Below are 144,179 nucleotides of genomic sequence, written 5' to 3' on the forward strand. Positions count from 1 at the left end.
CCTTCTAATTTATTTTTCATTCCCTACATAATTTTGATTTTAATGCTTCATCTCAATCACATCAATATCCTTTTGCCACTAGTAATTGAAAACAAAATGTAAATATTTCAGTCCTCTTCCTGGCTAAATAAAGGGGAAATTTCATGTCTCTAGGCACTGATGTGGATAGAAGGAATAAACTTCATAGAAGAGGGAGTTTAACATATTGGAAAATACAAGATTTTAAAGTTCAGAAATCTGGATGATGGACTTGACTCTTTTCACTGCTGACCTTTAAAGTCTTTGACGGATTGTCTGTTATTGTTGTTTTTTGCTTTTTACCCATCAACAAAGTATTATAGTATATTATACTAGTTGACCACATATGTACAGTAATTTGAAATATATTGAGAGGATTCTAAGCTAATTTACACTTGAACAGAGTCAAGTTGTAGCAGGATTGTTAAAACATGTAGCTCAAAGTACAAAACCCATTGTGCAGTGCAAGGTTTGTGTTTAAGTCTGACAAAAGAAAAAAAGAGACCACAAACTGGTCCAACTACAGGACCTATATGGTCTTTCAAGGCAACATCAAGATTATGCATGTCTTGTGTCAGAGAGTGGAAGGATAAATGCACAGATGAAGTTTTATTACTATAAATTTGATGAATAAGATTTCAACTTTCATGTATTCTATCTGTGAGAACTCATCTTTTCCTTGAAATCTCTGGGTATATCATGTCTATTTTTATAACCACTGATGAATATATACTTAATTGAACAACCATATCTGATACCGTTGGATTAATAGTTATTATTTTTTCAAAATCAAATACACTATATATAATTGCTATCAGAAAAAAAAGTGTTTGTTCTAGAGTTTCTGTTCACTAAAACACAGGTTGTAAATATAGAAAACAACCCACAGACTGTAGAATTGTAGTACAAAATGGCACAAAGCTGAAACACTGATTTAAAATTTTAACAACTATGACTTTAAACTTCAGATATGTAAGAGGTGGATTAAGAAGATTCTCTCATGTTAGTGGAGGCTCCTACCACAGGAGATTTTATAAGCCCCATCTTTTAGTCTTTGGTCCTTGAATTGTGTTCAAGAATCTGATTGCCTTTAACTTGGTGTTTCATGTTATAAAGGCTGTGAGAGTCTATTGATACCTCTAAGGTATAGATTACTAGGTGACTAGAATGAGTTAGGATAGATGATATAAGACTCTTTACAACTCTGAATGATTATGTCTTTTTCAACTCTTGGACTCCTTTTTATTTGAGACAAAATGGATTAATATTTTAATGAGAATACTAATGTTTTCTGTTACAGCAAAAATCACTGGCTTAGTTGGCAAATACTGAAAATGTGCCTAACCATATGTATCTCATGACCTTACAATGACCTGAGAAAACCTTTAAAATATGGATAAAACATTAGCATAGCACCAACGGCAGTTGAATTTGAATCCTGGATATCAGTAGAATGAAAACAGACCTTCAAGTGCATGAGAAGTAGGCAATTTCTTAACAGAATAAACAGAATCGCCTCAGAACAGATATTTAGATTAGGAATCCTCAACAGTTCCAACTTCCTAGAGCACTGTTGGCGAGTAGGTTGCCATTGACATGCTCATTCAGCAACTTTCTGGATTACTATGAGGACAAAGAATCTCTGGTCATTTTAAACCGTGATTTTAAAAAATCCTATGTCATTAGCCATGTCTGTCATAACCACAGATATGGACAGTGATAGAATGTGTAAGAGGAAGCTCACAGACTTACAGTGGAGCCATGGAGAGCTGGGGCTGAAATGGTGCTTTGAAATCCAATGCTTTAACTTTAAGAAGCTATGCTAGGAATCAGAAAAGTCATTTGAATTGTCAAACTCATGCAACAATGTCGTCTCAAGGTGATTTCTAAAAGTCACGGCAATTGGCTCACCTATTCAATATGCTTCCTAGTTTCTGCTTCTGTTTCCAATTAAGAAGGTAAATAAGAAAACACATGTACAGAAAAGTATAATTTATATGTGGGTCCACTATTCGAAAGTTAATGCATACCTTACCTCATATTCTGACTATAAAAAAAAAGGATGAAAGGAAAATGTAAATGAAAGAAAGGCAGTTTAGCATCTGATGTTAAAAATAGGAAACCCTCTCTAAGCAGAGGGAGCCACATGGAATAAATTACCAAAAAATTATAAATTTGATTAAATATAATTTTTTTATTTCCCTTATTCATATGTGCATACAATGATTGGATCATTACTTCCCCCTTCCTCCCGTCCCCTCCCTCTCCCCCCACCCCTTCCCTCTCCCCCTGCCCCCTCACTTCCAGGCAGAAACTATTTTGCCCTTATCTCTAATTTTGTTGAAGAGAGAGTATAAACATTAATGAGGAGGACCAGGGGTTTTTGCTAGTTGAGGTAAGGATAGCTTTATAGGGAGATTCCTAGTATTGCTTCCATGTACATATGTGTTACAGTCTAAATTGATTCTTCTTGAACTAACCTTTTCTCTAGTTCCTAGTCCCCTTCTCCTATTGGCCTCTGTTGCTTTAAAATTTCTGCATTAGTAAATATAAATTTTAATATGATAGTTAGAAGAGTAAATTTTAAAAGTTTAACTTGAAATCAGTAAAAAAAGAAAAGAAAAAAAACCCAATGACCTTGCTGGGTAAAGTCTTGACATTATTAATCCAAAATACTGCATTTTAAAAGAAAAAAGAATGTATTAGAAAAAATGCAGAGAACTTGAATATAACAGATCCAAGTGTCACAAGCCATGAAAATATTCTGTCTCAAAAGCAAATAAAGCAATGCAATTCAGTAAGACATTTTACCACTTCTCTCTTAGATTTTCAAAAGATTTAAAAACTACCATATCAGTATTAGTGAAACTATGGGGGAAAAGTAGAATTATTAAAATTCTATTCGCGTGTATTATTTGTTGTAAACATCCGCTTGCCCTACCTAACAGTTTTATCTCTATAGTGCCTCCCCCTGCTTGCACCTTTTACTAAGGAAGGAGAAGCTTTCCTACCTAATTATTGCAGACTTGGACACCTGGCTTGCTTTAGCTGATGGGATTTGAACACAGTGGCAGATGCCTCATCTGAGTAGTGCCATTAAATTTATCATATCCTTGTTCCTTTTTCCATTAGGAACATCATGTCTTAGGATGAAGGAGACACATGGACAACTGACTTACAATTAATAGACAGTGGGAGCAAGAAATCAGAGGTGCTGGTGTTGTTTTTGCTACTGTGTAACCTAATAAAATTGACACATAAGTAGGAGTGTAAACTATACCATACTCTTCCCTTAAAAACACTTTTATGCTGGAGACATGGCTTGAGAAGTAGAGCTCCTACCTCACAACCACCAAGCCCTAGTTCAAACACCAGTACCAAAACAAACAAGCAAAATCACTTTGGCAATACTTACCAGGTGACCTCACAAACTAGTTGATTCTATTGACTTTTAATTCATTTCTATGATGACACGTGCACAGGACTTCAATGTAATATAACTCTTAATGGTATAAATTATAAGTAAGCCAAATGTCAAAAATTAGAATTATTAAGTAAATTATAAATCTGACCCATGTAATGCCATGCACCATTAAAATTGTGTTTACAAGAAATATTTAATGTCATAAGAAATTATCACTATATAATGTGAGGTGATAAAATAGTGTGCAAGTTTGAAAATGCAGAATGATGCCAAATTTGTAATATACACAAATGTAAATTAAAATGAAAAAAAGGATATATATTAAAAATTCTGTGAGTGCCTATTTCTAGATGGGTGAGAAAATGGCTCTCTTATTCATATATTTCTGTGTTGTAAAATCAGTTTTCAAAAAAAATACTTAAGTTGTCCTCATTTGGCAAATAAGTGAATAAAACCTCAGAGCAGTTGAGTGGGAAGCTATATGGTCCAAACTAAGAACCTAGTACTATCTATGTTTTTAACCATTACACACTGATTGCCTTAATATTAGAATACTTTGACTGAATGTTTTAATAGTCAGTGTTCACATACCTTTATCATGTATATTAAAATCTAGTATCCATTAACATACTTACCATCTTTCAACAAAATTATATTAAAGCCAAAGTGGAAGCATAGGCTACTTTGTCTTATAATTCTGTTTTCTAACATTCATTCATTCATTAAATCAAAAATTATTTACTTATCATCTCTCAAGTTCTCAGCACTATGATAGGTATAGGAGAATAAACAGTAAATAAGAAAGAAATAATTTCTATCCCTGAGTTTCCTCCCAATAACAAATAACACAGGCTGTCTTCTTATCACAACATCTTCTTTAGCAATCCTCTTATTTTATCTTCAAAGCATCAATTTTTGAATAATTTTTATATTATGTCTAATAAATGTTATTTGTATTTATGTTTACCTTGTTGGCTGGTTTAAAATACCCAAAATCATCTAGCAGTTTTTTCACAGAGTATTGAACACCATTTATTTAGAAGTAGACAGGAAATGTACTTGAACTTTTCTGTGTAATTTACTATAGATTTATTAATTCTCCTTAACCTTTCTGATTGATATACTTTTATTATCTTTCAATTTTTTACTTTATAAATAATGCTTCAGTGAACATTTTTGTACTTATGTATACTGTAATAAGTATTTTTATATGATTGATAAATAACTGGATTTTGAACATGATCCTTTTGTAAGAATGCCCTCATAATGTGTATCTGAGGAACTCCACCATTGAGAATATCACTAGGACACTCCTTCTCTCTAAAGACACTTTCCATCATTAGTTTTCTTTGCTTAACTTTTATACCTCAGTGTCTGCATTAATTTTCTATGGTTATAATAACAAAATATTGAAGATTGGATGGCTTAAAAACCAGAAATTTCTTTTCCTACATTTCTAGAAGCTACAAGTCCAAGTCTGCAATATCAACAGGTGGGATTGATCTGAGTCCTCTGTCCTTGGTTTACAGATGGCCACCTTCTCCCTATATCTTCACATTGTCTTTCTTTTGTTCATTACCTTCCCTCTATGTCTCAATTCTAATTTTCTCTGCTTGTAAGGACATAATTCATGTTGGATTAGGACTCATATATTTTACCTCTTTAAAGGTCTTACATCCCCAAATACAGTCTAATTCAGAATAGTATGGTTATGACTTCATTGAACACATTTTCAAACACAAAAGTCAACCTACAACAGTGCCTTTGGTTTGTTTTATACCCTCCTGTCTAGCACATGAATATATCTAGTAGCAAGTTCAATTCTCAATGACCAGTACTTCATTCTAAGAACTCAGTAAATATGGGCTGGATCAATGAGACTATAGATGTTAAGGAGCATAGACACTGAAAGAGTACAGATCAGAGGAGAATGAGAGGGAATGAAGATTGGGGGAAGGGTTCATCAGACATGAAATGAACTTTGTATATAGGGTAGATTTGCACCCACAGAAGATAGAGCCCCTTCCAAACATAGAATATCATATCAAAAATGAATACGAACATGATTTGATAGATTATGGAGATAGTGACAATAACCAAGACTTACAGGTCTGATATGATATAGATATCATCTAATTCACAGAGACACTTGCATCATTTCCTCACAAGGTCGTTCAATCCTTACTTGAACATCTCCAAAAATTAAGGCACAATTGCTCCACTTGTAGTACTGAATTATTTTAGCTCCAGGCATGGTATTTACCCAACATCCTTGTCCTTCATTAAAATACTATATGAATAAGTTTGACTTCATTGTATAAAATACTTTGCATTTTGTGTTTTTCATGTTTTCTTTAAACTGGCATTTATTTTTGTTCAGTGTACTTAAAAATGAAACTTTTTATTATTACCAAAGCTAATTGAAAACAAGTATCTATTGGCCCAAACAGAAGGTATAGTATAAATAATCTGTAGTTATAATTACTATTATTAACATAACTACTACGCAGACACAGACACACACACGAGAGAGAGAGAGAGAGAGAGAGAGAGAGAGAGAGACCCAAAATCATGCCACTTACCACAGTTGTTTTGTACACTATACTTTTGGAAAAATTCATTAGAATAAGCCTCTTTACCTAAAACTTAAATTGCTTCATTTCCATTTGGCTATTTTAACAAATGCAAAATGTTCAAGTTATTCTAAAGAAGAAATTCTGGTTTTGTATCCAGGTAGGATAGGATGAATTATTGGAAAAGAATAAGTAGAATAACTTTCCATGGAATTTTGCCAAAGAGCAAAGGCGATTAGAAAGACATCACCATGATGGCAACATTGAAAGGTCAGTCTCTGCACTTAGAAACACGTTCCTTATAGTTCATGCTTTAATTTAAGCTCAAAAATAATAGAAGTCTATTTTAAGTGATTGCAGATTAAACAATTCACCCACAATCTGATTTCATCTGTAAATTTGCTCAACAAATCCTTTCTCCATAAAGAGTAGAAAAGAAAATTTGTAACCAGTACCAATTTGACTGAGGACTTAAAAGGTTTATGCTTAAAAGACTCCTGAACTCTTAGTTCTGGCTAATTTCAATTTGCTTTGTGACCTTGAGCAATCATTTCACTTCAATGAACCTCAGTTCTGAACCTGTGAAACAACAGGATTGGATTGTCCCAGTGGTTGTCAGAGTATGGTTCCTGAAGAAAAGCATCAGCCTCAGCAAGGAGCCTGCAAGAAATGCAGATTTTCAGACCCCTCTAGACTTTCTGCAACTCTGGAGTGACATCCAGCAATCTGTTTTAACAAATCTTCCATGTGATTTTCATGCTAAACTTTAAGAAACACTGGACTAGAGGAGGTGCAAAACTCCCTTGTCCCTGCCAGCTGTGAAGTGTTGTCTTTGAATTTGAAAAAAGCAAAAGACACCCTGTGTTATTTGCTGGCTTGGATGAGCTGCTTGGAAAATGAATTTGCTCTTCAGTGGAGAGTCACCTGGCCTAACTAATGACTACAGATCCCAGGAGGAGAAAAACCCAGGGAGGTTTCTCCAGCCACCTGGAAAGGAAGCAGTGACAATATGGGAGAATTCTCTCCTGGTGCTTAGGGATGAAAAGAGGCAGGCTGATAATGTCTTCATTAGGAACAGCTTGTCATGCGTCATGCATCACGTATACAAACAGAAGTGGTGTGTGATTTAGCCTCAAGAAGAGGGTTCCCAATGATGGAAAATTCCCATAAACCACTGTCTGTATTATTTTTCCTTCTAAATGTTGGGAAGAACAGAGTTTGGGAGGAGTCGATAAGCTGTGGGGAGGTAAATCAAAGCAAGACCAAGGAAAGAGAAAGTTGCATGATCACCAAAGCCATGGGACATTTTTTGTCCCACTGAGTCCTGAGGAAACCATGACTTCCCCAGCAAACAAATTCATCACAACCCAGTGGAGCCTGTGCAGATGTAGAAGCAGAGCAGGTGGGAGTTGGAAGTCTGGTGCTGAGGAGGAGGGAGAGACAAAAGGAACGCTTGCGCCATCTAGTGGCCCAGAAGACAAGGCTCTTGTCCTCAGCCATGGCTGAGAATGGCTGGAGTTGAAGCAGCTTGTTTAAAAGAAAGCCTTTAATACAGTTTAATTGCCATTCCCCAGGGAATTAAGTAAACCCTAAGCTCCCTGCCATGCATGAGCACAAAGTACAGCCCTGAGAGTAATGACAGAGATTAGTGGACAGGAGTCTGCTATTGGATCAAAGAATCATGAATGTATTAATAATTTCATTTAATTCAAATGAGCTTTACAATATACCTGTGGAATAGTTCATCTCAGCCTCAAATTAACCCTGAGAAGAAGTATCAAAGAGATCATCCTATGGATAAGAAAACTGAAAGCAAGGACACAGAGAGAACATGGGAAGGGCAAAACAACTGAAATGCCCCCTGATTCCTATCATTTAGCCCATGTTCTCCAGAAATTCTAAATAACACTCTGAGTAGTGCAGAGTGTGAAACTCAGGAGTATATCCCTTCATGGAAAGCCACCTGAATGCTCCCAAGATTTCACAGATTTCAAAAGCCAGAATTAAAACCTACCCTCCTTGGCACTGTAAAGAATAAAGATAAAGCTGTTTTTCCTCACAGAGTTAACAAATTAATTGAATAGTCAGGTTTCAACCATAGGAAATAAGTGAAGCCAGTATTATCTGATACAATGGACTATGAGATCAGTTGGAAAAGACTGAAAGTGCTTAATCCCGAAAGACAAGGCAAAAGTATGGTTCTTCAGCAAACAGAAAACATAATTCTTTTTGTTGTTGTTGTTAATTACTTCTTTGCTTTTCCTTTTTTTATTATTGTTTTATTATTCATATGTGCCTACAAGGCTTGGGTCATTTCTCCCCCCTGCCCCCACCCCCTCCCTTACCACCCACTCCACCTCCTCCCGCTCCCCCCCACCCCCTCAATACCCAGCAGAAACTATTTTGCCCTTATTTCTAATTTTGTTGAAGAGAGAGTATAAGCAATAATAGGAAGGAACAAGGGTTTTTGCTGGTTGAGATAAGGATAGCTATACAGGGCACTGACTCACATTAATTTCCTGTGCATGTGTGTTACCTTCTAGGTTAATTCTTTTTGATCTCACCTTTTCTCTAGTTTCTGGTCCCCTTTTCCTGTTGGCCTCAGTTGCTTTTAAGGTATCTGCTTTAGTTTCTCTGCGTTAAGGGCAACAAATGCTAGCTAGTTTTTTAGGTGTCTTACCTATCCTCACCCCTCCCTTGTGTGCTCTCGCTTTTATCATGTGCTCATAGTCCAATCCCCTTGTTGTGTTTGCCCTTGATCTAATGTCCACATATGAGGGAGAACATACGATTTTTGGTCTTTTGGGCCAGGCTAACCTCACTCAGAATGATGTTCTCCAATTCCATCCATTTACCAGTGAATGATAACATTTCATTCTTCTTCATGGCTGCATAGAATTCCATTGTGTATAGATACCACATTTTCTTAATCCATTCATCAGTGGTGGGGCATCTTGGCTGTTTCCATAGCATAGCTATTGTGAATAGTGCCGCAATAAACATGGGTGTGCAGGTGCCTCTGGAGTAACCTGTGTCACAGTCTTTTGGGTATATCCCCAAGAGTGGTATTGCTGGATCAAATGGTAGATCAATGTCTAGCTTTTTAAGTAGCCTCCAAATTTTTTTCCAGAGTGGTTGTACTAGTTTACATTCCCACCAACAGTGTAAGAGGGTTCCTTTTTCCCCGCATCCTCACCAACACCTGTTGTTTGTGGTGTTGCTAATGATGGCTGTTCTAACAGGGGTGAGGTGGAATCTTAGCGTGGTTTTAATTTGCATTTCCTTTATTGCTAGAGATGGTGAGCATTTTTTCATGTGTTTTTTGGTGATTTGAATTTCTTCTTTTGAGAAAATTCTGTTTAGTTCACTTGCCCATTTCTTTATTGGTTCATTAGTTTTGGGAGAATTTAGTTTTTTAAGTTCCCTATATATTCTGGTCATCAGTCCTTGGTCTGATGTGTATCTGGCAAATATTTTCTCCCACTCTGTGGGTGTTCTCTTCAGTTTAGAGACCATTTCTTTTGATGAACAGAAGCTTTTTAGTTTTATGAGGTCCCATTTATCTATTCTATCTCTTAGTTGCTGTGCTGCTGGGGTTTTGTTGAGAAAGTTCTTACCTATACCTACTAACTCCAGAGTATTTCCTACTCTTTCCTGTATCAACTTTAGAGTTTGTGGTCTGATATTAAGATCCTTGATCCATTTTGAGCTAATCTTGGTATAGGGTGATATACATGGATCTAGTTTCAGTTTTTTGCAGACTGCTAATCAGTTTTCCCAGCAGTTTTTGTTGAAGAGGCTGCTATTTCTCCATTGTATATTTTTAGCTCCTTTGTCAAAGACAAGTTAGTTATAGTTGTGTGGCTTCATATCTGGGTCCTCTATTCTGTTCCACTGGTCTTCATGTCTGTTTTTGTGCCAGTACCATGCTGTTTTTATTGTTATTGCTTTGTAATATAGTTTGAAGTCAGGTATTGTGATACCTCCAGCATTGTTCTTTTGAACTGAGTATTGCCTTGGCTATTCGTGGCCTCTTGTGTTTCCATACAAATTTAACGGTAGATTTTTCGATCTCTTTAATGAATGTCATTGGAATTTTGATGGGAATTGCATTAAACATGTAGATTACTTTTGGGACTATCGACATTTTTACTATGTTGATTCTACCAATCCATGAGCATGGGAGATCTCTCCACTTTCTATAGTCTTCCTCAATCTCTTTCTTCAGAAGTGTATAGTTTTCCTTGTAGAGGTCTTTCACATCTTTTGTTAGGTTTACACCTAGGTATTGATTTTTTTGAGGCTATTATAAATAAAATTGTTTTCATACATTCTTTTTCAGTTGGTCATTGTTAGTGTATAGAAATGCTAATGATTTTTCTATGTTGATTTTATATCCTGCTACCTTGCTGTAGCTATTGATGATGTCTAGAAGCTTCTGAGTTAGGTTTTTGGGTCTTTAAGGTATAGGATCATGTTGTCTGCAAATAGGGATATTTTGACAGTTTCTTTACCTATTTGTATTCCTTTTATTCCTTCTTCTTTCCTAATTGCTCTGGCTAGGAATTCCAGTACTATGTTGAATAGGAGTGGAGATAGTGGGCACCCTTGTCTGGTTCCTGATTTTAGAGGGAATGGTTTCAGTTTTTCTCCGTTAAGTATAATGCTGGCTGTAGGTTTGTCATATATAGCTTTTATAATGTTGAGGAATTTTCCTTCTATTCCTAGTTTTCTTAGAGCTTTTATCATGAAATGGCATTGGATCTTATCAAAGGCTTTTTCTGCATCTATTGAGATGATCATGTGGTTTTTGTCTTTGCTTCTGTTAATGTGGTTTATTACGTTTATTGATTTTCGTATGTTGAACCACCCCTGCACTCCTGGGATGAAGCCTACTTGGTTGTGGTGAATAATCTTTTTGATGTGTTGTTGAATTCGGTTTGCCATTATTTTGTTGAGGATTTTTGCATTAATGTTCATTAAGGAGATTGGTCTATATTTCTCCTTTTTGGAGGTGTCTTTGCCTGGTTTTGGGATAAGTGTAATACTGGCTTCATAAAACGTGTTAGGCAGTTTTCCTTCCCTTTCTATTTTGTGGAACAGTTTAAGGAGGGTTGGACTTTTCTTTTTGGGGAGACTCTTGATTGCTGCTTCAATTTCATTTTGTGTTATAGATCTATTCAGGTGATTAATTTCCTCTTGGTTCAGTTTTGGATGATCATATGTATCTAGAAATCTGTCCATTTTTTTAAGATTTTCAAATTTATTTGAATATAGGTTCTCGAAGTAGTCTCTGGTGATTTCCTGGAGTTCCATGGTGTTTGTTGTTATCTCCCCTTTTGCATTCCTGATTCTACTAATTTGTGTTTTTTTCTGTCCTCATTTTAGTCAGGTTTACCAGGGGGTCTATCGATCTTGTTTATTTTTTCAAAGAACCAACTTTTTGTTTCATTAATTCCTTGTAATTTTTTTTGGTTTCTATTTCATTGATTTCAGCTCTTATTTTTATTATTTCTCTCCTTCTATTTGTTTTGGGATTTGCTTGTTCTTGTTTTTCTGGGAGTTTGAGATGTATCAGTACGTCATTGATTTGGGATCTTCAGTCTTTTTAATATATGCACTCTTGGCTATAAACTTTCCTCTCAGGACTGCCTTTGCTGTGTCCCATAGGTTCCGGTAGGTTGTGCTTTCATTTTCATTGACTTCCAGGAACTTTTTAATTTCCTCTTTTATTTCATTGATGATCCATTGTTCATTAAGTAATGAGTTATTTAGTTTCCAATTGTTTGCATGTTTTTTGTCTTTACTTTTGTTGTTGAGTTCTACTTTTACTGCATTATGATCAAATAGCATGCAAGGTATTATTTCTATTTTCTTATATTTGCTGAGACTTGCTTTGTGCCCTAGGATATGATCTATTTTGGAGAAGGTTCCATGGGCTGCTGAGAAGAATGTATATTGTGTAGAAGTTAGATGAAATGTTCTGTAGACATCAAGTTGGTCCATTTGAAATATTGTATATTTTAGATCTTGGATTTCTTTATTGATTTTTTGTTTGGATGACCTATCTATTGATGATAATGGGGTGTTAAAGTCTCCCACAACCACTGTGTTGGAGTTAATATATGCTTTTAGGTCTTTCAGGGTATGTTTGATGAAATTGGGTGCGTTGACAATGGATGCATACAGGTTGATGATTATTATTTCCTTTTGGTCTATTTCCCCTTTTATTAGTATGGAATGTCCTTTATCTCGTTTGATCAATGTAGGTTTGAAGTCTACTTTGTCAGATATGTATTGCTACTTCTGCCTCTTTTCGGGGGCCATTGGCTTGGTAAATCTTCTTCCAGCCTTTCATCCTAAGCATATGCTTATTTCTGTCGGTGAGATGGGTCTCCTGTAAACAGCAAATTCTTGGATCCTCCTTTTTAATCCATTTTATCAAGCTATGCCTTTTGATGGATGAATTGAGTCCATTAACATAAGTGTTAGTACTGATAGGTATGTGGTGATTCCTGTCATTTAGTTGTCTACTTGTTTGAAGGTTTGATTGTGTGTACCTAAGTTGAGGTTACTCTTTACTTTCTTGCTTTTTCTTTTCCTGTGGTTTGATGCTGCCTGTTCTTTCATGGTTAAGTTGGGTTTCACTTTCTGTGTGCAGATTCCCTTGAAGAATCTTTTGTAGTGGTGCCTTTGTGGTCACATATTGTTTTAGTTTCTGCTTATCATGGAAGACTTTTATTGCTCCATCTATTTTGAATGATAGTTTTGCTGGGTAGAGTATCCTGGGGTTGAAGTTATTTTCATTCATAGCCTGGAAGATCTCACCCCATGCTCTTCTTGCTTTTAATGTTTCTGTTGAGAAGTCTGCTATGATTTTGATGGGTTTACCTTTGTATGTTATTTGTTTTTTCTCTCTTACAGCCTTCAATATTCTCTCCCTAGTTTCTGAACTTGTTGTTTTAATGATGATATGTCATTGGGTAGTTCTATTTTGATTTGGTCTGTTTGGTGTCCTGGAGGCCTCTTGCATCTGTATGGGAATATCTGTCTCTACATTTGGGAAATTTTCTGTTATTATTTTGTTGAATACATTATGCATTCCCTTCGCTTGTACCTCTTCTCCTTCTTCGGTGCCCATGATTCTCAAGTTTGGTCTTTTGATGGAGTCGGTGAGTTGTTGCATTGCCTTTTCACAGGTCTTGAGTTGTTTCATTAATTGTTCTTTGGTTTTTCCTTTAATTACCATTTCATCTTAGAGTTCTGAGATTCTGTCTTCTGTTTGTTCTATTCTGCTGGATTGGCCTCGTTTTGTTTTGCAATTCTGTTTTGTGCTTTTCTCTGAGATTTTCCATATCCTGGGTGGTTTCATCTTTAATGTCTATTTTTGTCCTGAGTTCATTTATCTGTTCATTAATCATGTTCTCTGTTTCACTTTGGTGTTTATACAGTGCTTCTATGGTTTCCTTTATTTCTTCTTTTGCTTTTTCAAATTCTCTATTTTTGTTGTCTTGGAATGTCTTGAGTGTCTCCTGTACATTTTGGTTGACCCTATTGAGTATCATCTCTATAAAATTCTCATTGAGTACCTGTAGTACATCTTCTTTTAAATTATTCCTTTGGGCTTCATTGGGTCCTTTGGCATAGGTTATCTTCATTTTGTTGGAGTCTGGATCTGCGTATCTGTATTCTTCATTCCCCTCTGGTTTCTGTACTAATTTTTTGCTGTGGGGAAACTGGTTTCCCTGTTTTTTCTGTCTTCCCATCATTGTTTTTAGTGTTGTTACTGTCCCTGTACTGTACTGCAATTAAGTATTTTCTAGCTTGTAATAATTACAATGGTAATAGTTAGAATGGAAGGGTGAGAGGAGATGGAAAGCAAGAAGTTAAAGAAAAGGGAAAAACAAATAATCAGACAAGTAGGAATTAACAAAACAAGGAATCAAACAAAAAAGTTTCATCGGTATAAACAGGGAGCGTTAGTGTACTAATTGACAGTAAGCTGAACAGGCATTAGAGAGACAGAGAGAGTATTGAAAATAAAAAATAAAAAGAATAAAGATAAGAATAAAAATAAAAAATAAGTAAATGAAAGATATTTATATATATAAAATAAAACAAAATGAAAAATAGAAAATTTAGAAAAAAAGCCTCCAAGTTCAAATGCAATGAAGTTTCAGTCTTAATAATTTTGGTGTCTGTATCAGTCTCCATTCCTGGAGATGATGCCTCAGATGTTGTTCTGTAGTTGTCTCATCAAAAGGGATGCATAAAATAGAACAAAACTGCACACAAAAAAAAAACAAAAACAAAAAAACCCACAAAGTGTCCCAAGTTCAAATGCAATACAGTTTCAGTAAGTTTTCAGCATGCAGGTGTAGTTAGGTTTTTTTCTCACCAAAGGTAGGGAGAAAGAAAGAAAGAAAAAAAAGAGTCTGGAGACAGTTCTGTCAATGGTATCTGTGGCTGTGGCTTGCCTGCTCCCTGCTGTCAACCTGCTGTTGCTAGAGGCGTTATTTATGCAGATCTCAGGGGTGAGCTTAACCATCACCTCACCCTGCAGGCTTTGTTTACTCAGAGTTCTCCTGTGCACGAGCCTCTGCTACAAGCTTTCCTCTTTCCAAGCTCACTGGGGGAGGTGACACTGCACACACTTTCTCAGGCCAGAGTGTTTGTTTACAGCTCACTTGGGAGGTGGGTCTTCCCCCTTCTCCTGAGGAGTTTTCATCCCTCCACCACTCTCACAAGCTTTCCTGCTCCTGGTTGCTGGGCATGCACCCCCACTCCCGCCGGCCTAACTTGTTTATTTACAGTTCCAGGAAGGATTCCCTTCCCCCAATCTTCAGAGCTCAGTGTGCCCCACCCTCTTTCTTATTGCTTATTACTCAGTTTCTCCTTTTTCCCTGGGTGGAGTTCGGTCTGTCCAGGGGGCTATGCTGATCTGGCCCATGGTTGTCTGTGGGAGTACTGTCATACTGCTAAGCTCTCCTTGTCTGCATCTTCATAAGTCATCTGGGCATGGGTGACTGGTGGCCCAGGGGCCCTCCTGGTGAAGTGGAGATGCTCTGAACCAGCTGGAGGTGTGGCGGGGTCAAAGTTTTGCCTCTTCTTGGTGGTTTTGCCTGCAAGGTGTATCTCCAGTGTCTCTCCAAGATTTCACTATAGGAGGCATGCTTTCTGCTTCCTCCCTCTAGCCGCCATCTTGGAATCTCTCTCAAAAACATAATTCTTAATAGGAAAATCCATAATGAGAATCATTGCTTGGCCCCCTGCTCTGTCTATCTCCAACCTATTATCTGAGTGTTGAGGAACCACTGTGGCAGAATCCCTAGTTCTTTTACTTTGATGCAACTCCTCATGCTTAATATATTTTCTTCACAACCAGGGAAACCAGATTCTAACATGTTTTCTCCTAAAACTTTCCAGTGACTTTTCATTGCACCATCACAAGAAAGAAGGCCTTTTACCAGGATCCATGCTAATAGTCAAGCAAGGATATGCTGCACTTGACTCTTGCCTCATTTTTATGCCATTTCCAGCATCATTTCACCCTCCTGTCACCTTTATCTTCTGAGAGTTCCCACAGTGATCCAGACAGCTGATGCCTCAGTGAATGTGTAGCTATTTCTCTTATATAAAAAGAAGGGTCCTTGAGGTGCTGGCATGTTCCTCCAGGTCTATGTTTAAATGCTACCTTCTTACCTTCTCAGAGAGCCCTTTTCCCACCTTTTCCTCCTCCGATTCTCTATGTCATTCTTTTGCCCTCACTTTTTAAAATTTCTTAATCATAATATGCTAAAATTATCTTATTTATTTAAAGTTCACTTATCTATCTATTACCTCAATTAGAATATGAGTTAGACATGATTTCTATTGTATTTCCAGTTCAGGACTTAAAACAGAATGCATAATCAATAAATGAGCCATCTCCGTTGCCAGTTCTCAATACAGAAACACATCAAAGTAAGTACTCAGTGGGTATTAGTTGAATATATGTTGTTACTGCACTTAATGAAAAAGGTGAAACAGAATTTTGGAGAAGAAAGAGAGCAATTTCCATAAATGGTACTGAGTGGTTAAATTGGCTATACACATAGAAAAAATATTTGACCTTTATATTATACCACACAAAAATTAATTTAGGATGGATTGAATATCTAACTATAAAAAGCAAAATAATAAATATATCTAAAACATACTGCAGAATAATATATTTATGACCTCATGCAGTAAATTTCTTTAAACAGAGTACAAAATGCTCCAAATACAAAGGAAATATTAGATAAATTGATTTGTCTTAAAATTAAGAATGTTTCATCCAAACATGCTGCTGTGAAAAAAAGAGTGACAGTGTTCAAGAAGATGTCTGAAATAGTATATGTAGTACGTTAATTCCAGAATATATAAAGTACTCCTAAAAAACAATTTTTTAAAAATCAGAAAACTCAATAGAAAAATTCTGATAATATAAATATGAATCATTGGTAACAGTTTTGATGGGAGAGTTACAGGCCTGGAGGTTAGGGTAACATTTTTGGTACTTAATAATGTCTTTTTTTCAACTGTGGGTGGTGGTTACATAAGCATATTGTCTTTGTGAAAATTAGGCAAGATGTGCACTCAGGGAATGGGTGCTTTTCAGTGTGTAAGTACACATAATTTAAAAAAGGAAAGTTTAATAAATTAATATTTCTTTGGTAAAAGAACAAAGAATGGAGACGAGGTAGTTAGAAGAGGAAAGAGAAGCATTGTGCAGTGGCTCAAACCTGTAATCTTTACTCCTTGGGAGGCTGAGATCAGGATTATCCAATGGAGGCCATTCTGGGCAAGAGGTTTCTGAGATCCCATCTCAACCAATAGCTGATTGAACTATTGGTTCAATCAACATGTGCTCTGAATTCAAACACCAGTACCATCAAAAAACAAAAGACAGGGGAGACAGGGGAAGGAGAAAGGTGGGGAGAGAGGAGGAAGAGGAGGGAGAGGGGTTAGGGGGAAGGAGAGAGAAGTAGAAGAGAGGTTGAAAGGAGGAAAGAGAGAGAGGGAGAGAGGGGGTAAGAGAAGGAGGAGACAGAGGGGTAACAGAGGGGGAAAGAGGAAGAGAGGGAGAGACAGAGGGCTGGGAGGGGGAAGAGGGTAGAGAGCGATAGGAGAGAAGAAGGAGTAGAAGGGAGAGAGAGTGGGAGGGGGAGAGAGAAAAGAAAGCAATTGAAAGGAGAGGGAAAAGTAAAAGTAGAATTGCTTCATTTTTTATTATTGTTTATCAAATTTTCAGAATTTGCACTTCACCGTAGAGACCTGTCTATCAACAGTATCAGTTCTACATTACATTCTCAACTTCACCTTCTGAAATCTTTGTCTTATCTGCCATGTAGGTCTCCTCTCCTCAGTTCTGCACTTTCTTCTCTGGCAAAGATCATGGATGCTTCTGGCCAAACACAAATGTTTTAAACTATTTCTCTTTTAATCTTCTGTAGAGAAGCCATGTGTGGGAAAGAATATATGCTTAGTGCTAAACCTGTAACTAGTGTGAGTAAAGTATCAAAATTTTAGAAGTGAAAAACCTAGAAGAAGGGACATTGGATCCAGACTATTTGAAGAATTGTGGAACATAGGAAAAATTGTTTGCAATAAAGAATCACAGGGTACACATGCTAGAGACCCTGATCATTTAGCTCCTCTCTTCTACCTCCCACATTCCATATCACGAAATTCCTACAGTTCAGGTCTTAAGAACTTAGCAGTTGTAAAACAGTATTATACAACAATGCTTAAACTTTTGGTTAGATTAGGATGGGCTATTGTTAATTGCTGAGACTCAACTATTAATATTATCAGAATTGCTAATAATATATTATACAAACTATTCTAGATTTACTGATTCAGAGCCTCTATGGACCAGTAATATTTAGCAAGTGTCCTAAGTCATACAAGCAGCAGACTATAGGGGTTAAGACTATCATTTCTGAATTATTAGATGTCTGTGGGAATCTCACTTTTAGTACATAACTGTTTTGTAGAATTGGGCAGTTTATTTTTCTTTCTGCTCTCCTCCTTTCTCATTAGTGACATAGAGATGAAATTGGATTTATCGGCCTAACATTGTTCCAAGTTTTAAGTAAATTCCCAAGCCTAACACTGTGTTTGACACACATAAAGTGCACAGAAATGTCATGCAATATGCCCAGTAAAACCAGCAAACATGGAAATCTGTCTTTGAACACACCTAACTCCCTCTTATATGCAGGGAATATTATTAGCAGGATGATTATCAACTTCTACTATGTACAGTGGCAAAGTCACATGCATTGAAATTTGCTGTCACATTTTGGAGTATTTTTCTAATGGTAATGATATAACTATTCCTCTATAAACTAAAAGAGGAGAAGGTTCAAATCTATTTAGCCACCATTGTATCAGATATATTTGGTTTTCTATCTATCATGGTGCCCAACACATAGTAGACATGCAAAAATATTGTTGCACAAATATACACAAAAATAATGATTGAAACAGCCAGTCATATAGCACCATCTCTGAAACTTAACTCAAAAAATTAAAACCCACAGACTTGTCAGGTTTTGGACCTGACAAGTCCAAAAATATAGCATAGCCATTTAGATTTGAATTTCAGATACATAACAAATAAATTTAGTGTAAATATTCCCCATGCAATATTTGGGCCATATTTATACTAAAAATAGTCATAGTTTGGTAGAAATTCAAATTCAACTGGCCCATGTGTTTTATGTTGCAACCCTAAAGACTTATTTAGTCTAGTTCAGGAATGAAAAAGTATTAAATATGGCAGGGAGTAATAGTAAAAGAAAAAGAAACAGTGCTGAAATGAAAACAGATTAACAGGTGTGTGTGTGTATGTGATGGGGGAGATTTCTTTCAATTATGATTCACCTTTATTAAAATCTTGTATGACAACACATAAAAGTTTAGAATTTCAACCATAAACACTAGCTTCTTCATAGCTTCCATATGATATGTAAAGATTTCAGGTTCTCAGCCAGTCCTTTTTTGTGCTGTTATCTCTAAAACAGAGGCCAGTAAACAAAATTTTAGCTTACAAGAAATGTGTAAGCAAATCATTGACTCAAACTTTCTAATTGTTCTCAACTATTAATTGATCTAAGCTCATAATGCTGCTGTAAAAGAGATTCAAAGAGTGGTTGATTAACACTCACTCAGATTATTTTATTTTAAGATCCTTCTAACATATACATTCCTGTATAATCACATATTGCCCGAACATATTATTAAAAATATACTGCTCAAAATGTAGTGCTCAGTAAATTGTTTAAATGGGGTGTTTCCAGAAACTAGAGACAATATCTAGATGCCCCTGACCTACAATGACCAATTCAATTAATGTTGCTTTGTGGATTTCTTACTCTCTGTGTTTCTAACCTTACTTGCCCTGCTATATGACATTCTCATCTCCTATAAAATGTACTAACTTATTACTTGTATTTTTCCTATTTACCTCTCTTCAGAAGATAAGCTTGTCCTGAGAAGATGGTTAGTTTAGACACAGGACCCTTCTTGAGTGAGGATCAAAACAGTTGATATTGACTAAGAATATTTAACATGTTCCCTTTCCTACCCAATATTACCTCTATCACCCATGTCAGAAGTACCTATATTAACCTCGTCCAGCAATACTCTTATTAAAATCAGCATCTCCAAATTTCTACTCACTGTTCTTATGAATAATTCAGCAAGAGGCAGCATAAAATGTGGAGTAATTATGCATTTCAGTGACCTCTGTTTCAATTCTAGTTCTTGTACTAAACAGCTCTTCAATCTCCAGACAATCAGAATACGGCTTCTTTCCTCATCTATACAATGAAGGAATTCTGCCAACTGTACTTGAACATACCCTCAATCCTGAAAAGTGCTCTGGCTTGAAGTCCCTTAAATTCTTGTTAATGATCCAGTTGTTATACTAGAAACAAAAGGCTGGAATAAAATGGTGAGAAGACGCAAGGAAAGTTGAGTAATGACATCACAGCAGAGCAGAGAGTGAGTGTGGGATCTATTACAAAACTTACTGATTTAGTCCTTTGCAGTGGACCTGTTGTTTGGATAGCTAGATCTAGAAATAAGAAAAATAAAGCACTGCATTCCCAACCATTAGAAGAAGCAAATACCATTTTAATTGGCTATAATTACTTCAACAGATTATTTTGTACAGTCAATTACTTCATATTTTATAATCTAATAGTGCCTTGTTTATAATGACAATAATAAATTTTAGCACTTATTGAGAACAAATTGTGCACCAGACACGAGACTAATCACTTTAAAGTGGTATCTAATTTGAAGCTCATAGCAATGCCTTTGAGGTTTTGAGGTTGATCCCCATTTCACAGTTGAAGAAAGTGAGGTTTTGCTGGTTAACCAATGTACACATTATCACAAAGTTGTAAAACAGAGTGGAAATGATTCAGACAAGTATTGTCAGCACCTGTATACTTAACCTATGCTGAAGTGTTTTAACTCTAGGTAAGCAGTAATCATTCTGTGCAATGATTACTGTGTTGAATCCATCTCCTATACGGGGATTGTCATACCCCTGAGAACAGACAGAGGCTATAAACTCCACCACTTCCAACCAACACTCCAATGTAACTTCCTCATACATCCATGACTGATTCAAAATGTGTCTATTGTGATAGCTTTAGAATAAATTATATTTATTTTTATCTTTATAGCTACATCTTGCTTATTGACATTCTTGGGGAAAAAAACAATATTCTTTGTACCAATAACCAAAATATACTTAAAAACATTAATATGCATTAAATTATTTAAGTGATGAAGCTTCAAGTCCTTAAAAAAAGGAGGGAGGAGATTTGGAGGTAATAAAAGTTTAAATATTGGCATTAAGTGTGGATGCATAAGAAGGGAATTGAGATAATCCTTGAAATATTTGCTTAATGCTACAATTGATATTAAAGGCCATTAAGAGAAAGCCCCCCCCCCAGTTTTAATCATCCATTCATGTATGTACTCATGCATTCTATAGATAAGTTTTAGATCCTGGAGATTCTAATGTAAATAATCTAAAAGTAGTTTTTGTCCAGAGGTTGCCATCCTTTCTTACACTGGATTTTATAGTGTGTGTACAGAAAGAGAGCAGTGTGAGAAGTCAAGGAATATTTTTTTAATTGCAACATTAAAGCTCTGTACTAAGAAAACCCCAGGGCCTGTGAGCCAAGGAAGAGGAGCATTCATCCTAAACTTGTGATAGGAGAACAACCAGGAAAGACATTCAATATGAATTCATATATTCCTCTCTGAGAAGAAATAAGAAACAGTAAGGGATAAAGAGGAAGAGGCTGACAACTATCTTTTGCAAATAAAATGTCTTTCTACCTTCTTTGCTGTTCAGAGAGTTTGTGCTTACTTCTATCTATGGAGATAAAACAGTGTCTCCTCTAGGGGGAAGATGGCATTCTGAAAGAGGTCTTTTGCTATTTATGTAGAGGAAAGAACATACAAAGAAACTTTCCTGCATAAAAAAAAACCCTGCTTTTTGACTCTGAATGTACTTGTATAATGATTGGAGCTGCTGCAGCTATCTTGTGACAAAGAGGAAAAGCCAACAGTATTAATAGGACAACCTTTTCTGAGTCCTTATAATTCTGTGCTCCTGAATCATTGCTTAGTAAACATTTATTTTCAAAGATATGTAGAATAAGAAGAGATATGTTTCCATTTGTTTAAGCCATTATTCATTGCAATTTCTTTTACTTGTGACTAAATAGATTTCCAATCAAAAAGAAGAAATGAGGAATATACAATGGTGTGGGTAAAACCTTGGAGACTTAAAAGAGAATAGCATATTTCAGGACATAAAAGAAGTTTCCAGCTAGGTATGGGGTCTGATGCCTATAATCCTAGCTACTTGGGAATCTGAGTTGGGGGAGTATTACAATTCAAGGCCAGTATGAGCAAAACCTTTGTGAGACCCTGTCCCAACCAATAGCTGGGCAGGGTGGAATGTACCTGTTATCTCAGCTACAACAGGAAGCATAAATAGGGGGATGTGGCCCAGTCTGGCAAAGCAAAAAGTGAGACTGCCTCAAAAGTAGCTTGAACCAAGAAAAAAACAAAGAAACAAAAAAGAAGTTTTCAAACAAATGGAATGATTATTACCAATGGAGAAGAGATGACAAGAGAAGAGAAGCACCATAGATTGGCTTATCTTTCATTCTCATTAATTCAGCAAACAGTAATGGAGTAACTGTATTGTGTTGAGTACTATGCTAGGCACTAAGATATAGCCTAAATAAAATAGACAACAATTCCTTCTTCCAGGGAGTTGTATGCTAATTGATTAGGTAAACTGGACATAGTGTACTTTTTAATTAAATGACCATAGATAACTACATTCAAAAAATAAACTTTGCACAAAGACCTGAAGGCAGTAAGCCTTTGGGTGAATTAGAAGTTAAAAAAACAAAAAGAGCTCCAGGCAAAGGTGCAGCAACAGAAAAGATCTGAGAAGATATTGTCCCTGGTACTTTTAAGGAATAATGATGCCAGCATTGCTGCAGAAGGTAAGCCAGAGGGAGATACCAATGAACTAAGCTTAGAGAAGTAGTCTAAAGGTGTGGTGCATTGTGTAGTGCCCTGTAAATCATCAAAAGGCTATTGCTTTTCCTTCAAATTAGCTACAAATATATTGAGTGCTTTGTTTTAAGAAGAGACCTATATGCCATGCTTCACAGAATCATGCCTGAAAGTTAAAAATAGATATAGAGGGACCTGAGCAGAAGTTCAGAGACCATCTGGGGAGCTATTGCAGTAATTCAGTGACAATAGTGGCTTCAGGCTGAACTTGGCAAATGTGATAAGAAGTGTTTGAAATATCTTTGGTTTTGATGCTTAATTACCAGTGTTTATAGATCAAGTAAAAGTGAGCTATACAAGTAAGAGAAGAGTCAAGAACATGCACTGAATAGGTGAATAAATGAAAGATCAGAAAGACTAAGGAAGGAATTATAGTTTTGTTTTGAATTTGTCAATCTTTTCAAATATTGTTGAGGCATAAATGATATAAAAATTAATATTTATATCTTGATAATGTTGGACATAGATATATACCCCAATAACATCTTGAAATGTCATTTAGCTATTTAGTGTAGATGTCAAATATACAGGAGGATGTATGAAGCTGGTATTTAGGAGAAAGTCCAGGGCTGGGAAAAATGTAAGCAGACTTCTAAGTGCAGATGGTATTAATGCCATGGAGCTGGAAGAATTCACCAAAAGGGTGACTGGAGAGAGAGCAGAGTTTCAAAGATTGTCAACTCATCCATTCCAGTAACACAGGATCTCAGAAATGAAGAGAACAAGCAGAAGAGCAATAACAAGCAATGCCATAGAAAAAGAGAAGGATTATGGAGAACCAGAAGAAAATAAAAGCATTTTAAGAAGCAGAGATTGAATCACCCAGTGAGTTGATATCACACTTTGAGTCAGCTAAGACTATTATAAGATTCTAAATATATTAATTCTAATTCCAAACACAGGGGAACTTCCTTCATTGAAAGACATGCGAATCACTGCAGTATTTTCTACTAGTTTGGCAGGATGGGAAAAGAGTCAAAGTTTTGAAACTGAGATATAAATGGTAGAACTATCAGTGTTGGTAGATGCTCAAGGTATAGTAATTTTTCCTTTTATTTTTAAATTTTCTTAAGTTATTCTGCAATGGCAGAGATTGCTTTTCCAATCAGTTGATGAGTCAAGATTGTTCAGGAAGCATAGTAGCAGAATAAAAAGCCCTGGTGAGACTTTATCATATAACCATGTGTGTCAAGTAAAGTGAGAAATTCCTAAGAAACAGAAGAAGGAGGAAAACTAGATAGAGTTAAAAGTCTGAGCTTCGTGCATCATTAATGACAAGAAGCAAAAGAGAAACCCATCTCTCCCCAGTACAGTGAAATGATGGAGTAAGGAAGTCTTATCATATCACTCTCTGTGCTTCATAAAATATGAGTAACTTTTGGCAACCAGTCAAAATGAAAGAGAAAATGTGCAAAACACACTCATATTCTTAAGCATATACAGATAGAGATAGGAGAAGCCAGAGAGTCAAGGTTGATTTGCTGAGGATGAGAAGGTAAGCTATTATACATATATACATATATATAAAATTCTGGGTGTTGGCAGCAAATGTCAAACACATTTTCAACACTGACTAGTTGAGTTTTTGCTTTCATATACTACTTTTGGCTCCTAAGAAATTAAATTGCCTTTTATCAACTGTTTTTGTATACAGCATCCATAAATTTTAGCACCAAGAGAATTAAAAAATGACAGAATTAAACTTTCTATGAAATAAGAAAGCCCTTATATTTTTATAAGTAGAGAAATAATTCTGTAAATATTTGAACATCTCAAATAAGTTAGCATTTTTATATACTCAAAAGTATATTGGAAGAATACAGGAGCACACAGGAATTGCCAAAATAATTGTTCTTGCTTACAATGCATCATTAAAGAAGATTGCTTAAAGACTCCTATCCCACCAAATTTTGTTAAACATCTAAACAAAAACCTGTAAAACGATGGATTACAAAGGACATATGGTGATAAAATTAGATTTTTTTCAAACATGACAAAATCAAATAAAAATAAAATGACTTTTTTGTCAAAATGAATTTTTCCTATCTGATTTTCTGTCATTATTGTCATAATAGTCTTAATGATAAAATCTGACTGGACTTCACCAAACTCTGTGCAAGTTAAAGAGGTTTGGTCAACATTGTGAATTTATGATACATGTGGAAGGATTTTGTTTCAGCTATGATCTGCCTATCTGCTAGGGTTAATAACCAATATCAAGAAACATGAGTTTTCAGCTAGAATAAAACCTAAGAGATTATATAATCCAAACTCTTATTTAATTAAAAGAAAGCTACAGTACTAGAAAGTTCTATGAAGTGCCTAAAGGCACAGAACAAGTTAGCACTATCCAGAGATAGCTTTGATTATTGAGGGTAAGGGAAAATTCCTCAGGTAAGACCTGCTCCAAATGATTGCAGTTTAGCTGCACAAAATCTGCTCCTTTATGGTTTTCCAAGGAGTATCTTTTAATGTCCTTTGATCTTGCCTTCATGATAACCACTTAGGTTTATCAATAGCATCATAGAGTTTCCATGTGCAAGGCACTCTCACATATATTTTCTATAATGGTCCCCTATATAATTCTGAACAGATGGAATTTACCTTATCACAGACGGGGAACTGAAGCTGACATTTCAGTCTTGTCCTAAACTTCTGATAGAGAAACTGAAGCTCATGTTTAGAGTCTAGAAGGTGGTGATGGAGATAAAATGAATCCAGGTACGTGGTTCTAAAAGAACTAGGACGAATTAAGTCTGAAATTATTTCCTTATTCCTGGTTGAAAATGCTCAGATACGGTACACAGTATTGTCTTCCCATGCATGTGGTTTAAGATCCTCTAAATCCATTCAATTTATTGCCAAGACTACTGAGTTGAAAGAAGCAAATGAGAAAACTCAGGTCCATGTGTATCTTTGTTTTTTTATGCCTATGATGCATGAGTTTCATCCACATTGTGCATAAAAGAAAAAGTTTCCCTCAAAGCTTCCCTCCCTCAAAAAAGCTCCTAAGTAAGATAGTTTACTTTGCATGATTGATTACAAAAATCCTGCTCATATATCTAAAGTCTGACATTTAAAATCACATCTTCTTTTCAATTGAAAGGAAGGAAATTATTTTCATATCTTGACATGATTGATTATTTGGAAGCCGAAGCCAAAAATCTATAATAGTTCAATCTATAGCTCCCACCAACTGATAGCATATTATCAAACCTTATTAAAATCATGTGTGACTTGCAACTGCAGTTTTATATCTGACAGTAAAGAAAAATAATGCCCTTCTGCCTTCAGATTGCATTTTTGCATTAATGCATTGGTTGATATATCTACTTCTGAAAGTATTATAGGTGATGTAAATTTTACCTGTACAGATAAACGGTATTTCCATTGTGTTTAATCTCCATAAGAAATTGAAGAAATCTAAAGTAGTGATGAGGCTGAGTGTTTATCAGAGATGGATCTACAAAGAGTCTCTAATAGCAAATATGTAAATAGGATGCCTTTTCCTGATTTTTCTAAGGTGTGCTTCCTTTAATCTGAACACTGAGCAGTACCTCAGCTATAAAGATGAGTCATTAAGGGCATACAAGCTGAAATTTACACACTTTGGTGTAAGTCAACTTATTGAAGAAGATTTCATTCATTTAATGTTACGCATCAGGATGTGGAAAATGGAGACCAGCCACTGTTCTGAGGGCTGGCATGTTTATGGGAAAATCAATGCTTAAGTTATCATTTCCCTTGCTTTAATTATAATTCCAATTTTCTTTTTGGATGGTGCAGATCAAATAAAAATAAGCCATGTCTCTTCATTGTAAACACAGTCCCATAAATCTGGACTCTGTTGCTGGATTCTTCCACAGGCATTTAACCCAGCTCCTTTGTGTCCAGAGATAATTTTGGCTATAGAGTTTTCAGTGGCAAGCTGCAAGTCTTCTAATGACCTACTGACCACAGAAATCATCAATTAAAGGACATCTAAATGGGACATTCTAAAGCAAGCTAAAAATCGAATGAAACTTTCTAATATTTTAATAAATAAATAATTCTTACTCTTAATGTCTTGAAGGAAGGCTCTATATCTCTTTCACCTCTATACTTACTATATCTTCTAGAGATGGCTATGTATTCTTATCCTACAAGTATCACTGTATGTACTAGAAATATGATGGTGAACAAGAAAAGTAGGTACGATCTCTGTATTCAGAGAGTTTACTATTGAAAGAATAAACACTGTTGAAAGAATAAAGATTGATGAATACTATATTATAAAAAATATATAGGTTAGCACAGAAGCACAAGCCAGGGTCCTTTCAAAGAATTCGTCATGGGTATAAATTAAGTGAAGTGGGTCCTGGTAGAGTCTAAAGAGGCAAGCTGAGAGAGTTCAGGAACAGCATGTGAGAAGTAGCATGGTGAGCTGGCCTTAGAGCATCACTGATTTGATAGACATAGGCCAGATCAAGAATTGTTATACAAGTCATGATAAAATTTTTTACTTCATTCTTAGGATACTGTGAATCTGTAAGAGTGTTTAAAATAGAAGTATTGCATGACTTTTGTGCTTCAGGATGTCACGGATATATAATAAATGATTTTCTAATGAACAAATGCAAGAATGAAGTCATTGCTCAATCTGTGGTAAGGGAGTCTGACATTTTTGGATATTTCTGATTTTCCACATTTTTCCTATCAAAAAGCATTTTACTCTCCAAGTTCCCTTTAGACTTAGATACTCTGCACATTTCAAAGATGAGAAAACTGAAAGGCCAAGATATTCAATGGGTTTTCTAAGTCATAAACCTAGCTAGTTAAGAGTTCACTTTTGATGCAAATCATTCTGCTCCCAGATCTTCCAAATGATATTATGTTTTAAAGCTCCAATAATCTAGAGGGAAGACAAGGTGGCAGATTAGAAGAAAGCGCTACTTTTCAGCTTATTCACATCTCAGAGTAGAAAATAGCAGGAAAACAACTTTTGAATGAAGTGGGTGACTAAGGGAACTCACCGGAGTTCAATATTGGACAGACAAATACTTAGAGAGACTCAGAGACTGGTTATTTTGGCATAGGATAAGAAAGAGTGCATTAACATGAACCCCACAGCAGTTTGGCAGCATAGCAAATGGAAGGGCCAAAATACAGGTAAATAGAAAGAGGCATAGTTGGCAAAATTGGCATAGAAACAGATACAGAACAGAAAGGCAGTCTGAATTTAACATACCTGGAGACCTCATAGCAGGTCCCCACTTGAGAAGTTCTATGTGTTTCTCAATATAAATGTGCAGTGTTAGGATCAGAACCATATTGCAAAGGTCACACCCAAATTTGTTGCTTTAGGAAACCTAAGTCCCTACATTTTCCTTTTCTCTGGGGGCAATCAGCAAGTATTACCATGCTGTCTCAGCTGATATGTACCTTGTGACTCGGTGTAACTGAGACAGAACATCACTGAAACAAGCTCATTGAAAAAATATGTACTGGAGGATTCTGGGTGAAGAGTAGAGTTTTGTTTTAAGGCTGGTGACTAGTTTGGCAGGTAGGAGAGTCAGAAGTCTAAGAAGGTGCACATCACTGCATGCAGGGATAGGACATGGGAAAATCATAGCTGGGGGGGAGAAGCATAGAATCTGCTGGTTCTCCTCTAAGTAATACAGTTGCTATGTGGTCCTCTGTGTTTGCTTGGTGGGTAATTGGGATGCTGATGCATATTTTAGCTTGGCACCAGCTCAACCCTGGAAGTACCTCATGTTAATTTGTTTGGAGAAAACTCCAGCTGAGAAAACTGTTATCTGTGCTAAATTGTACCAGCAAGCAAGGAACAAAGCTATTCTAATAGGCTCCAGTCTCTAACCACTACCACTGACAAGTTAGCAAGTCAGACAAGAAGGGAAGTGGTGAATACCCTGATCCTTTACTCCCTGCTCAGGGTACATACATAGCCCCAGGTTGCGTATTGGCAGAGGTAGTGAAGATCCAAGTATTCACTCTTGCCACGTGACCACCCACAGAGATAATACTACTATGTTTTAACTTTTTTATTCAGACTTTCATTTATTTTGTATTAGCCAAATGGTAGATATACACATGCACTTTGCTTTTTTTCCTTTTTGAGTTTTTTCATAATTGTTCTTTATATATATACATACATATAAATACACACACAACTGTACATACTCAATTACAACCTCCACTTTTTGCCTTTCTCCTCATTTCTCCTTTTTCACTTTTTAAATTTCTAACTTTGTATTTTCTTTCCAATTCCGATTTTCTTATCTCAACTATTTTATGAGCATCTTTAAAGTTTTTATTTGTATTATTTCTGTCCTCACTATTCTGTTTTTTTTTAAGAATTGTGGATATTGTAGTTACTGTTTGGATTTTACATTATATCTGTACTTGAATAATTGTTATTTATCATTGCTATTATTTATTTATCCTTTTCTAAAAGTCTGTCACATAAAAGTGAAAGAGAAATCTATCCCAACAGATTTACACAAGACACATGACAAATCAAAGCAACATGACTCCCTCAAAATGCTTCAGCAACTGATTCCAAAGATATTGAAGTGTATGAAAGTCTGGATAAAATATTTAAAAGCATAATTTTACAGAAATCATTGAATTCCAGGAAGATACAGAAAAAAAGATTGAAAGAATTAAAGAAAACAATGTAGGACATGAATGAGAAGTTTAATAAAGAGACAAAGATTTGTGAAAAAGAGCCAAGTGAAGTCTTGGAAATGTACATATCAATAGCTAAATTAAACACACACACACACACACACACATATTGAAAAGCCACACTAACAAACTATACCAAGAAAAAAAGAATTATTTCAAGCCTTGAAGATGAATTGATCAATTAAAACATTCATAAAGATAAAAGTAATAAATGTAATTAAGAAATTATGATAACATGCAAGGCCTCTGTGTCAAAGTTAAAAGACAAAGTATATATTTTTGGTGTAAGAATAAGTAGTAAGCCACAGATCAAAGAAATAAGACTTATTTAGTAAATTATTAGCAGAAAAATCCCCAAATCTTAGGAAATACAAAGACATCCATGCCTTGTGTAAGGCATTTGAGAACCACAAAAAGATATGATCAAGACTGAACACTTCCAGACCATATTATAGCTAAAAAAGACCAAGAATGTGGAAGAAAGTGAGACTATTAAAAGCTGTGAGAGAAAAGTGTAAACTTACTTATAAAGACAAACCCATTATAACAACAGTTACCTGAATCAAAATGCTAATGGCCAGAAGAGCATAATATAATGTCTTCAAATCCTGAAAGAAAATAACTGACAGCCTAAATTCCTATATCCAGTAAACTTATCCTTCAGAATCAAAGAAAAATAAAGACCTTTGAACATAAACATTACCTAAAGGAAATCCTTATCACTAAGACAGTATTTCACAAGATAATTTAGGAACTCCTCCATACAGAAGAGGAAGATAAACAGAACTATGACAGCACAAAGAGCATAAATACTAGTAGAACAAAAATAAGCAAGTGAGAATTAGAAAAGAATCAAGCATTAGAAAGCAATGAAATGATAGGAAATAACTGATATTTTTGAATTACAGCTTTCAATGTCAGTGGTCTTAATTTTCTATTTAAAAATATAAACTGTTTGGATAAAAAATGTTACCTCATTATTTGCTGTCTGCAAGGAACACACATCACCAGCAAAGACATATATGGTCTGAAAGTGAAAAGTTAGAAAATTATATCATATTCAAATAGAATCCACAAGCAATCATGAGAACTTATATTCAGAGTTCCAAGATGGTGGATAGGAGAGAGAATCAGAATTCCTGAGCTCTATGATTTTGGAAACCACTTTTAGATGTGGAATCTATACTTGGGCAATTCTATCTTTTTGGCCAACTAGATATGTGCTAACACATATGGTGCACATAAAATTCAAGGAGTGAATTAAAACAGCTTTTAATTTCACCCAACACCTGAGGAAATCCCATCATGTGTGCCTTGAGAAAAGCCACCTTGTTTTTATCAACTTATATGCACCCAATGTCAGTGCATCCAACTTCATTAAACATACACTAAAGTACTTAAAATCACATATAGATCAGGACACAGTGGTAGTGAGAGACATAATATCCCTCTAACTTCCAGAACTAAATGATACTATAGATCAAATGGACCTGACAGATGTCTATAGGGTATTTCACCCTACAACAGCACAATATACATTCTTCTCTGCAGCCCATGGAACTTTCTCCAAAATCAGCCATAGCTTAGGGCATAAGGCAAGTCTCAACAAATATAAGAAAATTGAAATAACCTCCTTGCATACTATCTGATCACGGTGCAATAAAACTAGAACTAGATCTCAACAACAAAAGCAGCAGCAGAAAATACTTAAAACAATTAGAGGTTGAACAACATATTGCTCAATGATCAGTGGATCATAGAAAATAAGGGAAGAAATACAAAAGATCCTGGAATTTAATGAAAATGAAAACAGCCTGTAAGAACCTATGGGAAACAGAACAATTCTAAAATTCACTAGCAAAGACCATGAATAGCCAAGCAATCTTGAGTCCAATTAGCAATGCTGGAGATATCACAATACTTGATTTCAAAAGATATTACAGAGTCATAGTAATCAAACAGTGGTGTGTTAGCCTAAAAACAGACATGTAAACAAATGGAATAAAGTATAGGACCTAGAAAGAAACCCAAACAGTTACAGCCATCTGATTCTCAATAAAGGTACAAAAAAACATATGCTTGAGAAAATACAGCCTCTTTAGCAATTTCTTCAGGGGAAATTGGAAATCCATATGTAGAAAAATTAAATTAGACCTCCAACTCTCCCACTGTACAACAAGCAGTTCAAAACAGAACAAAGACATTCCTGTAAAACATGAAACTATTAGAGAAAAACACAGGGGAAATATGTCAAGATATAGGCATAGGCAAAAATAATTCTAAATAGGATTCCAATAATTCAGGAATCTTCAGAAAGAGTTTACAAGTTGGATTGCATCAAACAAAAAACATTTTGCCCTTAAAAACTCCAGCATGAACATATAGTGTATAAAATGAGAGAAATCATTTCTAGCTATTCATCTGACATTAATATTCAAAATATATAAAGAGCTAAAAAATCTGAATAATGAAGAAAAAGGAATCCAACCAATAAATGGGCTAATGAAGTAAAGAGACACTTTTTGGAAGAAAAGTATAAATGACCAATAATTTTATGAAATAATATTCAACACTTTTTGCTATACTGGAAATGTATTAAAACTATATTGAAGTCTCACCTAATTCAGAATGACTAAAATAAGTAAAACAAAAAAATACTGGCCAAGATGCATGGGTACACACTTATACACTAATGCATGGATACACACTTATATACTGCCACAGAATGTAAACTAGCACAGCCACAATGGAAATAGTGTAGAGGATCCTCAAAAAACTAGAAACAGAATTACTACTCCTGGTATATCCTAAAGAAATTATAGTCAACATATATTAGAGATACTTCTATACACATGTTTATTGTATTATTATTCAAAATAGCCAGTTTATGAATCAGCTTAAATCCCTGTCAATGGATGAGTCCATATAGAAAAATACACACACACACACACACACACACACACACACACACACACACACACAGTGGAGTACTGTTCAGTGTAAAGAATGAAATCATGGCATTTGCAGGAAAATAGATGGAACTGAAGATAATCATGCTAGGTGAAATGTGTCAGATTCAGAAAAGTAAGTAACATACACTTTCTCTTGTATCATGTGTGAAATGCCAGGAAAAAAGGAAAGTGGGAGGGAGACTATTTGACAAGAGGGTAGACATCAGTGGGAGTAGAAGAGCAGATAAGAGAGAGCCATGGAGCTGGATATGACCTAAGTAGGTCATATGCATATCTGAGAATGTCATGATAAAACCCATGTTGTATAATCAATATATTGTAACAAATAAAAATGTTAAACTCTAATAATGTCATAATATATCAAATTACAGTAAAGAAGTATAAATTTCAAATGTGGGGGAAATTTTTAATTGTTTTTATTAATTGACTACATAAAGGGTCATTTCACTTCTCAAAGCATCTAAAGAATTATTTGGATGTGTTAGTGATAAGTAATTAATATTTATTTATTGACTATTGAGTGGTTTGTGTAAAAGGTTTGTTATTGCTGTTGTCTTATTTATATCATTTTTGCTTTCTTTTGTTTGGGGGGTGCATCATTAATGGATCCAGAAAAAAAGCATGTGAAAACTGAGCTAACAACAAACACATTGTCAAAGGGAAAGAAGCCAAGGAGAAATGCACACTCATGTGTCAGAAGTTACCCTGAGAAAGCATTCCCATGAGAAATTGTGCAAGACTTGGAGAGAGTTGGATATGTCCACAGAACACACATTGGAAGGTCAACTCACTTTAAACATCTATATACATAAAATCTAGAGATTTTTATTGTTGAGCCAGCAACAATCACATCAAACTCAAACACCTTGTCTTGCTATTGTAACATCGATGCATCTCTCTTCTCTAGAATGTTCTTGCGAATTGTGTCTCTGTGCAGAACTTCCATGCTGATAACTTACAGACCTATCTTGCTAAAATTAATCACTCTGCTTAGCACTAGATTCAAATCCAGTGCGTATCCTCTACTATCCTCTTCCATCATACTAAAATATATTCCCTTTTTCCATTTACATACAAACTTGTCCTTACTGCTTTTAGTTGACGGCTAGATCAACATCTCAGGTGCCAAACAGATACTTTATAACCAACTTTGCTTCAGTATCATTTAAACTACCACTACTTGCAGCTAAGGAATCTACAGAGCCAGGTAGCCCACATTCACAAGGGCCTTTTCCCAAGCCCTCTTTTATATGCCCCATCATTACCTAATTCAGCACCCCATCATTGAAAGGATTAGTGCAAGAACATAAATACTTATCTCTCAACCTTGAAGACCTCCTTCTTCAAAAACTAAACATTTCTTCTCATTTTCTTTTTCAAATGAGCTTAAAGTATGGCCCCACAAAACCTACAAAGGAGCTTTCATGTCAGCCTTGTTGACAGTAACTTAAAACTGAAAACAACTCAAGTGTATTTCTATCAATGGGCTAATGGATGAACAAAATGAAGCACTGCCAATCCTGAGTATAGGAATCTCACAGGCTTTTAAAATAATGAACTTATAATGATAAATAATTAAGCAATGATTGCCAGCGTTTAGGATTGTTAAGAATCATGACTACAAAGAGGTCAGATCAGTGATTATCTTCCCAGCAATGGAAGAATTCTGGATCTTATTTATGTTGGTGGTTATTCCAAACTATACAAGTGGTAAAATTGTGTAACAATATACACCAAACAATAAAAAATGGACGTAAAAACCACTGAAGCCTAAATAAGTTCTGCAGTTTATTTAGTAGTATGTACCAATTCCCCTTTCCTGATTTTGACATTGTTCTACAGTCGTGACTGGAATAACTGTAGTAATATATAATAATTGGGGGAAGCTGGATGAAGGCCACTGATACTCCTTATAATGTACTTCCAATTTCTTGTCAAGACTTGAACTATTTCAAAATAAAAAATTAAAACTGATTTATGTTCCTTCCAATCTTCTCTCACCCTTTTATTTTCTTTCTTTTGACTTCAGGATAAAGTGGAATGGGTGAATATGAGATCATAGTTTCTCATTCTAGCCCTGATTTTTCTTACACCTTCCTTATGGCTTTTTTTTTACATCTGAAATTAATTCCCTGAATACATCACACTCTTCTTATCTATATATTCTCACTGAGACTACCCTCAATCAGAAGTGATAGTTTGCATGCATTTTGTTGAGTCTTCACAAAAATATCTTTAATATATCTCACTTTCCCCATATTTAGAGTTGAAAGTCATTGAAATTATATATATATATATATATATGACACAGAACTGCCAAGAAAAGAGGAAATAAAACCAGACAAGTTTGACTCCTGTATGCCATATTCATTTATGCCTGCTGAGTTTTAGAAGCTTCTGTGCAAAACGGACATGTCTCAAGACTTGTGCTTATAATTTCTTATATTATTTATATTACTGTGTACTATAAAGTAGGTATTCAGTAGATGACTGTGGAATTAAATTGACCTGAACCCCATGATGTGTTCTTTTAGATATATACAAATCATCAATTTGCAAATTGAGCTGAAAGGGTCTAGTAGGTGTAAAGAAAGATTTTTAAATAAAAATGATTATTTAATGGAAGCAAACTAGTGATCGAAACTCAGTGGGGAAGGGTCTGAGTCATGAAAAAGCTTCTCCAGGCCATAGGGAAGTTCTGTCACCTACTGAGATGTGAGTCACATTGGAAATGATGGACTTGTCACTAAAAGCATGAAATTTCCTGCTCATTGCTTCCTGTGAATGGAGCTTCAATTTTAATAGTCCACAACCAGAGGCCTCATGCATGAGTCAACAAGGGGCCTTGGTGTGAAACCTCTAAGTAAGGGGGTCTAGAAAGCTTCCCAATGTCTTACATTGAACTCTGTGTCAACCTTAATGAAGTGAAGGCAGATTCACCCATATAAACTAGGTGAATAGGTAACATTCCAATTTCAAATGCCCACCCCGCTATTAACTGTTTGCAACATGATATACGCGCGCACACACCGCATACGCGCACATGCGCGCACGCGCGCGCGCGCACACACACACACACACACACACACACACACCACTGCCACAGCTTCACAGGCTTCATGAGATATCTTGAACTCTTAGAACCCCAATTACAGAATTTCTTTCTTTTTTTCTTCAGAATTTCTTTTATAGAGGAAAATGCCTATTTGAGGGTCAAGTAACTGTCAAATAACTGTCAAATGCAACCCTAAATAAATTATTTTATTTTCAGACCCTTTACTTTTTGATTGACTAACCAAAACAAATGATAATTCTTATCCCTAATTTGAAATGAAGAAAATCGTAAGTTATATGAAAGCTTCATATATAGCTTATATATATGAACTTATATAAATGTATATGTTTATACACATTCTTATATAACATATAAAACAGTACAACAATTGTGTAATTTTACTCAGCAAAAGTAGCAACTTTTGAAATGTAATAATTATTGAACAAGATGTGAAATCCAAAAGCTAAAGGTGGTATTACACCTGCTGTGCACATGGCAATATTTACACAGAGCTTGATGACTAGCATTGGCCTACAGACTGAAAGAGAAAAGGTGTTTGTCACTCTCACAGTTATGGTTTATGAAGTGTCCCACAAATAGGATCATGTAATCATGTCTTGAGTTGGGAATGCTATTTTGAAAGGTTCTGGAAACTTTAGGAGGCGGGGCCTAGAAAAAGGGAGTAGGTCACTTGCAGACAGTCCTTAGGGGTTTCTAATCCTTACAATTCTTCTGTTTCACTCTCTCCATCATGAGGTGGATAGGTGAATAGATCCTCTATACCACATGTTCCTACTGCTGTGAACATGTGAAACCGTAAGTTAAAATAAATCTTTACTCCCTTAAATTCTTTCTGTCAGGTATTTTGTCACAGCAAGAAAAGAGTAACTAAAACACCAAGTTAAGATTTTTATGATCAAGAAGGTCATGTGCTGTGTTTCTTTCTTTTGCTATAATGGTACTGAAAATGCACCAAGAACTATAATCTAATGAGTTGAAATTCAGTCTTAATCCTTGAGTAACTATAACAAACTCCCCTCTGACCAATTTTGTGCATGCAATATGAAAAAAATATAAGCTTATTGTGTTAAGACTCTTTGGTTTTGGATTCACTTACTTTCACACATAATCTAACCTGTCTATACCTGCACACAGGATATTAAACACCATGCCCTGCCACTTCAATTCCCCAAAGGTGATTTTTCATGAAATAAATTAGGCATTTCAAATTCTGACATATTTTAAGAACACCAAAAAAGAATTGAATCTTATAATTTATATGTAAGTTTCTCAAAATGGCAAGATTTTTTCCATCCCTTCTTCTGCAAGCATGTTTTGCATTATGCTAAAAACTTGTCTATTTGCCCTCCCCCTTAAACCTGAGTTGCCATTAACAACTTGCTTTACTAATAGAATGTGAAGGAAAGGATAGTCTAGGACTTCTATGTTTAGGTCATAATAAGACCTAAAGCTTCTTCTCATGCCATGTGGAAATCAAGCAACTCAGCTCCCCTTAGAAAAACCCTCCTCCTTTCTGGAGCAAACTACCTGAAGGAGTTTCAGATGACAAATCTTCTCAAACCAGCATCAATTTCCATCCATGTGCATAAGTCATCATGAATATCCAGCTACATCAAACCTTCAGAAGACTGCAGTTCTAGTCATCAAGTAACTACAATAGCCTGAGAGATTCAGGTTGATGACTATTCAGATGATAACAAGACAATAAAGACCTTTAAATCATTTTAGTTCACTAGGTTTTAGGGTTGATTGCTACATGGGTAACTTGAACACTGTGTGATATGTTTGAGGTCTGTGTAAGATGGAAATAAAACATACCTTGCAGCATTATATTGGCAATTAAATTGTGTAACATATATAATGTACTTTATAGTATTTTTAATATAATATGAAACAATCAAGATATTATTGTTCATGAAAGACAATCTTAAAAGTCCTGCAACATTCAAGCATTGGTGGATTAAAAGAACAAGTTGTGTTTTGACCTCATTCTATCTGTCCATCAAGGTACCCTCTGGTCAATCATTAACACAAGATGACAGGATCACAGTCAACATCTTGAGCTTCACAGTTTCTTGTGCAAGATGTAGAAGTAAGATGTTGGGCTTAAACTTTGGAGCTAGAATGCACTTACCTAAAAGCCACACATATCAGAAGAGCAAACAATTCATTAGACAGAATCATAAGGGCCATCTAGTAAAATACTGCCAGTTGTTCTGTTTCTCTGGGTTGAAACAGTAGGATGTGCATAACAGCATGATAACATGCTGTTTTTGTTATTTACATAGAATTATTCTATTCTAACATATGATAATTTACTTACTGTTTAATGTTTATTTTCCTCCACTGAATGGGAGTTCCATATACTAAGATGTTTCTGTCTATTTTGTTCACCTTTACTTCCCAAGCACCCAGCATAGCAGATTTGCATGAACCAGTAACATATATAGTTGCAATTGGAATATTATCACCATCATCATTACCTCCAACATCATGAGAGTTCCAGAAAAGTGACCACACAATCTGCATTTTCAATGACACACTGCAAATGATTGGAGAGAGATATCCCACAGAATTATATCAGGAAAATGAAAACTAAGTGTAAATATCTAACAGTCTTTCCATAAGTGGACAAAGAGGGAGAGAGGGAGAGAATTTGAACTGTAAAAGCATAACCAACATTAATTGATAAGATATATGTGTGTCAACAATCAAGGAAATATGTCTGGTGTCAGATGAACCCAAGTTCAAATCTGCATGGCCAAATTTACTAGTTACCTGATTTTGGTTATTGAACCAAAGGTATTAAAGCACACCACACCTGTTATTCATCTCATTTTCTTAATCTCCTCATAGTGACTTGAAAGGGTGAGTTGACATGTATTTGGAATTACCACTTGCACTTCCTTTTGTTAAATTCTGTGTTGTCTTCCCAACCCACCTGATATTTCCTGTTATAAGGAAACATTACAGCCCTGTTTTCCCAGTGCTATAAAACAATTTCAGCAAATAAGTGACCGAGATTCTGATATCTTCTTACTGGTAATTACTACATCTTCTTTTCTTCTAGCACATTCCCCTTTTCTTAGCAACCAGTTGATAACTAAATAGAGATTTCATGCAAGACAACAGGCTTGGAGAGGCAGGAGCTGAGTGGAAGCAGGTTGCTCTAAATCAGAAAAAGGAGGCATCCAATCATGAAGCCAGCCTGTTGTAGCCAGCTCTATGATATGTGAAATTAAAAGAATAGGAAATGTGACACCATAATACACTATGCTTTCCAAACACACATGCACAGAGCCATCTTTGGTTTACACAGGAGTAGACGTCAGTGAGCCACACATAGCAGAAACGTTTAAAATCATATAGCCAAAAATAAAATCTCCATTTGTCAGTTTCCAGGCAAGAAAAGTCAGGATTTTATATTCATGAGGTGAGGAGGGGATGACTATGATGTGCTACAGGTTAACTCTGCCATAGATGACTTTGTTGGCTTTTTAGAAGATATGCAATATTTGAGAATAATTATGAAAGAATCTTTGATTCATCAGAGCCTAGCAATATCAACCACTTAATTAAGCTGTGGATTATTTTAATCAAGAATTTTAACAGGCAAAAGGCAGTAATTGATATCTAAACTATGTGATTCCAAAGACATTTTCTTTAATTCAAAGGCAATGTTATAGGGTCACCATACTTCTAAAGCATTTCATATCAGTTTTATCCCTCCCATTTTCTTGAATCAGGCAAAAAATCTAAAAAAAGTGTAAAGTCTGTACTTACATGATACTTTTTACATTATCTGTATTCATCTGCTTTCTCTTAGAGACAACCTATCAAAAAATAGAAAATTTACAATGTGGAGATCCACTGTGGCAGGTTAGACAAGAACAGCTGTATTCAACTGATCCCACCACAACTTGGTGTTTTCTACGTTGGTCTTTCGAAGGTATGGTTTCTTCTGTGTAGCTTCCTTCTCATGCAGGTTTTCTTTTGCAGTTGGCAAATGTGGCCTTGGGCAGACTGCGGCTTACCTGGACCTCAGAGCCAATGACCTCAGAAAGAGGAACTGACTCTTTGTGGACGGCTTCAGGCTTTTGATTGATCTGGCTTTTTCCATTTGCCTATCCCTTTAAAACAGTATTCTACAGGGTTCTGATTGGCCATACCTCTGAGGACAGAACCCACCTGGATTCTATAAAATGAAATCCAGAGATTTTCTTATCTATAAAAATGTATTTTAGGGGAAATGTCCCAAACAATGCATGCACATATGAATAAATGAATAAAAAGAAAAAAAAGTATTTTAGTATATAGTCTTATGTGAAATGCCTCAATCTCATGAGAAATGATATACAGGACTTATAACAATGCTAGCTCAAGAAACTAGAAAATATAAATCTTGGCAACCACCTGACATCAGTATATTTCTGATTGTTCTGTGTCTTTTAACTCTGTGCCTTTGGTTATGATATGTAACTTAAATTATCTCATGTACTCATCTCTAAAATAAGTATATGTATGATTGTAAGGCTTCAAGTAAAATACAGAGAAAAGCTGAGCATTGTGTGTTGCAATAACCATGTGTAATAAATAATTTCCCTTTTCAGTAGTTAATGAGTTTATTTCTAATTTCTGAGGGTTGGCTGTGATTCTACTCTGATTGACAGGATTTGGCTCTTAGTTATATGGATATTCATATCTGCTCAACATTATTTTCTCATTCAGTGACCAGAAGTCACACAGGATATGTTCTTATGGCAAATAGCAGAAGCATAAGAGGAGAAGGAAAAGTACATAAACACACTTAGAGACCATACACATTATGTCTGCTGACATCACATAGGCCAAATAATCCACAGAACCAAGATTTTCAATAGAAAGAAAGAAATCTGTCTACCCTAGTAAAAGACATGGGAAAGCTACTTGAAAAGGATTTGAGTGTATAATATTACTACAGAGAAAGAGCGAGGAATTCAAAACAATAACCCAAACTACTATATATCCATAGTTGGATGAGCTGGCAAAAATCATCATTGGCCATGAAATTATCAGATTTTTCACTGTAATTAACTACTTGGAAAACTACTTTAGAATTTTGAATAAAGGATTTAAGATTCAGGAGTGGCTGAAATTTGGTATAACACTCTGAATTGCTCTGTAAACTTTCCTGTGATCAACAGGCTACTTGGTTACTCTCTTCTCACTCTACTGGTACTTCACTTCTCGTATTTGCATCCTAGCTGTACTATCTCCTAAACCTGATACGCCTAATCTGGCAAGTGATGTCTTCCATTGCACTTCTGCAGCCCAGCACAAAGCCTGTTACATAGGAGATGACCAATAAACAATTATTGGTTTAAATGGTTACTATGGTGAAGACCTACTCAAAATTCCCTCTTATACTCACTCTTATTAATTGCAAACAACCTAATTTGGAAGTCAAAGAAAAGCAATAAAGGACTATTATTAACACTATACCTTTAACCATGTGGTTAAAGTTGTCAATGAAATGTATGTGGACAGCGTTAGGAACTGTCCCTGTTTCTCTTTCTCTTCTTCCTTTCTGGACCAGAGATGTGATGGTTGGAATCCATCCATAATTTTAAAGTTATAAGCACATGCTGATTATGAAAGGAAAAAACTGGAAAGAGGCTACATACCGATGACCTTGGGACCAGGAACTGTCAGTATCTGTAATTCTTTTGTGTGAGATAAAAATGAATCCTTAATTTGTTTAACCTATTTGTAATGAGGAGATTCTCTTACAGCTGAGCATAATATTATCATCAGATAGCTGTAGAAGTTAATGGAATCTGATTTCAAAAGTTAAGACATAAGTGGTCTCTCATTGTAAAAGGAGCAAACAGATATAAAACTATATTGAGGATGTCTTAATTATTATTGAACAGGATGCTTTGACATCCAGGGTCAGATCAAGAGTTGTCATCAGAACTTTCTTATTTCTTTCCTAAGATTTATTGTGTACTCCCCATAAACAAAGTGCTGGACAGAAATATAATATACATATATTTTTCTGACTTTTATATATATATATATATATTTCTCACTTAAATCTCAAAAAATCCCTTCAGATTTTCAGCATTATCTGTACATTGTTTAATATACTACTAGGTACAAGACAGTGGACAACTAATTAGTTTGCCCAAAGCCATTCAACCAGAAAAAAAACATAACCTGACTACTAAATTCTATTCAGCATTTTCAACTCCAAATACCATTATATATTTTTTAATTTACATGGGTTGAAGAAAATAAAGTATTAATTAAAATCTGTTTGTGAGCACTGTGATATGCTTTTTCTTGATATTCTTTGAATGAGTATTTGTCCACCAAGGAAGATGGGAATAGTTTTGTGTCAGATATATGATGCCATCAGCCATGTGTCACATTGATTACATTATACTCACTGTGACCACACAGAAAACAAATAGTAAATGGGTATCTTGCTGATTCTTCACTTTTGAGAATGTGCTAAGTCATAATTATAATATTTGGGTCAAGCTAGTAGGAAGTCTTCTAAGATATGAGACCTAGAGAGCAAGACTCTGGTTATGCACAGATAGGAAGAGAAAAAGGAAGGAGGGAAGGAAGGATGGAGGAATGCAAGGAGGGGAGAGAGACAGAGAGAGAGAGAGAGAGAGAGAGAGAGAACAAGGGAGGGAATATTTGCTATCATTGTGTAATGCAGCCTGTTCTGACAAATAAAGGGGTACATTTATTATTATCTTTCTAGTTACCACTCTAAGAAGGTAGTGTGTAAACACAAACTGTTCAGAAATTACCTGGATAATACAATTGTCTAAAGGAAGGAAAATTACTTTTGATTTGTAGAACAAACATTATTTTAGAGTTAGGATAGTATTTGAGTGGGAAATAGTACAACATTATGATCAAGACTATAGTCTTTGGCCTTAAACAGTCCTGAGTTTGATGTCCAGATCTTCCACCTAGAAACAGTTACTTGAACTCTCTAATCCTGTTTCTTCATATTTATGCTAGAGATGATTCATACTACACAACAATACATGCTGAGGATTAAATAAGAAAACAGAAGCAAAGTGTTCATTTAATGCCAATTGCTGTAATAAACAAGAAGCTATTTGAAGGTTAGGTGTGTGTATCCAGTGATAGTGGTGGACTGTTTGTACACGGCAGTGCATAAGTGTGGTACTCATCTGACAAACAGGTATATGCATTTCATCTACAGTCTCTAGAATAAAACTCAAAAATTATACATAGCATTTATGTAGCACTTATAGTCAAAAATACCTCAGCAGGCTTCATCTCATGTTCTCCTCAGATAAACCTTCTGACTAAGATCTTTATAACTGCCAGCATTTAACTAATGTACATCCACAGAGGTTTAGAATAGCTACCCAAAGAAGTGACTGTCAGAGCTTCGACTGCAGTCTCTATCTTCTTATAAAACATCCAGTGCTTTTCCTAGGATTTCAAGTGCCGTAAAGTGAGCAGCTCCACATAAATTCCAAAACTGTCTTTGCCAGGCACTCATACTGTTTCAGTGGTTCAGTTCTCCTTACAAAACAATGTCCATCTGAGCTCTGCTTCTGATTGGGTTTGGCCTTATCCAATACAATGATCAGATTTCAGAAAGCCTATTAAATATATAAGCAAAATGAAGCTGGTGACTGTGAACTTCTTCTCCTCTTTGTGATTACTAGTCAGTAATTCTTATACATATATTTCCAAATCAATCCATGAGCTGACTACAAAAGTACCTATTTAAGCACATTGCTTAGAAACTGACCATGACAAGGCAGATGACTTACAAAGATTCCTCACCACATCATTTTGTCCCAGATCCTGGTGACTTTAAATTTTTAAATGCCAATAAGCATTGGCAATTACATTGACTCTCATACTTCTGTGTTATGTTAATAAAGCACATGTCAATTCGCAAGCAACTACACTTGATTGTTTTTATGCACAAGACACAACCCCATACTGATGAGAGCTAGAAGATTGAGAAGATCTCTTTGACTCTCTCAATGAGAGCAATTTAAGATATACCTGCTGGGTTATTGCAGCTTCACATGTTTGAGTGCTGAGAAACCCTCATGAGGTGAATGTTGTGAATATTTCAGTACCAAATAAATATGACTTCTGTAAATAAGACAGTATCAGAGGTGATAGCTAAGGCAGCCATCAATTACTGAGTGTGAACTTGATGGTTGTGTAGGACTTGAAAATTGGAAGGTACTTTATTTTCATTTCTCTCCTGCTGCTTCCACACACCATCTGCTTATTCAAAATTAATAACCTCACCACCTAAGGTAAAGAATATTTTGTGGGGTTAGTCCTTCTACCTCTCAAAGGGCTGCAACATGTATGTGACTCAAAGAAGAGACATAATATTCTGGCCAATGACCTATCCATATTTCTTGATGAATTCAAATAAAATAAGAAATTTAGTGAACCGAGTCATATTCATAGTAAAACACTAGTAACATAAGAGACTATGAACAACTGTTTCTTAATCTGAAAATGCCTTGTTTCTCTGACATTGATTGTTACTCATGCACCATTATCATTCGGTTTTTTTTTCTCTTGCTTGTTTAATAGAAGTTAATAAAGCTCTTGCTTTTTCAATCATAACATTTCAATCAAAACATAACATTTTAAGACAACCAATTCCAACAACAAAGATAAAAGTCTTTATCCCATCTCAATGACCTTTATTCCCTATATTACCCAAGCAACAAAGTACAACCAAGTCTTGATTATTCTCCCTCTCAAACACATCCACGCTGTGTACATTCCCAGTTACCAACTTTGCTAGGCTTCTATGTCTTTTAGCTAGTGTTTCCAATTCCAGTCTTGCCTCCTTCTACATAATCCTCTTCAAGGATAAAAGAATTGTTCTTTGTAGAGGGTGGGAAAGGCTAAAGTAATATAACTAAGTCTCCCATTTGCTTGGATCTTCCACATTCCCTGCCTCATTCAGTACCTTCTAAGACTAACAAATTTGTTTTTATTTTTTCTGGTTTTGCAGATGAAGAAACTGAGATATTAGTAAATCTTCTCATGGTCATATAGCTGGCAAAAGGTGATTGTTCCACAAAAAGCCAACATACTCATGACTATTCTAATAATCATTAGGCAAGTTTGTCACCTAATCAGATATAAACTTAAATATATTTCAGAAGCCTACATATCTAGTGGGGACAGATGTAACAAATGCATCAGGGATATGACCACATCCCCTTACACTACTCTTTATTATGTGCATGCTGCTTTGCTACTTAAAAACTCCTTTGGCAACATATACCTTCTTACTAATGCCAAGTCCCTTGATAGTTTGACTCTCACTAAGCTTCCTAGCCTTATCTTCAATCATCTTAACTTTCTGCCTTGTACATTAATACCATCAAAACATGTGACTTCCCTCTTTCATATTTTAAGCTATTTACCTCTTCATTAGAGAATAGCTTAAATATTTGTGAACAGGGACCATGAAACTTAAACTATCTGATTGCGCATACTTAAAGGCAAAACTTCTCATGGCTATTCTAAAACCATACAGTACAAGAAGATGCATGGAGGTGGGATATAGCAATCTTGAATAACTATGCTTGTTTTTCAGGGAAGAAAGAAGAGCTCATACAAATAAGGTCCTTGAAAATTAACCATAGCATTAGCCTTCTAAAGCATCACCAATGTTGACAATGGCTTTTATTCTTCTTTACTGTACCCCAAAATCTAAAATTCCATTGAGAATATAGAAATATAGGAAATCCTCAATAAATATTTAAACCTTTAAAATATGTTAGTTGATTCTTTTTTCTTGATGAACATTTTCCTCAAAGATTTTTCATCTACATCATTTTTACCTGAGTTTCAGTTGAGTGAGTTTGAATAATCTTAATGATAATGATGGTGTGCTCTATTACTTGAGACACTTATTCCAAAATTGAACCCTGGTAGTTACCAGAATTTCTGATGACTTTGTGTTGAAACAATAATCATTGTTTTAAATAGGCAGTAATGTGATTTCTACTATGACAGTAGGAAAAGTAGGAGATGAACTTATAGGGGAGAACAGAGGATAGGGAAAAGGACAAGAGAAGTGAAGCAAACAAAACAGAGAATAAAAGGAGGCATAGGAAGAAAAAGGGAAGTATTTGGGAAATCAAAGCAGAACCCTTTCCAGAAGGAGAACAACATTTAATTAATTCTTAATGTATGGAGCTATTCTATGACATGTTTCACACATATTTAGTCCTGTAATTCCTACAATGACACTGTAAATTAAGAATTTTTTTTCATGTTTTGCACTTGGGGAAATTTAGGTTTGGAAATTTTGGCAGATTCCAGAGCTAGAGGTGAACTCTGGTCTCTCTCACTCTATGTTCTTAATCATTCGGATGCATCCTCTCTGTTGGGACATACTCCTGCTTTGGGGTCACACTGAATATAATGCACTTCATTTTCTCCATGGCAACTCCACAAATATTCGTAGGAAGTAGTCATATTCCGCCTCAGTTGTTTCTTCCCCAGTTCAATATCTCCAGTTTTTTAATAGGTTCTCAAACAACTTTTTACTTCAACTGAACCTTTAGGTCAAATCTTCAGTGAATTTCTCTCTCCCTACAGTTTTCATTTTAACTACGGTGACTCACAATGTGTTGCTCACAGTTTCTTCTGTAGACACTGCCCACTGGGTTTTCTTATCTCAGAAAATCAAGGGTATGATGAACTCTTTCTTCTTTTTTATTTACTTGAAAATGGGATACAGCACAATACTGTGGCCCAATGAATTCTATTTAGAGAGACAGTATAGCGTTGGTGACAGTGAAATCTGGATTCTAACCCTTGCTGTATCATTTGATAATTATATGATCTTGGTTAGATGATTTACCATATCTAATGCTCAGTTTGTCTTTCTACAAAATAGGATATTAATAACTGAATAGGTTGTTGAGATGATTAACCAATATAAAACATGTCAAGCATAAGGCTATAAGCAGAGGGTGTACGTTAACTTATTAGCACAGAGACCTCTCATTTTCTTTTCAATAACATTGAATTCTGCTGATTATCAAAACACAGCCTTAGCTCTTCATCCCAAGCAATGAGAGGACTTTTGATGTCTATGCATTCATAAAACATATAATGTATAGTCTAAATAGACTCAGGAGTTTCCCCATGACTTCATACCTAAAATAACCCTAGACCTGGACCCATGAATTTTGAGACCCATCCCAAAGTATTTACACATAAATCACAATGATTTTTTAGATCTTTTTTGTTTATTTTTTATTATTGTTTTACTGGGAGTACAATGTGACATTTACAAAAGTTCTTACAATATTATCACAGTTGAATTCAACCCCTCCATCATTCTCCTTTTCTTCCCGAAGATTCAAATTTAGATAATAGGATTATGTTGATATGTGGATTACCAATCCAAGTATTTTATCAGTTCAATTACTTTATTTATTTTTTTGGAGGGGTTTAAATTTCTTTTTTATTGCTGAAAAATGTTAATAAATAGGGTGTTTAAAACATTTCAGTACTTATTCTGTACTGAGTAGGCCAGGGAAGAAAAAATTAGTATCTCCAAAAATCTTTTGAGCAGAAACAATTAAAATAAGAATCTTTGAAGTTTGCATTTTCAGAACTATTCTTTTTTTTTATTGTTTTATTATTCATATGTGCATACAAGGCTTGGGTCATTTCTCCTCCCTGCCCCCACCCCCTCCTTTACCACCCACTCCACCCCTCCCTCTCACCCCCACCCCATCAATGCCCGGCAGAAACTATTTTGCCCTTATCTCTAATTTTGTTGTAGAGAGAGTATAAGCAATAATAGGAAGGAACAAGGGTTTTTGCTAGTTGCGATAAGGATAGCTATACAGGGAGTTGCCTCACATCAATTTCCTGTGCATGTGTGTTACCTTCTAGTTAATTCTTTTTGATCTAACCTTTTAATAATTACTTTATTGTGTCTTAGGAACTAACATAGAAGACAGCAAAGAGAAAATAAATTATTATTTTTTTTATTATTATTCATATGTGCATATAAGGCTTGGGTCATTTCTCCCCCCTGCCCCCACCCCTTCCCTTAACACCCACTCCTCCCACTCCCTCTCCCCCCCACTCCCTCAATACCCAGCAGAAACTATTTTGCCCTTATTTCTAATTTTGTTGTAGAGTGAGTATAAGCTATAATAGGAAGGAACAAGGGGTTTTGCTGGTTGAGATAAGGATAGCTATACAGGGAGTTGACTCACATTAATTTCCTGTGCATGTGTGTTACCTTCTAGGTTAATTCTTTTTGATCTAACCTTTTCTCTAGTTCCTGGTCCCCTTTTCCTATTGGCCTCAGTTGCTTTTAAGGTATCTGCTTTAGTTTTTCTGCGTTAAGGGCAATAAATGCTAGCTAATTTTTTAGGTGTCTTACCTATCCTCACCCCTTCCTTGTGTGCTCTCACTTTATCATGTGCACAAACTCCAATCCCCTTGTTGTGTTTGCCCTTGATCTAATGTCCACATATGAGGGAGAACATATGATTTTTGGTCTTTTGGGCCAGGCTAACCTCACTCAGAATGATGTTCTCTAATTCCATCCGTTTACCAGAGAATGATAACATTTCGTTCTTCTTCATGGCTGCATAAAATTCCATTGTGTATAGATACCACATTTTCTTAATCCATTCGTCAGTGGTGGGGCATCTTGGCTGTTTCCATAACTTGGCTATTGTGAATAGTGCTGCAATAAACATGGGTGTGCAGGTGCCTCTGGAGTGACCTGTGTCACAGTCTTTTGGGTATATCCCCAAGAGTGGTATTGCTGGATCAAATGGTAGATCAATGTCTAGCTTTTTAAGCAGCCTCCAAATTTTTTTCCAGAGTGGATGTACTAGTTTACATTCCCACCAACAGTGTAAGAGGGTTCCTTTTTCCCCACATCCTCACCAACGCCTGTTGTTGGTGGTGTTGCTGATGATGGCTATTCGAACAGGGGTGAGGTGGAATCTTAGTGTGGTTTTAATTTGCATTTCCTTTATTTCTAGAGATGGTGAGCATTTTTTCATGTGTTTTTTGGCCATTTGAATTTCTTCTTTTGAGAAAGTTCTGTTTAGTTCACTTGCCCATTTCTTTATTGGTTCATTAGTTTTGGGAGAATTTAGTTTTTTAAGTTCCCTATATATTCTGGTTATCAGTCGGGGAGTTGTTGCATTTTCTTTTCACAGGTCTTGAGTTGTTTCATTAATTGTTTTTTGGTTTTTCCTTTAATTACCATTTCATCTTAGAGTTCTGAGATTCTGTCGTCTGTTTGCTCTATTCTGCTGGATTGGCCTTCTGTTTTGTTTTGCAATTCTGTTTCGTGCTTTTCTCTGAGGTTTTCCATATCCTGGGTGGTTTCATCTTTAATGTTGTCTATTTTTGTCCTGAGTCATTTATCTGTTTATTAACCATGTTCTCTGTTTCGCTTTGGTGTTTATACAGTGCTTCTATGGTTTCCTTTATTTCTTCTTTTGCTTTTTCAAATTCTCTATTTTTGTTGTCTTAGAATGTCTTGAGTGTCTCCTGTACATTTTGGTTGACCCTATCCAGTATCATCTCTATAAAATTCTCATTGAGTACCTGTAGTATGTCTTCTTTTAAATTATTCTTATGGGCTTCATTGGGTTCTTTGGCATAGTTTATCTTCATTTTGTTGGAGTCTGGATCTGCGTATCTGTATTCTTCATTCCCCTCTGGTTCCTGTACTAATTTTTTGCTGTGGGGAAACTGGTTTCCCTGTTTTTTCTGTCTTATCATCATTGTTCTTGGTGTTGTTACTGTCCCTGTACTGTGTGCAATTAAGTATTTTCTAGCTTATAATAATTACAATGGTAATATTTAGAATGGAAGGGTGAGAGGACATGGAAAGCAAGAAGTTAAAGAAAAGGGAAAAACAAACAAACAGACAAGTAGGAATTAACAAAACAAGGAACCAAACAAAAATGTTTCATAGGTATAAACAGGGAGTGTTAGTGTACTAATCGACAGTAAGCTGAACAAGCATTAGAGAATTGAAAACAAAAATGAAAAGAATAAAGATAAGAATAAAAATAAAAAAATAAGTAAATGAAAGATACATATGTATATATAAAATAAAACAAAATGAAAAATAGAAAATTTAAAAAAAAAGCCTCCAAGTTCAAATGCAATGAAGTTCCAGTCTTAATATTTTTGGTGTCCGTCTCAGTCTCCAATCCTGGAGATGATGCCTCAGATGTTGTTCTGTAGTTGTCTCATCAAAGGGGATACATAAAATAGAACAAAACAAACAAAACAAACAAACAAACAAAAAAACCCACAAAGTGTCCCAAGTTCAAATGCAATACAGTTTCAGTAAGTTTTTCAGCATTCAGGTGTAGTTAGGTTGTTTTCTCATCAAAGGTAGGGAAAATAAATTATTAATAGTGGAATTTGAAAAACATCTCTCTAAATCCAGTAAAATAACCCTGTCACCAGGTTTAGCCATACTCACAACTGCTCCACATCCTACTGTCAGGATCAGATGACTTGGGTTCCAAACTTCTCTCTGCTATATGTGAGAAAGTCACTTAAAAATTTTTAAAATTATTTTATCAGCAGCACATCGAGCAAATCAACATACAGTTGAGAATATTAGTATAATACAATTTTGGTTTTAATATAATTGTGTATTTCACATGCATATTCAAGTGACTCTAATCTAAAGTATAAAACTAAATGAATCAATCATGAGATAGAATTTTACATAATCTCACAGGAGATTATCACACTGGTAGCAATACCCCCAAAATGTTATGCCTATGTAATAGATTTAATGAATAAAATTGCAAAATATCCAGTTAAAGTTGAATATCATAGGAACAATTTTTAGTATGAATTAAATTCATAATATTGGTAACCTTTTCAGGTCTATCATTAGCAAAGTTCATCCCTACTTCCCATTAGTAATCACTGTATTCTGACTTCTTTCAACCCTAAATCTGTCTACAAAATTTTGACTTTTATGTAAATGGAATTATACAATATGTACTTTTAATGCTCAAATTCTTTACATGAACATAATGTTCTTAAAATTCATGCATGTTGCTATGTTACATTGCTTGCTCTGGAATACCCACAGTTTGTTAATTCATTCTCTTATTGATTGATTAATTTTGTTACCAAGTTAATGATACTATGAACGTATCTTCTGCGACCATATTTGTTCATGGACACTTGCATTGGTTTGGGACACAAGCACAAGGAATGGAATTACTATATTATATTTTGGCTAACTTCAGTAGATACTTATAAAATGCTTAAAATTATTTACACTTTCACTCTAAGTTTGTGAGAGTTCCAGGAGGTTCCACATCCCCACCAGCAAATTGAAGAGAAATTAAATCTCTTTAATTGTAATCAGTCTGATGATTTTCCATTGATATCTCATTTAAGTTTCACCTTACTCAAAGTATAACAAGGGTGAGAAACTTTTGTATATCAGTTATTTGGATGCCTTACTTGGGGAAGAGCTTATTCAAATATGTTGCTCATTTTTATTTAGATTGTTTTAATAATTTCCAGGATTTTTGTTTTTATAATGGAAAGTAAATGTACTACCAGCTACTTCATCAAGGCCAACTTAATCATTTTCAACAGATTTATAAATTTCCATATATTATAAAACTATGCTATTATGCATATCATTATTATTATCTTTAAAATGTTTATAAAATGGTAAGAGAACTGAGCTCTCAAGTTCTTTCTAGCATACACAAAATACTACTCTGCCTTGCAAATTGTATACCAACTGGAATATTAATTTATGTACACTGCCAACTTTTGAGACAAGAGTTTACCATCCTATAAATTTTATATCTTTTTAAAGTGGGTAACTTTCTTTCTAATTAAATAATATATGAGGAACAATTCATTCATAAGATATTCTTTCACAAGTATTTATTCAACAAATTTATAGCATAAAAATCCAATAGAGGTACAAATCCTAGATGGTAGTATAAAAGAGCAGCAGGGATGTGGACTTTGGCATCCAAAGAACTGGTTTGAAAAAGAAATTTAGTTATTTACTGATTCTATAATTTTGGATCATTTATTTAGCTCAACTCCTTAATTTCTTCAAATTGTATTAATAAAATTCCACACATATCTGCCTCAAAAAATTATGGACAGTTTCAATCAAAATAATTTATTTGAACTATGAAGTTTTTAAAAAGAAATTGAATTTATTATATGCTTACTAAATACCAAATTTTGCTTAGGTCTTTTATTACATGAAATAGCCTCTTTAATCTTCACAATAATCCTGTATTGTCTGTATTATCATTCTCATTTTATAAATAAGACAGTGGTAATAGGGGTGAAGTGGCCAACAACTACAACTGTGCATCCATCATTACTGATTGGCTGCACAATTGCTAAATCTCAATAGGACATAGTCAAGTCCCATAACTGCACAACAGTTCATCCTTCCTAATATCCTAAAACTCCTTTATGTGTTTGTGTGTATATATGCAATTCTCTCTCTATCTCTCACTCCCTCTCTTTCTTTATTCATGTTGGAGATCAAACCCAGGGCTGTCAATGAGTGGAAATATATATATTACAGCACAAATCTTGTTCCCATTCAAAACATTTTTATAGTACAAGTTCTTCATGCTTTCATGTGGCAAAGGGAAAGACATGTGGGTGTTTGTTTTCTCTGTGAATAACCCAAAGAAATTAAACAAAAGAGATAGTTTTCTCCCTTGGAATCACTCAAGTAATAAGCCTATTCAAAAATCCTCTGCATCCATCATTTCAATAAATCAGGCTTTGATTTCAGCAGAGTATAGACTAGAGGCCATCCAAGGCAGTAATCAATAGTACTATACTCCTTGTCTTTATATGGTTTTTCTGGTGTATTCATGACGGGTGCATTAAAGATCCACAGAACTCTGAGATGTAGGCATTCTGGGATTTATCTGGTAACAAAAAACATTCAGGCTGAGCCTAAAATTGGATGTGTTCACAGATTTCTTCTGCCTGAGAGTGTTACAAAAAATAGAAATAAAAGGACAGTAGCATCCAAGAAATGACACTTCTTGCTTGGCAAGAACTGTGACTTATCTATGATGACATGTGGGATCTTGGGGAAATAACATAATGTTAATTAATAAAGCATCCAACTTCATGTAACTTTAAGTTTACAAAGTGATTTCACACAAACTAACATAATCCTCTGAAGAACTCCGTGCAGCAGTTTTTATTGATCCTCTTATTTGGGTGAAGAAATGTGGGTCAGGGAGGTTACATAGGTGATAAGTAATGAGAGGCAGAACCCGGGCTCCTTAGTTTCCATTTCAATTATTTCCATTATTTTCAGTTTTTCTCAAGGAATCAGAGATTAAGATGCCCTTAGTCATAAACAGGAGTTGGGAGACAGCAGAGATGGAATAAGGGACAGGATGCCGTGCCTCAACAGAGAGTCAGGAAAAAATGTCTTAATAAAGACTTGAGCAAAACAGTAAGAGAAGAATAAGCCTATTCTGCTACAGAGTCCTCCACTTAATTAATAGCCATGTGGTTATAGGTAGGTTACTCAATACTACTAAACACCTAGCTCCTTGTGTGTGAACTGAGTTTGTATTATCTGCCTTGATTTTCTTACAGTTCTGCTGATAATTAAATCAAGACTATAGGTAAGTACATTGTACAAAATATAATGATGTATATAAATAAGGGCCCACTTGTACAAGTGTTATTACTGTTATTGCAGAAATAATCTTATTACTAGACACTAGTCTACACATTATTATCCAAGACACTAGTAAAATTGTAAGAAACACTAGCAAAATTTTGTTGCTCATAAATTTAGCAAAGAATATAGTCCAAAGTACATGATCAATAAATAATTGTTGATTGAATTTCTATAATTAGTTCTTACTTTATCCATATTTGCTATCTATTTCTGGATTTTCCCTGGAAGTACACTTATTCTCAGAATGTAGTACTATGTTTCTCATGTGTCTATATCCCTTTCCAGTGTCCTGACATTGCTTCTTCTTATTGTTATTTGTTTGTTTTGTTGGTCTGGCCTAACATCTCCACTGCCAACTCTCTTATTGGCAATAGTATTTTAGGACTCGTTATGATTGTAGCACTTGCTTCTCTGTTTCTCTGTGTGGAAGCCTGCAACCTAACAATCTGTGGATGTTGCTCAGAGACAATGGCATGGCAATTACATCTTCCTTGGCAAGAGTCTGAGCCAAAGAACTATGCATGGACTGTGTCCATTTAGTAAAACAGTCATTATCCATTTACCAAAGTTTCCACTGACCTAATTTTCTCACTTATATAGACCTGTATATTAAATTTGAGACTTCTATACTAGACTCTGCCTTGCCCAATAGGCTAAAGGCTATTTAAGATAAATTCCTCCAAATTGGAGAACATCATTCTGAGTGAGCTTAGCCTGGCCCAAAAGACCAAAAATCATATGTTCTCCCTCATATGTGGACATTAGATCAAGGGCAAACACAACAAGGGGATTGGATTTTGAGCACATGATAAAAGTGAGAGCACACAAGGGAGGGGTGAGGATAGGTAAGACACCTAAAAAATTAGCTAGCATTTATTGCCCTTAATGCAGAGAAACTAAAGCAGATACCTTAAAAGCAACTGAGGCCAATAGGAAAAGGGGACCAGGAAGTAGAGAAAAGGTTAGATCAAAAAGAATTAACCTAGAAGGTAGCATACACGCACAGGAAATCAATGTGAGTCAACTCCCTGTATAGCTATCCTTATCTCAACCAGCAAAACCCTTGTTCCTTCCTATTATTGCTTATACTCTCTCTACAACAAAATTAGAAATAAGGGCAAAATAGTTTCTGCTGGGTATTGAGGGGGTGGGGGGAGAGGGAGGGGGTGGAGTGGGTGGTAAGGGAGGGGGTGGAGGCAGGGGGGAGAAATGACCCAAGCCTTGTATGCACATATGAATAATAAAATTAAAAAAAAAAAAAGATAAATTCCTCCAACCCCAGATCTGCTGTAGGCAACAAATAAGGTACAAAATTCTGACCAACCCCACATCATATCTTGGCCCATCACTTGAAGTACTGATATAAGTCCTCTATAATCCATAAAATCAGGAGCAGTATTAGAAATTGTCAACCCTTGATACTCAAAAAAAGACAGTTTATTCAAATAAAGTTAGATTTTAGTCTAATTAAATAGGTACACTGAAGCAATAAGTTGTTAACAAGGAATTTGGCTTATAACACATTTGGCAATTGTGTTCATGAGTTTTCAGCACTTTGCTGGCATAATGTATCAGTGGGAAATGGATGAACATGTAAATGGTTCAAAGACTAACCATTCTATGGTGCAGGTACTGAAATACCAGAAAAGGAAAAAAATTGAAAGGACAAATCTCTTTGTTCTAGAACATCACATTCCAGGAGAAAACAATAGGTAGATATGCACACACCCCAAAACAATATTAATTCATTTACACATTTATCAAGGTGGTATTTTCTAAAGATCCAGGAAGAAAGTATCAAGTACAAGATAATGAATATCAGAAATCAGTTCCTGTTCTATTGGAATTGACTGCCTAGAAGTAGAGAAAAATGGTAAAGAACACATGAACATGTATGTGATCACTGAATTGTGAAATAAATCTTTCCTCTCTCATGTCAGTAAATGTTATGCAAATGAGAGATAAGCAAAGTTTGTATTTTGTATAATTTTTATTAAGAGAAAAATTTTTCATAAATGGGAGCAGGGAGACGAGTCAGAAGGTTTTTGAAGACAGAGATAAATTAGACTTGAATGAAGTAGTAGAAAGTAGATAAGTTTGAAATACAATTTAGAGTAGAAGAGGACTTAGGGATGATTTATATGTATTGTGAGAAGAAGATGGAAAAATTAGGATTGTTCCTGGATTTTTGATTTCTGTAATAGTTTTGGAAAAGCTGTACAATATTGAAAATATAATAACATTTGGTATAAGTTTGAAATATATGTTATTAAAGTAGAAATATTTATTACAAAATTACTCATATGAGTATGCAGTTTCAGAGGTAATACTTTATTCTGGAACAAAAAACAAATATTAAATGCAAAGCAAAAATATGCTATCTGGTATATATATGTGTATACATTTATGGAGAAAATTAAGATCATAGAAAGTATAACCTATGGAGAAGAGAAGAGACGGAAAGAGAAGACAAGGAAAGGGAAGGGAAATATACTATTAGAACTTTATTAAAAAATGACTATTCATGACATGGAATAGAGTTTACTATTATTTCATTTTCATACCACTAAGTCAATACTTGGTTGATTCACTGAAATAAAAATGTCCTAAAGTGGTACTAATAACACTAAATTGAATCTCACAAATTGTGGTTGTCAGACCCAGTCCTAACACTTGTTCACTTAGTTATGTTAAACATAAAGCTGTAAATTTCAATGTTAATTTTCAAATAAGAAAAATAATGATTGTGGCTATTAAACTAGTATTTACTTTTGGCTAAAATTGAGTAACTTATGGCAGACCACACAGTAAAAAAATTGACAAAGACTTAAAAAATATTTTTAAACCAGTAAAAAAGTATTAGCTTAACAGACCAGAGTGTGGCTATAAAAAATGGGATCTGAATGACCAAATTGAAAGAGGATGCAATAACTAGAAAAATATGAACCAACATTACAGAAACCATATTTCCCCTTCAACTATTTGTCAATTTGGTCTCAAATGAAAAGTATAAAGATACTAATATAAAATCAAGGCTAAGAGGCAGAAAACAGCCAGAGTTTTTAATGACCTCAAAAAGACAAAAATTAAAGTTTGAATATACCAGAGCAGCAAGAACAAGAGATACAAGTTCACATAGAGAAAGGAAACCCAAAAAACTAAACAACTCACTAAAGCATGTCATATGCCCATTGCTACTTGATTCACTTTTTAAGGGAATTAAATAAAAAGAGAAAGAAAGAAAAAAAGAAAAAAAAAACAGAGGGGATAGGAGAAAGAAGGAAGGAAAGAAGGGAGGGAGGAAGGGAAGGAATGAAGGAGAGAGGGAGGAAGGGAGGAAGAGAGGAAGAAGGAAGGAAACAAGAAAATTATCATAATGAGTTTCCAGTGATGTGTCAGAGTCCAGATATACCAACCAGGTCATGAGAGCCTATGGCTAATTTTTTAGGAATTTTGCTGATTAGTTGATGTCTTATTATTTTGCCTAAAAAGATGACCATGGTGGGAATAGTTACACCACAAACACTGTGTGATGCTACGAATCAGGTTTCATATCCACTGAAAAAATGTTTGTTAAACATACTTTTTAGCATACCTTTAGCTTAGATTAACCAGGTCTGCTGCAGAACTAATGAAAGTCTTTCCAGGACTTAGATTTCTGATAAGAGCAAGGTTCTAGTAACAAAAGAAAATGAGGAGCAGGAGTGGCACTTTGGTAAGTACTTGAAAGTATTTACTAACTTTTTTTTCTTTCTGTTTTGTAAAAATGACACATATCTTAGCAAAAGACACAAGTTCAGTTCTCTGGCAGACTCTTCAACTCCATCTTCACCATTCTTGCAATTTATCCTCATGATTTGTATCATTGTACTTTCCTTTCTTTTTAGTGAAGGCCTTTGTGTGCACTCTCCCCCCTGCCTGAAATGTTTTTGTTTCCATATATCATATTCCCAGAAATTTCTCATCTTTTTAGCAATGTAAATGCCTTCTCATTATTCAGAAAAGTCTTTCTTGATATTATGAAATAAATTTCTACCCTCCCCCACATCTTTATTCTCTAACCTAGAACGCTTTTTTAAATCCTTTCAGAGCATGTGACACTGTTGTTAATTGTGTGTTTATTTAATTCTGTTTGCCTACTATAATTTAAGTTGTGTCACCTTTTTTAGTGCCCAGTACAGTGTCTGGCCATGGTATACCTTCTGTGAACATAGATGAAATAAAAAATGAATAAATAAAAGGGAATAAAATGGAAAGAAAGAGATGGAAAGAGTGAAAGAAGAATAGGAAAAGGATCAGAGAGCAAAATAAGGAAGATAATCTAATAGTCAAGAAATATTTAATTTAGGAATAGAGTAAATAAGTAATACAATAGAATTGGGGTGAAAGAACATAGAACTTCATGAATGGAATGGGATGCTAGGAATCTTAGTAATTCACAAATTCATTTGCTTATTTTTATATTTATTCATTAAGTCATTAATTTATTCACTCAGTAATCAATTATTAGGTACCAGTTCCATAGCTTGACACTAGAAACTAAGGACAAAGAGATAGATAAAACAAAGCTTCCTACCTTGATGGACCTGTCAGCATGAGCAATGGAAAAGTAAACATTACAAAGTCAATACTATCAGGGACAAGTAAGTGGAGACTACAAAGCACAAGAAGTCCACATTTAATTTTGTGTCTAGTGCATGGACCACACACAGCAGTGTGTTTGCATGTAGGTAGGACTGGAGCAAGTGATAGCCTGTAACAGGCATCAGAGAAACATTAAGGGGAAAAGGAGAGAAGAATAAGGAATGCACAAGGTCATTTTAGTTTCAGAGAAATGGATACAGTGCTAAGATGATATGCAATAATGAGTGTAAGTAAATGAAGTAAGTTTGGTCATTCTGGAGTTTAGAGAATAACAGTCAGAGATGAAGTCAAACTTGAAAAATTAGGCAGATACCTAACTGTGAGATGGTAAGGATTCATGGACTCTATCCTTCAAACACTTGGCAGTCTATCAGTAATCTTAACCTGAGCAGTGATATAACTAAGTTCCATTTTAAAAGATCATTTTGACTTCACTGGAGAAATAATTGAAGCATGGAGAACCTGGATACTAGTTATCTAAATTGTGAGTCTCTTTTCAGTAATCCAAAGGGAGTCAAGATTGAACTGGACTCAAGCTTTGGCCATCAGAATGGATCCCAGATTGATAATGCATAGCTATACAGGCTGAATTAAAAGTTCAGCTCAGTGTGTATATATTATTAGGTGTTCATGTTGTCCATAACTCCCTCTGTTTCCTTTGCACAATGATTGCAGTGATGTATCTTAAACAAAATATCTTCACTTACAAAGACATTCTGTACTTTTCTACCTTTTGCTATATTCCATTGAAAAACATCTATTCAAATCATTCTGGGGTTTTAAAAATGTTATTCAGGAATAAGCAGATCAATATAAACCCCTCAGCAAATGCCAGCTCTCTGAATGGAAGTGATAGAAATTTCTTCATCCCCAACTTCTCTGACACACCTGACCCATCTCCACCCAATTTCAAAGAAACAAAAGATGGCTCAGGGACTCCTTTGAAAAAAATAACCATTCACTGTGATGTGACTAGACTGTTTCCATGGCAATCCAGGCATTTTTACATTGTGATAATTTCTGAAAATGAAAATTTCCTTTTGTCTCCTAATATTACTTCCCTTTGTTGTTTGTAGGTATTCATACTCACACAAAGGCAGTTTGGGTAAAAAAAAAAAAAAAGAAAATAGAATAAAAGGCGTTAGTCTCCTGGTTATTTTTCTACTTCCCACAGCTTTCTAGCCTGGAGAAATTGTTGATCCTTTTGAGGGATGCATCAGAGTGTCAATATGGGTGTTGAAGAAAGGATAATCCTACTATTTAGACTCTTTTTTAAACATGTAAGCATTTAAAGAAAACATAGCACTCTGCATAATACTCAATAATCTCAACTTCTCTGGAGCTCACACCATGCACTCAAATGGTAATTCCCTTCCAACTGAAACACTTTTTCAAAGAAAAAAATGGCAATTTAGCCATCCACCTTCCAGCCCAAAGAAACCTGTGACCTGACCAGCACTTCTTTATACCATCTTCACATACAAACCAAGCACTAGGGATTGAAGTATGATTTTGTGTCACTATTTAAAGTTCAAACACTCCTAGCAGCCATGATTCTCAAACAAGTTCAATTGTGTCCCCTTTGTCTTGACCTCATGGACACTTCTTGACATCTCTTGAAAGAGGATAGGGAGTGGGAATGCTTACACAACTGACACCCAATTAAGTAGAGAGCTTGGAGCTGATAAACATTGTACAGAACTCAGATCAACTCCCCACAACAAAGAATTATCCGCCACCAGCTCTTATTACAGTAGTGCTGAGTTTGAGAAATCCTGCCTTAGAAGTTGGAAATGCTAGAACAGGGACAATGGATCAAATTGTTAGGAAACAGATTTACCTTCATCCCTTAAACTGACACAATGCATTTAAATGGGTTCATAGAACAGCAACGAAGAAGTCCAAAGATTATTTTAAATTCTGGAAATATTAAGTGTTAGGTATTCAAATAACTATGCGAGGCAATATATCCATGAATCCATAAGCCAAATAAAACTATTTGTTCTATCACTCACACATTCGTTGAACTTTTTTAAAAACAATTAAGTCATAGATACTGAGCTGGATACTGAAAAAAATCAATAATAAGCAAAGCAGAAAGGTCTTTTTTTTTTTTTTCTTTTATTATTCATATGCGCATACAAGGCTTGGTTCATTTCTCCCCCCTGCCCCCACCCCCTCCCTTACCACCCACTCCACCTCCTCCCACTCCCCCCCCTCAATACCCTGCAGAAACTATTTTCCCCTTATCTCTAATTTTGTTGTAGAGACAGTATAAGCATTAATAGGAAGGAACAAGGGGTTTTGCTGGTTGAGATAAGGATAGCTATACAGGGCATTGACTCACATTGATTTCCTGTGCGTGGGTGTTACCTTCTAGGTTAATTCTTTTTGATCTAACCTTTTCTCTAGTACCTGTTCCCCTTTTCCTATTGGCCTCAGTTGCTTTTAAGGTATCTGCTTTAGTTTCTCTGCATTAAGGGCAACAAATGCTAGCTAGTTTTTTAGGTGTCTTACCTATCCTCATCCCTCCCTTGTGTGCTCTCGCGTTTATCATGTGCTCGTAGTCCAATCCCCTTGTTGTGTTTGCCCTTGATCTAATGTCCACATATGAGGGAGAACATACGATTTTTGGTCTTTTGGGCCAGGCTAACCTCACTCAGAATGATGTTCTCCAGTTCCATCCATTTACCAGCGAATGATAACATTTCGTTCTTCTTCATGGCTGCATAGAATTCCATTGTGTATAGATACCACATTTTCTTAATCCATTCGTCTGTGCTGGGGCATCTTGGCTGTTTCCATAACTTGGCTATTGTGAATAGTGCCACAATAAACATGGATGTGCAGGTGCCTCTGGAGTAACAGTCTTTTGGGTATATCCCCAAGAGTGGTATTGCTGGATCAAATGGTAGATCGATGTCCAGCTTTTTAAGTAGCCTCCAAATTTTTTTCCAGAGTGGTTGTACTAGTTTACATTCCCACCAACAGTGTAAGAGGGTTCCTTTTTCCCCGCATCCTCGCCAACACCTGTTGTTGGTGGTGTTGCTGATGATGGCTATTCTAACAGGGGTGAGGTGGAATCTTAGTGTGGTTTTAATTTGCATTTCCTTTATTGCTAGAGATAGTGAGCATTTTTTCATGTGTTTTCTGGCCATTTGAATTTCTTCTTTTGAGAAAGTTCTGTTTAGTTCACATGCCCATTTCTTTATTGGTTCATTAGTTTTGGGAGAATTTAGTTTTTTAAGTTCCCTGTATATTCTGCTTATCAGTCCTTTGTCTGATGTATAGTTGGCAAATATTTTCTCCCACTCTGTGGGTGTTCTCTTCAGTTTAGAGACCATTTCTTTTGATGAACAAAAGCTTTTTAGTTTTATGAGGTCCCATTTATCTATGCTATCTCTTAGTTGCTGTGCTGCTGGGGTTTCATTGAGGAAGTTCTTACCTATACCTACTAACTCCAGAGTATTTCCTATTCTTTCTTGTATCAACTTAAGAGTTTGGGGTCTGATATTAAGATCCTTGATCCATTTTGAGTTAATCTTGGTATAGGGTGATATACATGGATCTAGTTTCAGTTTTTTGCAGACTGCTAACCAGTTTTCCCAGCAGTTTTTGTTGAAGAGGCTGCTATTTCTCCATCGTATATTTTTAGCTCCTTTGTCAAAGATAAGTTGCTCATAGTTGTGTGGCTTCATATCTGGATCCTCTATTCTGTTCCACTGGTCTTCATGTCTGTTTTTGTGCCAGTACCATGCTGTTTTTATTGTTATTGCTTTGTAATATAGTTTGAAGTCAGGTATTGTGATACCTCCTGCATTGTTCTTTTGACTGAGTATTGCCTTGGCTATTCGTGGCCTCTTGTGTTTCCATATAAATTTAACGGTAGATTTTTCAATCTCTTTAATGAATGTCATTGGAATTTTGATGGGAATTGCATTAAACATGTAGATTACTTTGGGGAGTATCGACATTTTTACTATGTTGATTCTTCCAATCCATGAGGATGGGAGATCTCTCCACTTTCTATAGTCTTCCTCAATCTCTTTCTTCAGAAGTGTATAGTTTTCCTTGTAGAGGTCTTTCACATCTTTTGTTAGGTTTACACCTAGGTATTTGATTTTGTTTGAGGCTATTGTAAATGGAATTGTTTTCATACATTCTTTTTCCGTTTGCTCATTGTTAGTGTATAGAAATGCTAATGATTTTTCTATGTTGATTTTATATCCTGCTACCTTGCTATAGCTATTGATGATGTCTAGAAGCTTCTGAGTAGAGTTTTTTGGGTCTTTAAGGTATAGGATCATGTCGTCTGCAAATAGGGATATTTTGACAGTTTCTTTACCTATTTGTATTCCTTTTATTCCTTCTTCTTGCCTAATTGCTCTGGCTAGGAATTCCAGTACTATGTTGAATAAGAGTGGAGATAGTGGGCATCCTTGTCTGGTTCCTGATTTTAGAGGGAATGGTTTTAATTTTTCTCCGTTAAGTATAGTGCTGGCTGTAGGTTTGTCATATATAGCTTTTATAATGTTGAGGAACTTTCCTTCTATTCCTAGTTTTCTTAGAGCTTTTATCATGAAATGATGTTGGATCTTATCAAAGGCTTTTTCTGCATCTATTGAAATGATCAAGTGGTTTTTGTCTTTGCTTCTGTAAATGTGGTTTATTACGTTTATTGATTTTCGTATGTTGAACCACCCCTGCATCCTTGGGATGAAGCCTACCTGGTCGTGGTGAATAATCTTTTTGATGTGTTGCTGAATTCGATTTGCCATTATTTTGTTGAGGATTTTTGCATCAATGTTCATTAGGGAGATTGGCCTATAGTTCTCCTTTTTGGAGGTGTCTTTGCCTGGTTTTGGGATAAGTGTAATACTGGCTTCATAAAATGTGTTTGGCAGTTTTCCTTCCCTTTCTATTTCATGGAACAGTTTAAGGAGGGTTGGTATGAGTTCTTCTTTAAAGGTCTGATAGAATTCAGCAGAGAATCCATCAGGTCCTGGACTTTTCTTTTTGGGGAGACTCTTGATTGCTGCTTCAATTTCATTTTGTGTTATAGGTCTATTCAGGTGATTAATTTCCTCTTGGTTCAGTTTTGGATGATCATATGTATCTAGAAATCTGTCCATTTCTTTTAGATTTTCAAATTTATTTGAATATAGGTTCTCAAAGTAGTCTCTGATGATTTCCTGGACTTCCATGGTGTTTGTTGTTATCTCCCCTTTTGCATTCCTAATTCTACTAATTTGGGTTTTTTCTCTCCTCATTTTAGTCAGGTTTGCCAGGGGTCTATCGATCTTGTTTATTTTTTCAAAGAACCAACTTTTTGTTTCATTAATTCTTTGTATGGTTTTTTTGGTTTCTATTTCGTTGATTTCAGCTCTTATTTTTATTATTTCTCTCCTTCTATTTGTTTTGGGATTTGCTTGTTCTTGTTTTTCTAGGAGTTTGAGATGTATCATTAGGTCATTGATTTGGGATCTTTCAATCTTTTTAATATATGCACTCATGGCTATAAACTTTCCTCTCAAGACTGCCTTAGCTGTGTCCCATAGGTTCCGGTAGGTTGTGTTTTCATTTTCATTGACTTCCAGGAACATTTTAATTTCCTCTTTTATTGCATCGATGATCCATTCTTCATTAAGTAATGAGTTATTTAGTTTCCAGCTGTTTGCATGTTTTTTGTCTTTACTTTTGTTGTTGAGTTCTACTTTTACTGCATTGTGGTCAGATAGTATGCATGGTATTATTTCTATTTTCTTATATTTGCTGAGGCTTGCTTTGTGCCCTAGGATATGATCTATTTTGGAGAAGGTTCCATGGGCTGCTGAGAAGAATGTATATTGTGTAGAGGTTGGATGAAATGTTCTGTAGACATCTACTAGGTCCACTTGATCTATTGCATATTTTAGATCTTGGATTTCTTTATTGAGTTTTTGTTTGGATGACCTATCTATTGATGCTAATGGAGTGTTAAAGTCTCCCACAACCACTGTGTTGGCGTTTATATATGCTTTTAGGTCTTTCAGGGTATGTTTGATGAAATTGGGTGCATTGACATTGGGTGCATACAGATTGATGATTATTATTTCCTTTTGGTCTATTTCCCGTTTTATTAGCATGGAATGTCCTTCTTTATCTCGTTTGATCAATGTAGGATTGAAGTCTACTTTGTCAGAGATAAGTATTGCTACTCCTGCTTGTTTTCGGGGGCCATTGGCTTGGTAAATCTTCTTCCAGCCTTTCATCCTAAGCATATGCTTATTTTTGTCGGTGAGATGAGTCTCCTGTAAGCAACAAATTGTTGAATCTTCTTTTTTAATCCATTTTGTCAAACGGTGTCTTTTGATGGGTGAATTAAGTCCATTAACATTAAGTGTTAGTACTGATAGGTATGTGGTGATTCCTGCCATTTAGTTATCTTAGTTGTTTGAAGGTTTGATTGTGTGTACCTAACTTGATGTTACTCTCTACTGTCTTGCTTTTTCTTATCCTGTGGTTTGGTGCTGCCTGCCTTTTCATGGTTAAGTTGGGTGTCACTTTCTGTGTGCAGGATCCCTTGCAGAATCTTTTGTAATGGTGGCTTTGTGGTCACATATTGTTTTAGTTTCTGCTTATCATGGAAGACTTTTATTGCTCCATCTATTTTGAATGATAGCTTTGCTGGGTAGAGTATCCTGGGGTTGAAGTTATTTTCATTCAGTGCCCGGAAGATCACACCCCACGCTCTTCTTGCTTTTAATGTTTCTGTTGAGAAGTCTGCTGTGATTTTGATGGGTTTACCTTTGTATGTTACTTGTTTTTTCTCTCTTACAGAGAAAGGTCTTGCTTTCATTGGTTTTCTAGTCTATCAGGAAATAAATACAGTAATCAAATGCATAATTAAATAGTAATAGTTGTAGTAAGCACTCTGTAGAACATGCACATTTATATATATAATTTATATGTTATAATATAATAATAACATACATAATAATGTATTATCATATATGTATCCATTAGAAGATTTCTAGAAATGTAGCTAAGTGTTAGAGCACTTGCCCAGCATGAACAAATTCCTTGGTTTGACCCCCAGAGCAGCAAAAATAAATAAATAAATGAAAAGGAAACAAAAACTATGAGGGAAAATTTTCCAAGAAAAATGACTTTAAGTTGAGGTCTAATTCATGAGTTACAAAGTGCTAATTATGCATCCTAGAGATGACTGTCTGCACTGCTATGTAAGTTGTGAAATCAAGTCCAGAAAAAACTTACTAAGATCCTACATCTAAAAATATGTCAAAATTGGACACATTAAAAATGATATTTTATAAAAATAATAAATAATTCAGTTGGAAAGTAAAATAAAAAGAGCCTTTGTCTAAAATGCTTCTATCACTTTTGAGTTCAAATGTCTAAACAATCTGTAAGAGAATAAGATGTTAATTAGGTTAAATAAGCAGATTAAGAATTGCGACAAGGCTGAGCAAACTTGACAAAATAAATTTATACTTTCTAGCCAGTTGCTGGAGGCTCATGCCCATAATCCTAGCTACTCAGGAGGCAATCAGGAGAACTGAGGTTCAAAGCTAGCCCAGAGAAATAGTTTATGAGACCCTATCTTAAAAAATTTCCTCACATAAAAGGGCTGGTGAGTGACTCGAGGTGTAGGCCCTGAGTTCAAACCCCAGTCCACCAAAAAAATAGATAAATAATACATAATTAAATTTATACTTTCTACTACTTAACTGTATACTGGAACCTAAATTTATGCATCAACCATCATCCCAATAAACATTGAGTTCAAACTTTGGGCCCTTGATATGTTTTAAATTGTAAAATTTTAAAAATAACTTGTGTGCTAAGATTTGGAATGAGATAAGATTCCATTGGAGTCCAATATCCCTGTAAGAATTATAGGATTCCAAATAAATTTTAATTTGTTACTCTTTGTTATTCTATGGTATGGAAATGGGGATCAAGGAAATGAGGAAATAGTTGAAATATTCTTCTCACTAGTGTCACTCCTATTGCTTCTTTTAAACATGCTTTCTGTTTGTCTGTATACCTTTTGCATGCTATTGCATAGATAGTTTAAGTAATTTCTTCATATTGATGTACGTTAGCATACATACAGAAAGTGATACAAAGCATGGAAAAATGGCCTAATAAATTTCCACAAATGCACTTACATTACTGTCAGACAAAGACAAAATATTACAAACATTCCAGAGACACCTTTTGTGGATACTCCCATCAAAATTGCCTACCAATATACACACTGTCTTCATTTGTTTTGCAGTAGACTTTGTTTTTGAAATGTTCTTTATGGAATCAAATAATATTTTTTCTCTGTGTGTTGTGTTTTGTTTTGTTTTGTTTTTCAGTGCTAGGGCTTGACCTCAGGGCCTTCACCTTGAGCCACTCCACTGTCCTTTTTTGTGATTTTTTTTTCAAGATAGGGTCTAATGAACTATTTGTCTCCTGAGTAGCTAGGATTTTAGGCATGAGCCATGGCTCCTGGCTTCTGTTTGTCATTTTTTATTCAAAGTTATATAGTGAGATTTTTGGTGTCCCCATACCCCTAAATCTGTACGTTGAAATTCTGACCTCAAAGTGACAATAATAAGAGATGAGGGCTTTAGGAAATGGTTAGATCATGAGGAGTACCACTCTGGAATGTGATTAGTGTCATCAAAAAAGATATGAGGGCTGGAATGTATGTAGCTCAGTGGTAAAGTGTTTCCCTAGCATTTACAAGGCCCTGCGTTCAATCCCTAGCACAAGGTAAGAAAGGAGGTGTGACACTGAGGACCCATCAAGAAGGCATATCAATGAGATCTCTGTTTTTATAATCTTGGACTTCACAGTTTCCAGAATTATCACTTTTACAAGGTACCTCATTGATGGTAGTTTTTGTTAAAACATGCTAAACAAACTGAAACAGAATCCCTGTGTTATTCTCTTAAGCATTTTAAGTTAGCCTTGAAAAAAAATCTACAAAGCAAATTGTTTTAATGGAATGGTTTTATTTTCCTGAAATTAATTTGCCCCACTGAAAATGACTTGAAATACATTTTTGTATTTCAAGCACATCTCAAAGAAATACATTTTTGACCCAGGTTTGGATATTTCAGAGTCCTTTTGCTTTCCAAAGTTTACAAGAGGGGAAGTTTTTAACCTTTATTTTTTTGTCTGGAACATAATGTATTTTATACAGCATTATGTGCTATATATATCACATACAGAGGTTATAACTTGGAAATTTTTCCAACAGTCTCAGACTTCCTAGAGCCAAATAAGATTTCTAAATCTTTTAGTTTGTATGAGACAGAGGGCTGTTTATTCTCTATCATGAACATAATTGCAAAACATATGAAAGGTACAGTTCATCCTAAAACAATGTCTGGACCAATGGGGGAACAAGAGGAGACACAATTATATGTAAGCATTTAAGTTTTTCTGTCTCATGGTACCTGGCACTTTCTTTAAAATGTGTGGAGGGGGAAGATGAGAGATAATTATAAAATATTTCTTTTCATAATTTTATTCAAGTCTGACTAAAAACTAAGCCTGAGTTTTTTTTTTATTAACAACAAAAAAAAAACCTGAGTATCAGCAAATTCTATTTTACCATTCTTTTTTCTATAAAATTATTTAATAATATGTTCATACAATCTTTACAGTTTCATATAAAAATTCACATAACCTATCATATTAAATCTTCAGTGTCACCAGTTCCAAATTACTGATGAAATACTAAGATTCAGAAATTTAATATCTTGGACTACAGTCTCTGAATCTAAGTCTGATCATTTTTACTAGGCACTGCTATCCAGGAGCATGGCCATGGATGGAGTGTAGTTCAGTGCTGAGACATATTTAGCATGCTCCTGGTTCTGGATTCAATCCCCAGCACTATATAAATAAGTACAAATATTCTCTACTCAAAATGTTTACTCTTGCCTTTCTTGAGCCCCATGAATTGTATATTCTTGTTCTGTAGATTCTTATATAATACTAAAATGACAATGTAAATGGAGATAAAATCAGCAACAATAATAATTTTATTACAGACACTACGCTGATCAAATAAGATAGGCGGTGAAACCAAAATGCATATTCAGGTAAAATGTTTTCAAACCCTTATTCTTAGCCTCTGTTATGAAACTTTCCCTTTGCTATGTCCTTGCTCTTTGACAAGTCAAAAGCCCTTCTCAACATTCTTCCATTCTCCAGACCATTACCATTAATCAATACCAAGTTCTCCTTCATCTCAGATCATAAATCACCAGGCTATCCTAGTGTTGCTAGGTAATGGTTCTGATGAGTTAATCCACACCAAGGTGTGAATGAATAATGATGGTTTTATAAGTTTTCTGCTTGGGAGTCTGTTTGCATTTTAGGGAGGGCCACAAACACTTGGCCGATGAAGTGTGAAATGTAGAGATTCTAAGACTATTTCTAGCCATATGAAAGGAGAAGAAATATTTGGAAAGGAGCCGTTAAGAAACTCTTTAACTCTCTTATTTGAAATAAATCAAGAAAATAAAGGGAATTGGTATGTTGACGCTCACAAGAGAGGGGAAAGACAAGCTAACCCTTTATGACAAACGATGGTACTATTTGTATCAGAAAGATAACTCCTACTTCCCGTTCATCCCAGGAAAGTTTGCTGCACCTGCTTGGATACTCCTCTCAAACACATGTTCATCCCATTTTCAGATCATTAACACAGCAGGGAAAAGTTCCTGATGTCCAGGATCCAGCCACTTCAGTTGGTCTTAGAACTGGGAAGATGGTAATTTATCCATTCACGGATGGTTCATTTCCCTATGTAAATGTCTGACACAAACCAATTGTAGTTTCCAAAAACCAAGCAGACAAAAAGCTTAAGGAAGATTTTCCTTCTGTTGAACAACCTCCCTCTGCAACTTTGTAGGTTACTTTAAACACACAGAAGATTCTTGTTCCTTTATGGAATCTCTAGTTTTCTCCTTAGGATTTTTTCAAAGGAAATCTATGATTCAAGCATAAACACTGTAGACAGACCCAGTGGACAGATGTAAAATGGAATAATATCTTCTTAACACTCACTGTCAAATTTATTAGGTGAAGATTTTATATCATTATTAGAAGAATCCCTTTCCGTGGAGTTCTCCAGTGAGAGAAACACAGAAGCAACAAAGAAGAATGCTGATGCCTTGTTTGTTAATGACTGAATAAGTTATCTCCACTATTATTGAAGAGTTCCCTGGCTAAAGATGTTATAAAAAATTCAGCCAAGGCTCAAAGCATAAGGCATTAAGTGAGGTTTTCTGGGTCCGCTCATTAATATAAAACTCCTAGTTCTATGGGAAATAAACAGTCTAACTCAGCTGGATGCATCCTGCACAAGACAGACCCAAAATGGAAGACTGTGCTCAGGGATTAGAAAACAAGAAACAAAAAAGCATGTGAACTTGAATATAGGATAAGCCTCCACTATTAAATCCTGCTCATTGAAGTTCTTGAACATTATAATAAGATTAATAGTGGTTCTTCCCTTGCATAAAAGCTAGGACGAATCATAAGGAAAAGGCCCCAAAATACTGTTTTCATAATAAATAAGACAAATGAAAGCACGCTGATGTTTTATTTTTATTTTCTTTCTTAATATATGACTTATAAATTTAGAAATACTTCTCCACTACAAATTGAAGGAGAACATGTTTTTAAAACATTAGTATGAAATCTACACTTTTCTACTAGCTTTGTGGATTTACAGCATTTCTATAAAATTTATTTTTCCTTTCTTCCACTTCATGTCTTAAGATGTTTATCTGTTAGATGAAGATTTATCATATGGACCAGGTGCAGTGTCACAGTCTGTAATCCCAGCTACATAGGTAGGAGGATTGTGGTCTGAGTCCACCCCAGGAAAAAAGCAGGAGTTTCTATTGGAAAAATAAATAAAGCATAAAAGGGCTGGGCATGGCTCAAGTGATAGACTACCTAGTTGGCCAAGGCTAAGCACTGATTTGAAACCTTACTACTACCAAGAAAAATGAAAAAACAGAATATGAAAATTCAGAGTAGTAAATTTAATCATGCATGTGACATGCTCACATGCACACACATGCATGTAGTATACTATCTGTCATATGGCCTATGGTTAAGATTTACTGGCTTTGAAATCAGGTAGATATGAGTTAAATTCCTAGTCACCAATTATACTGCATGGTTCAGTTCTCTGTTCCTTAGTCTTCTCATTTGCACTATGCAGTTAATAAGTAATGATATAGTAGAGAATCACCAAGCTATATCAGAGAATTTTAATAGAGAGTACTCACACACTAGGCAATCAATTAAAATTGGCTATTATTATTAATGATTTTGAATACCACCTTAATGCAAGTTTTCTGTGTTCTCATCTATCTTTATCTGTTGATAAGTATGAGTAAAAGAAGTAAGACTATATACTAAAGTTTTTCAAAATCATGTTAATATCTTTAAAGTCAATAAAATTTATCTTTTAGAATATTCTGATGCAATATTTTTGAAACTTTGTGGGGTATAGAAGAGCACTGTAACCTAAGGTCAGGTATAATACAAACTACATTCAAATCCAATTCCAGAATTTCCAGTTTGCATGAACATGAGATGATACATAGTCTCCATGCCTCCAAGTCTTCATAATAGGTAGATAGCATTATTCATTAGAATAATATAATTGTTATTCTTACATAATATAATTGTTGTGAAGATTAATTGAGTTATGCATTTGACTACTTAGAAAAATGATAGGGACATCAGAAATTATTTCCAAGTATTAAGAACTAAAATTTCTTTAAACATACCCTTCTCTGTGCTAAAACAGCTTTAGTCCAGAGCACTCTCTGCCTTCCTCATTTTCAATGTGATCTTGGAGAAGACAGTTCAGACACTAGTCTCTTACCAATTAAAGTTAGGTTTAAAGTTGAGTTATTTAACTTTCCATTCCTGAATTCTGACAGGTTCATCTCAGCACCTAGAGTATACTACAAAATTATAATGCCCAGATGTTCTCCATGGCAAGGTAGAATATAAAATAGCTCACTGCTGTATAGAAGTCTGTTATTATGCTTTTAATGCCATTCATCCATGGCATTCATTTTCCTGAAACTCATTTTCCTCATCTCCATGAGATTATGAGTAAATACATCACAGATCATATTTTTTTATTTTTTAGAAAAATCCAGCTTGCAGTCATGTTTCCTTTGCAGAGACTTCTTGTTTTATTTTGTTTAAAAGAAATAGAAATAATATCATAATGTCCATTTTGAAAAATCAATCTATTTTGCACACTAAGCCCACATTCTCCCATGAAATTATATATAAAATAGAGGCTGTGATGCCCCATTTAGAGCAATATGTGTCCTGCACTCACACCACACTGCTTACCACAGCTACTTTACTTGCTTAGGTTATATATTTGGCAACATATCAATGTAAATTTTTAAACCTTGAAATAGAAATATGCTAAGATCATTTCTCTCTCTCAAATTGACTCCAAAGACATCTATATTAAACAGAATTATTAAACCATTGGAGGAATTTGTTTAATAGGCTGCAGGAGGTGACATCTAAAGTGTTTCAAGCTCTAATACTCGTATTCTATGACAAACTAAGTTGTTCCTGAGACTTTGATGTATTACTTGACGTTGGGTGAGCTGGCCTTGAGCTGGTCTGAGAAGTCACTAAAGGGGCAGCACTTCACTTGTCACCATTGATCAAGGGTGAAAACACTGATAGGTTAAAGTTGGGGATTGCAGGTATTCTCTTCCCTGCAGTTCTAAATTAACACAATCCGTCTACCCGGTGCTAAACAAGTATTTCTTAAGGCATGTTTGTAAATGTGTTTATAAAGCAAGAACCTCCAATCCATCAGCCCTCAAAGAGCTAATCAATATATTTCAATCTGATTTCAGAGTTTTGCCTCTTGGAAGTTTAATTTATTTCAACTCATGGCCATGAAAAAATGAGCAGCCAAGGCATTTTGATAAAATAGAAAACCTGGATGATGTTGTATCCAGCTCCCATCCCATTTCAATTTTCTATTTCATCTAAAAAAATTACCCCACTCAGTGGAATGACCATGAAAACCCATCAGGTATGGGGATAGTCTATGGGCCAAAGGTAGGAAGAATGAGAATATAGATGACAGCAGCAAGAAGCACTGTTACTTACAGACTAAGCTCTCTCTTAAACATTTCTTCCAGAGAGAGAGCAGAAAGCCTAGGAAAGAGTTTTGGTATATAATCTACTAATAAATTTCCTTTAACAGCATTTGTATCTGGATATAATCACTTCCCATAGCTAGGGTGTTTGCCCCTGAAAAATAAATTAGCCTGATGTCTGTAAGGGATGGATATCAAGTGCCATTTCCCTTTTAGAGTTTGGCACAGTAATGACATAAACAAATCCCAAGACAGTATTTCTTATTTTTATGCACCCGAAATAGGATCCAGGTCTATCATATACTGAAAGACAGCATAGCTTTCTGGCTGGCCCCAAGGGAAATATGCAAAGTGGCAGAAATGGAAATGCGTTATCTTGGGAACCTTGCTATATTACAGGCAGCATCAGTGGCATATGTTTGCATAAGTGATACATCAGTCCATACTGTTCTTATGCAGATTCAATAAACAAAACTGTCCATTGTCTTTAAAATGCAGAGATAGCATACGGAAGACAAAAGATAAAGTGGAAAAGGACTAAAGAAAGCTAATGCAAAGGAGGCTCTTTTAGGCAGGATTTATTTAAACTAGTTTATCCAGATAATGGAAAGCAGAAAAGAGCCCCAGAAATGATAATTATAAGTAAGCACCTAGAGAGAAGAACCTCATTTCCACCCAGAGTCTGAGGTGGAAAAGGGGTGAGATGTCCTGATTTCCTTCTGGACACTAATAAGACTACTATTGAATCAGAAGAGATAGGAACTGGAAATGGTAACTATGACCATAAAAAAGCAATCAATTCCTTCTGAGGTCTCTGAATTCACAATTATGACAAAATAAGATGACTTCTTAAGGTTTAAAAAGCAATGGTACATGGAAAAAGAAACCCTACAATTAATAAAATATTAGTTTTAACCACTACATTGCCACTAATTTCCAATGTAAATTCACTTCTTTGCAGTTTTTTTGCTCATCTTTTAAACAGTCATCGCATTTAAAGTTTCCCAATGTCCTATATAACTCAGAAATGTTATGATTCTGTTGGTGAACTCCCATACAATTCCACATCCACGCTTCTCTATTGCCTGCTGAAGTACTAATGTTCATAAATATATGTTAATTTTAGAATAACAACTGGGTAGACTGTTTCCTGTTTGAAAATTTTAAATCTTCACAATTCTCTTTTACAAACAGGAGAAATATACTTTCAAAGTCATGATATGCAATTTGGATAGAATGGACTGTGGCATTTATATTCTCCATAAGTATCCAGCATCATTCGTAAGTTTGCAAAGGTCAGCACAATTTACTCAGAAAAGATCTAAGACTGACCTGTTTTAAAACACTTTTTGCAAATGAAATAATTTATCTATGGCACTATGTTCGAGTTAGCAAGAATCTACTTCCCAATTATTTCCCATAGAAGTTGTTATGGTTTACTGCTTATTCAGAGAGAATTGCATTGACCAAACACTCCCTGATTGATCACTCTACCATTTTCTACACAGATAAATTACATCAGAACTTACATTATGTTACAAAACAATGATTTTTTGGTAAAATTATCTAAAATGATACTAAAATTTTATAAAAATAGAACTCAGGCTTAATGAAAGGACACTTGTCAGTTGTTTTAATTCTGCCAAACTATTACAAAATAATTACAACTGGTTTTTAATACTGTATTCTTATAAGGATGGGGACTAACTAAAGAAGATAAAGAAGAGTGTTGGTAACCTGAAGGACAGAAAGTAACCCATGTTAAGATATTTTCTAAGGTAAGAAATTCCAGATTTCTATGTGTTAGAGACATTTAAAAGTTATCTATAGCCAGGTGCTAGTGGCTCACACATGGAATCCTACCTAATCAGGAGGCAGAGATCAGGAGGATCATGGTTTGAAGACAATGCAGGCAAATATTTCTCGAGACCCTATCAAAAAAAATCCTTCATAGAAAAGGACTGGTGGTGTGGCTCAAGATGTAGGCCCTGAGTTCAAACCCAGAACCACAAAAAAAAAAAAAGTTATTTTTAGCCATCACATATATGAAAAGTACATAGGCGCAAGTGCATATGAATGAGAGAGGGTGACTTTAGTTTCAGAAATGAATAAGAGGTCTTCAAACCAATTTATAGAGCATACACTAAAGCAAGCCATTAAATTTTGTTCTAAGGCTCATAGAGAAACCAATACACAAGATATCAAACTTCCAGTCACTCACTTTTTGAGGTCAGAAATATGCTCATAAAAATATTAATGAGAATTTTAAAAACTAATGAAGGAGCGGGTCTAAGAGATCTATATGAAGTTGTGAATTGTTGTATACGCACAAACAAAAAATATGCAATACCTGAATACCAGGTCAAGGCACTACATTCATTCTGGGTCTAAGACTAGGAATTGTAGGAAATTTTATAGGAAACCGGACTAATTTACTGTTAAGGCATAAGTCTAGGCTTAAATTATCATTTCCTTTTACTCTATAGTTAGTATCTGTGCCACGAACAGATACTAATTAGATCACTTTGCCACAGCTAACTGAGTAATACTATGGAGGAACAGTTTCATAGCAAGTCACTGCAGATGTATTTGTCCTGTTTTATGTGCAGCCTGGATAGGCTATATTGATCCCTTGTACAATTAAGTTGTAAGCAGGAAAACAGTTGATTTCATCCAACAAAAACTGCACAGGTTTCTTCAATATAACTCAGGCAGAATCACCCGGTTCCATTTTCAAAAAGTGAAATATGTTACCCTCTGTTCTATATCCAGCCCAGCTCTTTCCACTCCCCATCCTTGGGGAAGAGCTATTGCTGTTTCTGCTCAGAAAAAACCCATGGTATCCGTTGGGCTATGCTTCAGAAAGCAGGCTTATTCCTTCTTAAATGAAGAATCCCACTTCCCTGTTACTGCATTTCTTTTTTCAGCCTTTGGTAACTTCTGCCCTGTGGCAGATTACTCACTTTATATCCTTCCCTTTCATGGTAAGGAGCTGGATTGAGAAGTTTTTTCCTTAGCACAATACGCCAGATTTGTTCTTTGAGGAAAAACACATGGCTAAGACTATAAAATGATAACTATTCATAACTTGAGATTTCTGAATCCCTGATCATAATATCATCATTACAGGATTTTCCCAATGTGTTTGTACTCACAGAACAAAGTCGTCCTATTGTAATAACTCTAACAGTAGTATGCAGTCTTCTGTGGGAAGAAGGGGGTGATAAATTGAATCAAATTGGGAACATCTGGAATATGGTCGTTTTTAAGCAAGTCAGATTGCTTGTCTATTAATGAGATCTATGCTTTGTGCAGTAACCCCTAAGAGGGTCTCTAAGTCCTTTAATATGATATTTACTCCTGTACTTCTATTTTCACTTTTTCTAATACTACCTTCAATAATGTGAGTAGTGCTAATATTTTTACTGTCTACAAATATTCAGGTGGGCATTATTGAAAGATTATCTCAGGTAAAACCTAGAAGAACTCATGGAGTAGACACTTATAATGTAAATTTGGAGATAGAGAAAATTGATTACAAATGTATTATATTAATTATCTATTGTTGCTACATAGCCATCATCATTTCAAGTTCAGTGGCTTGCAACAAGAACACTTCACATTATAGCTGTCATGGCTTTGGCAGATGTGGGGGTTCAGCTAGATGGTTTTCTCTTGGGTTTCACATGCAGTTTAAGCTGGATATTAGTGAGGCTGTAATCATCTCTCAGAATTTTTTTACTACTTGTCAGGTCTTTGTGATGGAAAGGGTCAATCTGATGAAGACTAGAACAAATGGAACTCATGCATGTCTCTCTGCTTTGTTTAGTCTCTCTTTGAGGTCCTTCTATCATGGTGGCAGTCAAACATTAAGACATGGGGCTCATGACTCTAGAGAAGCATGCCCTGAAGAGTTTGGTAGAACACACAAAACCTTCTGTAGCTCAGCATCTAAAATCATTTAGTGACACTTCCATCACATTCTATGCTCTGGAAATGAGTAACTAAGATCCACCCATTCTCAAAAGAATCAAATTTGACTCAAATTTTTGATGAGAGAAGGCCCCATTCTGTAAGGGGGCCAGGTGTGGTGGTACACATCCACAAAACTACTTTAAAGGTGAAGGTAGGAGGACTGCAGTCCAAGTCAATCCCAGGAGAAAGTGAAAGAAGCTATGTGAAAAACAAACTAAAAGGAAAAGGCTTGGAAGTATCAATCAAGTGACATTTGCCTAGTATGGGTCCCTGAGTTCAATCCCAAGCAGCACCAAATTTTCAAAAATAATAAAAAAGACTCCAGTAAGGAAGTATGAAACCTTTCATTTGAATTCAGGTTTTCCTGACTCAACATCTGTTCTTGGCCTCACTGGCTATACTTTCACCAGTTACCCTGAACATTGCTTAAAGAACACTTGTCCACTTTATCTGCAGGGTCATAGACTCCAGCTGGTTAGACATCTAGTAAAATGTCTTCTGAATATCTTTATCTCTCTGGCATAAGTGTTTAATGCATGTTTTTCAGTACCAGAATCCATAGGAATTGCATTTTTTCTTAAAATTGTAAAAACATTTCAGCAAAAGGAATACTACTTTTTAAAATGTTTATCATATTATTGTTGTACTGAGGGTACACTGTAACATTTCTAAAATTCTTACAATATATCACAGTTTAATTCAGCCCCTTCATCATTCTCCTTTTGATGGTAGTGGAGTTTGAAATCAAGGCCTCATACTTGCTAGGAATGGACTCCACCACTGGATAAACAATTTTTGATTGAAAAATCCTCTAATATGAAGCATATCAGTAGGGTTTTCATCTTTTTGACAAGGCTTTATTCAATTAAACTAAAATGAATCTTCACGCAAAATTCCCCAATGGACATAGCTTCTTAAAACTCAAGGTACACTGAATCAACACCATTCTTTCTGACAAGAGACCTTCTAATTCTATCGCAAAAGTAATCAAGATTTCCTTGAATGAGTCATTTTCTGCAAATCCAACTTACTATGTTTCATGGCTCTGTGATCATGGAGCCAGTGGCAGCTTCCTTGATTCTTTCTATTTGTTATAGTACTTTGCTGAATCATGGACTTCTCTGAAAGATGGAGATGGTGACTACATTCCTTCCCCATTTGAAACTTCCCAGCTGTCCTAGTATATGGCTTTTCATACATTTCCAAAGGTTTACTCAATTTCCATCCAATGTAAAAATGAAATGAAAAACAAAGCCACACATCAACTATATCAGTTTTCTCTCCTTTTTGTATATGAATTAATACATTTGAATAAATTCCACCTTTGCCACTTTTCTACTTTTACTAACTTCACAAATGTATTCATTTGTTGTTGTCTGCGCTGTGAAATCTTACTGAGATCTCAAAACCCTTTTGCAATCTCACCCTAACCACTTGTGAAGCCTTCACAACTGGTTCAGTATGCCTGTGCACCAAGTATTGGAGATTTGGCTTGGAATAAAGAGCTCTGGCACTAGGTAAGTGCTTACATGCCAGTTCATCCATCTGAACATTAAATGTGTCATTAGTGAAATGAGGAAAATAATTTCCCAAAGCCTATTTTATCAGAATATTTTGAATGAATCCACAAAATATTTCTTACCCTTTGTTAAGCACTTCTCTTACTGGTTCAACATAAGTTGTGTGTATCTACTGTAAATGTAATTCAAGATTTCAAAACATGAAAGACAATTTGTATATGTGTGAATTTGTGTGCATGTACAACTCTACTATTATTCCAGAGGATTTTGTAATCCAACTTTTCTCAAGGATTAGACTTAAAACTTTGAAATAAAGTTTTGAAAAATGATAACTGATACATACACATTTTCAAATATTCTACATAATCACAAAAACTTTGTGAAGTAGAACTTCACTGCCATTTTAAAGTTAGCAAATTCATGGTTATAACATACAGCAGAGTTAGCCAGCAGCTCTGCATTTCTGAACATAGCTTTATAACTAAGTTCATTTCCACACATAATATTTAGCATTGTCTATCCCAACTAAATAAAATTTTTACCCAAAATAAAAATTTGTGTTTCCCTTGTTTTGTTTTTCTTGGACAGTGTGACTCATTTTCTATACCAATTGTAAACATCTTGAAAGGAAAATAAATGTCTATTTTCATCACTGTTACTTCCTAGTTTTCTTTTTAAATGTACATTAGACATAGCTCCCCTCCCTATGTTCTCCCAAACCCATGTTTACATGCCTGAGTAACATAGTCTATCAGATGTGCAGATAGACAATAGTCTCTGTATAAAGACCAATTTTCATACTATAGACACAGCAGGTAATTGAAGGCTGTAGCTATAGCTTATTCTCTAGACCGTACTGAATTTGAGGTGGGAAATGTATTTCAAGCTGGGCCCATGTAACTTTAAACATTAGTCTTTTGTTAAATGCAGAACAAGTAATCCTCTGAATGCTACTAGCAGATGGAGACTTCACATACATTGATGGCTTTGTAAAAATAAACTTTAAAAATTCAGTTTTTAGAAACATGATGCAATTGTTATTTTTCATGTGCTCCATTTCCCTTTTAAAGATTAAAGAAATATTTAGTCAAATATTTTCATAAGCTACCTCATACAAACTGATCATGTGCACTTCATGTGTTACCATTTCCTTGACAGAAGTAAGAATAAGAGCTATGTTTCTGCAACCTTTCAACAACATGACCAAAGATTACAAAGGAAAACTTCTATCTGTTGATGAGGTAAAGATGGTTTTCAAATGATTGCAACTTACCTATGAAATCAGTACAAAAACATAGCTGTTTTACATTTACAAACCAAATGGTATATAATATCCTTTCAATAGATCATACTACTTTGTTTTTCATAACAAGTGAATGCAGTTAATTCAATAGAGACCTATAACTTGGATAAGAAAATTAAGCTAGAAATAAGGTGAATGAAGCTACAAGTGAGTCAGGGAACATATTGCTACCATGGAGAAAATAACTAATATTTGATAAGCACATATGCCATGCAAAATTACTATAGATAAGTAAATAATATTGCTATCTCATTTAAGTCTCATAATTCGGGCTCAACTTAAATTTTTCACCTAATCTGAATTATTCAAGAGTCTCTCAGAATTAATATATTGTACTTTTTAATACCAATACACATCAAAATGTAGAAATGACAATTCTTTCTGGCCAAGAATTGTTAACTTTTTAAAACAGTTGAAAAAATGTAATTTTTTCCAAACGTAAATAAAAACTTAGCCTAAAAATGGAACTTCAGTAGTTTTGTCATACGTCATCTTAGCTAGGCTGAACAACTATTTTCAGGATTTACCTCCCAGCATTAGGATAGGTTTTCCCTCCCTGCATTAAGATAAAAATTCCCACAAAAGAAAGTGTCAGTTGAGATTTGCTATCGCCAAATTGAAGAGGAAGTTATCTTGGTTTTTATGCTTCTGTGACAATATGTAAAGATTTTTGCTGTTCACACATGTTTTCACACATCTTTATCTTCTTTGCATGAGGCAGTAGCCAGAACTTCAAGTATTCTGACTTTTCCTAGGTCCTCCTCCAGTGGCTCCCACTTCTTGGCCAGGGGTGAGTTTAGCTCTATGTTGAAGGGTACCAGCTCTTCCTTCAGGATCCTACTCATCTCCACTGGAGGCATTGAGAACTGACCTGGGTTTTGGATCTTTCTCATGGACTTCTCATGTTCACAGGCCTCAGCTAGTCCTCACTCTTCTCATTTACATCTGTTTTATTTTCCCTAGACAGCAGCCATATAGAATATATTTAACCAGTCTCACAAATGAATAATATCCAATCTCCATAATAAGTACATCCTTGTATTTCTGCTGCTTTGATTGAACCCTACCTGAAACATAATTTGGTACTAAGAGAATTTAGGGAAAACTTATCTCAAGGGTATGTTATTCTGGACTCATTCTGAATTATTTTCTTTGTTCTGAGCTGATTATACTTATGGGTCATAATCACTCTCCTTCCCAGAGGTTAAGGAGACACTAGCAAGCCATGTCATGCAATGGCAAATATGTTATATAAATTATCACCTGAAGATACTATAATCAAATGACTATAGAAAATATAGCTCTGGGTGACTAAATATGTGTTGTCATAGAATATTTTAGTCAAAATAAGTCAGGTAACGGAGTGGGTTAGTTCCTTCTAATTGTCCTGGAAACTTACTCTAGAGAAAAAATAATTATCACAGGACTATAGCATCCTAGCTAAATGCTTCATTGCAGGATTGACCTTGTCTATGTTTGCCCTAAAGAGGAAATTAAGAACAAAATAATATTGCTTATCACCAGAAGGTTCTGATTTCTGAGAATTAAACTCAAAGTCTGAGTTACAATGCAAATTGAATTCTCAACCCCCCAGAGGTCCCTAGTGTTAACATTTAGGCATTAATTGGTCAGGAATAAGACCACAAAACTTGCAATGGGCCATATGGGCATATTGCAATAAAGCTGGGGATTGTGAACCTCTAAGTTCTGTGAAGTCTTCTGTGACAGGAGAAGCAACCCTCCCACATGTTTCTGAAGAAATGTTAATGCTCTGAAAAAGGTTGCTGATCCTTCCTACTGAGGAAATATCCCCACCAGCTTTCTTTGATGGAAAATCTACAAATACACTAAAGTCAAAGCCTCAGAGGATGTGAAGCAAAATATGACCCACAAGCAGGTAGGATGTACACCAAATCAATGATTTTGCCAACAGTGGTAACACTGACCTGCAATTTGAGACTATCACCTCTCCACTTGGGGCTTTTTGTGCCATGAATCAACAAGCAAAATAAATGGGGTAACTGTAGTGCCTGGGGTGAATGAGCCTATCAAGGAGAAATAGTGTTATGAAATACAGATAAGAAGGAATATCTTTGCAATACAGGATAACCCCTGAATCAACTCTTAGTATTGTCGTATCTCTCACTAAAGTTAAAAAAAAATGTTATAATAACAGTTCAGGTGAGAGTTGAGTGGCACAGACTTCAGAAATGAACATTTGACTCACACAACTATCTAGGGAACCACAACAATTTGAAATCTTTTCCAAAGACAAAATTTGTAACTGGTAATGGAAAAAAGTGGTTGTAAATATCAGAGATGACCAAAAAATGGGTAAAAAAATGTGGACTGTGAATATAACTTCCTCATGTTTACATGAATATTTGTATACACATAGATATATGTATGTGTATAACATTTTAGTTTTCTTTTTCTCTTCCATTCTCCTTCCATGTAACATAATGTAAGATACATTGTGTCTCATTATTTAAATTACAGGGTATTAAAGGTAGAGTCTGAATCAAGTCAAATAATGAACATAACTTATATACTCTTTGAGGGAAAAGATTAGCATACTTTAATGTAATGAACAGTGCTGTAATGTTAGGCACCAACATGAATACAAATTTGCTAAAGTGACAAGTGTGGTCTGCTGTACCATTGTGATGTATCAACTTGGCTAGACAGAACTATTTACTAGAATTTTGTTCTTTGTATGTTTCTAGTTAGAGTAAGCCAAAAAAGACAATTCCAACAAGATTAGAAGGGCAAAAGTGAAGCATCATTTAAAAATCCTTTTCATGATTAGAAGGCTAGAGCAGGTGTTTTCATACTCCACACAGCCAATAGATACCAGACTTCTAATTAACTTTTAGCCATAGTTCTTGTTTCTATGTTTCTTGGGCAATGATTCTTTGTTAGAAGGATAGTATATCTTACTAAAGTACAGATAATAATTAAAAAATTCTTCTTAACTAATTATATAACAGAGATAATTTTATCTACTTAAGGACTCAATGAGAAAACAGAAATAATACATATAGAATATGCACACTATATGCATGCTTGTAATCTTAGCACAAAGCAATCTGAGGCAGGAGAATTTGGAGCTCAAGCTCACCCTGTCTTAAAACACAAATTACTACACATAGTCAGTTCTCAACATACTACTAAATATTAAATATAATGTACATTACTATTTGATTAATAATTAAAATCTCTGAAGGGGTCTTACTATACATTCACTTTTGAACACACATAAAAAACTGTTAGCCATAGGTAAGCATTTTCATTCACATTGTTATTGTTTTTATTGTTCTCATTTTATAGGCACATAGAAAAACATCTGCAAGTGCTTATATGACATTTGGCAAAAGATCATTTAACTTCTTAAGAATGAGGTGGCCCAATCTATTTGCCTTGAATCTGAGAATTCAAACTCATGTGGAATATTCTGCCTAGCCTAAATGCAAATTTTGTTTATTTCAATGCCAGAAAATGCCAAAAGCAGAAACAAATGTGTTGATTCTCTCCCTCCTCCAACTGCCTTGTATCCTAATGCTTTTGTGCTTTGATGTGTCATTCTTGGTCATATTTGATATAGCTGTGCAACATCTTTTTTATGTCAAGGCTTTGCTTCAAACACTCCATTGCCAGTTTGACTTGTCAAAAGTTGGAATGAACATGTTTTAAGCATTCTGCAAGCATTCTTCTGAAAAGAAAACCACTATTTCTAATGAGCATTTGAGAGTGCAGTGGATTGCAGAAACTGTTTTCTAAGATCTGTCACAAATGATTTACTTTTATTAGTTTTAATGGCCCTCAGCTACAGGCATGGAATATAAGTGAAAATTAAGATATTTTTCATGAGATGAAAATAGATTCAATCAGAGAGTATGTTTTCCTCCTACCTCTTCTATTTACTTATTTGTTTTATTTTATTTATTCACTTATTTATTTGGTTTTTTGGCAGATGATTTGGGCTAAAAGGAAATCACTGTGAAGGATGAGAACACAGGAGTGTTTTTCCATGAGAACAATGCTTTCCTTTTAGAGGGAGCCTCTTTGTTAATTGTCAAGAAACTCGTTGGTTTGCCAAGCTCATATGCAGGATGGCAGAGAAAGAAACTAATGTGGCAAATTGGAATTTTATCCCAGCTCAGACAAGGAGTGAACATTTTTATTCATAACTAAAGGTTTGTCTTCTGTGCAAGTGCAGAAATGACCATGGAATCCACCCATTGCTTCCAATTCATGCCTTTTGCTTATGCCTTCTGTCTTTCTGCTTTGTAGTTTTTCCTTAAGCATTTCATTTTTTCTTTTTCTGTTATTCATAGCTCCCTGAAAAGCACAGTAATCTGAACAGGTCTTCATATTTTATTTTTCATAAATGGTGTAAATGCATTTCTTAAGCAATTGAATAGTTTTTCTCATAAGAGTAGATGTGCTGGTGTATGAGAGCTGATGAGGACTATAAGATTTTCTGTTGCAATAGCCCAGTATTTCTCCATGCTCTATGCTAAGACAACTATGAGTTTTGAAAGTTAGCCAATGAGAACCTGAACTGGGGAGTTTGTACTGAGTCTGCATTACCTCTAAAATATTAGGCAAACCATTTCAATTCCATGTGTTATTCTTTCCTTGGTCTGAAAAACAGGTCTTTGAAAAGAACAAATTTATATATCGGAAGTAAACAAACAAAAACAACTTGAAGACAAACTTCTTGCCTTCATGGAGATTACAACCAAGAGTAGCCAGGCAACATTTAAACCATAAATATAACTCAAAATTAACTTTCATTTATATTAGAAAGTAATAATTATTATATTAATTTTTCAGGGCTTCTGTAACAAGTTCCACAGATTGGGTGACTTACAAAACAGGAATTTGTTTTCTCACAATTCTGAAGACTGGAAGACTGAGAACAAGATGTCAAGAGGACTGGGATAAGATGGCCCCTTTCCTAGGTTGTAAACTGCAATCTCATCCTAGCCATTGTCCCTCTGTACTCCTTGGGTCTTAATATCCTCTTATCACAAGGGTATTCATCATAGTTGACCAGGCCTTACTCAAAGGACATTATTTTACCATAGTTATTTACTTAAATATCCTATCTGTAGGTATAGTCACATTTGGAGGTACCAAGAATTAAGACATTAAATTGTGAATTTTGTGAATTTTGCAAGCGAGAACACATAATAATTATTATGGGAAAAAGTCTATCAGTATAACAGGGAATGTTGGGAAGCGATTCAACACTAATGGAATATTAAGATAATCTCCACTAAGAAGGTGACATCAACACCAATTATCCCCAAATAAAGAACCACTCTTGTAGGTGAAGCAGGGGAAAATGAAAGACGTCTTGGAAGTTGTTGTCATAATTCTGGCTAGAAAAAAATAACTTGAGTTATAATGTTAGCATTCTGGATATTTTGAAGGCACATCCAACTGATTCCAAAGGGTGACAATGAATAAGATGGGTAGTAAGAAAGATGATTCAAAATGGCTCTGAGGAGTTTTCACTGGGCAATAAGGACAGATTTTAATTCAAACTCGAAAGATTGTGGATAGAGTACTCAGATGAAAATAGAACCTACAAAGTAACAAGAAGGGCATTTAAGTGGATAAGGAAATTGATATGTCAGTAAATTGTCTGATTTTGTGAAATTGTCTTTTAATTTGTTTTTCCTTGTAAAATCAAAAGTAAGATCATCAATTGAGATAATAGGACATGAAGATTGGAGACTTTAGGGAAAAAGCAAAAGGGTAGAATAAACTTCTAAGAGACTATATGTTTTATATGATGTATCATCAATGTAACTCTGAAGACATGAATTTCAACAGTCTTCCTAAAATGCAGTGAATGTAACTTTTAATGACACAACTCCATATATTCCAAAGAATATTCACCAACAAACCCAGAGTCATTATACTTTTGTATCTGTCTCATTTCCATTGTTTTGAGACAGATAATTTTTCCAACACATACACACAGTAGTTCTGTTCCTCTGGAAATAGATTTACTTCCTTATGGAGAACTGATGGTAAAATTAAGGCAAAGCAGTGCTTTAGACCATTATCTTAACCTTACATGCATTCATGATCATCAATTGTCTCTAAAGAATAAGTTGTGAACTCTCAAAAATTATTCTGGTTTCCAAAATATCTGATTTACATTAGAGATGGAAATAACTGAATTTGAGTCAGACTCCTATTAAGTGCCTCACCCATCCTATAATGGAATTCTCATTCCTGTTGATTAGAAATGATAACTCACTATATAAGATGCTTCTGAAAATGCTCCTTGATCCTAGATGTGCCTCATCATATGATCCTTCAAGCACAGAAAAGTATGCGTGCCTACTGAAGCTTGGGATTGAAGTCTGTCTTCTGGAATGAGTGACGTTGTGTGATGCATCCCATAACTGTCTTTCTGAACCCCTCTTTAGTCATGCTCTCCTCTGGTCACAGTTCTACTCCACACTGACATTCTCTCTGCTATTCAGACACACCAGCACTTTCCCATCTTTTTGCTTTCTCCCAATATGCTCTCCCTTAAAGATTCATTTACTCAAAACCTTAATATGTCAATTCTTATAAGCCAGAAACTACCACTATGCACTTTAATATTAGTTTACTAAATCTTCATGACAAAATAATGTGGTATTAATATTCCCATTTTGCAGATGAGAAAACTGCAATAGCTAAAAATTGACAAAGGGGAGCAAACATTATATCCTCTCCTAGTGCTTCCAGTAACCCAAATACCAGCTAGGAACATTGTCTGGGAACTATTCCTGATTACAATGATCCTCACCTAAGTGTGTAACAGAATATGATGTCTAAGAACAGTCCTTTCCACCATCTAACCATATTCACCTTGGATTACTAACATTGATGCATCAGTTCACTGCTCCATTACTTGCTCCTGACCTGTTAGGGATAACTGAGGTGGGCATTCTACGCATATTGATAGAGTTCCCCAGTGGGATTAAGCTCCGTTTACTTACATTGGTAACTGAATGGTGAACCCACCAGTTACTAACCATCTTCATTTACCTCTCTTATTCCCTATTATTCGATTAGTCTTTCTTGTGATTTGTTTCCAAATCAATAATTTGTGCTCAGCTCATTACCTCAGCGTCTCTTTCTGTGAGAACTCAAACTAAGGTAAGCACTTATCAAATTGCAGATTCAGAATTAAATCCCAGTCAACTCAGTTGAAGGGCCTGTGCCTCTGTTCTCTAGAAGCAACACTGGATTACTAGTCAACTCTGTTTTTTGAGGAATTGTATTTATGCAAAAACTATAATCCTGGCTTTAAAATTTGCATTTCTAATCCCTGGAGCCCCCAAATTTTCATGACCAGGATTTGACTATGAAAGCTTCACAACCTCCTAAGAATAGATCTTCCCTAATGCCCATTCAGATGTAGATACAGAGCATGAAATTCAAAGATGCCAAAGAGGGTGGAAATGGAATAAAAGGAAAGCAAAAAGAAGAACTACTCTCAGAAAGCAGAAATAGGATCTAGTCAAGAAATCTCCACCTTTGACAGAACATTACTCATGGGAATTCTAAGAAAGAGTGAAGTGAAGAGATTTTCTGTATAATGTCTACAATTCACTGAACACTTTGCATACATTGTTTTATTTAATATTTTTCCTACTTTACATGTACAACATAGATATAAATGTCCCAAGCTTGCAAATGAGGAAAATGGGGTGCAAAAAGTATGGCATAAGTTCACATAGATATTAAATGTTAGAGTGGGGCTTAAGATAAATACTGGGTCCAAAGCCAGTATTCTAAAGGTGCATGATACATTGTCCAAAGAAATGTTTGTATTCTGACGCCTACCATTGGATGTGAGGGTGATCTGGCTGTGACATCTGTCACTCCAATGATCGCCAGTGTTGACTCGGCTGATCTGGCTGGCTAGGAATATGTCTCCTTCCTCCCTCACTGCTCCACGTGCGTCCCTCCCAAAGCTGCACAATGGGTGGAAAAGGATGACCATCCCTGAGAGAGGAGGACTGTTCTTCAGGCAAGGGTGTAAGAGTAGCTGCACTCCCCTGCTAGAACTTCCAAACAAGCTCTCATCTAATGCCTACCATAAACCTGTCATTTGTTATCTGTTTTTGTATTTCAAGGTACTGTTGCTTTTTAATTGAAATGTGTTTATTTTAAACATGATTCTTCCACAAAAAATGCACAAATTATAAGGTTATAAGCTACTCTCATATCACAAAATGTAACATTCCCATAACACCATGAATTTTCTTTAAGTAATTTCCTTTAATTTTGCCCATATCATCATGGAGGCAACCATTGTTTTGATTTCCTGTTCTAAAGGTTTATAGAAATAAAATCATATACAAGAAATGTGCTATAGTTTATCCATTCCCCTGTCAATGAATGTTTAGATCATTCACAGTTTTTGCCTGTTACGAATAAAGCATTTTGAACATTTAAGTCTGTTTGTGGACATATATTTTCAGTCAAATACTAAAGAGTATGTATTTGTTTTCTAGAGTAGCTTAAAACAATAGAAACTTATTCTCACAGAGCTAAAAATGTCAGCAGAGTCTATTCCCCTTCTGAAGGTTGCAGGAAAGAATTCTTCCTTGCTTCTCCTAGCTCCAGGCAGCTTCCAGCAGTTCTTGATATTTCTTAGCTTGCAGCTATGTCCCTCCAATCTCTGTCTCCATATTTTCATAACCTTCTTTTCTATGACTTGTTTCCAAATCTTTCTTCTCCTTTTCCATAAGACAACAGTCATTGGATTGCAGGGCTTCCTTAAATTAAGTATGATTTCATCTCAAGATCCTTAACTAATTACAACCCTTTTTCTAATGCACTTTTAACATTCAAAGTTATTCCCAAAGGAACATATGAGAGTCCAGTTACTTCACCTCTTATATTTGATGTTTTCTTTTTTTTCTTGATGCTGGGGTTCAAACCCAGAGCTTCACACATGTGAGGCAAGAATTCTACCACTGAGTAGCACCCTTGCCTTCATGGCTTTTTTTTCTTAAATCTTACTAGTCAGTGGTGATATAAGAATAAAGCATAACTGTACTTTATTCTTTGCAGTTTGTGGTTTGTGTACTCATTTTCTTAATGTTGGCTTGAGAGCAGAATTTTTAAATTTCATATTTAAATTTTTATATTTTTTTTTGTTTTATGGTTTGTATGTGCTGTACCCTATCTAAAATTACTTGCTCCAGGTGTGTAGATTAGCTATCTGTCACTATGTAACTGCACTGAAATTTAGCATCTTAAAAAAGAAAATATATTTTATATTTTAGTTAACATTTATTAAAATAAATGTGCTATTGTTAAAAGCAAATATTTATTATAGAGAGTTTGTTTGAACAATATATCCTGAGATCAGATTAGAGGTATTCTGTTATTGTTTTAACAAAGCTACTGTGCAGGAGTCTGAAGACTATAGCCACTTCCAGGCTCCTTCCTGTGGATCTGGCAGGACTTAGATCCTCATGGAATGTTGGAATGAGGACCTCAGAACCTTGTCACATGGTGTCTGTTACAGAACGTCAAAATATACCACCTTGTTTTGGCAGAGATAGGAAGCAAGAAAAGCCAAACATACAATGTTACAGTCTTTTGTAACCTCATTTTAGAAGTGACAATCAATCATTTTCACTGTACTCTACTTTAAAAGGAGTACTTGATCCAATCCACAATCAAGATGGAGAACGTAACACAGTTTGCTATCAGGGGATTAGGATTACAGGAGCCACTGAGAAGCTGATCTCCATTTAAAATTTTCAATTATTCACTCATTTTTTGGGGGGGAGGTACTAGGGTTTGAAGGCATGTGATAGGTGCTAGATAGGCACTCTAACACTTCAGTCATCCCCCCAGTCTTATTTTGTTTCAGTTATTTTTTAGATAGAGTCTCTTACTTTTTGCCTAGGGCCAGCCTTGCACTGTTATCCTCTTATACATACCTATCATGTAGCAGATATGACAGGCTTGCTTCACCATGTCTAGCCTCTAACATTTTCAAAGATGGGCTATGTTTTCTTCTTTTTCTGCTGTGTTCTATATTGATTTAGCTTTTGCATGTAAGTCCATTACCCCTGATGTTATTGTTTGCCTATTATATGAGGAAGCTATCAAAATTTATTTTTCACAAATGGATATTCAGTTGTTCTAGTGCAGTTTGTTAAAAATACTTTTTCTCATTGAATTTTTTAGTGGATTTGTCAAAAGGTAATTGGCCATATATACTTAGATATGTTTCCAATACTAAACTGCCTTGATTAATGAAGTCATCCAGTCAGACATAAAAGCACATAGCAATTTCCAACCTGCTCGTTTTTTTTAAATTATCTTGGACATTCTAGGCTTTTTCTTTTCTTTTTCATTTTCATAAAATTTTAATGATCAATTTATTGATACCTGCAAAATATCTAAGACTTTGATTAAAATTCTCTTGAAGCTATAGGAAATTTGAGGAAATAACTACTATATTTAAAACATTGAATCTTTTCTTTTTTTTTTAAAATATAGTTATAAGTTTTATTTCTAACACCAGTTTTGTCCATAGCTCATATACGTCAAGAACAACCCATTTACAGTTTTCTATTAACGAGTTATGATAATTACATTTGAAATTAACCCACCAATTTTAGTTTGATTTTCTTTCTGTATACTTATGTGTATTTTTAACATTAAAAAATATAACTGGGTATGATTTTTAAAAATAGACCTTTAGGTTCTCCCTTCAATTACTACTTCATATCTTTAATACAGGAAAGCAGAGCTCCCTGGAAGCTTCATTGGCTTTTTGAACTGCTGCTGGAATCGCCACTGAGGATGAAGGAGGATCCTTTGTAGATACACGGTAAATAAAAAGAAAGTCTATGCAGTTAACATGAAAGATTTTGTGTAAATGGAAATGCTTTGCATTGGCGGTGCATACCCAAAAAATCCTAATATTCAGTAGGCAGAAACAGGAAGACCATGAGTTCTAGGCCAGCCTAGGATACATAGTGAGACCCTGTCTCAAAACAAAGACAAAATAAAAAATGAAAATGAATTGTTTACTCTTCTAAATGCTAGATGAAATGATTTACTTCCTCTGAAAGACTACATAATCCACTTTAGTACAATGTAGGATACTTAGTTATTTCTTGTTTGGGAACAAGTAGGAGAAATGTGGGCCACCTTAGCAATTCCAGCAAAAGCTAGATCCTGTCTTCCCTGCCGTCACATCTTTTATTTGGGTAGCTATTTGTAGTTTGACAGTGTTGACTTTGCTATCACATCACATATTAATAAAACATTCATCTTTTTCCCATGTCATTACCCAACTTCTATTAAAGACATCAACAAATCTAAAATTTTCACTTTTCACCTAAATTAAGCTGACAAGCCCTTTGCAGCTTGGGGGGATTATCATAATGTTTACATTGCTTTTGGGGACCCCATTTGATTTTTGGAGACTTATTTTCTTATAAGTAGTATACATGGTACATCTTCCCATCTTTTTAGGTCTTATTTTATTTATCTCAATATTGTTTTTAAAATTCCAGTGAAAACTGGTTTTTAAATTATATTCTCTCCAAAATAGTAATGGATTTTAATGCTGTTGTAAATGGTATTGTTAATATTTTTCAATTGCTTCTATTTTATGTTTCAGTGGTTGTTCTAAGGTTGAAAATATGCATATTTAAGTTACCCCAGTATATTTAGAGTTAATATTGAATTATTTCAGATAAAATGAAGTAGTCTTGAAACAGTATACATCCGTGACCCATCCTGATGCTTAGCACCTATTATCATATATATTACATTTTAAAATTTAATCTAAAAAGTTATAAGCTTTGCTTTGGACAGTCATACATTTTCCCTTAATTTATAAAAGGATCTCTCCATGTGTTATATTTACTCTCCTATTTGACTATTTCCAGTGCTTTTCTGTTTTCAGATGGCATCTTTCTGTGTTACACAGGCCAGATCCAAATTCCTGGGCTCACACGCTCTCCATGCCTTCTCAATAACTGGGCTTGCAGGCATGTGCCCTTGTACCTGACTTCATTCTTTTCTGTAAAACTGAGGATGTGTCAGAAAAAATTTGCCTTCAAGCAGAATATCTTCTTTATTTGAATATATGCTGTTAACCAACCATCAATTCTGTTTACCTTAATACATTTCATTTTACCTTTCTTTTAGAAGGATAGGTCCATGAGTGTAATTTTTTGACTAATTATTTAATTCCTTTAAATTTGCAATTGCAATACTCTCTGCTTTTTTATTTTATTTTCTATTTGTTTATTTATTGCTTTGGGGATAGTTTTTTCTTTTAATTGTGCTGGGTGGGGGTATATTGTTGCATTTACAAAAGTTCTTACAATGTATCAAATATATCATACTTGACTTCTCCCCATAAATACTATTATCAGTGACTTAAAATTTTACTGTTGGTTGTAAGTAATGTAAGACTTTTCTTCAAAGTATTACGGAGTTTTGTCTTTTTCTTTATTTTCACTTTATCTTTTACTATTATTTTACCTTTGCTTTTTGTTTGTTTGTTTTTTACTTTGACTTGATATGAATGTATTTGCTCTGAGTTTGTTCTGGTTGGCGTTTGTTGAGGTTCTTGAACTTGCATACAAATGGTTTTTTCAAGACCATTGGAAATATTTTATCCATTATGTCTGCTAACATTTTTTCCTGTTCATATTTACTTCTGTTCTTTCTCTCTGGAACTTCAGTTATATGTATTTTGAATTGCATCATATTTTTTTCATGAGATTCTGATTCTCTTCACTTTTCTACAGTTTTTCCTCTACTATACTAACATTTTTAGTTTTAATGATTTTATCCAAATGTAGCAATCCCTTTCTGATGTATTCAATATTCTGCTGAACTCACACAGTAAATATTTCAGTTTGGCTACTTCCGCCTAACTGTAATTTCCATTGCTTAAGTTTCCTTTATTTCCAAGAATTTCTATATGTTCACGCACTGATATAAAATTTTATTTTCTCTTCATATTTTCAAATAGCTTTTAAATATGTTTGACCTAGCAATCTATTCTCTGATTCCAATCTGATTCTTTGATTGATTTTTTTTCCTGGAAATATGGCATACCAAACCAAACTACTTGCATAATTTTATTTATATTTCCCTTTAAGTCCTTGAAAATACTTATAGGTTGAACACTCCTAATCTGAAAATCAGAAAACTAAAATGGTGAAAATCTGAAACTTTTTGAGTGTCGACAGGACATCACAAATGGAATATTCCACACTACAAACCTGCTTTGTGGAGAAAATTATTTTAAAATGCTATATAAGATTATCTTCAGATTATGTTTAGGTACACATAAGAGAAATGAATTTTGTGTTAGATTTGGGCCCATCCAAAAGATATTTCTTTATTTACATGGAAAAAATTCATAATATGAAAATATGAAATTCAGAATATTTGTGATCCCAAGTGTTTTAAGAGTATATTCTAGAAACCATTACATTCAGTCTGCACAATGTCTGCTTTAAAAGCCTTGTCTAATAATCCCATGATCTCTAATATTTATCCCTGTTCTGGAGAATGACTTCTAGTTAATTTTTGTTTTTTGTTATATTCTTTAACAAAAATATATTTTGTAAGTAGAAAAATAATTTATTTGTAGATACTCTTGATCTTTTAAGCTTTGTTTCAAATCTTGGTTTAGAGTAGACTTTAACTCAGTTATGTTTATCCTGACTCTTAAGTTTTACTTTTCTTGATTCTTTACACAATTCTCATAAAAGTTTCTCGTACTCAAATGTGTCCCCCTCTTTGTGTGATCAGAACTTGAATGTCTCTCAAATGAATATGAATTCCTGCAGTAGTTCGACTCATAGGTGGTACAATCACTAGTGATTATACTTTGCCTAATCTCCTAGGTTCTAACAAAATCCATATATTGCTTAATATTTAACCATAAATTTGAGGGGATTCTCATTCAAATATTTGAGGACTGTTCACATTTGATTCTTTGCCCATAAATTCTAGCTACCTCAATATCTCTAAATTCACTTCCATTTTTTTCATCTCAAGGAGACTGACCCCTATGCTTGAATTTGCCCTTCCTGTCCTACATTTGGGTAAATGACTTTTGGCAGACAATGGAGAATTTAGCTCACTTTGAACTTGTCTTCTCTCATACATAAGAATTATTCACTTTTCTCTAATGTCTGAAAATAATTCTTTCACATATGTTTTCCAAACATGCTGGTTTTAGAATACTCTATTTAGGAGTTTAACCCAGTATCATTTCTTTTTTGTTGGGCTAGAAGCAGAAGCATCAGTGCATTTAAAAAATGTTGTACATTTGCCTTCAGTATTCTTTTTGGACTACTGCAAGGTTTAAAGAATTGGCACAGGGACTGGATTCCTTTTCCTTTCAAAATTTTGTGCCATTTAAAACTCCTTAGCAAAATAGAAAATGATCAAACATTGAGATCCTCTGCCTCCCACTTGTACCTCAAGAAACATGCCAAGAAAGCACAATTGGTGAGTTTTTAATGGTAAGCAATCAGTTTGCCATGATAATATTCAGAATAAGAGGAGAAAAGCTCTGTGTTAATAGTTAATTGTGCAAACAAGATCTTCATTTATTTAACCAATGGCTTCATACATTTATTTCATTTTTACTAACTCATAAATGATTAAAATGTTTAAGAATTTTGCCTTCAAATGAAATCATGAGGGGTGACACTTCAAGTATCCATTAGGTTGGATCCAGTGATAGATGTATAAAATGGGTGTTTTACATTGTCTTCCTGAGAAGAGAGAAAATTTCTTTCTTTTACTTTGACCATCAATACATCAATTTTTCTTTTATTTTACTGCCTTTCAAATAAACACTTACTGACAGTAACAAAGAAGGCAAATTTTCAAAAACTTTATTTTACAGGATCTTATGTCTGAAAGTATCATATAGAAAAACCAAAATAAACTTCTTCACTAAAATTTATTGGTTTCATCTTATTTCCTCATGGTGTTTGAAATTAAGCCAACATTTTCCCCATCAAGCAACAGGAACTGTCTTGCAATCCAAAATGTTCCCTAGTAATAATGTACACTGGATAGAATTCATTCAATAAAATACTTTCTAGCACTTGAGAAAGATTTAAGTTTTCACTTTGTACTTGAATTGCTGTATGATTTCAGTCTAATTACTTAACCTTTAAAGGTTCACTCTTTTTCCATTTTGAACTGAAAACCTCACGAGATGAATGTAATAAAGACAACCATGAAGTGTTACATAATAGAAAAGATCGTCATCTGTCTTAGTCCAAATTCCTGAGAAGCAGACCCTGAGCTGTCTATTCCCTCATGAGTGATAGTCTAAGGAAGTAATACCAGAAACACTGGTAAGGGTTTCCAAAGTGAGTCACAGGTATACTCCATTGGGAGTAAATCAAATTGACACTGAGCACAGTACATGAACCCTGCACAAAGGGACTCAGCACATCATGCCAAGTGCAGATGGTGTCCAATACATCACATTTTACCCCTTATCTTACTCAATATCAACTTCTTTGTTGTCATCTCAACATCATGATTGTCAGCATCCTCATAGTATCTTTAGCTTTAAAAGTTTTCTCATATTTTAAATTGCATTAAATATGTGTGGATTTTTAAATTTTATTTGTGGAGAATTGGAATATGCAAAGCCAAAAGCAAAATGCTTCCATAAAAAAATAGATGGCAAAGATTTTCTCCCATTCTGTAGGATGTCACTTCAGCCTAGTGACTTGGTTCTTTGCTGTGCAGAAAACTTTTAGTTTCATGCACTCCCATTAGTTAATTCTTTCACTGAATTGCTGAGCTACTGGAGTTTTGTTCATAAAGTTATTACCAAAACTTCTACACAGCCAAGGAAATAGTCACTAGACTGAAGAGACAGCCTACAGAAAGGAAGAAAATCTTTTCCAGCTATATATCTGACAAGATATTAATAACAACCTACTTAATAAATAGGCAAAAGCCATAAAGGAAATGCAAATCAAAATGACATTGAAATTCCACCTCACTCTAGTCAGAATAGCTATCATCAGTAACACAAACAATAACTAATGCTGGTAAGGATGTGGGGGAAAAGGAAGACTTACACACTGTTGGTGGGAATGTAAACTATGGAGGTTTCTCCAAAAACTAAAAATGGAAATCTAGAGATGCCAGTCTTGGGCATATACATAAAGGGATATAATCCAAGATACAATAGAATCACTTGAACACCCATGTTGAGCACAACACTATTCACAATATCCAAGCTTTGGAAAAAGCCCAGATGTCCCATTACTGGATTAAGAAAATATGACACATTTATATAATGGAGGATTATTCAGCCATAAAGAAGAATGAAATTATGTTTTTTGTAGGTAAATGGATGGAAAAGGAGAACATTATATTAAAAGAAATAAGCCAGGCTCAAAACGTCAAAGGTTGCATGTTTTCTCTCATATGTGTAATCTAGACCTGTAAGCTAAATTTACACCTAAATAATCTTACATTACATATACATACATACATACATATGCATACATATATACATGCATATATACATATACAGACATATACATATGAAATATATGTGTGTGTGTGTGTGAGTGTGTAGTGAGAGAGAGAACAAGACTGTTTTAGTGGGTCTTTCTGAGGGGACTAAAGAGGTAGGAGATGGAAAGAGAATGTTAGTGAGTGAAAAGTATTGAAGCATTCCATGAATATACGAAGATAATATAATGTAATGTACAGTAAGCTGTTGAGTATAGGGGAGCTGGGTGATAGAGAAAGAGCAAGTAATAGTGTGTGAAGAGCAGATTATGGAAAACCTATGAGAACTGGACAAAAGCAAGACTAGAGGAAGCTTAATTGCTTTTACCTGTAGGCCAAGATAGGCACAGTCCCGAACATGAAACAGAAAAAAGCAGAGCAGGTGCATCTCTTAAATTTGCATTCAGAGAAACAGGAGCACAGGTTTCTCCTGTTACAATGTCACATCCCTCCCTGAAAGCCACTGCTCCACCCTGTTTACCACTGTTTATAAAAGTCCCACTGAAGGAGGGCTGGGGTATTTTGGGAGGCTTTTTGCCTTTAACTTTTACTTTGGGCTTTTGCCTTTGGCTTTGGTTTTGGCTTGGGTATTTTGCTTTGAACTTTGGCTTTGGGCTTTTTGGAGTGGGAAGCTTTTGGAAGGGAAAAGAATTGCTGAAGGGAAAAGAATTTCTAAAGGGAAATTGCTGAAGGGAAAAGAATGGCTAAAGAGGGGTTGATAGAAAGTCTGCACCAAGAACTTCAACATAGGCCTTAAAAAAACTAAGCTAAACAAAGAACTTTAACATAGGCTTTAGAAAAGCTAAGCCAAAGGAAGAACTTTATACATAGGCCTTAGAAAAGCTAAGCTAAAGAAAAGCCAAAGAGAACATGGGACAGTGCAAGATAAAGGATCTAGACTTTAAGAGTTATGCATATGCAGTGTTTAGGTGTAGCTATTATTTTGTAAGTTTTTTTGTTTTTTTTTTTTTTTTTTTGCAAATCTGGGCACTGAGGCTTTAGGAAAGCTAAAGAGAGATGGGACAGTGCAAGCCTGGGGGCAAAAGACATTAAGAGCCATTCAGCTAAAGATAAGCTAACAGGAAACATGGAACAGTGTAAAACTAAGGAAAGATATTTTAAGCAAGGTTTTAAAGAAGACATTAGAAGCAAGGTTTTAAAGAACTGCAAGGAGTAAGGCCTTAAAGAATAAAGATAGAGAAAAGAAGCAAAGAGGGTTGTGCCTCTCCACCAGAGTGCTCAACACACCTGACACCAGTTTCTGTCTGTCTCTCTATCCTATGTCTTTTCTGAATCCAGTCACCCCCAGTTAGCCCCAGTTAGATTCAGTAATAACCAGGAGTGAGAGAGAAAGCTCACTCCAACAAAGGAGGGAGAAGAAAACAGCATCCCCTCCAATAGAGGGAGGTAATCTGATTAAAGCATGCTATATACATGTCTGAAATGACAAGGTGAATCCCCCTTCAACTATGCACTTTAAAAAGATAAAGGATGGGAAGATAAAACAGGTACTTTCTGGGGATGGGTACCAGTTGGGGAAACACAAGGGAAAGGTGATCAAGGGTAAATATGGTTGTTGCATTTTGTATTCATGTATGAAAATAAAATAATGAAACCTGTTGAAATAATTCTAAGAAGGGAGGAGGGGAGATGAAAAGAATGATGGATGTACTGAACCTAATTAAGATATATTTTAAGTACAAATGTAAATATCACAATGTATCCCCTTATGCAACTCTTTTATAAAAATAAATAAATAGAAATTTGTGGAGATCCAAGTAGTCATCTGCGTATCTTAACCATCAGTTCATGGCTTTCTCTCTCTCTTTCCTGATCCACCTTTCCTGTACAACCACAATAGTCATTTTTAAAATCTATTTACTTATTTTTAATATCATCTAAATATGACCTGAACCTGACTCATTTTCCCTTCAACTAGCTGTGCTGGCTGTTTCTCAAAGGAAAACATTCTATTTTACATCAAATTGGTGTTTAAACTTAATTTTTTTCTGTGCTATATGACACATTTTTCTGGACATATAGAAAGAATTCTATCTGTCTATCTATCTATCTATCTATATATCTATTGTCTATCTGTCTATTTATCTATCTATCTTGCAGCATTCAAGATTCTGTATCAAAATATCTTAGCGTAGGTAATCTATAAATAATAGTAGCATATTTCTTACAGATCTGAAAGCTAAGAAGTCCAAGATTAAAATTCCAATAGACTTTGCATCTGGTTAGGACTCAATCTCTGCTTCATAGATGGCATGTCTTACTGTGTCCTCATATGGCTGAAGGAACAAACATTCTTCAGGCTTCTTTTATAAGATCTCTAGTTCCATTCACAAGGACTCTTCTTTGATAACATATTCAGCATCTAATGGCCACAGTTCTCAATACTTAATGAAGAGAAGGGTCATTAGTAAAATGTTTTTCACAACAGGCTAGTTTTCTTTCTCATGTGTCCAGCAAGGTATGTATAATACTAAGGCTCTTTATCCTAAACCTTTGCAAGTACTATGTTACATTTCTTGATTTAACCAGTATATGTTTACATATTACCTTAGTGTCTTCAGGCTGCTATAAGTAAATACCATAAATTGAGTGACTTATAAACAATAGAAATCTATTATTCACTGCTATAGAAGCTGGGAAGTCCAAGATCAAGGGTACAACATATTCAGTAACTGGCAAAGGCCTACCTTCTGTTTCCTAGGTGGCACTTCTGTGTCTCAAATGATGGATAGAGTGAATGAGACTTCCTGTACCTGTCTTTTTCCTATAAGAGCATTTATTCTATTTATAAGAGCTCTACCTTCATAACTGAATCACCTCCCCAAAGTCTTAACTACTAATAGCCTCACCATAAGGGGCTGGCTTTTAAAATAGGAATTTTGAGGGGACACAAATATCAGATCACAGTTTGAATCCTTTTGTCTTTGGTATGCTGTACCAGCATCTGTGGGATTTTCAAAGATGCCTATTTGAATTTTCACTTAAAAAAATGGAAATTCCATTTTATCTATTAAATTTCAAATCTTAGGCAATCTTTGCTACTCCAAAGACTACTAAAATCATTTGGAGTAGTATTTTAGGAAGAAGCTTGTCAAACGATTAATGATAGTTCACTATCCATTTACCATTGTCTCTTCTGGGCTTATCATCCAAAGTATTATTTAACAAATAGGGCTAAATAAAATTAGGATGCAACTACTTCTTGGTCTTATAACCCTTATGTCATCTGATAGCAAATGTAGGCTTACCCTAAACATCATCAGTAAAAGTACAATGATTTATTAAAACCAAATCCAGTATAATCCATGCCTGCAAAATTTACCAAGACCAGGAAATTATAATTTATCTATGAAATATTCCATTCATTAATTCCAATGTAACTTCACTGTGCTTCTTTAACTAGAAGAGCAAATTATGACCCATTTGAAAAATCTATACTTTTGGCATCTAAATACTTCCAAGTCTCAGTTTCAACCTTTGTTGGAGGGAGAAATGAAGTGCAAAAGAAGTTTCACTACAACCCTAATGTGCACAGTGGCAATGTATTATAGTATTTGTGTAACACAGTGTGCTTACATCTGGTCCATAGGTCCCATATTGAGAATTCTACATTAGGCATTAGCAGATTAGGTTAAAAACTGGAAATAGTGTTGTCATTTTCCCATGGGATTAGTTAATATACAATATTGGGTCTCTCAACACTGATATAACCAGATTTTTAAGATAAAATGTCTCTAGTATTTATTACAAAGTAATGAAAATGTCCATGGTATATGCATATGTACATTTGTATGCATGTGCCAGAGAGAGAGAGAGGAAGAGGGAGAAGGAGAGAAGAGGAGAGAAAGAAGAGAAGAGAAGAGAAGAGAATTGTTGTCAATTAGTTTTTGACTTTCATATGATTTTAATTATTATCCAAAGTCTGGCTATTAATTCCACATTCCTGATGGCATGAGAATAACTGAGTTATCCTAAGAAACATTCTTATTATATTTCTAAAACAGATAAAAATTGAATTGAGTAGAAATTTCAAGAGACAATTAGTTTCAATAAAACTTAATGTCAAGGTTTATACAGAAAGGTCAGAATAAGGTTTGTAGAAGCTTCCAAACTTCTTAGAAACTCACATGCTCAAAACAGTTAAATATGTGTTTCATCAATCTTTGTTTGTGGTCATTTAGTTCAAAGAACAAAAGTGATCCAAAACCTCATGATTTTAAGCTAGCATAGCTTGTTTAGAAATCAAACAAAGGGAATCAAACTTTTACATAAGTTGATGTCTCTTATTGAACCAAATAAGAGTAAAAGGAACCTTGGACTAGGATGCATGTGATATTTTAAAAGACAAAATTCTACTACTTATCTGCTTTATGATCTTTGGATGTCTAGCACTGTTTCCCCATCTATAAGATAATATAGGTACTCTCATTTATATAAAATATTTTATAAATTTAATTATCAATAGAGTAACAAGTCTAGAAATGCCTGCACTTAAGTAATTATTTACATGACTTAAAAAGCAAAATAAATATTTTCTGCCCCTTACTAGTCTTCAGTATATACCTTCAGTTTTGCTTCTCAGGGGTTAAATCATGTTTTTATGTACTGTATTTAGTTTAAACAAAATCAATGATTGTTTAATAGATTATAAAGTTATTTTCTTTTATTGTCATATCTGAAAGAATGAACTTTATGCAATGAAACTTGGAGAGTGAGTGAAAATATCTTTTGAGAGTATAGATATCAAAAGAGTGAAGTGTCCTACAATATTAAGAATTCATTTATGGTCACTTTAGATTTTGACAAAATAACTGGTACCAATTTAACCCTTTTGACAAAAGCAATTAGAAACCTATACAAGATATATGAATTGGTAATTTTCAAGTATTTCATAACAGAATGCAAAAGCTTGGAATCCATAAGCAAAAGTCAACAGTGTTAGCTATTGTATGAAAGGAAATTTCCAGATTTTGGTTCAAGGATACAGAGCAAAAGTAGATTATTGCAGATGTTAGAAGTGATGTTAGAAGAAAAAGAACAGAATGTAAGATCACTGAATTGGCTGGAATTTCTGGGGAAAGTAGCAGGGAAAATAGACATGCATGCATAAAAAAGCCCCAGAAATGTGTATAGGGGGCCATAAATTGCAAACTATTACTGGAGAGGTTCACACTCTATAATCCCATCAGAGGTTAAAATTGGGAAACTGAGAAGTGGCCAGAGATTCAGAAGACAGAAAGTTTTGAAAGCAGAGTTGTCAAAGTGAATAAGGCTCACTAAGTAGTCTTTCAATGATAATGTCAAAGGGGCCATAATTTAATAATGAGGATAATTTAACCCTGGATTAAGCACTTTCCTAGAACCACATTTAAAATGACTAAAATAAATACTCAAAGGATAATGTCCAGACATGAGAAAAATAGTAGTTTCCTGTCAGAAGAAAAATTTAACATACTTTAAGATAAAAACAAAAAATCCAGAGTATCAAAATTGGTGGACATGTCTGATGTCCTTCATACAATCAAAAAGAAAAATAACAGCTATGTGAAGAAGCAGAAGACAATCTCCTTAAATTAAAAACACGATCAATAAAAATAAATCCCAAAGTATCAAGAATCTTAATATAGCTGTTATACACATAACATACCATTGCTTAAAGATTTAAAGGAAAAGATGAATATAATAATTGGAGAGATATGAAATACTGGTAGAAAAATGAAAATATTCAAGAAAACAGATACAATTTTAAAATAGAAAAAATATGAGATTTGGGGACTGAAGATATCAGTTAATGGTAGAGCACATGCTTCCCATAAGCAAAGCCCTGGGCTCAATCTACAGCACTACAGGAAGGAGAAGAAATCATGAGACTTGAGATGAAAATGCCAGTGGGTAGAGCTCATATAATATCTCAAACCAAAGAGGAAAAGGGAAGTGAAACAAAACAAGAAGTGTCTTAGTGGATACAAAACACTTTTTTCTTTTTTCATATCTTTAAAACACAATGAGCCATTTGGAGCATAAACTAATCACAAGATATTGTGTGTAAAAATATTGGAAACAAGCAAGGAAAAGAGCAATTAAAACATATTAATACAAGATTTTAATATACTAGCTGATATAATGCTATTTAAAAGTAGACTGTGAGAAACTAAAAATATGCATTGTAAATTCTAGATAAAGCAATGAAAATAAAGTTATATCAAATAATGTACTGACTTATTTATATCAAATAGCTAATAAGATAAATATAAACATATAATGAAAATCTTGAACCAACAGAAGACAATTCAGAAAACAAATAAAGAACAAACAGGACAATTATAAAAACATCAAGATAATAGAATTAAGCCTAACAACAGTTACATTAAGTGTAAATGGACTAAAATAGTAATTAAAAAGTATATGGCAGACATGAAAGACTAACCTATATGCTTAGTTTTGCTTTTCTTTTTAGTGGTACTGGGACTTAAATTCAGATTTCCACACATGCGAGGAACATCCCTATGACATTTTATTTCTTTTTGATAGAGTTTCACAGTTTTTGCCCGAGCCAGCCTTCCATATATTGAGATGACAGGCATCTGTGATCACACTCAATTTATTTGTTGAAACAGAGTTTTGTTAACTTTCTGCTTGGTCTGCCCTTAAATTTTAATTCTCCCAGTCTTCATCTCCAGAGTTGCTGGGATTATAGGAAGGTACCACCATGCCTGGGCCCTCAACTACATGCTTTGTATAAGAAGACATTTTAACTATGAATTCACAGATAATTTAAAAGTAAAATTAAGTTATAAAAATATCTTATACAAACACTAAATGTAAAGAAGCTGGAATAGATATACTAATACCCAACAGATTTTAGGTTGCAAAATGTTATAAACAAAGAATGATGTTTCATAATGCTATAAATGTCAATTCATCAAGCAACATAAGCACTTAAAGGATCTTATATAAACATTAAAAACTGGGCAAAACTAAGGTGTGAAATGAATGTCTGTAATTATATTTTCAGATTTCAATAATTTGTCTCAGAAATTCATGGTATAGTGGTTTTGTAATGAGAAAAATTATAGAGTGTTTAAATATTTCTGTCAAGCATATGGTCTATTTGATGATATACTTTATCTTATAGTTACAGAATGTGTATTTATTTATTTACAGAAATATTGAACATGTAAATAAATAAACCATATGTTTCTGCATGAAACAAGCCTCAGTCTACTTTAAAAGTTGGAAATCATACAGTGTTTGTGCTCTAATACTGATGAAATTAGTTAGAAATCCACAGCAAAATATCTAGAAAATTCTCCAAGAGGATGGAAGTTAAACACTCAACTCAGGACAACTAATGCATGGTCACAAAAAAATGTGCTAGAGAATTTGAAAAATGTTTTGAACTGAAAAGAATAAAAATACAATATATAAAAATTTGTGAAACAGATAAAGCAGTGCTTAGAAAAAAAGTTGTACCTTTAAAAAGAAAGTATTTAAAATAAATAACTCAGCTTTGCATCACTATAATAAAATATGGACAAGAGTACTTATGAAGAAAAGAGACTGCTATGCTCTGGGTCCTGGAGGTTCATGCACAAAACGATGTGGTCCCAGAGGTACCGCTTGTTGAGTGAGTGCTCACATCATAAGCCTGGAAGTAGAAAGAGGTTGATGGACTGGGTGTTCCAATTCCCTCTCAAGGCATGCCCTCAGTCCCCTAAGTACCTCCCATAAGACTCCAGCTGTTCGAGGTGCGTAGCAGGGTCCACTTTCACCATTCTGTGGGCCAGGCCTTTATGTATGCATGCATAGGGACACTCATCAAAACCATAGCAGCATCCAATACACAAGAAACTAAAAAACATCAATAGTAACTTTGTATCAAAGTAAATAAAGACAAGAGTTTTTAATGATAAAAGTAGAGATTAATAAAGCTGAAAAAATTTTAAAAAGCAACAAAACATACATTGTTTTTTGAAAAGGTCAATAAAATGAGTAACAGAGATGCCAAGCATGCTGGGACATGCCTGTGATCCCAAGCTGCATGGGAGGCATCAGTACATAGATGTGGTCTGAGGACAGCCAGGCAAAATACATGAGACCCTATCTAAAAAACAAACTAAAGTAAAAAGCACTGCGACTGTGGCTCAACTGGTAGATTGCTTGTTTAGGGAATATGAAGCCCCGAATGCAAACTCCAGTACTACCAAATCAATATGAATGAATAAAAGACAGAGGGGAAAATACACAACTTAGACTGATCAATAATAAAAGAGACTTCAAACACAGATTCTCAAACTTCCAAAATGAAAGAGAACCTGTATATTTTAAATGTAAAACAACAGAATAGTAAGAATACATTACTCCAAAATGACAATTTACGTGAGATGGACAAACTACTTAAGAGAGTCAAGAATTGCTAAATGTGAGACCAAGAAAAAACAGAAATTATAAATGCAAAGTAGCAAAAAACATTTTAACACATAATTTAAAACTTAATAATAAAAATAGATAACTTTCATGGTTTCTTGAGTGAATTCTCTCAAAAACTTAAGGAAGTAGTAATGTCAATATTAAGAAAATTATGTGAACAAATGAAGGAAGGAAGTACATTTTCCATCTCTTGTATGAGTACAGCAAAGTAATATTAAGAACACATGGTGCATTGTAAGTAAAGGGAATTGCAAAATAATCTACCCACAAAAGACATGCAAAGGCACTTGACAACATATTAGCAAAATTAACCAATCAATGTATAACAAGTATGACAGAATGTGACAGAATGTGCTTTTCCTAGAGATCTGAAGTTTGGATTGACATTTGGAAATCAATCAATACAATTTAACATTTATCATATTGATAGAGAAAAATCACAGAAATTTCCCAAGGGATGTAGAAAATTGTATGATAAAAGTCAGTGTTCATTAATGAGAAAAACTCTCACCAACATAAAAATAGATACAAACTTCCTTAAATTAATAAAGAATGACTACAAAATCCTCACAAACAAGAAATATTTAATGGGGAAAATATTGTAAAGTTTTCTCCTAAAACTAGGGTAATGCAAGGCTTTCAACTTTGCTAATGGAGCTCCTCACTGGGTCAAAGGGGGAGAAGTAATATATATATATGTAGAATTCTCTTTTAAATCAAGGTGGGAAGGGAATGGATTTGTATTCCTTGCTGAAAAACATAACCAAACAAGCGAACAGGAAATATTCGAACCAGGTTAGGCATGGTGACTCATGCCTGTAATTCTTCCAATTTGGAAGGCAAAAGATAGGAGAATAGTAGTTAAAGGCCAGCGCATACAAAAAAAAGTTAGTGAGACCCTTTCTCAAAAACAAATCAGATATGGTGTTTCACAACTCATGAACTTACCTAGTAAGCATGGGGCCCAGAGATCAAAACTCCAGTACTACCAAAATCCACAAATATATATCTACCTCAATCCAGAATAGTCAGCCTAAAGGACTAAAAGAAATAAGTGCTCACATGGAAGCAAGCACAGTGTTTGTTCTCAGCCAGCCAAATTAGATAAACTGAAGATCACAGCACTTTGGGCACATGATTTATAAAGACACTTCACAGAAGATGTAGACAGCAAGTGAGTATAAGAAAAGATGTTTAATGCCTTCAATAATTAGTGAATTGCACAATAAAATCACTTTGTTGTTGACAGGCAACCCAAATATTAACCTCCAGATGAAGATATAAGTAAGATGTGGTCATTCATGCACTGAAATAGTTAGTATACAATAATAATAAACTAAATAGATAAATAAGACACTCAGAAATTACAAACCTACTCACACAAAATATGAGGGAATCTCAAAGTGATTACTAAATAGAAGACATTAGAAAACCAGGTGTCACATTTAATCCTAGCTACTTGGGAGGATCCTGGTTCAAGGCCAGTTCAGACAAATAATTCACAAGCCCCCATTTCCAAAATAACAGACCAAAATAAACTGGAGATGTGGCTCAACAGATAGAGCACCTACTTTCCATGAGTGAGTCCTGAGTTAAAAACCAACTCCCACCAAAAAAATAAATAGACAAAAAAGAGTATTTACTAAATACTTCTATTCATGCAAATTTCTAGAAAATCCAAATTAGTCCATTGGGATAATATGTAGATCATCAGCTGTGTGGAAGCAGATAGGTAGATTTCAGGAGGAGAAAAAGCAAAGGATTGTAAAAAGGCATGAGGAATGCAAAACAGCATAAAAGCTTCTTTGTTATGTTGATAGTGGTGAAGTTTCATGGGTGTAAGCATATATCGATATGAATCAAAAAAGAGGGAAATTCTTTAGTTTTCAGATAGGCTAAGATTTCTTAGTAGACAAAACAAAGTAATAGTAAATGATAATACATTAAGTTAGGCTTCATCACAATCCTAAACATATTGTTAATAAAATGTTTAAGATTCTGAATACTTGTGTAAAATATTGGAATTGCATATATATATAAATCTAAAACTCAATAATGTGAACAAAAAAGTCCACAATTGGGAAAATTTTGTAAACGTACTTTTGAAAAGAAGGTAACATAATGGCTAATAAGTACATAAGGAAATTTCAATATTACTAGCTATTATGAAAATTAATTTTAAATCACATAAAAGTATCACCATACTCCAACAAAATGGAAACGTCTGTCAATATTAAGTATTGATTAGGATTTGCAATAACAAGAAATGCTGTATAAAGCATATTGGTTGTAAATGGCATATTGAATAATATTTTCATAATTTCTCAAAAAGTTAAAGACACTCTTACTCTATATCTCAGCAGTTGAAGTTCCACGTATTAGTCACAACAAATGAAAAAATATGTCTGCACACAAAAAGTACATCAAAATTCATAACCATTGTATTCAAAATAGCCACAAAGTTGAAAGATTCAATGTCTATCACTCATCAATGCATTATTAAATTATGCTATATTTATATAATGGTATACTGTTGGACTATAAAACAAATTATTCAAAATTAACTTATAAATACGCCAGACTCAAAAGTTTTCATTCTCCATTATTCACTTATGTGAACTTTCAAACTGTTCTATGACTTAAATAATATCACAGTTCACTTGGAATTGGTGGTAAGACAGATGGACTGCAAAAGGACATGAATGAATATTTTGGGGGTGAGAGGACTATTTTATTATTTGGTAGGGTAGTTTTATGGGGATATGCTTTTATAAAACTCTTCAGAGTATATATTCAAAATGGATGATTTTATTACATGTAAATTATATACCCATGAAATTCATGGAAAATTATATATGTGTTATAAATAACTAAGCTAAAAATGTAAAAGGACATTAAAAGATGGCTTAATCTAATATTGATACCTTTAATTTGAAAAGCTTTCTTATATTTGAAAATTTCCCTTTATTACCATGTAAATATTTAAAGGGGTTCCTTCCCATCCACAGAACCCCAACTTCTGGTCAACACTGCTACATTTAATCCTTTCCAACAGAGTCAAATAGCAGGGATAGAGAGAGTAATACAACAAACTACATAACGCATTGTGTAATTGAAATGGACTGTAATCACTAATATTAAAGACAGTGAATCATTCTAATAGAGCTGTGTTCAGCAAACAATGAAAAATTATGTGCCAGAAAAGCTAATACTGGTTTTAAAATGAATAGAAATGAAGTGAAATGGAACCTCACTTGTTATTCATGAAGGTCAATTTAACGTGATTATTTTTTCCCCAGTATCACAGCTTTGTGATTACTGTTGTATACTTCAGTGCCATTTTATAACCTAATAAAAGTATAACATAACCAGCTGGTGATAATTTTATTTAGAACTGAGTCTAAATGCCCCCCTAAACATGCTCCTGTTGCAATGCAAACATGTTCCAATGCATCAAGTCAAAGGTAGTATTAAACATTAAACTATTAGACTTTAACAGTTCCTGAGGGTAGAAACAGGTGACTATGGGCTACTCTTGGTTGAAGTGTTACACTTAAAAATAAACTATCTCTTATTTAATTCTATTGAACATGTAATATTTGCCTTTAGTACAAATCTGAGAGGGTACACTAAAATTAGACTCTTATTTAACACAGTATGCATGATGACATTTCATCTTGCTAATGATTTCAAAACTTTGAAATCCTACATATCAAAAGTATATAAATGTTAATTAAAGTGTACCTAAGAAATTTCATCACCAACACTAAAGGAACAGATGTTTGAGTGGCAGAGAAACTATTTATTTGGTAAATGAAAATTTCTCTTAAATTTGGTTTACCAGACTATTAGTAGATTATTTCAACAAATTTACGGTTTTTCTAAGAAATTCAAAGCATCTTATGCTTATCTCATTTTTAATTTTACTAAAATCCCAAAGAGACAAATTAGTAAGGTGGCAGAGCCTGGCTGAGTGCCTTCATTAGCTCAGTGCTAATAACTTCTTTCAGCACCACGGAGAGCGCCTGACACCACAACTCAAGCTTATCCAAAAGCTAATTATTTTCCCTGTTATAAAACAAAGGTTCTATATCAAAGGCCCATAATGTGACACAGTACACCCTCTAGATGCACTGATTTGCAAAATAAATCAACTGTGTCAGGGAGGAATTTAAGCAGAAATTACAACAAATTGCAATTATACTTGCAATGGTGCACTCTTTAAATGCATTGTCAGTTTTTCATGGCAAGATGGTAACCATGCCACTCTGACGGCTGAGGGAAAAAGCTGAATTCTCATCTTTCACAGTAATAAAAATGTACCCTTTTGTCCTTGCAAGTTATAGATTCTATTATAACTTAGTTCATAAATATTTAAATGATGCTACAGGGCATGGAGACCTAAGGACCACTGATAAATTAAATAAAGAAATGTTTTAATTATACATATACATACATGCATACCTCCATTCATAGCTTTTAATTTTAGATAGTTATGCTTTTATATAGCGTAACATGAATAGATCTGTCTTCTTAAACAACACCTAAATTGCATACTCCAGTTTACTTACAAAAACACAGGCAATTAATTCCCATAGGCCGTGAAACCTATCTTTCAGATTGCACCATGTCCTCAGAGATACAGGATAGAGCTGAAAAGCCAACCAAAGTTTACAGAACTGAAAATTACACTCAGATGCTAACTAGCACCCCACAGAATTTCCCAGTGGGCTCAGGTCTACAATGTCTCAAAAATAAAGTAGAGTTGAGGGAAAAAAATGTTTCTACTTCCTTCTTTCTCAAGGCAGAAGCTACTAATTTGGAGCAATGTTTGTATACTTCTGTTTCCTTGGGGTGAGTTCTTTAGAAGTCTTTCTGATATTGAAAGGAAAGGTGGAAGGGAAACAAGATGTCTACGAGGCACCTCAGACAAACAGCAATGCAATCTAGAAATTTTGAGTACAACCGGATAATTGAAAATATTCTTTATACCTGACAAATGTGTTTCAGTAATTTAAAATGTTTAATTCCCCCTTCATTCTGCTTAATCTTGATCAGAACTTTTTTGCACCATCTCTCACAAATCTATTCGCTTTACTTCTCGATTTAAAAAATCAAGTCAATGAACTGTTATATACTGTATATTTTGCCAGTTTCCTCTTTGAACTTGGCCTATGGAACCTCTTTTCCATATTTATATTAGCTATTTGTTTTATTCACCACATACTCTCTCCCTTTCATTTCCCTTGGTTTATTTCCTAGGTTTTTATCTTGAAATCTTTTGTTCTATATCAGGGAGAAGTCTGCCCCTTGAGTTCATTTGCTATTCCAGTCTCATACACATTACTGAGTTATTTTCTTTGCTGCAATCAGTCTTTAAATACAATCCAGTAAAGATACAGCAATGATTTTTGACAACCTGACCTTTCTCAGTTTTCTTACACTTGTTTAATTAGGTACTACGTGCAGCTGTGACTTGATCTTTACAGTTTTTGTCCGGAACAAAAAAAGAGAGATGTTGTTTAAAGAAGGTCAGATTTGGCAGGTTTTCTAGTTACTTTGGAAACTGACAATGGAGATATGGAAGTGTAAGAGGTCTGGGAATTCTAAACTGGTTTTCACAAAAATAAAAACATCTGATTTGGAAAAACCATTGGAATCGAAGAATAAGTTATTAGGTGAAGAGCTTTTCATTCTGTGTTGATAGCCTGAAGTGATTGTGAGACATGACTTTAAAAGTGATCACTTTTGCTCTATATTCAATGAAATTGTAGGCCAAAACTTGAGTTTAAGTGGGAAAAATATCGAAATCCAGTAGCTCAAAAAGCAAAATATTATGCTAATGTAAAGGTAACAATGTAGCATACAAATCTGTAATGCCTAGATATATATATATGTCAGACTACCTAAATTGGTAGAGGAAGACAATGTAAGCATATTTAACCAGTGTTGAGTCTTATAAAATATCAAAGTTAAATGTTGAAGGCCTAGAGGAAGGAGAACTGGATATAAATTAAAGACAATGAGTTCAATTGTCTTTACATAAGACAATATTAAATTGTCTTTACATAAGACATATTAAATTTACATAACTTATGTAAATTTGTAAATTTACATAACTCCAACATCATATTTTGTTATAATTTATTTGTGGTGGTACTGGGGTCTGAACTCACACCTTTGCACCTGCTAGGCAGACACTCTAACACTTGTTAAGCCAGACCTCCAACCCCCTTTGCTCTGATTATTTTTAAGATAGTGTCTCACTTTTTGACCAGGTTAGCCTGGACTGCATTTCCCTCATTTTACACTTCGAGAGGCAACCTGGATGAGCATACCACCATGCCCAACGTTTTCTGCTGAGATATAGTGTCAGTAACATTTATGCCCAGGCTGGACTTGAATCACCATCCTTCTGATCTCAGCCTCCCAAATAGCAAGGAATACAGGCTCTAGTCACTGCCCTTGGCTTAATTATTATTTCCATAATTATTATTAGAATGGGCATAGTCAGTGAAACATTTAAATATTTCATGATACGTAATCCTCTTATCAGGTATGTAGACCTCATTATTATCTCTTTTACCTCACTGAAGTTAGGTTATATGTCCAATGTAGCATAAGTAGAAAGAAAAAAGCAGCAATGTTCAGCCAGAAGAACTGGTCCAAATTCCATGCTTCTCATCCATTATTAAATGCTAATTTGCCTCAATCAGGAATATTTCCTAGCAACTTTTAAAAATGTGTTTTTATTTTATTATAACATCAGTAAAAAGCAGAGGCAGTAACTTTAAGTCAGATATACAGTAGTTTCTATCCCCGATTGTGTTCTAATCCATCTTTCTGTTTATATGTTCATTGTTTTCCTTTGTTTGGTAAAATAGATCTTGAAACTATTTTTTTTACTTTCCACTCTACATTGTGCATCAGAAAATATATGTTTACTTAGAGTAGAATAACTCTATATCATGACTCAGAAAATGCTGATGATGCAAGAGACTCAATTCAATTTGATTTAATTCAATTCTGTAACTACTTTTATTGCATGCTTATTTTGTAATCAACCCAATGACTGAGTTATGAGAGATACAGAAAAAATGTGATGGTTTCTGCCTTCCAGGAATACAATATTTCATTGTAATAATATGATACTGACATATGCCACATCTCAATAAAACTATAAGATAGTTACTGATTATGTTTCAAAAGGAGTAATGCTGTTATGTAATTTCAAAACACAAAAAATACAATAGCAGATGAATTGGTCATGGTACAATATATGGAAAAGCTGGAGTTCAGTATGTGACCTGAATGACGAATAAAATATGGCTAGACAGAGGTGTGAGAGAAAGTAATTTCTGCCTATATTAAAGATTCTGAAGTGGGACTTTCATACAGCTCACAGTGTGCAGCAGGAAAATATCTTTCCCTAGAGAGGAAAGTACATTTGAAAAGGCAGAGGGAGAAAAGACTCAGAAAATTTTTCAGTAATTCATATCAGTTTCTGAACAGTCACTTTAACTGTTGAAATAAGAAATAGCATACGCATGTGTTTTTATTGCATCTTATTTCATTTTTCATGTGGTTAGAAAATACTGAAAAACCCCACATATCCAATAATAATGCCCTGCCTAAATACACTATGATATATTTCCACAGTGGGATACTACAAAAGGGTGCACAAAGGATAGAGAGGAATTTTTTGTGTGGACTATGAAATATTTCTGAAATATAATGTTAAGTAGGAAGACAGAGTGTGATGATGAGCAGCTTTTTGAGAGGGCTACCTTTTGTGTATCTACAAATATACATGCCTGAACTTGTGAAAAGGTGTATATGCACACACACAGGCACACATAAAGAAATCATGAAGGATAAGTCAAGACTAATAAAACTAGTTAACTATACGATCAAGGAGGATACACATAGGAAGGGCTGACAGAATAACAATACATTTTTATAAGAAAACTCTTTGATTATTTTTGAACCACGTAACTATTTTTCATATTAAAAAGAAAATTGAGTGTTGGCAATGATATTTGAGACATGAAACCAAAGGAATAGACAACACAACCAAAGGTATGTATGTGAGCTTTCATCAAATCACATCACTCTTCATAGTAAAAGTAACAGTGAACAAGGTGAAAAGGCAACTTATAAGGAAATATAAATGTTTGCAAACAATAATTCAAATAAGGACTTAAAATCCAGAGTACCTAAAACACTCATACAATGCCAAGATATAATAACTCAATTTTAAAATGGGCAAAGGACTAGAAGAGACATTTCTGAAAAGAAGATTTATAAGTAGTCAGTGAGTACAAAAGAAGGTGTTTGCTCTCACTAATTATCAGGGAAATGCAAATGAACACCACTGTGAAATATCACCATACACATGTTAGGATGACTATTATCAAGAAGACAAGATAACAAGTGCCAGTGAGGCTACAGAGAAAAGAGACTCCTTCACACTGACTGATGGTGGGAATGTAAATTGATTCAGCCACTCTGGAAAACAGAATCTGAAACTAGGTCTCCAAAATCTAAAACTAGGTCTGCATATGATCTAGCAATCTCATTATTATTTACACATACAAAAGAATTGAAATTAGTGTGCTGAAGAGATAGCTGCACTCCAATGTTCATTTCAGAATTATTTACCACAGCCAAGATACAAAATAAAGCTAAATGTCTATCAAAGGATGAATGGGTGAAGACCACTGTATATATACATATGACCTAAAAAGAAGAAAATCCTGTCATAAACAATGACATGTATGAACCTGAAAACATTGTGCTGAATGAAATAAGCTGAATACAGAAAGACAAATACACTGCTTAATGTCACTTATAGTTGGAATTTAAAATAATCAAACTCAGAAAAGCAGGTATTAGAATATGGTTGCCGGGGCAGTGAGGAAGGGAAATGAGGTGATGTTGATCAAGTGCACAGTTTCATTTATGTAAGATAAATGAGTTCTGGAGATCCAATATGCAACTACATTCTGGTAACAATAGTTAACAATAGTGTACTGTATATTTAAAATGTGTTAAGGGGTAATACTTAAATGTTCTCACCAATTAATGAACTTTACACACACACACACACACACACACACATACACAGCAATTTCTATCCCTTAAACTTATATAACATGTTTGTTAACTGTACCTCAAAAATAAATTTGAAATGAAAATGTATTTTAACAAGTTAATAAGGCTCTTTTTCAAGTTAGTAGCATTACAACGGAGAAGTTAATGCTACCTTCAGCAATTCTACAACACTCAATTTTGATTCGCTTTATTTCTGAGGTAAATATGATGTATTTCTGATATAAATATGTATGTAAATATGATGTAAATTATGATGTAATTAAGAACTAAAAACGTTACAAAATAAGCCTTAAATAACTTTGGGTACTCCTATAATAATAATAGTGATACCAGTATTTTGAAGTGATTTTACCAACACACACACTATGCACAGGCTTAGATATGCATACATATGCATATAACTAATAAAGTAATTTTATTAAGAACCAGGATTCTCAACATATATATACACAATGTAAGCTTAAAATTGGAGAAGTTATGCTAAAGCTCTCAACTTTAAGTTTGAATTAGAAATATCATATAAAATCATGACATGTTTTCCTGTAAATATCTGTACCTCTGTTTTCTTGTCTAAGGGCAATGACAACACTGTAGAGACTGAATCAATATAAAGAAAGATAAAGAATTAAGTCAAGTTTAGAAGGTGGCATATGTAGGACAATAAGGAATCAATGACATTTAAAAAATAGAAGCCACAATTATAGAATAAAAGACATTTAAAAGATGATAAATACAAAATGTAGAACTTTAACACAGAATTTACAGAAGAAACTATTTAATGTCCAGAATTTAGTTTAAAATACTCTAGAAAAAGGGAGTTGAATATTTGGATCAAACAGTAGTAGTAAAGTATTAATAGTTATTTAATTATAGGTATTTTAAGGTTCATTATATTACTGTCCAACTTTTGTGTGTATTTAAAAACAGAAAAAATGAAGAAAGAAAAGCTAGTTAGATACTACCCTCTGCGTATGACCAACTTCAGACAATAATATGGGGAAGAGTGGGAATGTCCTTCCATATATTTTCTCATGCCTTCACAATATCATCATCAAGCATCAAATGACTTGGTAAATTAATGTATCTTAATTAAGTCCTTTATTATCACATTTAATAATTTAACAAATATTTATTAAGGGACTTTGTAAAAGTTAATAATAATACATTGCTGGACAAGAAAAAAGAAAACCTTTCTTTACTTCACAAACTTTGCATCAAGTGAGAGAGAAAAAGACAAAGTGGACACAAGCAAACAAATGAAATGACCATGGATTTTAATAGTTAGTATGAACAAAACAAACAAGGAGCAGAGATTGACTTTACTTGATAGACTCTATTGGACTGTTCTGGGATTTTATGGTTGTGGGAAAATGGTAGCAAAGTTCTGAATTAAAGATGACAAGGATATGTGTTAAGCAAGAGTTCAGCAGACACTCTTGTAGAGAGGACTTTCATGTAGCCCCCCAAGATTCCTAGTCTCTGATAAACACACACCTTTTCCTATTTATTGAATCAAATCTTATTCTTGGTATCACAGTGAAACAATTTAATAATGCAATTAATATCACAAATCAGATGACTTTAAGCCAGGGAGTTTATCAAGATAAGCTGGACTAGCTATTAGCAGAAAAAAAGTCTGTGATTTTTAAAGCTTGAAACTGATTTGATGTATTGTTGCTGACTGAAAGGTGGAGGTGGTCATGTAGCAAGAAATGCAGGTAATATCTAAAAATTCAAGGTAACACTGGTTGACAGCCAGCAAGTAAGCAAGGACTTCAGTCCTACAACCACAGGAATTGATTTTGTCAACAACCAAAATAAAATTGTAAGAGAAGATTTTTGGTTTTGATTTTGGTTTTTGTTTTTCCTTGTATTATCTTACTCAGAAGTTGCAGAATAGAACTTAGTTAATGAAACCTTGATTTTAACCTTGTGATACCCTGAACAGAGAACCATAGTCTAGCATTTTGTATCTAAGTTCAGTAAACACTGAGTCTAAAATGGACTGTTTTACTTTTAAACAAACTGGCTCAGAAGAAATATGAGTGGAACATTTTCTTTAAAATGTTTGAGAAAAGAAAAAAACTAAGTTTCATTTCAGCAATCCAAATAGTCATATATTTGAGACTCATATGTCAGAGACAAAAGAGTTTGAATTCAACAGTGAATCAGTAGATTTAATGTGTCCTAGGTGTTACTCAGACATGGGAGCAGAGATGAATAAAAGTCAAGAAGAGTAAAAGGTGGAGAATCTTGACCTCAGTTGATAAGAAAATTGGTGATGCAGAAAGTGGTAAATTAGAAGAGGCAGACTTGTTGGGGAGGACAATGATTTTCATTATATGCAAATATAATGTGGGGTATATAGCAGTGTGGGTAGAAATGTTGGAGAGAATCAAAACAAAAACTCTGATTTTAGTGCAATAGTCAGGAGTCATTTAATTAAATTAATCAATATGAAATTAAATGAATTTCTGAAGATGGTAAAAATGAGAAACCTCAGGACTGAATGTAGAAGATGATTACTGGAGTGTTCTGGACATGGCTTAGCCAGGTTTGACTGAGTGGATTTTACACAGTTCTTCCTAATTCTGTGTTCACTAACATCATATTGGTGTTTTCCACAAGGCCACAGCAAGAGTATCTAGACCACAAATTTCCACAAATACTACAAATCTAGTTCTCCCTTAGCACCCTGAAGAGTCATTTGTTAACCCAGCACAGTACTGAATATAAGAAACAGGAATTTCAAGGGCAGAATGAAAGTGATTAAAAAGAAGAAGAAAGGAATCCAAAGCAGTTGATTGTCAAAGAAGAAATTATCAAGAAAAATGTAAACATTCACTGTATAAATGGTTCAAGATGTCATGAATGTCTTTGTGACTTTCGTGCATGTACAAGATCACTTTCAATAAAGTAGTGCACAAATGACAAGGGATTGAGCAAATATTATATGCTAAGAAAACATAAGAAGTAATAGAATGCTATTATTTCACCTGCATGACTTGGTTTAGTGAATTGTTTGTTAGAATGAAAATCAAACGGTTTATGAACATTTGTGCTATCAGTATAATTTATCTTTCTCAGCCTCAGTTTCTCATTTGTAAAAGCAGGGATTTGGACTAAGTTTTCTATAAGGCTTATTTTGCTGCTATTACTTGAAAATTGATGTTCCAAGATTTCTGAGAAATAAGTAAAAACAAAAAAAAATACAATTCAGCATCATCATAATCATTCCAGTCTCCTTAGACCACAGTTCCATAATTGCATCCTTTCTCCCATGAACTCTGTATCTGCAGCCATCTCTTCTAGGAATTAAACACATGCATCATCTCGCATTTTGGTACAGGTATTATTTAAAAGATGAATGAAACAGACAGTGAACTGAAGCTGATTAATGTACTGTCTGAAGTTTGGGGCAAGAGGGGAAAGGATTGCATTAAGCAAAGCTACCCCTTCCCCTTCATCATTTTAGCTCAGATTATTCAATAAGTTCTGTGACTCTTTGTGGTTGTAAAAATGACTTCTTTTATATGCTAATATTTTAAACATCTTTAAAATTATTTTTTATCAAATATGGAAAATTTACTTCTGCCTTAGGGTTTTCCCAGATTGCTTGTGAATATAGACTTATGGAAATTTGGGGCTGTGGAATATTTTCTTCAAGTTTCTGGCACTTAATAGCTTGGACTGTTATTAGCATTTAGGGTTGAGAGTTGCCTTGGAGATATGACTGAAATTGCAGAAGGCATTGGAAAATCAAATAAAGCTTTAGTATCCATTGAGGGAGAAGAGGGGGTGCTGGGAAATCTGAATCCTCAAGATGGAGCAAGCACACTTAACTGATGCTTTAAAAGCAGTTGGGGGTGAAGGAGGATTTATAATGTGCTATGGGTTGGATATCATTTGAGTGTCCTCCAAAGTTTCATGTGTTGGGTCTTGATTTCCGGTGTGGTGATGTGGGAGCTGATGGAGTCCTTAAGAGATTGATCCTAGTAGGATATCCTTAGGTCATTGAGGTTTTTGCTCTGGGAAAGGATTAAGGTAGTTCTAATGAGAAGATTGTTAAAAGAATTTGAACCTGGTCCTAGACCTGGCTCTGCCTCATGTGATCACCAGCTCACGTGCTCATTCTCTACCATGAGGTGATACCAGAGAAGAAGTAAGCTGATTCCAGCAACATGCCTTTGATTCTCCAAAACATGGGCTAAATAATTTATTTTAACTCATAAGTAGCTTGCTTCAAGTATTTCATTGTAACAATGAAAAACTGATGAGTACATGAACCCAATGAGACTCTCAGTCTCCATACTCCAATGTCTGATGACACAAATAGCAGAAGACAGAACATATGAGAGTATAAGAATAGTAGACCAGAAGATGAGGGTGAACATCAGAGATGGAATTGTAAAGGGAGATAATGAGGAACATTCTGGAAATAGTGGCTTTTTTGATAATCATGATGCACCATTATCAGCTCCTACGATAGTATCTATGAAGAAGTTATCTGTCTTTATAGAGAGCTTGACAAGTTGGTCTTCACAAGAATTTGAATGTAAGCAATTGTCAATTTTTTAACCAATAAGACAGAAAGATGTATGAAATCAGTCAACAACATGTACATTGAGCAAATGGGGAAAATTCAGGAAGACGTCATTTGCTTAATGGGAAGTCTAAGAGTCAATGGAGCAAATTCATGGCCCAGCCTGGGAAACACAGTGAGAACTTTTCTCAAAATAAAGTACAAAATGGCTCTAGAAGGAAGGTTACATCAGTGCCAGACCACTTTCCTACCATGTGTGATGTACTGACTTCATTCCCCAGTATGGAAAGGCAGAAAAAAAGTGAATGACAACAGGATGAGGCACTGTGACAGTGTAGCATGTCAAGGAAGGACAAAAAGTGGGAAATTGGGAATTTTCAATGACATAGCCAAATAAGTTTTAGTTGAGTTTAGGATTGGTGAAAACCTTAAAAAATAGATTAAAAAACATCCAGGCTAATTTGTTGGATGGGAAGTGATATCCTTTGTAGTCTTTGAAGGAAAGTATTCAAAATGGTTGCTGGAGCAGAGTACAATAGAAAAGATTATCTGTTTATTCACTTAATTTTATAGTATTTTGTATGCCAGTGGTCTAAGGACATAGTAGATTAAAGATAGAAACAGGGAAGTTAGATATTAGAAGACATTCATGAATAAAAGGAAGTCCTGTCTTACAACATGTCAGAAATTTCTGGAAGCAAGTTACTATGGGTTATGAATTTATGTATAACTAATATTTCACTTAATATTTGAAGTGAATCAATGAAAGATTAATAAAGCTAGTATTCCCTAAAGAGGGATCATTCTTCTTAAACATTATACCTCACACTAGAGGTATGGCAGATGTTGTAGAGTACCTGCTTTGCAATCACAAAGTTCTGAGTTCAAAACCCCAGTTTCAACATAAAAACAATGGTACCTTTCAGACTTAAAATATCTTCTCTTTTCTTTCCCAGTGCAAACCCAGTGCTTTGTGAATATGAAACAATTCCTATAATACTGAGCTATGTCCCCAGTCCCAATTCCTTCCTTATTATAGATGCTCAAGATGAGAGTGAACTATCTTCTTTGGGGAAAGCAGATAGGAACAGAGACTTTCAGAAATTTGGAGACTACGTATATATGATTTTTTAAAAATTAGGCACAGTCAACTGTTGTTCTGGAGTGAGTTAGTGAGTTATATAAATTATTAATTAGTATTAATACATTTTAATTTCATTGTTCTTTCAACAAAAGTTTCTTGAAAGCATTCTGTTGTGGGCATTGTTTTACAATTTAGGGATATAAAAATGATGGAAGAGACAAATTCTTACTTATAAGGAACATGTATTCTAGGGCATACAAAAAAACACACATATACCAGATATAACAGGAGATTATTAATTCTGCTTGAGTTGCTGTAACAAAATGGTGACTGGGTAGTTTCACTAACATAATTGCATCTTTCCAAAGGTCTATAAACTAGAATTCTATAATTGAGGTACAAACAGGATTAATTTCTGGTAAGATATTTCTCTTCTTCAGCTTGTTGATGACACTTTCTCTCTGTGTTCTTTCATAGATTTTTCTCTTGTGTACCAAAGAGGAGAGAAGGAGAAAGACAGAGAGAGAGAGAGGGAGAGAGAGAAATCCAGAAATCTGGTGCCTTTCTTTTCTTATAAGCATACTAGTTCTGATTAGAGCACCACAAGACCTACTTTTACTTTAGTTATCTCCATAAAGAACATATTTTCAGACAAGATATGAATGTGAAGAGGATACAATCCACTTCATAACACAGGGTAACAACTACTGTAAAATTAGAATAAAAAGATGGAGTAATAGAAGTTGTGCTATTTAGATAGACCCATCACAGGATGTGTCTCCGATTTGTGATTTTGAGTGAAGAAGTGAGGAGTGATGTGATGAAGAAGACTAGGGAAGTACTTTTTAACCACAGAACAAAACAAAGAAGATACAATGGCTCTGAAGAAGTTTGAAGTTGGATTTGTCTGAAGAACATCAAGACAGCCAAGAATGATAAGAAAATTAAAATTAATATAAATAATAATATAATAATAATTATTATAATAAATATAAAATTAATTTTATTCAAAAGTGAAATTTAAATACATGTATTTGCTATTCAAAAATATTTACTAATTATCTACAGAGATTCCACTATTTGCTATGTCACACACTTAATACAGGACATATAAATCATGAATAAGACAGTATGAATGTTCAAATGTTTAAGAGATACCTAATGTGACATTGTATTGCAATATATAAGTCATCTTTTTCATCTAGAGGCTGTTCTATAAAAAGTTAAATTGGAAAAAGACTTTGTGAGTTGCTTTGTCCTACTTCTCCACAACCATGTAAGTTTGAGCAGGGTATCTCCTGTTCCTAAGTCTCCATTTTCCCATTTATAAGTGATTATGTTAAAGTTACATTCACTGGGTAGAGTATCATTAGGTTAATTGAACTAAACTACCTATCAAATTGTTGGCAATGAATATGCACTCAATAAAGTGGTGTTCTCATTCACGAGATACTCAGTGTATATTCAGAGATACTTGATGCCAAAATAGTTTGGGCCAGAAGAGTAATCATGAAGGAGAACATGTCTCACTTCAAATTGGAAGTGAAGAAATACTATGAAGGAATGCAAATGAACAAATAAGTTTCTATAGAGAGGTGCCTCTACTGTGTGCCACAAATCACTACCTTTCAGAATCAGTACTTCACCCTTCAATAAAATTACTTGTAAGCCCTAACAACATATTGACACAGATGGAGATGATCTTGGTAATTCTGTTACTGCCTATGATCACATATACCACCTGTTCAGAGCCAGATATTTCCTAATAGTTAGGGTCTAAAGAAATCGTGAGTGAGTGTATTCATTGCTAGAGATGAAGGTTACAGATAAACAAGGAAAGAAGGTGAGGGCAATTTGTTTAGTCACAAATGAGAGTTGAAAACAATAGTATTAAATTCACAATTTTAAAAGGAACACATTAAATATAGGAATATTTATAAAAGTATATTTATACAAAAGTTAGCATGTACTCATAGAATTCCTTACTTTATAAGATGAGATGGCCTAGAAAAATGATACCCCAGTAGCAATAAGTGGATCTGTCACGTACATTGTGAATTATAATAATATCCTGGGAGAAATGGCTGATGTGAGGACAAGGACAGGGAATATTCAAGGTGAGCAAGAAGTAAGAAGATGTTGAAACACACCTCGACACACATATACACATAAACAAAGTTGGGGTTAAGTAAAAAGATCACAGCCCAACTAAAAGAGCGTCTAATGATCAAAGCTGAAACATTTGATAAAAAAGTTAAGTCTAGCCAGTATATGGACACACACCTGTTATTCCAGGTGTAGGATAGATTGTAGGAAGATTACAAGATCAAGGCCAGCCTGAGCTACATCGTGAGTTTGAGGCCAGCCGAGGTTACATACAAAGAGAGTTTGAGGCCAGCCTAAGCTATATATTGAGATCCTGCATTAAAAAATTACATGTAAAATAGTGTTGGACTATATTCTAAACTGTGAAATAAGTATGCATGAGTCCATAGTATTATAATTCCACAATTTAACAAATGAATATGTGGGAGATAACAAAACTCATGCAGAAGTACAAATAGTTTAAGAAATAAACTATCTTTAATACAATGGAACTTAACTCATTGTGCCTTAAGTATGAAAAGGTAACTTTGCAATGGTAACCTGACGAACATTGACTTCATCCAAGTGACCCAAGTTGGTAAGACACATTGATAGTGTGTAACCCTGACATGATGTGATGGAAGTGACACTTTGCCTTTGTGATCATTCCCTCAAAACACATTGTCTCAGTCTAAACCTGAGAAAAACTATTAGATAAATCCCAACTGAGATACATCCTTCAAAACACCTGGCCAGTAGTCTATAAAACTGTCAAATTCATCAATAAAGAAAACTGAAGAAAATTGTAGATATGCCACTACTAAGAGAATTTTAAAGGTGTATGACTATCAGATGTAATAGCATGCCCTAAATGGAATCCTGAGACAGAACAAAAGAGACATTATGGAAATCCAAATAAAGGGTAAAGTTTTATTACAATAACAATTCAATATTAGTTCATTGATTTTGACACATATGCCATATCAGAGTAATATAATAATAGGGTAAACAGTGTGCAGGATACACAGGAGTGTCGTGTATATCATCACAATAATTCTGCAACTCTAAAACCAAAACTGTTTTTAAAAATGAAGATGACATTTAAAGAACAAGATATTGGAATATCTAATCAAAACTTTAAGAAATATTTACTCAGAATCTTCAGTTTTCAATGGTACAATAGTTCTGAAAGATGCCCTAGAAGAAAACAAATCATTTCTTTGGTCAAATAATAATTTTGAGACTGGCTACATATGGCAAGGGCCATTGGAGATTCACAAACAACAAGTGAATATTAAAAATTCTGTGAAATATTGCAAAATAATATGAATTTAATGTTGTTTACCACAGCATTTCCCAAAGTTATTGTAAATTTTTAATTTTACAGTCATATCCTCTAACATCTGTGGAGATATCATTCCCTAGAACATACTTCTGGAAGTGTATATTGTAATAGTACATACACTATTAAAATTTTAAAAAGTCACTTTGGAAAGAATGTATTATGTTCTTAAGTTTGAAGCTATGTATAATGAGACATAATAGAATAAATTTGGGATGGCTAACCTGCCAAAGAGAAGACTTTGGTAAAATCCAATATCTGTTATTGAAAATTTAAAGAAATTTTCATGTTGAAGACAATCTGCATGGCTGAAAGCAATAAAAATAATCTAAATAGTGAGAAGTCACACATACTTGCACACAAAATCATTTTAATATGAAGAAATCTCTTTAAGGTCTCAGAATTCATCATGTTGACATTGAACTCTGTCACTGAAAGTATTCAAACTAAAGATGGATTATCTCCTGTAAGGTAATATGCAAATGACAATGTAAAGAAAAGGTGGATGAAATGACAATGTAAAGAAAAGGTGGATGAAATTGAAATGTAAAGAAAAGGTGGATGGTTTGCAGGATCTCTCTGGCTTTTATGATTCAATTTATTCATCAACTCAAAAATATGGATCATGCTTTTTTTTTTTTTTTATTTGTGGTACTGGGGCTTGAACTCATAGCCTTCACCTTGAGCCACTCCACTAACCCAATTTTTTGTGATAGTGTAACAGGGAGGAGGGGACAGCATGGAGGAGGTAAAGCATAAAGAATTTAAACATGAGAAGGTTCACATAGCACTTAGGGTAAAGTAGCCAACAGATATTCATGCAACCATATATGAGTTGAAGTTTGCTTCTTGCTTCTGTAACCTGTTTGCAAGGGTATATAAGGTAAGGCCCCTTTGTTCTTGTGGCTCAGCCTTTGGGTGGGAATCTGTTGAGCCACTGCTAGCATGTTAATAAATATTGTTTCCTGAAAAACCTTGGTGTCAGGTTTCCTTGCTTGACTATCCCACAACAATAGGGTTTTTCTAGATAGGATCTCAGGAACTATTTTTCCAGGCTGAGTTTGAACTGTGATCCTTCTGAGCTCTGCCTCCTGAGTGGCTAGAATTACAGGCACAAGCCACCAGTGCATGCCTGGCTTGGTTCATGTTTTTATACGATTAAGCCCTATGCTAGGTTTTTGGTGTGAAATATTGGCATCCATGTTTCCTCCATGATGATTACAGCCTAGTGGGGAATAAGAAAAATTGAATGTTATGAAAGAATACAAAGATATCAATAAACTTTTCTATTTCTAGGTAAAAGATATATGATAACTGCTAGCTCACCATCCAAGCTAAATCCTTCTCCCAGAAGCTGACTTCAACCCCAAGGACTGGGGTGGCTATGGCTAAAATAACCTTATCTTGGATTACCCCACTGAGGAGGCTACTCTTTGCAGGGGACTCTTCTGGTTTGACAGAATCCCTCTACTAGAAGAATCCCTATTAAATTTAACTATAATGGTCTGTGAAACAAGGAAGTCTACTGAAAATGCACTTGAGACCCAATAAAGAATTCTCAACTCCCTAGCTGAAGTAGTGTTACAAAATCAGAGAGGCCTAGATATTCTCACTGCTGCAGGTAGAGGTTTATGCACCATGTTAAATGAGACATGTTGCATGTATATCAATACATTGGGGGTAGTAGAGGAAAAAATGGAAAAAATTAAGACTAACGTATGCCTAATAGATAGACTTAGGGAACAAGCTGGTGCTGTCCAGGGCAGGTGGTTCCATGATCTAGTCTACTCTATAGGCTCGGTCTGGTCTCTTTGCCTGGATACTCCCCTTCTTGGGCTCCCTCATTATTGTTATCCCACTCCTTATTTTTGATCCTTGCATATTAAACCTAATCGTAAAACTTGTCTCCTCTCATCTAGAATCAATAAAGCCTCAAATGGTGATGAAGTCGGATGGAGCACGACTACTTCCACCACCCTTCTTTGGTAGACCCCCTAGATGACCACCCTCAGAGGAGGAACCCAACAATAACCACCTTTACTATGTCCCTCTCAGTGAAGAAGCAGCTAGGATGTTCATAGCCACATTTCCCAACAGCAGTCAGGGGTTCCTCTTCACAGGTGGGAAATGTTAGGAATTAGCTTGGTATTTAGGAAGTTAGGATAGGGGTCAAAGGGTGGCAGTGACTTCAGACCAAAAGTGGATGGAAGAACAAAGAAGAATGTGGCTGTGTGGAATTAACAAGGTAACTGAGACAGAAAGCACACAGCACAAACAACCGTAAGAACGGGGATGTGAGCCCAACATAGGAAGGGGGAGAAGGGAGTTGCCTTGAAACAATGACATAAAGATGTCCATGCTCTAGGGAAGGGCAGGAGGGAGGGGCAGAGGGTAATCACCTCCTTCTATCCTAAAACTTTCCATGTCCCACCCTACCTCAAAGTCTGTCAAAAGCTGCATAAATACCCTGAGCTCACAGTCAGCTGTGCCTTGGGCTGCTTTCTTCTAGCCCCTCCCTTATGGGAGTCTTTGCTTTCTTTTTCTAATAAAACTTCTGTCACTTTGCAAAAAAACAGAAAAAAAAGATAACTGCTAACATTTAGGTAGCTCTGTATGTGCCAAGTACAAATCACATTATTTACTGAGTCATTTAATTCTCATAGTTTTATGAGGCAGATTCTATTACTATCTCCTGGTTTTCACATGCACATACTGTGAGACACAGGTCAAGTGACTGTCCTCAAATACATTAGTTATTTATTGCCAGGTGACATGTCTCTAAAGCTTGGACCTTTTACCAGTGTACACTATTGTCCAAACTCAGACTTGAAAGAAGGATGAGTATTCAAAATGTTGAAGTCTGTGGGTATCTCTGTGTGTAGCAGAGGAGGGGCAGGAAGAAGAAAAAGAAGAATATAATGATCTGAAGAGCAAAAAGACTAACATGTCCAACATATGAGAAATATAAGCCATCAAATGGCATTTGTTATATTTAATGGAGCTTTCTGTTATATTCTAAGCTATAATACCTGAAATTAGAGCAAAACAGCAGGTTTCTCTTATCCTTAACCAAACACACACACAGAGTATATAATATATATATGAAATATGTGTATATATAAATTTGCATGTGTATACATGTATATATGTATATGTGTGTATATAAAGGAAGTTTAATCTGAAAAACTAAAAAGTGGCATTACTTCCTTTTGAATTATATCTCTACAGAGGTAAGGTCAATTTTTCCTCTCTTCTGTGTACCTAGAAAAACCAATTTAGTAAAACAAAATAAGAGAGGTAAAAACTCCATCTATCAGCTTATTCATTCCAGGTTCCTGTTAGCACTTAGGGACTTGAGAGAGGGATTGCACAAGAGGCCAGCTTAATGGTGATGGGGGCACATGGGTAAAATCCTCACAGTCCCCAAGGTCTATGGTTGCTGAAACCACATATTTGAAAATGATTGAGTTACTCCAGCAATTATGAAATTGTATACCACTCAGGCCTGCAAGACTCTTTATTAAGCACAGTGATTCAGAGTTTATAAGATCATAAATTCTATCTATAAAGGAATAATTCTGGCCCAGACAGGCTGTCACTGTTTAGAAATGGAGCAAGTATTCAAAGGTTTAGCCAGTAACCAAGGTACTGGAAGGTGAAGGTGGGAGAAAATGTCTTTTGACCCACAGAACTCAAGCATGTCACACCTTGTAATGTCCCAGACAGCTTACTGTCATCTGTTTTTCACTTGAGGAGACAGAGGATAATTTTTAAATCCTCCCTTAATTAAGGAAATTGAGTCTTTCTGAGATAAAGTGACTTTCCTAGATTGGACTACCTCTCAGCCATAGATCTAAACCTAGAGCCATTCTAATGCACCATCATCTTGAAAGGGCAGGTGGATGAAGCAGTCATGGACATACTAATAATTCTGTATAATAAACTGCCACATAATAGCAACAGCACTCTATAAACCTTTTATTTATCTTGCAATTCTGAGAGTTGACTAGGAGTTTGGTGATCTAGACTGGAGAAAGTAGGTTTTCCTAGCTATGCCATTATCCTTCTCCTAGAATCTGCAGGTCTGCCTCGACATGTTCACTTTGTGCCTGCTTAAGTACAAGAGCAGAAGGAGAAACACAAAAATCATCTTTCACTGAGTCTCAGAACATCACAATAATTTTTACCACATTTTGGTGGCCAAAGGAAGTTATATGGTCAAACCCATAGGCAGGAGCAAGAAAGTACTTCTCACCCCCTGAGGGAACGCACCACAGACTTACATGGACAAAAGCATGGGTGTGGGGAAGAATGAAGAATGTGGGACAATAATTCAATCTGTGGGAGTGGATATGATCACAGACCAGGAGGAGAGAAGATGGGACATGTATGTCTCTTACCACAGACAGCAAGTTTGAAGCACTCTGGGAGAACCTCAAGATAAAAGAGGAGGAGGGCCGAAGGTAAAGCTCAGTGATAGAACATTTACTTAGCCAAGGCTCCTAGTCTTTTCCCCTGCAGAGAGAGTAAACAGAAAGAGAGGATTACAGAAAGAGATGTACTATTTTCAGGAAAGAGATCATAGGTTAGAAAAGTGGTGGTCAAAATGTGAGGAGATGCCTCATGATTCTCAAAATAAAAGATATTTGGAGCTATAGTTGAAAGTTCTTAGCCATTGACTAGAAGCCATATTGTAGGGGGAAGAAAGAGAAGGTGATGCATTTCATGAAAGAATCTCAAACTTGTGGCTTGAGTAGGAGGGGGATAGAAGTAGAAAGGCTTGGAGGAGAGGCAGAGGTTCATACTTTATTTCATTTACCATTGTTTCATTGACCTTGCCCATGATCCCACATTCAATATGACTTTATTCTCCTTCCAGGTAGCAAAAGGAGTAATTTTGGGGGAGAGATGCTAAGGGCATGGCTTAAGTAGTAAAACACCCGCCTGGCAAGCATGAGGCCCTAAGTTCAAACTCTAGGACTACCAAAAAATGGAATACTTTTTTCAAGCATATCATTTTAAAATGTTAAGGGAATATAAAAGTGAAAAGAAAAGTATAATAATACCCACTCATAAACTATCCAACATCCAGTTATTACTTTCTGCTCAATCCTATTTTATAGATACACACACCCATACCTCACTCAGATTAAAGTAAGTACAATGCAGAAGATCATTTCTTCTACAAATATTTCAACAGATGTTTCTAAAAGGGCCTTTTTATACATAAAATATTACTTTAGAACTAAAAGAAATTAACAAAAATTCCTCAATAGCATAAATCAAAGCTTGGAGTGATGTTACATGACTACAATCCCAGCACCTGGGATGCTGGGTCAGGAGGATGGAGAGTTAGAGGTCAGTTTAGGCCACATAACAATTTCAAGGACAGCCTGAGGTACATAAATGAGATCCTGTCCCCAAAATCAAGCAAAATTTTTAAAAAATAATTCAATGTCCAAAGTGCCCTAATTCTCATATATTTTATAATTTGTTCAATAAGGATCTAAATAAGGTCTATATATTATAATTGGTGTTTGTCTTTTAAATTCTTTCAGTATATGGGATCCCCTTCCATATGTTTTTCATGCAAATTATTTGTTGAAAAAAATTAGACTTTTTTCTACAGTATTTCCCATATGTGAATATTTTCTGTTAATTCTGTATTATAGAGCATTCTCCTGTGTTTCTTATATATTGCACAAATTGCTATTTTGATAAAGATTGGTCAAGGGCTGATTTGATTTTTGCAAGAATAGAAAGCAATATTTTGATAGATGTAGTAATGTAAAAACATCACTGTTAGTAGAAGAAAATTCTCTGCATTAAGGCAAGGTTTTAGGCATTTTTTTTGTCATGTGTCTCTGAAAAATTCATTAAGTCATCCCATATTTCAATTATGATGGTGAAAAACTGGGAATAATAATATTAGATACTGATATGAGATTAATAATCCAATGCTTCTTCTTTTGGGTCACACATCAAAATCATCTGAGAGTTTGTTTAATTCTAAGGACAGATGTCTGAACCCTACATTAAACAACCCAAATCAAAATTACTGGGATAAGGTGTAGGTGTTCATATTTTTAACAGTCATTATGTGGTTCTAATATATTACTTTCATTGAGCCTAATAAATTAGGTAAGTCCCTCCAAAAGAGGGGCTGTATCTCATTCACCTAGCTCTGTTTTCTAGTAGGCACTAAGTTAATATTTTTTAGTGATAGTATGAATTAATAGATTAATAGATGCAAAACTGGAACATGAATGAATCATAAAGAGTTTAATGATATTCTGAATTAGTATAGACTGATGTTAATTTCAGTATAAAAATAATGTAGTACATAACTGTTAAAGTGTTTGTGGAGTGAGCTGATATGCTAAGCATGATAGATATTAGTGTATTAAATGACTATTGGATAGAAATTGATTATATTTGATAGGTTTTCAATGAAATCAGACTCAGGAACTGTCATAAATGAAAAACAAAATACTTAAGTACTAATAATGAGAATGAATAGAATGATAATGAAAATCAAGACCATATTTTTATTAGCAAAAAATATTTGTATGAATAATACAAACTGAGCCAAATTCCATTTTTCTGGACATGATGAAAATTCAGGACTGCAGCACAGTTGAGGAATCTTACCACACAAAAATATATAGTCTTAAAATATCACAAAATTTGGATTGGGAAAAAAGCATTTTTAAAATAAGTCCATAGCTTACCTGTGCACAAATAGTAATACATTGTCTGAAAGTCAGAATTTGAATAATTGACTAGTCCTATTCTTATCACTTCTGTTACCCACAAGGACTGTTAATTTAAAAGTACTGACTCTAAAAGCCAAGAGTTGCAATGAAATGTGTGGGTGTGTGTTCAGGGTTTTAACAGCTAATAAATCTTTGTACAATTCTACTGTGTGCCAGTATTTGTCATAAGGCCCCCACCCTGTGTTCTCACATTGCAAATGTTAGCCTTTGCTATTGCTTTGATTTGATTTTGACATTTAATGGGTGAAGATTGCAGGCATCGATCTTGTTAACTCTCATACTATCTTCTCTGTTCACCTAAGATGATTTTTGTGAAAATCAAATGCAAAGCAGTAAATGAAGACATGCTATAGTTTATTAAAAAATGCACAAATGAGAGATTTTTAGTAAAACCATTAATAATGATCACCATTATCATCATCATTATCATTATGAGTTCAGTATTGCAAATGGGGAGTGGTGACAAGGATCTAGACTACATCTTTTTTCTTTGAATGGCCAATGGCAATTATACCCCCAACAAGCCACTTTCCTCCTCTATTGGGAGAAATCAGGCTAATTATTTTAGAAATCCCACAGTAAAAACATATGAATGATCATCATAATGGAGAGGCAATACATTTTTCCAGTTGTGAAATAAAGGTTAGAAAGCACAATGTAAGCTTTCTCCAAAATTCTCTCTCTCTCTCTCTCTCTTTCTCTCTCTGTACTCTCTCTGTGTCTGTCTCTCTCTCTCCTACTCTGCCTCAATCCCTCCGTACCCCCTGCACATGTCTTTTCTGCCAACAGAAGAAATATGAGAAAGGTTACCAGAGAGTCAAAGGAATGGTCACTCAGTTCCAATGGTGTGGGATTACTCTGCAAGTCCAAGCACTTATTTCTTCAACTGGGCAGAGAAATTACTGGAATGTCAGATAACTGAACCTTTGGTGGAATTTTTTCCTTCTCTTTGCTGCAGTACTAATTTTTCTTTCCCTATGGATTTGTTTATTATTATTATAAAGATCCCCAGCTACCTGAGCTACTATTTTTTATGCTACTAATTACTAGATGTGTGATCTTTGGCAACTCATTTAACTTCTCTGAACATTTGTTTTCTCCATTTTAATATAGACACAGTTTCTGTCCTACTTCATAAAGATCTTAGTGACTCTAATTAGAAAAGATATTTGAACATGATTATAAGTTGAATAAGACAATCAAATAATAGTCTATAATTATTGTAATTTAGTGTCTGACCTAGTTCTTTATCCAAGTTTTAAATGTCTTCTATTATACATGGAAAAACCTTTGAATGTGAGGACTAATTTTCCAGTGTCTAGGATTATAGATATATTCTTCTTGAATACCACCTCTGAAAAGTTGGTAATGGCTTCTTGTGATGTCAAAAGTTGTTCACAATTCATATCTAGATGGCTGGAAAGAATTCCAAGATCAATGAATAGTGTCTGCAATAGACACAGGAATAGAAGTGGCATCAACTCAAGTATATACTTGTTAGCTCTGTATGATGCACTGGAGAAATAGTATACAATAGAGGCACATGTATGAAATTGAGCCCCAACTGAATTTATATCAGCTGCACCAACTTAAAAAATGCAGGATTTCATGTACATATGCAATATTCTCTTGAAAAACTGAAAGATTTTCTTTACCCTGACAACAATTATTTTTAAAAAATCTATGTACTTCCCTTTCTCTTTTTAAATAAATCATAAGCTGTTACATAGCCCCCACCACTCCCTACTATCTCACTTTAGTTAAGTGCACTAATATACTTTTTTTTCAAATATTGTGTAGGTACTCATGAGGATTTCTAATTGCTGCTTTAGAATTTGCCAGTAGAGGTTTGTATAGTGTTGCATTCATCTTCAAAAGTCAGATTATGCCAAACCCTGAGCCCTGCATATTAAAGATGGTTAATGCTGAAGACCAAAAAGTATAGTTGCTCAAAAACACTGTATGGTACAGGTTTTCTCACTTCAAATCCAGAAGCTTTATGTCCTAAAAATGTCAATGCTATTATGCATTGACCAAGCCTTTTAGCAAATGTTTCATTAAATGAATCATGGCCAATATAATGCAGCAAAATGCAAAGTTGGAAAAGAGTCCATGCCCCTGTCTTTCTCCCTATAATCTCTCAACCTTGTCAGGATTCAGCCAAAAGCAAAGAAAGAACAATATAAAATGAAGTGAGTAATTCACCATTTGTTGAGGGAACATAAATAAGCAACTTGTTTTGATGTTGCCTTTATTTTAACTAAAATTCTCCATAGATAGTTTTAGTGTGGAGAAATGCATTTGTTTTCCTCTAATAAGGCATGCTCATCCCCCCATCCTCCTACATTTCCTCTCAGATCCTCTCTAATTGAACAAAGTGGACTTCATTTGAATTAAACTGTCAAAAAATTTTGCCTTAAATTGATGTGTCTACTTCTGTGGATAAAATGGGTTCATTTCTGTGCAATACACAAGAAGTGTTGATAGATTGTATTTTGTGAACTAGAAATAATTTTGCATGCATCTACCTGTCATGTAATTCGGGTATAGATAGCAGAGGAGGTAGTGGGAATTCCACAGATCAGTTTAGGGAGTAGGAACCACAGTGGGCAAAGGATGGATACAAGTTTGTTTGCATTAGTATATAATAAGGAAATAACAGCCTTCTATAGATGCAAAGCCTGTCTTTTAAGTTCCATGGAATTCGTCTTCACAACCCCCACACCTTTTATTTGTGTTTTCCTTTTACCAGTGTATGATTTTATATATTTGAATGGCCATTTACATTTAAAAAAGAAAAACTGAAAGTATTCAGATGCTGAATTTAGTATCCAATGGTGATTTTATATATATGCATACATACTACATACCTATATGCATACATGAAACCATGAAGGCTCTGAGAACCTTACAGTAGATGACAAACCACATTGACCCTACAGGTAAAAGGTACACAAATACAATAACTAGTTCCATCATCAAGGATGTTTAATTAGGGGCCATAAAACAGTCTCTATCATATTTGAGGCAGAAAACAATTTAGCACTTATGCCGCCAATGGTTATGGGCTAGAAGAAAACAGAGAAAGGAAATCAATGTGAATCTGTGTAAATCAGGAAGCCTCATCAATTAGACTGACTTGCAGAAGATGGAAAAAAATGTTTCATACTTATTGAGATTACCACTCTACTCAGTAGTCTGCCTTTTGGCATTTTTGAACACTGTCATAGATATTAAAATAAAATTAACTAAATAGAAAGCAGAATATCTGTTTATAAATCACTCAAGGAATGAATGCCTGAATCTCTTTTAGTAGAACTCTGACAAATGGAGGAGTGAAAGAACTTAACTTAGGCTTGAAGTTAAACCAGATTCTCTAAACCCTCTCCCATTAAAAAAATTTATGCCATATTGAAACCCATACATTCAGACCTGCCTACACAAAGAATATGAGCTAAGAAATTTCTGAAAAGTAGGCACCTAGTTCATCACACAGTCAGCTGCATGGATGAGGCACATGGGTGAGCCTTGCTAATCCATTCAAAGACAGACAGAGAGAAAATAGGATGAGAGTTTTGATATCACTACATAAAGAAAGAAAAGGCATTATTTGTAAAAAATAATTGTCACTATTATCTGTTTATTTGCAGTTCATTAAATTAATATTTCATCCTCTCTCTGAGAGGAAAAAGAAAATAGGTGGCTAGAAAAGTCAAACCATGAAACAAATTCCCTACTCTATGACAGATATCAAAACATGAAATGAACAAAAAAATACTCTTCACAATTAGGGAAATGAAATTGTCCTATGCAACTGTAATGCTTCTAAAGGGATTATAAACTTTTTACTTGTGTCTGTGACCATCTATTTCCCCTTGGTGTCACCCCATAATTTAAAAACTCAATCAAATGTCTCATCTGTTGAGCATCAGAAATACATACATGTATATACATCTATACACATACGTAATGTATATTAGCAGGCATTTATAACGTATCTTAAAATACAAATCCTTTGAGAGCTCTTTGCAAAAATAAAATATATATATAGTACTTCATTTCTAGAGAAGTTGGGCATTGGAAAACCATGTGGAGGTACTCAAATTATGTTGGTTGTGAGAAACTATTTTTAAAACATAGACAAGATCCAAAATAACTACATGAATTCACAGCTAAGTGATTTTCTTTTTGACGAAGGTATAAAATATTATACAATGGAAAAGGACCAGTCTCTTCAATAAATGATGTTAGAAACTGGGTATCCACATGCAAAAGAATGAAATCAGATCAAGAGAGCAGTCCATACACAAAATTCAACTCAGATGATTAAAGATATAAATGGAAGAGCTGAAACTATGAAACTACTAGAAGAAAACATAGAGGAAAATCTCCATCACAATTGTTTTGGCAATAATTTTTGGAATATGAACTCAACATAAGTAACATAAGTTAAAACAGATGAATAGAATTGAATCATACTAACAGGCTTCTTCTCAGCCAAGAAAAGAATCAGCAGAATGAGGAGACAAATAACAAAATGGGAGAAAATATCTGCAAATTATATATGTGATAAAATTTTAATATCCAAACTTTACAAGGAAGGAACTCAAAAAATTCTATAGCAAAGAAACAAATAATCTTATTAAAAATAGACAAAGGATCTTCATAGATGTTTATGTAAGGAAGATAAACAAATAACCAATATATGTATGAAAAAATTCTCAATTATCATTAAGTATCAGTGACATCCACATCAAAACTACAATAAATTATTACTTCAAACATGTTAGAATGGCTACTGTTCAAAACACAAAACATAAATGTTGATGAAGCTATAAGAAAAAGAGAATCCTTCCACACTGTTGGTAGGGATGCAAAAATTAAGCTAGCCATTATGGAAAACAGTATGGAGGTTACTGAAAAAACTTAGATAGAACTAATATAGAGCTACTATATAATCCAGATATCTCTCTATTGTGTATATATACAAAGGAATGGAAATCTGTTCTGTTGAAGAGATATGTGCACTCCCATGTTTGTTACAGCATTGTTCACAATAGCAAATATATGGAGTCAACCTTAGCATCTAACAATGGACAAAGAGATAAAGAAGATATGTCATATGCACCAAGGGAATACTAACAGTCATAACAAAGAAGGAAATGTGGTCATTGGCCCCAACATGTATGATCCTGTAGGACATTATGTTAGGTGAAGTAAACCAGGTACATAAAAATAATTATTACATGATCTCACTTATAGCTGGACTCTAAAAATGTTGACCTCATAAAACTAGACAGCAGAATGGTGGCTGGGAGATTATGAGAAAGGTTTTAGGGATATTTGTCAAAGAATACAATGTTTCATTTTGATAGCAGGACTAAATTCAAAAAGATCTAGTACACAACATGAGTAGTGAATAAAAATATATTCTCCAAAAATGCCCAGAGAATAGATACTATATGCTCTCACCACAAAAGTAACTATGAGGGAAATACATATTTTAATTAGCTTGATTTAGTCAATCTACAGTGGCTATATAAATGACAAATTCACACAATTTTATCTGTCAATCAAATATAATGAAATAATTTTGAAAAGAAAATCAAGGTATGATTGATGGTAGGAAAGAGGGATATATAATCACTGTCTTCAAATAGTGATAGCATTGTCATGTGAAAAAGAAAAAGAATTATGCAAATTCCTTATGGCCCAAATAAGTAAAAATAAATGCAATCAAACTGTACGAAGAAGAAATGAATTTCCAATTACATGAAATCTGTATGCACTGACTTTTTGCTAAGTGGCCACTGAATGTTTTACAGGGTTATTCCTCAAAGAGATAATAATCATAAATGTTTCTTGATTTACTGTCTAACTCTGCAATTCTATGATTCTATAAGAATAAAATATCCTTTCAACTTTTAAACCATTCCTAAATTTTAGCAAAAGGATCACTTTTAAATCTAACTTTTTTCCAATATTGTTCTTTGAATCCACAAATTTAAGGTGAGTATTAGCCATTTACTATTTTTATTTATTTATTTTTTGCGGTGCTGGGGTGTGAACTCACGGCCTACACTTTAATCCACTCCACCAGCCCTTTTTTGTGATGGTTTTTTTCAAGATAAGGTCTTGAGAACTATTTACCCAGGCTGGTTTGAACCAGGATCCTCCTGATATCTGCCTCCTGAGATCTGCCTCCTGAGTAGCTAGAATTACAGATTACAGGTGGTGCCTGACGAATATTATCCTTGATTGGAAGAGAGATATAGCTTCCTTCATGGGACTTTAATACCCATTGAACTTGGTTGTGCATTTTCTGTATTCAAGAAAGAATGTTTTTAAGTCTTTCTAACAAGTTGACTCATCCAATCCATGGCTTTAAATGCTATCTTCATGTTAAAAAAAAACAAAAACAAACATATTCATCTCCAGTCAAGGGCTCACCTTTGAAACACAGATTGATAATGACAACTGGTAGAGATTTTCTCTTTATGTGATGAGCATCGCAAACTCTATTTCCAAAAAGAAAAAGAATAAAAGTAATATGCACATTTTGTCCCCAGACATCATCTTTTAAAAAAAGATGTGTCCTCCTTCAGTATCCCTGGTCTAAGTAATTGGCACTGATATGTACTCGTTAGCTGAGATCAGACACATAGAAGTCAATTTTCATACATTTATTTTTCTCATTCTCCACCTGCCAAAGTAGTTCTACTTCAAAATTATATTCAAACTTATCTTATTTCCATTTGCCTTGCTCTCACCCTAGCCAAGTCCACCATCCTGAATCTGCTAGACTATTGCTCTTCTCTTTAACTGATTTCTCTGCCTCCACTCATGGGCTCTGGGCTTCTCTGATCCATTTTTCATACCACCATTGTGTTACTCAGACTTTTCCATCCCTGTGACAAATATCTGAGAGAAACACTTAAAGGGATAACAGGGTTACTTTTCTCACAGTTTCAGAAGTTTCAGTCTGAAATGGTGGAGAAGGTGTGGCAAAGCAAAATAGTTCATCATCATTGTGGCTAGAAAGCAGAAACAGAGAGAGAGAGAGAGAATGTCTCTGTTATTGGGCTCCCTGCCCCAACCCTCCCCCAGCCTATGGTATGGTACAGCTCAATTCATAGAGGGTCTTCCGCACTTACTTAATCATCATGGAAATACCCTCATGTACACACCCAAAGGTGTGTTTTAATAATCTCTTAGGCTCTTCTTAATCCAATCAATTTGATAATCAAGATTAACCATCACAACAGTCAAAAGAAATTGAGGACAATGAAATGCTTGAGACAATTTTGCTTATAAAACAAACAGATGCCACTTTTTATTTTGAAAAATACTAACTTTGTTTTTGCTTTTATTGACCTAGCTAGTATTCATTGTAATGGGGGCCACTCAACAAATTTATTTTCCTTCACAAAATAGCTCATCTCCAGAATTTTGGGTGAGAAGGGCTACATTCAAATTTGTCTTTGATTAACTCAATAAAAAGTGGTGTTTATTTATTCTGGCTCAATAGAAATTGATTTTTAGTCAAACCAAACATTCTTCACTGTTTTCTCTCCACTGTCTGTCAAAAAATCTTAGGTTTGGAGGATTTTGAAGTAAAAAAAAAAATCATTTAATAATTCACTCATTCATAGTATTCATTTATTCATCCAAATGTTTAGCTTAGCAAGTATGACTACAAAGACTGGTACTTTGACATGCTGAGAGGCCTTAGCACCTACCTCAAAATCTGAATCTCTCTGACTTCTTGTTTCTAGATTCACAGCACAGGGAGAGGATTCCTTCAAAGTTTCCTCAGGTGCCTAAGGACTCGACCTGCCGAAGAAGCAATTACCTTTGATCCCTTCCGTGGACTTTTAATAACTAACCTCAATACTCAATTTACCTGGACAGACATTGCTCACACATAATTGTTCTCTATTTTGATCATAAAGAAAAAATTTACAAACAATTTTCTGCTCAGTGGGCCAACTGGATTCAGTCCCAGGCCATGATATGTTCTCTAGCCCATTGAGCCACCTTGAAATAATTTCCCACAAATTGCCTACAATCCCTATTTTCCCCTTTTCCTATAGGAAACTGGGTATATAAGCTTCTGAATAACTTGGGGCTAAAAAAATAAAGTCTTGTTACTTTCTAATTTGTTATGTTTTTTCTCCTGTTTTTCATATTAATAAATGTGCATGCCTTTTCTCCTATTTAAATTTGGTTTGTTGATTCTAGTAAAACTGAATAATAGTAAACATTATTATTAAAGCAAAAATGTTCATGGGATTTGTTAAAGATGGTAAGGAAGACTTTATTGAAGGAAGACTAGTGCAATAGAGGTTTTTCAATAGAGGACAGGTACTAGTTCAAATTCAATTACAGTAAAAACAAATAGAGATTCATAGCCAAGGAGTAGTGTGGGAGTCAGTAGGTAGAAACATCAAGGAGAAGGGAAGTCTTGTTGAAGGTAACCGAGATCAATAAGATATTAAGGATGAAGATAAGGAATGTATCTTATCAACTAGCCAGGGTGATCAGATACCAAGATGAGGGGTTTTCTCTAAACTAACTCATTAGGATTCTTGGTAAAATTTGGTCTAAACAAATGAACAGAGCCAGCGTTGGGACTTAATCAAACAGAGAAGAAGAGTCCATTCATGTTAAGTCAAAAAAAATTTCTTTGTTGCTCCACAAGTTGTTTGAATATATATTCCAGATTCTCAGGTCCTGAACAGTGAAAAAAAGTGTGAAGAGTTTAGACACATTCCTTGCCCTCCTATGGATTATAGGTAGTGGGAAATAAAATTAGTAAAACATTTTAACTTATTCAAATACTTGGGGCAGTAGATAATGAAAGATTTCTGGCAGTCAATAAAAAAATAAAGGCAATCACCAGTTGAGGTTTTGATTAACTTGTTTTGATTTAAACTCAAAGTCCTCAGTTTCTAGTGCAATTAGCCCATGTGATGCCCTAGCAATTTCTTCATTACCTTCCCTAACCTCACAAGTAAATTTCTTTAAACAAAGTTTATGGTACATTTGTGGAGGAGAAATGCAGGAATGACAGTGAAAGGAAACAGAATGGAGGAAAACAATTCTTACTATCCAATATATGCCAACAGTTTTTGTTATCCCATTTCTCCCTTCCATCTCCAATGGGAGAGGCAAAGCATCTCAGAGATGCAAAGGAACTGTCTTAAGGCCTCCATAGATACACAAAGTAGAAGGACAGAGGTTTAAATCCAAGTTCATTTCCTCCCTTTGCAATGTTTGCATTGGTTACACCTTATCACATTTGTGTGTTGTGTGAATGAGGCACATCCCTGGTTTCCATATGGAAGAGAATATTGAGACCTTAGAAATAAGTCAGAGGTCCCTGCTGCTCCCTGACTAAAAGCCTTTCAGATATTTGCCAATTGAGTTTTTTTGCAAAACTTTTCATTTCAAAGTCCCCTGGGAATTTCTATAATCATACCCTGCCTCTCTCCAGCTTCTTCTCTTTACTTCCTTGCCCCTTTCAAATGGGAATTAATCTACCCTCAAATAAGATGTCACTAAGTGAAGATTTTTCTGTGATTATTGCTTAGGAGAAAGCATCCTTCAAATGCCTTATTTGCAGACTGCAATTCATGGGGCATGTGTCCAATCGATACATTTCCTTTCAAATAGCAGATCCAACACTAAAGTGGGATGCAAATTTAATTATTCCACATGTACAGAACAGAAACAGAATCTCATTGTTAAATTTGTTCTCCTATGTCGGAAAGATTAAAAACAAAAGATGTTGAAGTGGTTTGTGTGAGCAGAATATATTTCAGTTCATAAAAATGTGAGGCAATGAAATAAGGGCACCAGAGGACTGCTTTCTACTATATGGAATTATTTTTATTTTAAGTATTTCTTCTCAGAAATCTTTGTTCCTCACCTGTGCATCCAAAAAAATTATTCAATCTTCTCCCCTGTGCAGATTTCTCCAAATAATCCCCTTTAAACACCTTATCCTTCACCAAGTTGATCTATAGACATTTTACAATTTACTTGAAGTTAGTTAATTAATCAATTAGAACATAAATATGAGACAAGGGCTAAAATTAGAGTCTTTACTAACCCCTAGAATCACACCTTGGCTGTAGGGGCTATGTAACCTTAGGCAAGATGCTTAACCACTTCATGCTACTGTTTTTTGTTTTATAAGATGGGGATAACAATGGTACCCACTGTTTAAGATAGAGTTGGAGTAAATGATTTGAGTTTTGTACCTAGAACAGTGTCTGATACTTGATAGGCACCCAATAAATTGTAGCTATGATCAGAACAAATCCTATACTTGCCTTCTGTCCTATTCAGTGTATCTTTCAAGGCTCAACTAAAATATTGCTTTTACTACTAAACTATTTCCCCAGCCAGTCATTAATTTTTCATGTTTAAGTCCCCACTAAACATTGTCTTTTACTCACATCATGATTTATCATGTTCTTTCTTGGATTGTATCTCTATGTGCATGAGTTACATCTCTTCTATTCAATGCTCTGAGAGTGGAGGAGGGATAATCTCACTCTTATAGAGTAGGGAGAAAGTAAGTGCTTGCTAATTAATTGGATGTGTAAAAGGAGAAGGAGCATTTCAATTAGAATCTCTGAGAACTTACTACATAATGTAATCAGGCCCTATACTGAGACTACATTATCTCTTTTAATCTTCACAACATTCTTGCGGTAAGTTTTATTATTTACATTATACAGATGGAGATAAATGGTCAGAGAAATTAAATGACCTTGATCAAGGACACATAGGCAATAAAAGATAGCATAGGCATTCAATGCTATATATTTCTGTTTGGGTAACTACAAAGATCATATTTGAAACCATTCAACAGTACTCTCCTATGGATCTCCAGGCTGAGGGAAGGACAATTCATGGTGTTATGTGAAATAGAAGCTTAGAATTCATGGAATTTCTTATAGAAGAGTTCCTTCTTTAAATGGGAAATGCTATAGATCAGAAATTTTGTTATTGAGTCCTCCTCATAAACTCTAGCTCGTGGGGTAAGGGAGGAGAGGATAAAGTAGCATTCATTTCTACTCATCTCAAGTCATATCTACTTCTTGAAAAGTGACTACTTTCTTGAGTGATCAAGGCCCTCTCCCTTTCTACCCCTGGCTGTTTCTCAAGTCTCAGATTAAGAAACCCCTTTCTCACCCTTCTCTTTGATCATGCTCATTCCTGTCCTCATCCAACACCAAAGTTCTTTCCTAACCAATTCTCTCTCATGTTAGCCATCGCTTCAGGTGGGAAGCATTTCATCAATCATTGCACTGATCTCATTAAATTGTCTTTCCCATTTATTCTCAGTAAGTTCTCACTAGCTTGAATTCTTCCCAGGATAGGTGTGCTGTCTACCTTATTCACAATAAATTCCAAACACTTTCTTAATTCCAAATTAAGAAAGAGAAGTGGGGAGAGGAGAGGAAAAGAGAAAGGGGATGGGAAAATGGGGAGGGTTGGAAAAGGGGAAGAAAAGAAGATAATAATGAGAACCCAGATTCTTGACTCCTGGTTCAGAACACATTTTCTTTTTTTCCTCTACAGAAGTCTTCCAGAATATGTAAAAAAGAAGGAAGTAAAGGGAAGGAAGGGTAAAGGGAAGACAAGGGAAACAAAAGAAAAATATTTCCAGGTTCTTTACATCCTTTTTGATGTTTGAAAAACTTCAGATTTTAGGTAGCAGTTGAAGGTAACTTCCCCTCCTTCTTGCATATTTTACTCTTCCTTTGGTCTCTAATCTGCATATTTAAGGCTAAGATTAATTACCATGTTAAAAGGAATAGACAGACTTTTCAAAAAAAAGAGACTTCTCTTCAGAGGTAGATATAGGCCTTATCTCCTTTTCCTCCCATTCTATTGATAATCATTATTTGCTCTAACATCTTGGTCTGGGCACAGTTTCTCAAACTTCGTTGTCCCCAGTAGAGCTTCATAATCCACATCACAATTGAAAATGATAAGTCCCATATGGGGTTCCATTTGCTTTTCTAAAAACTCCAGTTGATACTGATGCTACTGTCCAGCATAGAGGCTTTGAGTAGCAGTTTGAGTACTCTTTGAGAAGCTTTTGAATACTCTTTGAGAAGCCTTTGAGTATTCTAACCAAGGGATCAAAACATAACAAGTAGATGGCAAGGTGCCATTATAGTAATGTGAGGCCTAAGTTGTGGACCAACTTTAATGCTTATGGTATTTGGGAAATACTGAGCCATTGGAGATTCTGTGTGCATGCTATGAAGAGAGGTTAATTTTACAGTTTTGGAGAATAATTAGACTTGTGTTGAGCACATTTATTTTTAAGATGCTTCTCCAGAACACTGCTAATTTGCAACAACTAAATCACTTTGTTCCAGCACAACGTGAAGTTCAAAGTACAATAGTTCTGCATCAAATATACTAGTACTTTAATTTCATCTCTGCTCAACCCTAGTCATGTCCTCAGATTTTCTGTCATACAAATTGAATTAAACATAACTCATAGGTGACTATGGCACATAACAAACATTCTGAAAATATGCTTATTATCATTAATACTCCCTAAATCACAACTTCAGAAGGTAAATACAATTATTACTCCTCTTATATGAATGAAAGCAATGAAATTTGGATACTCGCTTAAGGTCACAAAGATAATGCTAAAATCAGGACTTAGGTACATATCAAGAATTCAAAATCCTTTGCTCTTAAACACAAAGTTATAGTAGATTAAATCATTAATATTTAGCTAATATCCTTCTCAGGTTACCTAAGAAACCTTAAACAAATAGTTCTATGGAAGCAACCCTATTATTTCTCAACCCAAACTGAAAATCCCAACCCTACACTTGGGCTCAGTCTTTGGTATAATGAGCTTCGTGACTTGACTTCCTTATTGCTTCTTTATGGCTCCTCTGCCCCAGAACAGAGAAGGCAGCTGAAAATCATGTATCAATTATAGATAATCATGTCTCCATTTAGCATTAGGCAAGTGATTCCTCATTGTCTCTGTCAAATAAAACCAGCCCTTAGCTCAAATCATTTCCTTCAGAAAACATAGCTCCACTTCCTCCCACCCTGAGCTCAGTTAGATTAACATTAATGATCTTTCCTTACAGATGGGTCCCAGAGCATCAGACCCTGCCAAGCCATTTTCCACTCAGAATGATTCTTGTCCTGGCCTTTTGCTTGCAACGTGTCCCCATCTCAATTTGGAAGTAGCAGCTGTTTGACAGATGCTTCCCCACTTAGACTTGGGAATGGGAGATTTGAAAGATGTGGAGAAAGGGTCTGGTAAGCCAAGAGAAGAGAGGAGAATTTCATAAATACACCATGATGAATGCTAGAAGTTGGGAGCATAGATTCTGCAAGGGAAAAACACTACAGCACTTGAGTGATGAAAACACAAACATTATTTCTACTTTCTCAGGAATGTCTACCAATATTTAAAATAATTTCAGCTTCTTTTTTCTCATTTATAAATGAAATGAAAAGTGCAAAGTTGTACAAAAGGTACAGAATTAAAAATGAGTGTGTACATCCTAACTTCTTTTCTCCATTCCATAGTTAATCATTGTTTATAATGTCTTGTGTATACATCTAGAATTAATAAAAATGTATTTAATATAAATATTTTGTCTTAGAAATCCATAATAGAATTATGTGCAATATTCTGTATGCTCATTTAACATATTTATTGAGGTATAATCTGTGTACAGAAAACTACATGTGTTTCAATTTTATTATTACTTGAAATTTTAAAAGTTAAGTGCTCAGATATGATCAGCTGCACCAAGAAATAAAACAGGATAGAATCTTAGAAGTTCTTTTCTACACTTTGCCTTTCCATTTTATAAAACACTCCATTGAGCATATATGGATAAATATGCCATTTTAATTACAGAGTACTTGGCTGTATGGAAGAGCCATTATTTATTCAGTGAGCTGGCTGTTGGTGGACACTTACGCAATTTCCAGTTTTGCATCATAAATACTGCCATGTGAATTCTTGTAAGCATACCTTTGCACACTTCTTTACAATACATTCTTGAAATAGAAGTTCAGTAAAAAGTATTTATTTATTGATTGATTCATTCATTCATTTATTTAGAGACAGTATCTCACTATGCATCCCAGGCTGGCCTTGAACTCTTAATACTCCTGCCTCAGCCTCCTGAGTGCTGGAATTACAGGCATGTACCACCATACCTGGAAAGTATCTGTATTTTAATTGCTGGAAATATTTGTAAATTTCCTTGCAAATAGTTTAAAATAATCTATACTACCATTACAGAATATTAGAAAAATAGCTTTTTAAAACATACATGCTGAAAATATATCATTTAAAATCTGCCAATAAAAAGATGTAAAAATTACCAGCAGTCTTATCACCTGGAGATAACTTACTTATTTTCATAAACTTGTGGGAATTTTTTCACAAGTTCAAGTGAGGAGGAAGGGAGTCAATTTGAAACGGCATAATGAAGAGACAAACAGCTGAGGATACACACTCAACAGATGTTTTAGCACATCCGTTCTAGCTGGTTTCTTTCAGGTTAGCACCCAAACCTTCCCACTGCTTCATTTTGACAGCTCCAGAGGCCTTTCTCTCTCCCTTTAGTCTAATTCAGGGCCTGAGGAAGGGAAAGGGTTGTCATGATAGAAAATCCAGGTAGCCTGTTGATGGAGCAGCAGGGCTGCTTTTGCCTCCTGTGTTAATGGATAGGCTCTGTGTGATCCATTCATTAGGGTCCAGATTCTGCGATAAAGGGAATAGATCCGTATACCCTGTCACTTAGAGGAAAACTCCGTTCTTTATCTTTCTGTGCATTTCTCACTGCTGACAATCACTGAATAATATTTCTATTCCATGCATATACTAGGAAAATGTTTATGAAAAACAGTTGTTGTGAGGGATGAGATGTCACCAAAGAGCCCTGCAGATAGCGTAGAAATACTCCTGATGAATCCATCTACTTCTTTCCCCTGCTATTGGCTCCCATCATACCTGTGACATCGTCTATCTAAGCAAAAAGCTAGAAAAGTTCTTTTGTTGAAGTAGTTGCTCTCAAACCTCTACTTTGTTCCATAACATTCCTGGATAAACAACTTTGTGAGGCAGAGATTTCCTTAGCAGAATAGAGTATTAGAGAACATATGCTACGGAAATTTGGTAAAATCCCAGGGACATTTGTTGACTATGTTTAAGTCATTGTTTCTAAAGACCCAGCATTACAGATGACCTGAATAAGAAGGTCTGGAATGGGGTCCAAGAATGCATATTTTTAGCAAGGTGATGCTGTTGCCATAAGAGCTACAAGATGACATTTAGGCAGCATCATTTGAGTCTTATCCCTCAAGATCATAGGTGAGAAAAGAGAT

Source organism: Castor canadensis, chromosome 13 (assembly GCF_047511655.1).
Source record: "Castor canadensis chromosome 13, mCasCan1.hap1v2, whole genome shotgun sequence".
In the NCBI taxonomy this organism is placed as follows: domain Eukaryota; kingdom Metazoa; phylum Chordata; class Mammalia; order Rodentia; family Castoridae; genus Castor; species Castor canadensis.